Here is a 126,021-nt window from a genome sequence, read left to right on the forward strand (position 1 = left end):
TAAACTTATTTTATTTTTTGCTAATATTATCCTGGCAGGGAGTCTGAATTACTGGTAGCCACTATTCATTCTACCACTGACTACCCTGTCTATACCTGCGCTGCCATTGTGGAGGATCTAGTTTGGTTCCTGAAGTTCACTAAGGACCTGTCTGTTGCTGTGCATTTTGTCCATACTTTCGTGTGGAGGATCCCTGGCTGAGTTGCGGTATTGGAGTTTTGTGAGATATAGTGTTGTGCCTATAATTGTCGCACAACACTTAAAGGTGAGCACATTCTGAGATACTTTGTGCACAATTTCTTTATTACGTTAATACACTAGGAGGCGCCCTTCTCTTTTTCTCTTTTACTGCTTTTTCTTGGATTATTTAGCTGCCTGGAGGCTCCCCGCCACACAAGTTGGCACCCACATATTCGATTTTCTTGAGTTCTACGGACTTTGTTGTTGTCTATCGATGGATCCAACCGTTGGCAGCGATTCTTCAGATACTACTACTCTTATATCAGAGACTTTTCACTCCCATGGACCTGCAACTGTGGAGGGAGAGGCAAGGCGCATACTGGACAGGTGAAGAGGTGATCCTGGATTTTTACGCACACCAGCATTGATTGACATCAAGCGTGAATATGAGGCTAAAACCATAAAGATCATTGGTCTGGAGCTCCACTTGACTACTCTCAGTGAGTACTATACACAGAAACGTATACCTAGAGGGCTTAGGTCACAGTTAATACCATCATTAAATACCACCAATGATGAATTTAAAAGAAAGTTTGAACACCTGTCTAACAGCTATGGACTGGGGGTCTTGTTACTCAATTTAGAATTTCTTCAAAAAGACTTATTTAATCTATATGATAAACATACTCAGTTAGAGACTTCATTGCAAACTTATTTATCTACGGGTGATTACACTGCATACATTTCCAGGCACAAGGAGCATCTGGACAGATTTCGAAAGGAGACGGAAGAAACAAAGAAGAGGAAGTGGTTCCGTGATGAGAAGGATTACCTCTCAGGCAACATATATACATGGAACAAGGATGTGACTCTCAACAGACGTAAGGACAGGATACAAAGTGTGAATGTTTTGGAAACACCGGGGAAACCTTTTTTAGGGCAGCTCCCCCCAATGGAAGTGGAAAAAAGAAACCCACCAGAAGAGGGGGCTACAGGAGGAGAAGATACTCCAAAAACAAACACTGCCAAACACGGCCAACAAACGGAAGGACTGATCTCCACTGACACAAGCAATACAGTGGTAAATATTTCTTCAATTACTTTGATATACAATTAATGTTATTAAGCAAAGGTCTGACATATTGTCCTGAATCCTTTACTAACTGGTTCACATTGGAGTTGGACTTAATTCTCTTTCTTCAGGCGTTTAAAATTGAGACTGTGGAGTGAGACTATGGGTGAATCTGTGGGTATTCCCACGGATAGCTATGGACTAACGTTGAAACAATTTGATCTGTATGTGAAAAGTGATTTTGTTCCCCTCACAACTAACCATGCCATAGAATCATATACACAATTGGTTAAGAATGATATCACTAAACTGAGGGAAGGAACCCCGGAAGGTTTCCTTAAAACATCCTAACCTCAGGAAGGAGGAACATAAAGCACTTAGAGAGCTAGCAGAGGACACACGACTCACTATAAAGCCCGCCAACAAAGGCGGTGCTATTGTCATCATGGACACTGACATGTACTTATCAGAAATTGAGAGACAGTTGAGCGATTCTTCTGTATATCAACCACTTAGACAGGATCCTACCAAAACCTTCAAGGCCAAATTTAAAAAGACATTAGATGAGGCTTATCATGCGCGCATCATTGACAAGAAACTCTATGAATTCTTGTGGGTGGAGCATCCAGTCGTTCCTAGACTGTATGCCCTCCCCAAGATTCACAAGAACCTCACATGTCCCCCTGGCCGACCGATTGTGTCTGGGAGGAACTCTTTATTCAGCCAATCATCTATTCTCTTAGATCATGTGTTACAACCACGAGTACTCACCTTGAAGTCATATTTACGTGATACCACTGACTTTCTCAACAAGATCCAACCACTAGAGATACCTGAAGGAGCTATTTTAGCTTCATTGGATATCACGAGTTATACACTTGTATACAGAATGACAAAGGTCTACGGGCCATTCAATACAATCTGGAATCATTGTCTTTGTCCTCTGAGTGCCAACGATTTCTCGAATTACTACAACTCATTTTGACATGTAACTATTTTGTGTTTGACAAGCGTTTTTTTTCTGCACCAAATGGGGACCGCAATGGGGTCCAATGTGGCCCCATCATATGCTTATCTTTTTGTGGAGGCCCTGGAGGAGGGGTCAGTCTATGGATCCCACCATGCCCAGCATTTGCTAGGCTGGTGGAGATTCATAGACGACATATTCCTTGTATGGACAGGTTCAGAGGAGCAACTCTTTTCATTCTTGCATTTCTTGAATAACATTGACACCGATATCAAGTTTTCTATGACACACTACCACTCAAGTCTCATTTTTGGAAACAATAGTGTACATCAAAGAAGGCAGACTACACACTAATCTATACCATAAACCAACAGACAGACACTCTTGAGGTTTGAGTCTAGCCATCCTCCTAGAATGAAACAGAACTTACCTAAAGGCCAATTCTTACGAGCCAAAAGGATTGTGGATGACACTGACTTATTACATACGGCTTTCCAACAGATGACAAAAAACTTTAGTGAGGGTACCCGAGGAGACTTATACAACAACATGCAGACTCAGCCTACAACACATCACGCTCATCCTTATTGAATCCATCCAGACGTGAAGGGGTTAATAGATTTCCGTTTGTGAGCATATATAACACACTGAGTCAAAATATCGCCAACATATTGAACAAACATTGGCCCATTATTTCCAACAGTTTCCCCTCCATTCGAGAATTCCAGTCCAGACCACTCATGTCGTATAGACGCAGCAAGAACTTGAAAGACTATTTAGTCAAAACAGAAGTGAGCCGCTATAACCCAACAGCGGTGACCTTTTTGGGACCCAGAAGGGTTGGCTGTTTCCCGTGTTTAAATTGTGTGAGTTGCACATACATGATTAAGGGCAATCAGTTTATTCATCCAGTGACAAAATTTACGACATCAAATAATATCTAACATGTAGTTCTGACTGGGTGATGGTCTGTCCATGTCCCCTATTATATGTAGGAGAAAAGACTTATGATATAAGGACTAGATTGGGACAACATAGATATTCCATCAGAAAGGAGATGTGTCACAGCCTCAGAGTTATACCGGGCTAGAGTAAAAGGACCTTGTTCGGCGCTGAACGGTACTTTAGTTCAAACAGGTATATTGAAGAGATGATTTATTGTCTCAAACAACGCGTTTCGAGGTGTAGTACCTCTTTATCAAGTTAAAACTTGATAAAGAGGTACTACACCTCGAAACGCGTTGTTTGAGACAATAAATCATCTCTTCAATATACCTGTTTGAACTAAAGTACCGTTCAGCGCCGAACAAGGTCCTTTTACTCTAGCCCGGCATAACTCTGAGGCTGTGACACTTCTCTATTCTCCGGCATCGGGATCTCGTGGCTCAGGATCCTCAACAGCAAACTCTTGGACTGGCTGCTGCGGCTACTCCGTCTATCTTCGTTGATAGCGCTACAAGGTGTTGTACTCTTTGTACAACACAAAAAGGTGAGCATAACCATATGTGCTCCCCCTTCCCACCCGAGTATTGATGTTACCCTATGGCGCCTCTCTCTTCCTTTTAGCCTGCTTCATATTCCATCAAAAAGGGCAAACTTGACTTACCGGTCCCCAAGCATTTTGTGGAGTTTGGACAGAGAGAGACCTCAAATTCTTGATTTTGGAGACAGACATTCCATTCTAAAAAAGAGAGAGTTAGAATGGATACATTGTTTAAATACATTGAGACCACACGGCCTTAATGTTGATTTTAAAATTCTACCCAGATATTGCTTATTGGATACTGTTCTTACCCGGGCGCACTCTATCCTGTGCCGGTGTGCGCCTGTCGCCTCCCAGCGCTTTTGCTGGTCCTATACATGAGTATACATTATGTCTTTACTTTTATTTTTAATATTAGATATTCATCCATGATTTTTTCATAGATTCAAGTTTTCAGTGGGAACCAGTGACCGATCATCTTCTGCCGAGGAACATACAGCAAACATCCACCAGTATACCATACTTTGGACTCTCTTTCATCATTAACTACACTATGAATAGAGATCTACATCGTGATTCTCCTCTTTTTTTTCATAGTTATTTGTGTTTCTTAACATATGGTTACACACATCTTATGATGGGAGGTTTATTGAGATTAATTATGCATAATTTCTTACATTGAGAGTATTCAGGGCCCCATGGACATTAGCCAGCATCTGCCTTGTACACACGCCATGCAGTTTTGGTGCGGCATTGGCGGGGTACTCGGATGATGCTCACTTGGGAATGTTTACGGGACTGAGGTCCCTAGTTCCCGGTCCGTGCTAATGGGAAGGCCAGACTCGCATTAATCACTATATTGGTTCTTTTTTACAATGCTGCAGTTACATATCTGTAAGTCCACAGAAACCTAAGAAAAATAAGGATTATTGGACCACAGACACTGACTCAAGCTCCTCAGAGGACCTGAACAAACCCAGAGAAAATATTAGGAAAGACGCTACAGAAACCGCAGGACAAACCAAACACACATCAAAAAACGCATCAGCCCCCTCAGAGGGAGAAAAATTCGAAGAGGAAGGGGCAAAACCAAAAAGAACAACCAGAACAGGAGAAAAGAGGAAAACAGTGTCCTGGAAGGACAAATAACAGAACCTAATATAAACAAACACTCCGTGATCAACCTGACAGATATCACTCTAAACAAAGACTGCCTGGACCTCTTAGAAAAAGGACTGAACTACTGCATACCCAATAAATTTGATACAGCAGACTTCGAGATTGACCTTTATAAAGGCATCAGAAAGATCAATTTAAGTAAATTCTTCAAACAAAATAAACACATGAAAAATCAACCAAAGAAAACAAAAAAAGAAGGATAAATACCTACCCTGGTGGGACCATTAGGATTCAGCACGGCAACAGACCTAACTGAAGTAGAAAGAGAGAGCATAATCATGCTGGCAGAACTGAGTGATGAAAATCCCACAACTAATACCGCCCCACAGATCATGGACTTTAAAGGAGGAAGAAAATCCACATTCAACCCGCAGATTCAAAAAGGGAGTAATATGGACATATTTTACAATGCAGTACAGAGATATATGAAAGCACTGGCCCCCCCCTCGTCCCAATCATAACCTGACGCAAAGAGAACAGAGAGCACTAAATTGGTTGAAATCCCGCAATGACATCATCATAAAAAAAGCAGACAAAGGCGGCAATGTAGTCATCATGACAAAAGAATACTACAAAAAAAAAAGGCTGAAAGGCAACTCCACAACAGAGAAATTTATGAAAAATTACCATCTGATCCTACAATCAAAATACAAAATAAAGTGCAGTCCTTCCTGAGGAGAAACATGGAGAAGAATGTAATAAGCAAAAAAAGGGCTGAAAGACTACTGAGTGAGAACCCCAAAAGACCGAGGTGGTATTTTTTACCAAAGACACACAAGTCTCTGGTATCACCACCCGGCAGACCAATAGTGTCGGGGATCGGTAGCCCAACCGAGGCTTTATCAAAATACATAGACTGGCTACTAAGACCAATCTTAAGCTCCATACCCTCCTACTGCAAGAACACAACAGAGTTTCTAAAAATTCTTGAAGGTGATGATTGGCAGGAAACATGGAATTTGGCAACAATAGACGTGGAGAGCCTGTATACTAAAATTTCCCAGAAAAGGGGCATTGAAGTGATCAGCTCATTTGTAAGAGCAGCAGAAAAAAATGAAGACTACATTAACTTCATAGCTGAGGCCCTAGAGCTCATTCTCATGAATAATTGTTTCAGTTTCAACGAGCAATGGTATACACATAAGTCAGGTACTGCGATGGGGACACCAGTAGCTTGTACATTTGCTAATATGTACCTAGCTGCATTTGAAGAAAAATACATCTACAATGCAAGCAACCCCTTTATTTTAAAAATCAAAAAGTACACCAGATTTGTGGACAATATTTTCATAGCATGGGAAGGTACAAAAGAAGAATTCGAAGCATTTGTCAGCTGGCTAAACAGCACTAATGAATTCAACATGCTCTTCACAAGCAATTTCAGTGAACAGTCTGTTGAATTTCTTGATGTCACCGTGCAAAAAACTAACATAGGGGTCACCACCAAGGGGTATAAAAAACCCACAGCCACAAACAGCTACTTACATTTTGATAGTTTTCACCCTACCCATGTAAAAAACGCTATACCATATGGACAATTTATCAGGCTTAAAAAGGTGAACACTACAGAAGCAGATTTCGAAGCCCAAGCAGCAGAACTAAAATCCAACCTGTTGCAGAGAGGATACCTCCTAAAGACACTTAATGATGCCCTCAGCAGAGTAAGAGGAATTCCTAGACAAGAACTTTTTAAAAAAAGGAAGAAAAGGGATGCAGAGGAAAGGTTCATTTTTACTTTCAGGTATAACCCGGCAGCGAATGCCATTCGACAAGTAATAAAAGACAACTGGCACATCTTGGAGAACGATAACACTATAGGAGAGATTGCAGCAAGAAAACCTTTGATCTCCTTTAGAAGAAGCAGAACCCTCAAAAATGTGCTAGTATCTAGCAATTTCAAAGATACCCCCCAAAAAAAGATCGACTGGTTACAGCAGTTAAATCCCCCAGGAAATAAAAAATGCGGACGGTGCAACTACTGCGGTTTCATGGAGCAAGGAAACTACACAAAAATAGGAGCGTATGACGTAGAAATACGCCAACCAATAGGAGCGTATGACGTAGAAATACGCCAACCAATATGCTGTAGAAGTGATTACCTTATATATGTCATCTTCTGCCCATGCAGAAGATTCTACATAGGATCCACCATCAGAAGTTTCTTCAAAAGGTTTCAGGAGCACCTAAGGTCAATAAGAACAGGACAAGGCTGCCATCGCTTAATAGAGCACATCAGGACTGCTCACAACAGTGACCCCAATACCTTATCCTTTGCTGGCATCAAAAGGGTAAATACCTGGATCCCGGGCACAGACAGGCACAAACTCCTGCTAAGAAAAGAAGCCAAGTGGATCGCACGCACTGATGCCCTAGGAGGACTTGGACTTAATGAAAGAAACGAACTTGTAGTTTTCTTGTAAATCATTGTAGCAATGTTAAATTTGTCCCAGCCAGACAGCGTTCACTTACAGAGCTCTCCGGAGGACGCTTCCCCCGTAGAAAGATAACGAACATAGCGATCCGGCAGCCCCCGGGAGCCGTAGATCCATGTTATGTTGCTTTCACCCGCACATCCCCCGAATGTGACAGCTCAATTAAGAGCCGACAGCCGTAAAGGCTAATTTATAAGGCACTAAGGTCTTTTTTCAATGAGCCTTACGCGATGTCAAATTGTATCGGCTCTGCGAACCAGAACAGAAGGTAAAGCTTTATTTACTGCCGGTAGTATAGAGTCATAGTGCATAAATTATTCCATTTGTTCTAGAGATCCCCATGTCTTGTTTACATGTTTTTAACCGTAGCACTTGTTCACGTGGTGTTTTGTTTTGAATGACGTGTATTACACACACCCCCTGATCGGTGACGTCAGAAGACGAGACTATAAACTGACTACCGATTCAAACCCCCGGAGGCCAGATGAAGCGGGAAAGTTAACCCGCGAAACGGCTGTTGCCACGGTGCACAGCACCCTTGGACCTGTCTCTCCCTGCCCTGAAGTTACCTGCTTGATGACATCGTATCAATAAATCACCATTTATGCATCTATCCGGTGAGTGCCGCTGGTTTGTCCTTTCTCAATGGCTTGTGCTGACATATCTGTAAGTCTGCTATACTTATAAGGCAAAGCTGTTGTTATGACCACTTCACACCACTAGGTAATAGAGCTCTATGCATAGATACTTAGTACCAGGGCGTTCCCTTTAATGAGTCCTAGGTCCGTCATCTCGCGATAGCCATGAACAACACGCATGCACAGACCCAACTAACACGCACCTAGTTGCTTTCCAAGTGGGCTTGCGTTCCAATGCCGCCGGCATCGCACAATGGGATATTCATCGCCGTATATTTCCTCTGCACTCGGTGAGAGATCACGCAGTTCCTTTATGTAACTAACGATTGTATCATTGATATATGCTTATCACATGCACTGTATTATATGCACTATTTGTTTTCATTTATACTTGGGTTTATCCCCTTATCACATGACCAGATTGGGTCTTTGACCCATCTTACGTCACTAATTCACTGCATCTGTTTCCACTTATCACTATGTTGTGTGAGATATATATACCCCTTTGGGGCACGTGTGTTATTGAGCTTGAGAAAAGACCACTGCTGTGGTTAGAAACGTCGCTGTGTTGATTTTGGGATGTGAATAAACTTTTTACACTTTTTTCACTACCGGAGTGATATATATATATATATATATATATATATATATATTATTTATACCCCTTTTCACTACCTGAGTGCCACTGCTTTTTCTTGGAATATATATATATTTTTTTAATATATAGAACAGTATAATACTATGTAATCATGGTGATATTCATGTTTAACTTTATCCCAGAAATCAGTGATGGCTCATGGTATGGAACTCTACTTTAAAGGTCTTTGTTACATGAACCAATAACTTATTAGACTTTATTGTATTTTTGTTATTCAGGTAAAAATGTTGCCTTGAAGTTCATAAAGAAGAACCAAACAAATTTTGAAGATTTCCTTGATGAGCTTTGTATTTCCATCCGCCTATTAAGTTACCAAGGCATCATCTTTACTTACTCCTCCTTTATTGACTCTGTGGATCATTATGGTCTAATCCAGGCTTTGGCTCCTGCAAGATCCCTCCATTCTCTGATTGAACCTTGTGTAAGTATTCAGCAATTACATTTTCATATGTTAAATGTATTTGGAAATTTAGCCATACTTTTATGTTTTATCAGACTTATTCTGCAATATGGTCTTTAGGAATAGCAGTCTTACTAGTTTTTAAAGAGGATCTCAAATCTATGACTATCCATATGCAAACATATGACTTCCAATTACTCAATGTCACAAGACTATGTAAGAGATCCGTTCTTATGGAGAGTGGGGTCAGATTTTGTAATACTGCCCTTAATCTGCTACATTTGTATGCGCACACATTTTCCAATATGGGAAAACTAAATAGTCTTCTATTTTTCCAGGTTGGAATTCCAGAAGTTATGGTGAATCGATGTGCGATACAGTTGAACAAAGCTTTAGATTTCATGCACAGTAAAGATCTGGTGCATAGAGACATAAAACCAGACAACATCTTACTGATGAACAAGGAATGCAAAAGCATCAAACTGAGTGGCTTTGGTCTGACGCAACCTGCAGGGACCCTGGTTCCGGCCATGTCACCAATAATCCCCTATATGCCTCCAGAGCTTTGCCAACTGAAAGTCAATGAAAATATAGCCTTGGATCGTAGTGTGGACATTTGGGCCCTCGGTGTTCTTCTTTATGTTGCATCCACTGGATATTACCCATGGAGAAGAGCTTTGGAGGATGATCCCCTATTCCAAAGACTTGTCTACTGGCAACGGTTTGTAGACCAAGTTCCAGCTCCAACTCATTGGTGCCAATTTAATGAGACGGCACAAGGTTTGTTTCATTGCCTTCTTTCTGATGATCCCAAGAACAGGAATCTTGCCATCTTTAACAATCTGGACTTTACATGGGGAGTAGAGGACATTCCAGAACCAACAGAGGAGATTGTTGTGGAAGATGAATTTGTTGTGATGGGAGACAATGATCATGAAATTATAGTCATTGAAAGAGAGGAGGAGTATATTGTTGTGGAGAATCGAGGGGATCTGGAATACATCATTCTCGATGACACCTTGGATGAATCTCTTTTCCCATCTAATAACATCACAATGCTGTTTTTCATGAACAGCCCTACTTTGGGATCAGAAGTTGAGATTGGTTAACGTGATGAGGAACATACAACCTGGATGCCAATACAAGCCGGCAAGTATATGGCTGCTTCTATGTCAAATTATACTATTGCATTTTTCTTAAGAATTTTTGCATCATTTTTTTTTTTACAGGACCATGGATGTGAGGAGCGGGGGAAGGACTAGACATCTGTAATGACTGCACAGAAATGACTTCTCCACCCTTATCAGTTTTATTACTTTTGGTCAGCAATAAACATAAAAGTGGAAAACTGAAAAGGGGGGAGAAAGTTATCATCGTGACCTATAGGATGGATGACTGGTGGTGTAAGCAGATAGATCTCTCTAAGCTTCAGTAAGTGAAGACACCACTGGGTAAACAGAATCCACAATATCTTTTTTTTGTTTAATTGTTTTGAGATACCAAAATACATACAAAAAAAAATTGTATTTCCTCTATTGTGGTTGTGAAATTTAAATAACATATAATCCCACCTTCCTTTCCTTACTGACAAAAGAGAAAAGTTAAAAGGGTAAGGGCAAGTTAAGGGTAGAGAAAGTTATCATTGTGATGTGTAGGATGGATGACTGGTGGTGCAAGCAGATAGAGAACAGATACCGTATATCTGCATAAGCTTTGGTAAATGGAGAGACAGAAAATCCTTTGAGTTTGAAACCCTGGAACCTAGAGGCCTAAATCACATTATTTTGCTTTTTACGATTATATTATGTAATTTTAACTCAAGGTGATCGGTCCCCACATCCTATCCCAAGCCAGGCTGTTTTAACTACTTCCAGGATGGGCTCTGGGATCTGACTCCATCACCCCTTTTACACTAAATGCTTTTTTATATGTGAGTAACTTACAATATCCCTGTCCAATCCAAAGGCTTCCACCATCCATCTATTATGGACTGCAGTCCCCACCAGATGACCGGGTTCAATTCATGTATTTTTCATCCAAACAATTGATATTAACTTAACAATGATCCGAGTAGGTTCCAGCCCGTTTACTCGACCCTCTCGCGGCCGACTTCCCGGGCCAAACTGCTTCCAACCACTATGTTGGCGAGTCGGTCCGCCCAAAGCCGCCCCCCACTGCAGCAAGCGCGCAACCACACCGCAACCCCATTCACACACCAGACATCCAATATAATACTATATCCACCGGGCGCCCTGAAAGTACCTCACAGGTTACATTCCTTCCTTTTATTTACTGTCCTACTCTTGTCTTGTCTTATTGGGATTCTGTACCTCATAGAAAAAAGAAAAAAAAAATCTCTTTAACCCTTAACTTACCCCCCACCCCCCTCATCCCTCTCAGCTGGCATAATGGGCAAGAGAAAGAAAGAAGAAGAAGACAAAAAATAAATAAATATTACATAATATTGTCACTCCAATACTTTTCCCATTTAGTAACATGTTCTTTTAACTTTGAATCCCCTTTCTTCATAATATAGTTACAATGCCAGAGTTCATTTCTTAACATTATTGATCCCAGTTCTCTCCATTCCCTAACCGATGGGTTATTAAACGAGATCCAATTACGTAGTATGGTCAAGCGAGATGCCAGAAATAACTTATAAATTACCATCTTTGTGACTCTTAACAAGTGTTGATCTTCAAAAATCCCCAATATTGCACAAACATATTCATCTCCCACTACCAAATCAAATAAATTAGACACAACTAAAAAAACTTCCCGCCAAAACTTATTCACCCCACTTCCACTTCCACTTCCCGCCAAAACTTATTCCACCCCACTTTATTAACTACTTCCAGGATGGGCTCTTGGGTCTGACTCCATCACCCCTTTTACACTAAATGCTTTTTTATATGTGAGTAACTTACAATATCCCTTTTTGTCTATATTTCTATAGGACATGTATCCATTACACTTTTTTTTTTTATTATTGCACAATAGCTTTTATATGTGATTGATTTTATATGAACATTTTATTTTCAGTTTTTGTTTTTTTTTCCCATTTCACACTTTTCAAAAATGTGAATTAGGGAGAAACTGAATTTTTAAGTGTTCATACTAAATACTAATATACTATATATTTTTACAACAAATGTGCGGGTGAAGGGGTTATCCATAATCCCCTGCAGCGGCCACTCTTATAAGATGTTCATAGTTATATTTTCTGGCTGTTCATCAACTGTTTTTTAACTTCACTTTAATTTAAATACTAGCCAAACCCAAAAGGGTGTTAAAATGGGCCATCTTATCCTAAAGCAAAGCACACCTTTTTTTTTTAAATGTAAGACGTGGCCAATGACAGAACAGGATGCCAAGAGGGAGATGCAATGATGTCCCAAGGTAAAATGATCTAAGAATTGTATCAGCAAAATTAATAAAGAAATTGTGTGTTTGTGTATATATTAGTGGTACCTTGTGTATATATTAGTGGTACCTTGGTTAAAGAGTAACTTGGTTTATGAGCTCACAGTTTTTCAAAACTGTGACTGTTTAAGAGCATTGCTTTGGTTTAAGAACTCCCAGTACTTGGTGGGAGGGGGAGTGGGGGAGGGGCATGGTCTGCATAGCAGGGTCTACAGCACTGTACTCTGACGCAGGACGTCTCCCTCACCTTTCAAATCATGGCAGATTCAAATTTAGGCTGAGGCTTGCATCAGGGGACAGGACTGTGGAGGTAATCTCTTCATAGCTGTAACCCCTCTCTCCCCGGACAGAGAGCGCTGCATGTATGTGCCCACTTAATTATGTACAGCTGTCCAACTGCACGTTACCACTTATTTTCTAATCAGCCAATCACATGGCGGCAACTCAGTGCATTTAGGCATGTAGACATGGTCAAGACAATCTCCTGCAGTTCAAACCGAGCATCAGTATGGGGAAGAAAGGTGATTTGAGTGCCTTTGAACGTGGCATGGTTGTTGGTGCCAGAAGGGCTGGTCTGAGTATTTCAGAAACTGCTGATCTACTGGGATTTCAAGCACAACCATCTCTAGGGTTTACAGAGAATGGTCCGAAAAAGAAAAAACATCCAGTGAGCGGCAGTTCTGTGGGCGGAAATGCCTTGTTGATGCCAGAGGTCAGAGGAGAATGGGCAGACTGGTTCGAGCTGATAGAAAGGCAACAGTGACTCAAATAGCCAACCGTTACAACTAAGGTAGGCAGAAGAGCATCTCTGAACGCACAGTACGTCGAACTTTGAGGCAGATGGGCTACAGCAGCAGAAGACCACACCGGGTGCCACTCCTTTCAGCTAAGAACAGGAAACTGAGGCTACAATTTGCACAAGCTCATCGAAATTGGACAGTAGAAGATTGGAAAAACGTTGCCTGGTCTGATGAGTCTCGATTTCTGCTGTGACATTCGGATGGTAGGGTCAGAACTTGGCGTCAACAACATGAAAGCATGGATCCATCCTGCCTTGTATCAACGGTTCAGGCTGGTGGTGGTGGTGTCATGGTGTGGGGAATATTTTCTTGGCACTCTTTGGGCCCCTTGGTACCAATTGAGCATCGTTGCAACGCCACAGCCTACCTGAGTATCGTTGCTGACCATGTCCATCCATTTATGACCACAATGTACCCAATATCTGATGGCTACTTTCAGCAGGACAATGCGCCATGTCATAAAGCTAGAATCATCTCAGACTGGTTTCTTGAACATGACAATGAGTTCACTGTACTCAAATGGCCTCCACAGTCACCAGATCTCAATCCAATAGAGCATCTTTGGGATGTGGTGGAACGGAAGATTCGCATCATGGATGTGCAGCCGACAAATCTGTGGCAACTGTGTGATGCCATCATGTCAATATGGACCAAAATCTCTGAGGAATGCTTCCAGCACCTTGTTGAATCTATGCCACGAAGAATTGAGGCAGTTCTGAAGGCAAAAGGGGGTCCAACCAGTTACTAGCATGGTGTACCTAATAAAGTGGCCGGTAAGTATGTCCTGCTCATTCCTTCATGCTCCCTGCAGTCTCTGGCAGTCCTTGTGTTTCCCATCCTCTCCATTACTGTACAGTAAACGCATAATATCACATATTCTGCTCTTTCTAAATGTTTATTTCATTTGTTTTACATGTTATTCAGAAAAATACATTTTTGGGATGTGGAACCAATTGTCTGTATGGCAACTGAGCCAGTTTCACTTTACACCATGAGAAACTTCCCCCATAGTCTCTAAAATGTATTAACCTATTAAGGACTGCACAGATTTTCATTTTTGCATTTATTTTCACCTACGTGGCTGTTGGGGGTGTCTAGTTTTTATAATATAATATTTTTGTAGATCAGAAGTATTGATCACTTAATTTGATATGTAAAATGTAATAAAGAAAAAAAAAAACACAGCAATCCTGGATTACTGCTTTTTGTTCACGGTTTATTGTTTTATATTAATAGATTAATAAATTAAATAAATAATAGTTTACCACCTCATCTTGTTCCCTCCATTTTTGTTTATCACTGGGTTATATTTGGATGACATTGTCCAGTCATTATGTTTACCATATATTTGAATTCTGAGACCAAAAGGGGAGGCTTGCTGGGACATCTTGACTTGCTCAGACAAACTGTACGCTGCAGTCTAGCATTCCTTGTGTGTATTGCATGATACATGTATGCATGTCATTGCGTATATACGAATAGGCGAAAAAAAGCTAATATAGGCACCATGTAATTGCTCTTCCATTACATACTTTACGCTTTGCACCTAATAATCTGTAGGCATATGCTTCTATTGTACATTCGTTGTTTGTGAATGTTTGCAAACACGAACTGATCACAATATTTTAAATGATCCTGTTCCAAACTGGACTTTGAGATGTTCGCTCATCACTAATAAGAGTATGTGGAAGTTTTAGATTCTATGTATTCATGGGGGATATAAATGTATTCCAGAAATCAGTGATGGTCCATTATATGGAGCTTTGCCTTTAGGACTTTATTACATGAATCAAAAACCAAAGACCATTTTGCGTTGATTTACTCTTTAAAAGAAAAGTTCCTTCTTTACTTTTCTTTTTAAAATAAGGAAAAAATGTTGACTTGAAGTTTAAGAACAACCGAACAAAGGTTTGAAGATTTATTCGATGAGCTTTGTATTTATATCCACCTATCAAGCTACCAAGGCATCATCTTCACTTACTCCTCCTTTATTAACACTGTGGACCATTATGGTCTGATCCAGGATTTGGCTCCTACAGGATCCCCCCATTTTCGTATGCTAAATGTTTTTGGAGTTTAGCCATATTTTTATATTTTATTAGAGATATTCTGCAAGATGGTGTTCATGAATGGGTTCAAACCCCACCAAGGGCAACATCTGCAAAGAGTACTCCAGCCTTCTCCCACACTCAAAACATACAGATAGGTGAATTTAGATTGTGAGCCCTATTGGGGACAGGGAGCAATAATTGGCAAAAAACTATGTGAAGTACTGCAGAATCTGTGTGCTATACAAATAAAAGCATTATTAGTCAAAAATAGTCTTACTAGTTTTGATAGGATCTCAAATCTATGACTATCTATATGCAAAATATGACTTGCAATGATTATTAAGGTTGAAACACCTGGTTTAAAGTCATTGTCCAAGACTGACCCTAAGGGCTTTATTACAATGGGCCATAATTGGACTAATAGGTGATACAAGCCCTAATAGGTGATACAAGCCCAACGATCAATAGGCTATTAATAGGCTCATTGAACACAATACTGTGTAAGAGATCTTTTTTTCTAGGGTGGGGTCAGATTTTGTAATACTGCCTTAAATCTGCTGAATTTCTATGCACACACATTTCCAAATCTAGGAAAACTACATAGTCAAAGTTTTCCAGGTTGGAATTCCAGAAGTTATGGTGGAGCGATGTGCGATAAAAGTTGAACTAAGCTCTAGACTACTTGCACAGTAAAGATCTGGTACATAGAGACATAAAGCAGATAATATTTTACTGATGGACAAGGAATGCTACAGCCTCAAACTGAGTGAGTATGGCTTGACACAACCTGCAGGAACCCTCGTTCCGGCCATGTCACCCATAATCCCATATATGTCTCCAGAGCTTTTCAAACAGAAAAACACAGTGAAACTATAGCCTTGGATCGTAGTGTGGACATTTGGGCCCTTGGGGTTCTTCTTTATGTTGCATCCACTGGATATTTTCCATGGAGAAGAGCAGCTGTGGAAGACGATCCCCTATTCCAAAGCTCTCTCTACTGGCAACAGCTTGCAGACCATGTTCCAGCTCCAACTCATTGGTCCCAATTTAACCAGACAAGGTTTGTTTCATTGCCTTATTTCTGATGATCCCCAAGAACAGGAATCTTGCCATCCTTAACCATCAGAACTTTACATGGGGAGTAGAGGACATTTCCGAACCTACAGAAGAGATTGTTGTGGAAGATGGTTTTTTTTGTGATGGGAGACAATGATCATGAAATCATTGTCATTGAAAGAGAAGAAGAATATTGTGGTGGTGAACCATGGGTATCTGGAATACATCATTCTCCACGACACCTCTGATGAATCTCTTTCCCCATCTAGGTCACACTACAATGCTGTTTTTCACTAGTAACAGCCCTACTTTTGGATCAGAAGTTGAGATTCGTTAATGAGGAACATACAACCTGGACTCAAATACTTTGACTTGGAAGTAGATATATACTTGCTGACTTGTATTGATTTGCTTTTCTCTCAAGGATCTGAATTCCAGTGTTCTTTCTCCTTATGTTTTACGGGACCATGGATGTGAGGAGCGGTGGGGAAGGATTGGAACATCTGTAGTGACTTCCCCACCCTTACTTCATGTCAGTAATCATCGTGAGCTGTAGGATGGATGGCTGGTGGTGTAAGCAGACATTGGAACCAAACAGGTCTTTCTAAGCTTTGGTAAGTTGGATAGATAGAAGGCCATTACACATTGTGTGTATATACCAAAATACACACAATGTGATTGTGAAAAATTAGAATTATTTTATATGGTCACATAAAAGGTGATCAAGTGAGCTGATATTAGGTATGTAAATGATGGTGGTTTAAATGGAATGTATCACTACACAATGCTTTGTTTGAATCAAGGTGTTGCTACAGCTAGATTTACTGTTTTTAGATGCACTAATAAATCACTGCTGGATTTAAAATTGAATTGATTTACATGAGTGACTCTGACTCTTTTTGCATATTTTTATTTCCCAGGGGGCAATGCACCTAGTTTTTCAATGTATTGAGGACTTTTACTAGCGGCCTACATTGTCTTTAGCTGTTCTCCCTGAGATTAGTGATCGCTTTACCATAGATTGGAAGTGAGCATATGGTGTTCTGCAGAATTGGATTTCTCTATTGGTTAGACTTGTGATGTGGGCCCTATACACTGGTATCTTCTATAACTATGTAGAGATGTTGCTTTCCTTTAAGTCTATTATAATATAGTGATGAAATCCTGAAGTTTTATTCCTACTACTAGACTTAAAACTACACTAAAGGGCCCTATTCCACTGTATGATTATCGTTCGAATTATCGATAATGATAAACGATCTCTAACAACGAGCTTCTTGAGATTGTTTGCACAATTCAAAGGAGCGATAATCTTTAATTCTAGTCGTTCTTGCGGTCGTTTACCTCGTTGATCGTTCGCTTCACAGTGATTCGACGGAACTATAAACAGATCATCGTTCAAGTAGGTGGGATTAGTCATTTCCCCCCATTTTTTCCCGCCTCCAATGGGCGTAGTCTTTTTTTTTTAGTCATAAGCAACCAGTCATAATATACAAAATGTTTTTTTGGGGGGACTTCCACGAATGTAGTCTTAATATACGAGGTGTTTGGCGAATGTTTTTTTTTTTTGCCCTTTTCAACCGCGTCGGATGAACGGGGTGTTTGCAAGAATAGAATTTATATTTTATATATTTAGGCTATTTAGTGATGTCCCACAATTATCTATTAATATAATAGAATTAATAGAAAGTGTCTTTGAAATGGAAGTATGGTCCCTGTCAATGTGTTGATTTTCACTAATTAGCTGTTGAACGCACTCACTAACGACCAAAGAAATAGCGAACGATTTTTCATTCCATAGAACGACTTGCGAACGATGTACGATCTACATCCTTACAGTAGTGAGTTAAAAGCTAGGCATGCAAGGTGTGTGTTTGTGTGTTTGTGTGTGTGTGTGTGTGTGGGGGGGGGGGGGGGGACGGTAGGCGTGGTTGAGGAAAAGCAGTGAATTGTGGGAAATGCAGGAATGAACAACTGCTTAAGGCACAGAACTGAGACCCTTAAAACAAGTAGGGTATTGGTTGTTTCAGAACTGGGGTAGACAGGTGCGCAGTGCTTTATGCTTACAGCATTTTTTTTTTACTTTATATCAGAGTGCCCTTTGAAACAATTCATATTTTCATTATTTTTGCAGTCATATGTGGGCTTTAATCTTTATTCTTCAGGTCAGTATGATTACAATGATACCCAATTTATATCGGTTTCATTTTTTTTTTTTTTTTTTTAGTACTTACGGTTTTAAGGTATATTGGTCATTTGGGATCTATAAATTTGTCCCTGCTGTGATGTTAAATACGATGTGCTTTACCATGAACAATATCTTGGTATACTATAATATAATTCATATATACTATTGACCTCACCATAATAGCACAACACTAGTCACTGTATAAAGAAATTGTAATACTCATATCATTCACTGTATATTAAGGAGACGTGTATGGAAATAGATACATAAGCATACACTGCACAATAACTATACATCAATAACTGGAAGCAGGTTATGCCGACGCATACAGAAAGAGTTCTATATTTGTTATGGTCATATATGTGCAGACACACACTCAATTACTCAATTATAATAAAAACACCCACACATGACATTGACAGTGAGTCATGAACCCTATATAAGATGGTAGTCACCAAGATGGAGGGGGGTTGGGTCAGGGCTGTACAGAAGGTATGAGCCGTATGTCACAAGAAGGATCCAGGGCCTTCAAGGAGAAGGTTGTGTCGTATGATGAAATCCATGATGCAATTTTACACATCATCTGTTGGGAGTAGCTGCGCCTGTTATACCTGCTGGAATTTGGAGAGGAGGTCTGCATCCTATTCTTATCATAGCCCAAATAAAAACAACAAAAAGGCAAAGGGGCAAAGACAGCAGCAAAAAATAAAAGTATTATCAGCACCACATTTGATGTAACATTTCAACTATAGCGCCAAACGCGAAATCAGAGCACGTGTGTGGACTGGAGCACATATGCATAATCCCTGTAAACTTCTACGCAGAAGGCTGACATCAGCGTCCCCAAACATTAACCCTATATCACTATTTGTAGATATTGAGTTATTGAGACCATCATGGATGGAGAAGGGGCTTGGGACACCAGGGACTACTAGAGATTCTTTCTTTGAAGGTTGTTTCAGTTGCTGTCTGGAGAGTCACAGACGAGGCAATGGTTTACCACAAATTTTTGATCTAACATGATAGAGGTGGCGCGTATCCATCTGGCACCCGTAGTAGGGTGCACTCTTCCCTGTCCAAAATTTTTTTACTGCTCTAATGATTTTATCATATGTATCCACCTGATTTGTCAGGTGGTTGTGTAGGTACAATTTGTGGGGAGGGCAGCCATTAAGGCAATGGGTGGATTACAGAACCAAGAACATCCATCAAGCTTAGGTTTATTTGGATTACGAAAAAAAAAAAAAAACACATGACGTCTTGGTGGTGATCCGATCCGTACAAATATATGAATGGACAGTACAGAGATCTTTGTAGTGATCTTTTTACTCCTAGGTCTGTAACCATGACAAGGGGCATCCTCTACGTCTAGAGGAAAGAAGGTTTCATCATCAGCACAGACACAGATTCTTAACTGTAAAAGCAGTGAGACTATGGAACTCTGCCACATGATGTTGTCATGGCTGATTCATTCAATACGTTCAAGGGAGGCCTGGAGTTATGGACACTAGGAAGGAATTTTTCTCCCTGTGATGGGGCAATTGGCATTTGCCTCAATAGTTTTTTTGCCTTCCTCTGGATCAACACAGCGTTAAGTTAAATATGATTTTTTTTTTAATCAACTATGTAACTATTACTCATCCCCCATAAACACTTTAGTTTTGCTTTAGCCCTTTAAGGACCTTGCCCTTATTTAGAAAACCATAGCGCTTGCCTTATTTCACCTACAGATCCTCATGAGCCCTTATTTTTTGTGACACAAAATTGTTCTTTGCAATGAGACTTCTTTTCCATAAAATATGCTGCACAACCGGAAAAAAAATAAGATAAAATAAAATTGTTTATGCAGTGAAATAAAAAAAAAGGGGGGGGGGGGGGGCATTTTTTTTTTTTTAATTTGAGGGGGTTTGTGCTCACACAGTTTGCACCATGGTAAAATTAACATGTTATTTATGTTCCTATAATCGGTATGATTACAACATGTAACTTGTACAACTTTTATTTTATTTGATGGCTTTTAAAAAAAATAAAACCTTTAAAAAAAATTAAAAAAAAGTTCAAATTGCTCTATTCCCATCCTTATAAACACTTATATTTTTTTGGCCAATGGGTCTGTGGAAGGTGTAATTTTTTGCACCATGATCTGTACTTTCTATAGGTACCTAGATTGCGTATGTGACTTTTTGATCACTTTTTATTAAAATTTTTCAAGATTTGATGTGACATAAAATTAACAATTTTGCACTTTGGCCATTTAACGTGCAGGATCAAGAATGTGATAATTTAATAGTTCGGGTGATTACGCACACGGCGATACCAAATATTATAACAAAATATTTTATTTTTATTTATAAAATAGGAAAAAAGGGGGTGACAGACTTAGGGGAGGAGATTTTTTATTGATAAAACTTTTTTTTTTTTTACTTTAACTTTTAGTCCCCCTGGAGGACTTTAATATTACTGCCATGATCTCTCAGAGATCACTGCAGTGTAATTACAATACACTGATCCATGAGATCAGTGATTGATTGTTTAGGGCTGCTGCAGCCAGAAGCAATATGTTACCAAGCCAAGATCAGCGTCATACAGACAATGAGGCCCAGCTGGGTAAGCAGAAGGGATCACCCCTCCGCGATCGCATCACAGGTGGGGCGATCTTCCCCAATAAACACCAGAGATGGGGCTGCAACAGTTAGTTAGATGCAGCTGTCAGCTTTGAATAGTACTTCTAAGGCAGCAGTTTATACTGACACTAACATCACTGCACTGACACAATGGACACTATGGGAGGAACTGACAGGTCATAATAAGTCACTGTCAGTATCTGGTGTCCGGAACCACCACCAAACCCAGCGAACAGTGTGTAGACCTTGTATGTCATACCGAAGAATCACATGGATTGTAAGGAACATTGGGTATGTGAGGAGTACTTTGAGCAGGAAGGAGGAGTGTAATGTTAGTGTAGTGTCATAAACCCAGAATATATATATATATATATTTTTTTTTTAAGTCAATGTGAACGAGACCTTACTTCCTTGTCTTAACCTTATAGGCTCCTGGTATCTGAAAACAGGCAGAGTTTCTAGTTTAATGAAAAAAACAGGTGTCTCCTGAATTACACCGCTAAGGCTCTGTTCACACCAGTGTATGAGAAGCACCAAACATTTACAACTTTATACACTCAGCTACATCTTGTCAAGTCTTTTCCTTGTAAAGAAAGTTCGGAGATTCAAGTCAAACTCTGTTACTGAGCATGTCCGAGGGTGATAAAGACTCAAGATGTGAACACTTTCCCCTCATTTTGTTCTTTTAGTATTGAAGACATGGTAATAGACTATACAGCACTTGGGGAAATACGATGTGGGGCCTCAGGAATAGGTGAGAAGCCCTACAGGTGCAGTTAGTAAAAACTGGGATTTTCACATGCTGTTTTTCAAGCATTTTTTCATGTAACTTTTTTTTCAGTGCTGGTTTTTATGATGTTTTGAACATTCCCTATTGAAGGCAATGGGGACCTGAAAACCAGGCAGTTTTAAGTTTTTCTTTTTTCCCCCCTTTCTCCCATGTGAACACCCAAACAAATCACAGATCCCCAGCCATAACACCCTGCAGCTATTATACTGAGAGAGCAGGTGGTGTCAGCATTTATAGAGTAGGGGGTGTGGCTAAGTTTCCTCCCCTCACTCCTCATTGGCCAACCAGGGAGTTTTAAACCACCCTCTAAGTAGTGCACACAGAGCTGAGCAGACAAGTTGCATTGTGTGTTGTTAACCCTTTCCTGGTGAGTCCCCCCCCCCCTTGTCTATGAGCCATACCTGTGCTGTAACTGTGCCCCCCTCAATCTACAGAGCCATAGGATAGCTTACTTATGTTATATAGTGCAACCTTTATTTTATTGCATTTTGGTTAAATTATACTAGGTGTCTCCCAAAAAAAAGAAAGCCTGATGACCAAATGAGTACATGGTGTTTTCTTGTTCAAAAATGGTGTTCGCCTAGAATCAAAAAGGGAAATATAAAATTACATACCCACATGATGTTTTTGTGTTTGGTGATTTATTTATTTTTCAGGGCATTTTGGTGTTTCAGCTCCTTGGAAGTTTTTCTTCAAGAAATACAGGTGTTTTTCCTTCCATACACATATCAATGTGCGTATTGATTAAACTCTACAATGGAATATGAAATCCAAAAGATCAATGAAAATGATTTCCAAATCCAATGATTTCCTGAGCAATGTCCAATAATTTCCTGAGCGATGTCCAATAATTTCCTGAGCGATTTGGACAAGGGAATCTATGGTCAAGTTATGATGGCTTAAGAGGAAAACAGGTAAGCCCATGCTCAAACATGACAAAAATACATGTAGGAATATTTGAAAGTTTTTAAATTTTATGTAATCACGAAGGATCATTTAAGTCTGTAGGTGAAAAAAACTACAAGCACTATAGCCTTTTAAATATGAAGAGGAAAAAACAAATGCACAAAAATTGAATTTGGCTTGGTCCTCAAGGGGTTAATGTTTAAATTTATTCCAGAAATCAGTGATGGCCATTATATATATATATTATATAATATTTAACCTTTAGGCTTTTCTAATGCTGCGTTTACACTGAGCGATAATTCGTCCAATCGTTTAACAATTTTGAAGCAACAATTTGGTTTTTATAAACAAATCAGCATTGAGACGAATAAATAGTTAGAAAATTCGTAAAATTCGTAAGAAAAATAGTTATTGTGATTGTTTTTAAGATCGCTTAAGCCAGTCTTTCACATAGGATGAATCTTTGAAAGACTGTTTACACTAAGCGATCTGCAAATTTTTAGCAAACAATTTGAGAACATGTTAAAAGATCAAAATGAACGATTTCTCGCTCGTCACTTTATAGTTTGCTGCGTTATTGCTAAAATTCAAACTATAATCGTTCCGTGTAAAGGCAGCATAACAAACCAATTACTCACTGATAAACCATTGTTTAATTTTCCCTTAAATTTAAGTTCTGATGTACAGTATGATTTTATTCAGGAAATTTTTTTTTACATTTATGAAAAAGTTTGAAAATTTCCTTGATGAGCTTTGTAATTTCATTCATCTATAAAGCTACCAAGGCATCATCTTCACTTATTCCTCCTTTATTGACCCTGTAAACTTTGGTCTGATCCAGGATTTGGCTTTTGCATGATCCCTCCATTCTCTCATCAAGCCTTGTGTAGGTATTCAGCAATTATATTCTTCATACATAAATGTTTGGTTTTCAAGAGTAACACTTTTTTTAGAGAGCGGCACAAACCTAAAATCATGACTTCCTACGATTATTAATGCTGAAACACATGGAAATCTACAGGTTGGTCAATGTCCAAGATTGACTCTTGGGTCCTTTTGCAAACAGATCTGACCTGTTTTTTGAAGCCAAAGCCAGGAACAGACTAAACAGAGAAAAGGTCATGAAAGGAACGACTGATTCCTTTTCTTTTAAAATTAATTTGTGGCTTTGGCTTCCAAACTCTGTCAGAAGTTACATATACAACATTTTCTTCTACTTTACCAGGTTGAAATTCCAGAAGTTATGGTGAAGAGATATGCGATCTAGTTGCCCAAAGCTCTAGACTACATGCACGGAAAAGATCTGGTGCATAGAGATATAAAACCAGACAACATCTTACTTATGGACAAGGAATGCTACAGCATCAAACTGAGTGCTTTTGGCCTGACACAGCCTGCAGGGACCATCATTCCGGCCATGTCACCCATAATCCCGTACATGCCCCCAGAGCTATGTAAAATAAAACAAATAGCAACTATAGCCTTGGATCGTACTGTGGACATTTGGACTCTTGGTGTTCTTCTTTTATGTTGCATCCACTGGATATATTCCATGGAGAAGAGTTGTGGAAGACTATCCCCTATTCCAAAGATTTCTCTACTGGGAACAGTTTGTAGACCATGTTGCACCTCCAACTCACTGGACCCAATTTAACACGGGCGCAAGGTTTGTTTCATTGCCTTCTTTCTCATGATCCCAAGAACGGGAATCTTGCCATCATTAACCATTAGGACTTTACATGGGGAGTAGAGGACATTCCTGAACCAACAGAGGAGATTGTTGTGGAGGATGATTCTGTTGTGATGGGAGAAAATGATCATGAAATCATTGTTATTGAAAGAGGATGAATATATTGTGGTGGAGAATCATGGAGATCTGGAATACATCATTCTCCATGACACCTCGGATGAATCTCTTTCCCCATCTAGTAACACCACAATGCTGTTTTTTTAGTAACAGCCCTACTTTGGGATCAGGAAGTTGAGATTGGTTAGAGTGATGAGGAACATACAACCTGGACGCCAATACAAGCCGGCAAGTATATGGCTGCTTCTATGTCACAATATTCTATTGCATTTTTTTTTTTTTTTTTTATTGAATGCCTTCTTTGACCTTCTGTTTTTACAGGACCATGGAGGTGAGGAGCGGGAGAAGGATTGGATATCTGTAGTGACTGCACAGAAATTACTTCCCTACCCTGATCAGTTTTCTTTCTTCATGTCAGTAATAACCATCATCAAGTGGAAAACTGAAAAAGGGAGGAGAAAGTTATCATCATCGTGACCTGAAGGATGGATGACTGGCGGTGTAAGACATTACAGGCCCCTAAGATTCGGTAAGTGGAATCACCATTGGATAGACAGAAGGGCCAATTTCAGTTTTATTTTGTTTTCTATTTTGATTAACTACATAGACAAAAATAAGGTTATTTCCTCAGTTGTGAAAAAAATTAGAATTATTTTCATATGGTTACATAAGGTTATCAAGTGATCTGATATTAGCACACCTCCCAAATGTCCTTCTTTTAGAGGGACAGTCCCTACTTTTGACCCACGTCCCTCTGTCCCCCTTACATGTCCCTCTTTTTGACCTAGGAATTAGATTTGCATTAAGCTTTCTATGATGCTCTAGGTGGTGTCTGGTTTCTTACTGTAAAACAGACTCAAATCTGCATATTCTATCATGTGGTGCAAGTTGGACGGTAAAAGTTGTTATAGTCAGATGAATCAAGCAACATTATGGCCCCTTCCGCACGTACAGACTCATTGCTTTCTATGACCCCGTACACACATCTGTAGGTGTTACAGATCCGCTTTGAGGACATCATCCGTGCCACAAAAAAAGAAGACTAAGCAATTGTGCGTCTGTGTCACCTGACAGTGGGTCTGTTCTGTGCAAATAACGGACAGTTACTGAAACACATGTGTAATAGTCTGCAGATCCGCAATTCCAGACAGGGATTCTGATGTGTGAATAGGATCTAAGGATGCAGTCACACATACAGGATCTGCTGCAGATATCAATGTAAGAAATGCAGCAACATGCTGCAAATCTTGTGAGATTTTATGCTTTTTATTTCAAGGATGCAATGTCTACAATTTTCCTATAATACAAATAGTGGAGTACAATTAATGAAATCTAAAAAGTAGCTTTTATTAATTTATAGTTAAAATATTTAGGTTACCAAAAAATAGACCAGACAATAATATAAGATAATTTTCCTAGAGTGACCCACATGTGTCGCTCCTTGGCCGTCCAAAAAGTTGGCAGGTATGGGTATGTTAATGATGGTGGCGTATGATAAACATTTTCCATTTAAAATATATTTAAGTCCAGCAGTTCTCATTCCCACCACTAGGCCTAACACTTTTTGGATTTCTGTTTGTTGGGCCCTATACTCTGGCACCTGTATTTTCTATAACTGTGTAGAGATGCTGCTTTCCTGCAAGTATTATATTATAGTGATGTCCTGTTCTGTCTGTGATAAGGAGGCAGCTGATATAAAGGGATCTGTACAGCATTAGTGACAGGTGACACAGCTAGATAGAGATTTCAATAGATGAAGCTCGCAGTTCAGTCTTTCCCTCCTTGTGGAATCCAAATTTCGCCAACTCTCTGTTCTCAGAAATGTAACAGTAAGGTACTTTATCCAAGTGCCCAGATAGAAATGTAATCCTATAAGATCTTACTGGGTAATGCTTTTTAGGTAATATTGGAGTTAGTAGGTGTTAGTTGTGCTGGATTTGGTGTTGTGCACTACTAAACTAGTATATTGGCTCTAGGAGAACAAGGTTTTGGCTGTTACGGTAGTAAGCAAAGTAGCGAGTGCATACGTATTTCTGTAAAAAAAGAATATATATTTTTTTACGAAGATAGATGCAAAACAGGTTATAATCCGTAAAAAATAGTGGTTCTTAATTTCTGAGGGGATCTATAAAAAAAAAAAAAAAACACACACACACACAAATCTGGGTCTGCACTAGGACATGTCCCCCCCCCCCCAGCATTGGTTTGCGTCCTTGTAATCTACTGATCGTGTGAACAGCCCAATAGACATCAATGTGCACTAACTCAAGTATGGAAATACAAATCCGTAGATTATGGGACATGTGCATAAGGCTTTACTGTTGGTTTTAGAACTGGGGTAGACAGGTAAGCAATGCTGTATACTTGCAGCATTTTTTTCCTTAATGTCAAGAGTGCCTCTTATGACAGATTTATTTTTCCCCCATCTGCAGTCATATGTGGGCTTGTTTTGTTAGACCACTTGTATCATTTAATAATATCCATCATTTTACTATAAAACCTAAATGAATTTTGATGTAAAATGGAGAAAAAAAAACCCACAAAGTTCTACATGGGAGGGGGGCGGGGTTCTTGCGGTTTGCTGTGCAGTAAAACAGCCATGTAATCTATATTCTTCAGGTCAGTACAGTTTACAATGATGCCCCATTCATATAGTTTGGTTTTAGTACTTTGTTTTAATTTTTAATATACTTTTTTTTTTTTCCTTTTTCCATCCATAGAGCTGCATTATGGTATGCATGTCAATTCTTGGAGCAGAGGCACGTAAGACATCCCATTGAATCAATGCGACAGGCAGAATTTCAAGTGGCACAGGCTCCCCTTGAAATTCTGCCTCTCTTGCTCAGTGCGAACGGGCCCCTAAGAGATGCATGCTGTGCGTTGGCAGTAATTTCCTTATGGTAATTTTACATATAGCGCTATACCAGTATGTTGATCTGTAACTAATATGGTGATCAATCGCTATAATGGAGGACACTCGGTCACAGACTATTTATTTGGGGTTGTGGCCACCCACTACAGCCTTTACAAATACTGAATGTGACTAGAACCATGAGCCAGAAGGATCTTTAAATAGAATAGCATTTTTTCCCCCTCAAGTAAGCTCTATAAACTCTGCAAAAGTATATAACTTTACAGGCCCCTGGTATCACAGATCAGAGTTTCTAGCTAAATAATCCAGGGTTAATCCTCCCTGGATCACACACAGCTGCTAGTGTGCCGCTAAGGCACTGTTCACACCAATGTATGAGAAATGAGAACATACATTTACAACACTATGCACTCAGCTACTGCCTGTAAAGTCTTTTCCTTGTAAAGAAAAGATGACATTTAACTCAGATCCTGTTACTGAGCATGAAAGAGGGTGATACTCAAGATGTGAACAATGCCCTAGCATAGAGCTGCTGTGCACACATAGGCAGTGCCAGATACATCAGGCGTATCACTATAGTATTGTATATAATTGATCCATACCCCCCATATACTACTCACTTTACCTTCACTTTGCTCTTTTAGTATTAAGGACATGATGATAAAGCTACTATACAGAGCTTGTGGAATATACTGTAGGGGTCTCCTGCACTGCACCCAGAGGTGAGGTATAGGAGAGGCACCACAGAGGTTTTTCTTAGGTATTTTTTCCCAGTCCCTTTTCTCAGTGCTGTTTTATGTTTTGAGCACTCCCTATTATAGTCAATAGCAACCAGAAAACCATAAAGTTTGAGCCTTTTTTCCCCCCATATGAACACTCTAACAGATCACAGATCCCCAGCCATAGTTACACCCAGCAACCATTCTACTGAGAGTGCAGATGGTGGCAGCATTTATAGAGTAGGGGTGGGGCTAAGTCTCCTCCCCTCACTTCTCATTGGCCAACCAGGGAGTTTTAAACCACCCTCTATGCAGGGCACACAGAGAGGAGCAGAAAAGTAATCTACAGGTGTATTTGTTAACCCTTTCCTGGTACAGTGAGTTTTTTTTTCTTTTCCTCTTTGTCTATGTGCTATTACTTTGCCCCTCTTCCCCTGTATTTACACAGCCATATAGCTTATCTTTGTTATACTTATTAGGTGCACCCCTTATTTTATTATGTATTATGGTGGAATCATACTAGGTGTCCTTACAAAAAAGGCATAATAACAAATACTTGAATGAGTGCATGATCTTTTTTGGCTCAAAAATGTCAAGAGTGTAAAGGGAAATATGAAATACCCCATTCACATGGTGAAAAGAAAACACAATGGCACATGTTTTATAGTTTTCATTATGGCATGTTTGTGTATTGCTTTAGACCCTATAGCAGAGATTTACCAAACATGGTGTAAAGTGAAACTGGCTCAGTCGCCCCTAGCAACCAATCAGATTCCACCTTTTATTCCTCAGACTCTTTGGAAAATGAAAGATGGAATCTGATTGGTTGCTAGGGGCAACTGAGCCAGTTTCACTTTACACCATGTTTGATAAATCTCCCCCTATACTTTTTTTTTTTTTTTTTCTGCCTATACCTAATAAGCAATGTGGGTGGTAATTTTTGCAGGGTGAACTATAGATGTATTAACTTTTTGGTTGATGTGTATTTTTTTTTCCCCTCTATTGCTACCATCTCACCATTATCCCCTGTCCTTGTCCTGTAGATAGGCAATGGTAAACGAAAGTCAGCATACCCCTAAGGGTACAAACACACACACCGTATACGCCGCAGATACGCAGCAGATTTGATGCTATGTTCAGTTATTTAGATCTAATCTGCTGCGTATCGCAGCAGTAAATATGCGGCGTATATGCCGTTTGTGTTTGTACCCTAAGGGCGGGTTCACACTACAGAATTCTCGCGGACAATGCCCGCGGAATTCCGTCACCTGTCTGCCCGCACGGGCACGCGCTTTTCCGCCGGCTCCATAGACACCATTCTATGGGCCGGTGTATTCCGCGATCCGCTAAAAGAAGTGACATGACACTTCTTTCAGCGTATAGCGGAATACGCCGGCCCATAGAATGGTGTCTATGGGGCCGGCGGAAAAGCGCGTGCCCGTGCGGGCGGACAGGTGACGGAATTCCGCGGGCATTGTCCGCGAGAATTCTGTAGTGTGAACCCGCCCTTAAGGGGACAAACACACACACCGTATACGCAGCGTATTTACTGCTGCGATACGCCGTAAATACGCAGCAGATTAGATCTAAATAACTGAACACAGCATCAAGTCTTCACCATCAAATCTGCTGCGTATTTGCTGCGTATACGGTGTGTGTGTTTGTACCCTTAAGGACTAAGCCAATTTTGCTTCTTTTTTTTTTTCCCCTTCACGCCATAGCGCTTGCATTATTTTTCACCTACAGACCTACACGAGCCTTGCTTTTTGGCGCAGTAATTGAACTTTGCAATTACAGACTTAATTTTTCCATAAAATATGCTGCGAAACCATAAAAAAACAAAAAACTTTGTGCTGTGAATTTGAAAATAAAACACAATTTTTTATTTTTATTTTTTTATGGGGAGGGGGGTTTCTCTATTCCCATCCTTATAATGCTGTTATCCTTTATTCTATGGGGCTGTGTGAGGTGTCATTTTTTATTTTATTTTTTTGCGCCATGATCTGTACTTTCTGTCATTACCTTGCTTGCGTATATGCGATATTTTTTTTTTTTTTTTATTTCTAGATTTAAAGTGACCAAAAATCAGCAACTTTGCGCTTTGGCTTTTTTGACACTCACACGGTTTACCATGCATGATCAGAAATGTGATAATTTAATAGTTCGGGTGATAATGTACGCGAGGATTCCAAATCTGTTTATTTTATTTATAAAATGGGAAAAGGGGGGTAATTCAAACTTTTATTAGGGAAGGGGATCAGTGCGATGCTGAAGCCAAGACAGAAAAAGGGATCGCCCTTTCCATGATCCATCCACTAGACCGCCATGATTGGGCTTTAGGCTATGTTTGCACTACATAAAAAACACGGCCCTATTTCATAACAAAGGCCATATTTGCACAAACAATGGCCGTTGTTATGAAATACGGCCGTGTTTTTTACGTAGTGTGAACCCGACCTTAGAAGGCATTTAAATGGAGCTGTCAGTTATGACAGCTGCATTTACAGTAACTGTCTTAAATAGCAAGCGCAGGCTGAACGCTGCTGTCATAACTGACAGCTTCATTTTAAGTGCCTTCTGAAGTCCATCCATGGTGGTCTAATTGATGGATCGTGGAGGGGTAATCTCTTCTAACCCGGGCGGGCTTCAGCGTCACTGAAAGCAGTCGGAAGCAACAGGATTTAGAGCGGGGGGGGGGGGGGAGCCTTCTCTAAATCCCCATAGCGGACACATGACGTACGGGTATGATGGACTCTTTGTACTGTGTATATATATTTTTTTTGTAAAATGTTTAACCCCTCTAGGAGACATGAATATATTTTTGCTTGTGTAAAACTCCTCAATACTAATCTAGTTCAGTAAACTGTAATTTTTGCCGTCCTGTCTCTGACTGAGTGTAATAGACATGAGAGTATAAGGGTAAAGGAGTCTAATTAGAGATAAGCGAATCTCCAATATGAAAGAAGCATTTTCTTGTCAGTCGGCTGCCTTTGAACTTTGTTCTGTTACGAGTTCCTGAAAAAGCTGGATGGAGTACTGGGAAAAAAATCAAAACTGACTTCCAAATGATCTTGTGACCATTGGTTACATCTCCCGCCCATCCTCCCCAAACACAAGAAAGTTCAACATGGCCGAGCCTTCCTGTGTTCTCTATGCAGAGGGGTAAAGCACTGTGGATTATCTCTCTGAACAAGGGGGTCGTCTTGATTTTTCCATCACGGCCAACCCCTATCACCACCGACATCTGTTGGTGGTTGTTGTTGGGGGGGGGGGGGGGGCTCCATACTTGCTAGACAGAGGCCCCTATTCCACTGCGTGCAGCGGGTTTGTCCACCTAAAGTGCCAGCTCCTTGTTCAGTCTATTATCGGATAATTAAAGGAAACCTGTCATCCCTTTTATGCAGTCTGAACCACACGTCACCAGGGTGGTCTAAATACATCTGGCAAAACTTCTATAATATACAGTCTAGAAAAATAATATGTATAACCAGTGGGGATCAAAATATGATGATAATTAGGACACGACTAAATGTCTTTTTCATCTTTAGGCCAACCAGGGGTTTTTAAGGTAATGAGAAGAGAGGACCAAGATGGATATGTATCCCATGGAGCAATATTCTATCTGAGTAGCCTAGCTTTATAACCATGTATCAAATCTTTATTGGCACTATGGATTACTATATAATGACTCAAGAGTTAACAGTGGCAGGCACCTTGCATCACCTTATTCATGCTCAGGTAAGGTAGGCCTACATACAACATATTTATTGCAAAGTACTAAAGCCTATATATCTGCCATGTGTTATTGAATATGGAAACATGATGTTGCGTATAAATAAATTGAGCCTTATAATGGATAGAAGGGGGTTCCATAAAGTTGAAACTTGGCCATTGCAGCAACAGTATTCAATTCTGTAGCAGCAACCACAACATCTTCACTAGTGTTGAACTGATTTGTCAAAAAGTTCGAGTTTGGCAACTGGAATGCTTAGCATTTGATCATCGGTGGCTGCAGAAACTGGATGCCGCCTTAGAACTGCCAGGAAAACATTGACAAGACCATAGATTATATCCATGTGTTCCTGGCAGCCCTAGGGCAGCATCCAATTTTTGCAGCCACCGGTAATAAAATGTTGAGAGTTCGAGTTGTCAAACTCAAACATTTTGACGGATCAGCTCAACGATAGTCTTCACCACAGTCTAAAATATGTACCTCATATGATCTTATTTCTGTAGGTTGGAGCTCCAGAGGATGCAGTAAAGAGGTGTGCCGTGTAGTTATCCAGAGCTCTTAACTATATATGGAAGAGGATTGGTGTACAGGGACTTGAACTTTGACAACAAGTTGCCTATGGACAGAGACTGTCGTCATATCCAGATGAGTGATTTTGGTATGAGCGTTTGGGAATTCTGGTTTAATCCATGTCCCATATAATCCTATGTGGATCCAAAGTTGCATCACAACTTAAACGGAAAATACTGAATTTCTTCAACTATTTTTAAAATCCAGCCAATTTATTTTTATTTATTTATTTTTTTGCCATGAAAGCCTTTATGGAGTTGAGTGTTTAGTCTTAGAGCCCAGCTGGACTTTGGGTTTTTACTCTGTTGCTTTGACTGTATATTTACCCTGAAAGCAAGCAATAAAAGAAACTTGATGTACAAAATCTACATATATTGGAAAGAGTCTAGACTTTACTCCTCAACTAGAGAGACGCTTTAAGTATGTTCATCAAGATCCTCTGGGCTTTCAGTTTTCTGTCTTGGACTACCTTCATTTACCATGGAAGGCTGACTTCTGATATTTAATGCCAAAACAGCAACATATAAAGGCTATTTGGTAGTGGAACAATCAAATATTTGAGTTTGTGATCATCCAGAACCAAGAAGATGACATCAAGCCTTGGGTCAGAAACCTACAATCCAGTCCTGGGGAGCATAACAGCAAACACTACACTGGCTCTGGATGTGAAGTGGATTGTCCTTTAAGCTTCATCGAGTGGTAATAATTATCACCAGAACTTCCAGAGGGGTCTATGAAGAAGAGTAAGTATTGTCATATTCTTGTAATATTCAAATACAATCAATAGCTGTTATATTATATAATTGCCAGAAAAGCTCACATGAAACTAGTTGAGAAGGTTACATCGATAAAGTTATGCAACTTTTATAGTATACAAGTTGGCAGCGGATGGCAAGATGGTTAAGAAGTCATTTCATTTCTCACTTGATGTTTGCAAAGGCTTTGTATGTTGGCTGACCGTTGGGCAGCTACCCCGGGGTTCAATTTTTTTTAAAAAAATTACTACTCTGGAGAGACCCAAGTTTGGAGATTGTTTCCATCTACCTTTCAATGTATAAGGGCATCTTCATGTGCAATGCAGACCACTATGTTCTGAGCATGAAGGAGGACCTTACAGGATTCCACTTTTTTTTTTTTTTTTTCCCCCTTATTAGAGGTGTAGGCATTTCAAATGCAAAATTTTATATATTGAAGTCTGGCCTCTGTTTTTCCTCCATGCCCCTGCCGTTTAAAAAAAAAATAAAAAAAAAAATACCCAAAGTGCACCTTACCTCTCCCTGTGCCACTCCAGGATTTCAGGCGCTGCACACTTCATGACTGAAGGACTGGCTGCTCAGCCAGTCAGTGACTGGGGCGGGCTCACTGATTGGCTGAGTGGGTTGTCCATCAGCCAGCACCGGATATTTTCCCCAGATTCATTACATCATCACAACTCTGTGGTGGTGGGTGGAAATAGGGGTCAAATGCCTTCTGCTGGGGGTCCTGGGGACGGTTAAACTGTTTCCTTTAAATAGTTTGGGTTATTTGGTAATAAGTGTAGAGGATCTGATAAAAGTTTAATATTTCTGTAAAAAAATGTTTTAGACTTCTAGATGAGATGTCTCCTTCTAAGATTCTCAGGTTATACTATTGTAGCATTTAAAGGGGTTTTCCTAAGCAAACTTCGTTGGCCTATTCTTAAGAAGGGTCATTAATATCAGTTTTGTTTGAAAGAACTCCACAAAGTACATTACTAAAGTAATCCTCCCTCTTTTTCTTTTTTTTTTTTAGATAAGGAATCTTACCAAATTAACTGAGTTACTTTGTAATGACAACTCTCTCAGCTATTTTGCCTATTATATTCTACATGTGGTGTTGCTTTGTGAACTAAAATGTAATGAAACTATACAGTCTTTGTTGCTATTGTAGACATATGGGCTCTGTGTGCGCTTCTCTGCTGTATTCACCCATGGAAAAGGGCAATAAAAGATCAACTATTCCCAGAATTTGTTTACCGTCAACCTGTAGATCACGTTCCTGCCCTAGAACATTGGACCAAATTGGCTCAAGGTTTGCTTCATGTACTTTCACAAGATCACAAAAGATGGAATATCATGACAATCTTGACATTTTAGGTTCCTGAAGGAGCCATTGAGATGTGGAGAGACTATGAGTGTGAAGTTATTGTGATCAGAAGAAGGAGAAGCTGATCGTGGGAGCAAGGCAGTGACAAATACGTTATACAAAATGACCCTGTAGATCCTTTACTTTGGCATCTGAAGTAGAGATTATGTAGGGCTTACATGTTAAAGTGGTGGCCTCAAAATTTTCCAAGAGTCATATACAATGAGAGCCAATAAAAGCAAAATACTGAGTATTGGATGTGTCTGGATCATAGTAAGTGTTATGATGGTTGTGGTTATCTTCTGCATGAAGGAGTACCTTCTAATGGTGGGACAATCTAGTTCAGGGATGGGGAAGCTTCAGGCCTCCGAAATGTAGTTTTGCAACAGCTGGAGGGCCGAAGGTTCCCCATCCCTGATCTAGATATTGCTCCTTGACTACTTTATTTTTATTTTTTCCTTGTCATTGGGAGCTTTGTGTTTGCTGGAGTAGTTAATCCATGCTTTTTTTTTTTTTTTGCTCTGGTCTGGCTGGTTTTGACGTTTGGCTCCTGCTCCTCAGGTGATTTAAAGTGAATGTCGCCTCAAATCTGCACACTTAACTGGCAGCACCTTGTAATAGATGTTAATAAAACTTTTCATGTCATACCTAACAAACACGTCTTTATTTGCGTAAAAGTTGCATTTATTTGGACTGGGGGAGTGTCAAGGAGGTGAGGCCTATGATGCTCAGAGTCCTAAGCCCGCACCAGTTATATTTTTCATCCCCCTCTGGGATTGATTGACAAGCAGTACTCTCTATTCATGCTCCTGTGTCATGCTCCCTAATAGCAGCTCAGTGAACTGTTGAGGTCATGGTCTGCCTTCTGGCATTTATCGCACCTACACTGACAGGAGCTGCAGTGTATCATTTGCGGTATCAGGCCCAATGACTGCAACAAGGCAGGCTGCAGCTTCAAGAGCTCACTGCGCTGCTATCAGGATGAAGGTGCAAGAATAGAGCAAAATAAAAGCCCTTGTCAATCAATCTAACAGTACGTGCACACTACGGAATGGCAACGGAAAACCCATTGTAAATTACGCAGCTTGCACCTGCTCGCGGACTGTCGGGCCCGCGTCTTGTCCGTGTCATAGACTCCATTCTATGCACGGGCGGATTCAGTCGTCCATCCAAAGTATGACCAGGTTCATTCTTTGGACGGAAGGCTCCACCCATGCATAGAATGGAGTCTATGACGCCGACTGAGACGCACGTCCGCCACAGTCTGCAAGCATGTGCAAGCTGCAGAATGTGCAATGTGTTTTTCTTCACCATTCCGTAGTGTGCACTTACACTCAGATGGGCCTAATATACCACTGGAGTGGACCAATGTGAAACACCATGGGTCCTGCCTCCTTCACGTCTCAAGGTGAAATGTTTTAGCAGACTGGCCCTCGCTTACATAGATTATCAAGCCGTGTAATAAAGCCCTAGGTGTGATCTACTAATCCTAAACCCGGATTCTGTAGCCAGCACATAATTATCTGGGCAAAATCTAATAACACTCCAATGAGTAGACGTATACAGTCCATAGATTTGGTCACAAATGGTGTTAATGTGGTTTGAAATGCGTTTGGGTCATTTTGTGGTAAAGAGGGGGGCAACATTACGAACAGCTTAGGACACATTGTTCCCTTAGTCCCCCCAAAAAATCAACTGTACTCCTCCCTCGAAGGGCTGTAAAACAGTTGTGTGATCTGCTTCTACGCTTTATACATCTATGGAAGATGCATAGTTATAAAGCTAATTTTTTTTTTTTTATTTAAAGTATCTATAAAAAAAATCATGACCTTTTTAATACGCTGTTTTATTAAAGCATATAAAGTGCAGTAATAGAACTAAATAGAAAAGTCAGAGAAGAAGGTAGTCACAGCCTAGCTCTCGAAGCAGAGGATATATATTTAATAATAAGGGGAGGTGACTGTTTGTTGTAGGAGTTGAACTCCATTTAGTGCCTGCGCTTTCCACATCAGGGAGGAAACTAGGGAAAGGAGGGTCCATAGTACAGAGGTGTGAGCCGAGGTTTGTTTTGTAAGATGTTGTGGGGTTTTAAACTCTGCTGGCTTGGGCTCTCTATCTCTAGTGTATGTAAGGGTTAATTGTGGGGTGGAGCAGAATCGTATGAAAGTTAATGATCAACTGCCGACTGCAAAAACAAGATAATCGCTGTGCAAGAAAATAAGAGACGACCAGCTGAGCGCTCTGTATCCAATGTGCTGCCCCTCCTAAGGATCTTCACGTAAGAGCAAAGTATCACAGTTCCTTTTCTTATGGAGATAATAGTAGGTATCTGCACATGTCTGTTTGTTTTCATACGCTGGGGACCTTGGAAACCCCCTAGAGCAGGGAGGTCAAACCTAAGGCCCTCCAACTGTTACAAAATGAATTCCCATCATACCTGAGCTTTAGCTGTCCAAGCATGATGGGCCCTGTAGTTTTGCAACCGCTGTAAAACCGTGGGTTGACACCTGTGCTGAGACTATTCTAGGTTCTCTTAGCACTTTACACATTTGCAATCTTTTAACACTTTAAGGCTGGCTTTACACTGCCTTAAAGTACCACTGTCATTATAAAAAAAAAACTTCTGACATTTCATAGAGGGTCCGGTTCTATGTGCTCAGACCCATACCGATTGAGAGAGAGAGAGCAGGGAGGGCTGAAAAACTCTAGGCAAGAAGTGTGTGTCAGTGCACCCTGACGACTAGACCCAATTTTTCTTTTGCATTTTCGCTTTTGACTCTTCATCGTGACTTTTTCTTTTTTTATCTACAGATTGCATTATGTAGGACTAATTGTACATTTTTACAAATTTGTAAATTTTTCAATAAAATATACTGAGAAAAAAATAAGCATATTTAAAGTATTCATCATATGGTATCACTGACTAATATTTGTTCTATTCTTTAGGTCAGTACAATTACAATAAAAAACAATTTTGATGGTTTTGTTAAAGGAGAACACTGGTGAAATGTAAAAATTCAGAGCAGGTAGAGGGTGGAAATATATAACATACTTACCTGTCCCGGTGCCCACACAGTGCATTGTTACCGGCTCACACTCAGTCTTGGGTCTCAAGTTTTCCTTTACTTCCTGTGTGGTTACACAGGAACTACCCGCACAACCAGTCTTACAAGTCTTACATCAGTCATTAACTGGCTGGCATTTCTGTGCTGAGTTTTGACCTCATAGGACTGAGAGCTACAGGAGACCTTTGGGTGACCTTGAGCGGTGGCCCTGCTGGAGCACCTGGACAGATAAGTATAACTTCTTTATTATGTTCCCAAGGCTTTCAGCTTTGACAGCAGCATTAAAATAGTTAATAGAGATGAGCGAACCTGGAGCATGCTCGAGTCCATCTGAACCCAAGCGATCAGCATTTGATAAGCGGTGGCTGCTGAAGTTGGATAAAGCCCTAAGGCTATGTGGAAAACATGGATATAGTCATTGGCTGTATCCATGTTTTCCAGACAACCTTAGAGCTTTATCCAACTTCAGCAGCCACCACTGATCAAATGCCAATTGCTCGGGTTTGGATCGACTCGAACCCAAACCCGGTTCGCTCATCTCTAATAGTTATTAGAGGAGACTGACTGTCTGCTCCTGAATTTATCTATAAATTTTCATATATTAAAGGCACTTAGGGCTTATTCCCATTTTCTGTGAAACACAGAACCCACAGACGGGGAAGCCCTGTAGTCAACCTTTTACCCGCCTGGCATGTTGTATTAATATCATGCCAGGAGCAGACAAAGTGTTTGAATCTTCACTGCTTCATTACAGTGCCGTAAGGATTCATACACTTTCCCTGCACTTGGCATGATTTTGATACATCATGTCGGGCAGGGAAACTCTCCACTTTTCCGTCCTTTGTTCTGTGTTTCACAGAACGTTGGAATAAGCCCTTACTGTTTGTTTTCTTCTTTCTCTATATGACAAAGAACATGGATCTGGTCACCATTGTCCTGTCTGTCATTGTCATCCTCTTCTTGGTCAAAGTTTTCAGTAATCAAAAGCAAGGGAAACACAAAAATTTCCCACCCGGGCCAAAGCCTTTACCCATTCTTGGAAATATCCTCATAATGGACAAGACCAAACCTTATAAGACATTATATCAGGTAAACCACCTATATAATCAGAAAGTAAAATGCGACCTGTCTTGTAACCTGTGCCCTCCGGTAGTTTTTTTTTAAGTGAGAGTATGACGTTTCTCAGAATATGGTCTAATAGAAAATAGTTTTTATGGTGTAAAAGTACATACTGTATAGAAGTTGGGTAAATATTGAATTGCATTTATCCATTAACACTTGCTGGGTTACAGTTTTGGAAATTTGCTGCTAAACTTTTAGGCCCCTAACATGCTATTTTTACATATCGCTCCTTAGAACTTACGTAGGAACAAAAACAGAAACTGGTTAAAAAGATCAAATAGTTTTGCTGTTCCTATGTAGGATCAAGATGTTTAGAGGTTAATGGCAATCCTGTGCAGACAGTGGGGTCTCCGGAGTACAATTCTACCCCTTTTACCTGTCAGGTTGCCTCCCAGCCCCTTCTCCTTGTTATCCTTTCCTGGCCTATTAGCAGGGAGAGAAAGGTACTCTTGGTATCTCATTGGTTCTCCTCGGGTACTCTGTTGCCCCGTGAATGGTCCTGATGTTACGTTGGCTCCCCTGTTGGTTTCCTCTGCTTCGACACATATTGTTACATCGGTGGGTAGTGCTTCAGGACACTGTGATCCCCTCTACCAGGCATCTTGTTTGCTCATCTAGTGGTGGTCATGGAGCACTCTAAAACTGGCACCACAAATATTACTCTTTTAGACATCAGGACTAAGGTCTCCTATAGAGGTACATGATTCCCATGTAAAGTTCTCCTCCGTGATCACTAAGGATTTTTTTGGTGCTGCTCTGCCTCTGTGCAACTTTCAGCCCAATAAGCAAGTGTTCACTGAGGCCTCATGCACATGTTCTGCTTTTGGCTGACGCACCGTCCATGGAGGCCAGACAAGGAGTACTCCCTGTGCCATATTATCTGTCAATGTGCTGCTTGGAGTAGGGAAAGCCTTTGAATATTTGCGACACTATAATTATGAAGCCGCCACATCAGGCCTTTCACGGATGGCACGTCCATGAAAGGCGGAACAGGTGTATAAGGCCTGAGACCTCCGGAGACTTTTGTTTTCTGCCCACATCGGGTATCTCCAAAGCTATAATGAACCAAAAGAGAGCAAGGTCAGATTTGAAAAATATGGGCCTTGGTCATTTTAAGAATAAGTCATCGGAGTACTAATACGCTAACCTTGTAATAGAAAAAGAGGCACCATTCAGGTTAAACCTAAAATCTGTTTTACTTTTGTTTACAGCTGTCTAAGGAGTACGGCTCAGTGTTTAGTTTTCATGTGGGCATGGCAAAAACGATTGTTCTTTGTGGCTACGACACCATTAAAGATGCTCTGATCAACAATGCTGAAGTGTTCTCAGACAGACCCCATATGCCAGTGTTTGCTAAGATGATAAAGGATCATGGTAAGAGACTTTGATAGGAGAAGCCTCCATAGGCTGCAATGTACAGTACAACCACTGGGTGGCCTCACACAGACATATAGCAAATACATCTCCTGACAGAGTATGACAAAATCATGTGACATGGCTGTGTCTTAGAATTTCCTTGATAGTTGTGTGCACTTGGCAAGACAGAAGTGTAACCTAAAAGGCGATCTACTCACAGTCTACTCTACTTGGGGTCTGTAGAAGTCACCGAAAAGCTGAGCACAGTACTCAAACAGATTTAGGCAGGCTCAGATCTCGTCTAAGCATGATTTAGCCTATTCATTCTCAAACTTTTTCTACTGGAGCCTTTCCCTGAGTTTGACTCAGTATCTACTTGTTTCACTGGTACTGAAATTCTCAATGATTGGATGCAATTGTGTAGGTTCATAAACTGGAAGATGCACTATTCTTGCCCTGGCCAGCAGCCCACTTTTCTCAGTCAATTTGGTCCACACTCTCAGATTAGGACTAAGCTTGGATTGTGTCCTAGACTACAATCATCTCACAACCTTTTCACATAAAGCAAGACTGACATTCAGGGATGAATCAAGACACTTTGCTGCCTGAGGCAAACTACATATTCTCTGCCCCACTTTGCAGTTTGTCGTTAAATCCCTAAAATAATAAGGCGGTTTGGTGCACTCGGGATAGACTAGAAAAACATGGCCTCTTTCTGGACTCTTGTCTCCAGTTAAGGTGTGGTTTGCAATTAAGCTGTATTCAATTTATTTGAATTGAGCTGCGAAACTCCACCCAAACTGGAGACAAGAGCCATGTTGTCTGCCATGTTGAATTTATGGTTCAGGAGGCACCAGAGATCGTGTCCACTAATCCTCCCTAGCATTCACTTTCCGCTGTCTTAGAGTAGTGAAGAGAGGGTGGACAAAGAAGCAACTTCTCCGACTACTGAGCCAACTGGTCCAAGTGTTTCAGAGGGGGAGGTATCTACAGCACTGGGTGCAAGAGGCAGTGGTTTGTTCAGAGGGAGAAGTCAGGTTATACCAATTAGTCCCAGAAGTGTTCCCTGGACACCCCGCACGCAGAGGGTAGGTCTTCTGCCAAATGGCATTATTTTGATGAAAGTGCCGAAGACAAATGATTTGCTTTTTGAAAACTGTACTGTGCGAAGCTCAGCCGGGGAGCCACCACCATCAGGAGGACCACCACCAGCATGCATTGACACATGTCAGCAAAGCACCAAATAGCTGGGTGAATGCGTTGTTCCTCAATGAGCACCTACTGTTCACACCACTGCCTCCTGCCTTGTATCCGCCCCCTTGCCCACATTTTTTTAGAGAGTCACTACAGGCTCTTACCCACAATTATTTACAGGGTCACAACAGATTCTTACCCACAGTTATAAGGAGGTTCACAACAGGCTCTTGCCCACAATTTTTACGGTTGTCACAACCAGGCTTTCCCTCAATTCTCTCCCTCCTTTATGTGTAATGAAGGGTGTATGAGATTCCCACTTACCATTCAACTTTTGGCAGCCCTTGCACTTGGCTTGATGACAAGTCCATCCTTCAAAATTAAAACAGGATGGGTCAGACCATGTCACACACACAATGACAGTTACCGGTAGGTGTAGTTTGAGTTCCCCTTTGTCTACGGCATATATGGTCGTCAAAGATGATGGGAGCTAAGGTAAGAGATGGGTACGCTTTTAAGGGGTGTGGGCAGATTTTCTTTCCTTTTATTTTTGGTTTCCATTCAAATAAATGTACAGGAAAGTCTCCACTTTAGATTGGCCTTTATGTTGGGGTAGGTGCTCAAAATTGTCAGTCTGAGTGGCGTAATTCAGAGACCTTTGGGTCTTTTATGCATTCATACTGTGCCAGTTCCATTTCTGTGGCGTTTCTATCACTTTTTGAGGTTGTTAGGTGCAGCAAACCCCTCCCCTCTCTGCCGAATAGGAGGCCCCTGAATAAATGCTCAAGTCTCCCATTGAATTTAATGTGTTTCGTTACTTGAAACAAGCGCTCGAGCATCGGAAAATACTTGACTTGAGTTATAAGCATTCAAGCATTTTTGTACTCGCTCATCTCTGTACCCAACTAAAGGCACCACAGGGATCCCAGTGGGACACTGAATGTGGTGGTCTTGTGTGCAGCAATGGACACTCAATGGACCTTGGGCTTCAGCTTTTGGCAGCTCTACTGCATGAGTGCTCTTAATTTGTTTTATCATAAAACCTATTACTATTACTTCTATTAAATAGGAATTGTTTTTGCCAATGGAGAGAATTGGAAAGTGATGAGAAGATTTGCGCTCTCCACACTACGAGATTATGGGATGGGGAAGAGAACCATAGAAGACAAGATTATCGTGGAGGCCGAGTGTTTAGTACAGAAACTGAGATCCTATGAAGGTGAGGGTGGTCTTATACATTTACGTTTTTCTTAAAATTTTCTGCATGATCTCCGGTTTTGTGTTTATATGCTCATGCTGCATGAATATGAGGCCCTTATAAAAATGTTTTAGTCTTCCATTGACTTTAATGGGGTTTGCTTGAATCAGGCACTTAAGCCTTTTAATATTTTCTCGTCTCTAGTTGGATGCAGCCCTAAGGCCACCCAGAACACATGGATACAGTATTAATGGGACAGGATTCATGAGGCCCTGTACAGTTTTTTTTGCTATGGGACCCTCATGAATTCTATTTACTCAGATGCAGCACTAGATTGCCCAAGAAAACATGGATACAGCCATAGGCCAAGTTTACACAATGTAGAAATAAGGGCAAAATACGTCTGAAATGATCATATTCTTTATTTCATGCGATATTTATCCAAATACGGACGTATTTACCCTTATTTTTAAATTGTGTGAACATAGCCATAGGCTGTATCTATGTTTCCCAGGCTTCCTTGGGGCTGCATCCAACTTTAGCCACCGGTTATCAAATGCTATATTTTTTTTTAACTTACAGCCCATATATGATAAGTGGTGACTGTGTGTATCTGGTGGAGTATGCTCATTGAAGCCTGATAAATGCTCAATTTTAAACCTGCATAGAAAAGTCAGTGGAAATAGATCGACTCTAGAGATGAGCGAACCTCAAGCATGCTCGAGTCCATCCGAACCCGAACTTTCGGCATTTGATTAGTGATGGCTGCTGAAGTTGGATAAAGCCCCAAGGCTATGTGGAAAACATGGATATAGTCATTGGCTGTATCCATGTTTTCCAGACAACCTTAGAGCTTTATCCAAGTTCAGCATCCCCCACTAATCAAATGTCGATCGTTTGGGTTCGGATGGACTCGAACCCGAACCCGGTTCGCTCATCTCTAATCGACTCCTTTACCCTGCATCCGGGTCACACACTAACAAATGTGTATATGTTAACTTGGTGGGATGTGTAAACCAGTTAAAAAAAGGATGAACCAAAAAAAGGTTAAAAAAAAAGGACGAACCAACCCTAATTCTTGGGGTTACTAGGGTCATCTAAAAAGAATATCTACTTCGTTTTTTTAGTTTTTTAGGAAGGAGGTTAATGCAACATAAATTTTTGCTTTAAGAATATTGCGGGGGGGGGGGGGGGGGGGGGGGTCTTTAAAAAAATGTGTGTCTGTGAGACAATAGCTTGACATATTATTTGTTTATTTTTTATTTTTTACATAGTGTCATTTAATATTTAAAAATTGCATTCTATTTTAGGAAAGCCGTTTGGTGATTTTTCCAGTGTAAATGCGGCTGTAACCAATATCATTGTGGCCATACTGCTCGGTAAAAGATTTGACTATGAGGATCCGACCATCCTGAGACTTATAGGATTAGTTAATGATAATGTAAGACTCTTAGGAAGCCCATGGATCATGGTAAGTCAGAATTTTATCCTCTAAGTCAAGGGCGGGCGATTAATTTTACCATCGGGCCACATGACCAATTGAAATAGTTTTCAACGGGCAGATTAATATACTTAATTTAGTTCTGGTGGGGACTGCGGTAGATCAGGGCGGTGGTGAGGTGGGAGTGTTTCCCAACCTTTTCCACCTTGTGGCCCCCCTTCCAAATAATGTTCTACAAAATACAAAAAAACTTCATTTAGTGACTCAAAGAGGTGTCTTCTTTGAGGTGTCACTTTCCCTTTTCCTCTCCATCCGGCCCAAACCAACATGATGATTTCTTGCAGCTACAATTCATCTCTTCAGAACCTGCCAGACAAACAGGTGTTGCACTTTTCCTTGAACTTCCTCCTGTTTTCCTACCCAGCTGTTTGGTGTCATGCGCAGTAAAGTGAGTTGGTATGTGGGTTGCCCGAGTATAGTATATCCTCTTCTATAACCCCTCATATAGTAATATTGCCCTCTACTGTGCCCCCAAATAGTACTTATGCCCCTTGCTGCATTCCCCACCAACATAGTAATAATAACTTACTGCACACCCCGACATACTGATAATGCTCCTGTGCACCCCTGCACTGTAATAATGCCCCTTACTGTGCCCCCAAAGTAATAATGCCCCCTGTTGTGCTCCCCTCCACCCATGTCACCCACAGTGACAATGCCTCCGCTGTGTACGGTGCCCCCACACATAGTTATAATGCCCTTTGTTGTGTACAGTCCCCCCACTCACAGTAATAATGCCACCTATCGTGCTCCTTCTGGCTCCAGTCTGTAAACCGTGGGACGGATCCTCCAGCAAGTGCAATAATGTAATTTAGTCCCATCAAAACAATGGAAACCACAACCAAACTTAAAGGGGTTGGCGATCCAGGACCACTTCTTTCAGAATTCCTGGGAAGGGGGGGGATAACCCACACTTAACACCCTGGTTTCCACACTGCTGCCCATATTCCACTGCTCTACTCCACAGCCACTTTCTTAGTTTGAAACGTAAATTTACAAAACATTATCCCATTCCTTGAGTTTAGTAGTTTGAAATGTAATATTCCATATTTCCCCCCCATAAGCTGTACAACTGTTTCCCAGCCCTGATGGATCGGCTTCCAGGGCCTCACAGAACCATTTTTGAAAATTTTGGAGTGTTTAAAAGTTTTATCAGAGCAACATTTACAGAATATAAGAAGGATCTGGATGTAAATGACCAAAGGAACCTTATTGATACCTTCTTAGCAAAGCAACAAGAGGTATGATTTCACTTCCCGATAAGAGCCAAATATTCTCAATGTAACTTTTAACATCTTCATAAAGTTACTGAAAAATAACGCTATAAATGTATGCATTTAGATACACAGAATAAAATGCATTTTGCATCTATCTATCTATCTATCTATCTATATTTCCATCTCTATCTTGAGAGAAATATACAAGGTATCACCCCAAGAAGCTAAAGACTTTTGGGGTAAGGTCTGGTAGAACCCCCCACATAACATATGGCCTCATGAGGGACCTTGATACATGACATGAAATATAAGAATTTGGGGCATGGACCAACATAAGTGATTATATTCCTATTAGTAGAATATATAATATATGAAGATAAGTCTTATCTATACATATTTTCTATAACATTATTATTATTATTATTATTATTATTATTATTATTATTATATTTTTTTTTGCACAGGGAAAGCAAGAATCCACTGAGTATTTCCACAATGAGAACCTGACTGTGCTGGTGGGAGATCTGTTTGCTGCAGGAATGGAGACAACGGCAACCACGTTGAGATGGAGTCTTCTACTGATGATAAAGTATCCAGAAATTCAAAGTAAGACATATACCTAAAATACAACTATAATGTCCTATGGGTGATGCCAAGAAAAATTATAATGTCCCTTTGGTGGTATTATGGTAATATGCTGAGGGTATTGTGTTGCTGGGTGGTGTCTGAAACCTTCCTGTCACGGTGGGGTCCGAGGGTTCTGGGGCCCTTGTCTTCTTCAGCATACACGCAGGGACATATAATTTTTAATAAAAGTCTTCACACAATAGCGGTGAAAGTATATCAAGACTTTACTTGAAGGATAACTATATACAATTCAATACAGGGGCATCTGATGATGGCAAACTGTTGGCTTGATCAGAGTCCTTCGCTCCAGGGGGAGGGTTACCTTGATTACTATAGCTTAGACTTGTTGGATAAATAGGATTTCAAAGAGACAGACCTGTTCCAGAGACTTTATAGCTTTCTGCCTTTATAAGGTACGTGTGAATAGGTACTTGCAGTTGGTGAAGAGACTTGACGCTGTCAATGCTCAAAGTTTACCAGTTGGGTCGAGGAACCTTCTGATTGGAGCTCGGTATGGGTTCCCACAGTCCTAGACTTCTAAATGAGCAAACAAAGTGGAGGGACTGTGGTGAAACTGCTATAATACTTCTTATACCATAAATTTATTAAACACAAGTATGTACATTAAACACAAACAAGTAAAGTAGGTTGTATAGGTTGGTTCATTTTAGGTGTCAGAAAGAGGGTAAAGAGATGTGTGATAGGTTACCCCTGACTGACCCTGTCTAATGCTGAGATGGGACCCCCTGGTTCAGGCATCCCAAAATGACAGGAGGGACTGACCCTGTGCTAGGGTTATGTGAGTCTGTCCCGTCACAGGTATTAGGATGAAGCAATATACAAAGTGTATAACATATACGAGGCAGGTATAAATGTTTCAGTTGTGATTCTGATATCCCTTCTTCCGTTAGTCCAAGGCGTTTCCCTTGTTCTGTGGCGACAAGTTCCTCAGGGAATAGGAAGAGTGTTGAAGAGTAGTTTGAGCTATGCCTGGATAGGGGTATTAGTCTGATCAAATGAAATTATACTTTCATATTGAGTTATCAGATGAAGTACTGGGGGTTTACCCTAGTTGGCTTGTGGGGGATCACCGTTTGATGCTTCAGGTGCGTCAGGTAGAGTTGTGGTAAATTTGTCCAGGTTTGCGTTTGGTCTCATGCGTTAGAGAGGTTCTGTCTCCTTGATATGGCCCATTGCGTATAGCAATAATGCTTAGATAGGTCAGACCCCAAATCGTAGTTGTGGATAAATGTTACTTTGTAGATGGATGTATCTTCTTCTCCTGCAGAGTGATGCGTTCACTGGGGCTGCTCTGTAGTCTCAGAAATGCTGAGACATATGCCATCTGTGAGTCAGTGCCTGTGGAGGTGCGTCCTTGTGTGTGGGCTTCTGTTAGTAAGTGTCAACTGTCAACTGTAGTAAGTGTCAAGCTGTCAACGCTCGCTATCGTGTAGGAGGAAGACGCATGGACACACTGACTTGGATGCCAGGAAGATGTGGACGGTGAAAGGGAGACCCTCTATCACTTCACCAATCCGACAGCAGGCACTAATAAATACAGAGGATGTCCTGCTGAGACTTAGAAGACACGTATTAGTCCTTATGGCTGACTGGAAACAGGTTAGGGGGCTGAGGATGGAGTCTGACCGGATTACTGAGGTGACGTAGGGAGGTTAGATGTGATTCTAGCAATGCCAGACTACCAACTGACAACTGAGGAGACCGCACAGCCCTTCTGGGTAAAAGGTGGGTGGAGCTAGATTTCCCCTGGCCAATCACTACAGTGTGATAGGTTGCAGGGGAGGAGTCTGATCAACCTCAACACTTGTATTATTAGCGATTAATACATAACAACATATTGAACAAATACATAGCGGAAAACAATATCACTACAAGAGAGCTAAGGAAGAGCAGCAAATACATAGGTCCCAATACAGACTGTCTAAGGTTGCCAATAGCAACAATGCATTTCCAGACGCCTGACAAGAAATATCGTTCTGGGCAATTACACAACCAGTCATAGCAAATGTCTCAGGATGACAACCTTAGTCTATACGACCTATTAGAGGGAAGAAAGCCCCCCCCCCCATCCGTGTATTATGTAATTGGCCATTTGAATAGTCATCATATAGTGCAAAATGTATGGAAACAAGGGGTATCTGTCCCTACTTTGGGACTATCTTCAACTGATCAGACTTTCTTCCACTTTCTGACACCTTCTGTCCCTAGTAGCTCTGATTGTTTCCCAGTACCACTATTCACTTAAATATGAGTTAGGGCCCTATTCCATGCAACGATTATCGTTCAGATAATCATTAACGATCTCAAACGACCGCTATTGTGAACAACCTTAAATTGTTCACCCAATTACACGAAACGATGATCGTTACTTATAATCTTATTCCATGCAAACGATTTGTGAACCAACAATGATAAAAATAGGTTGAGGTCTAATTTTTCAAGTTCTCGTCCGTCGTTTAATCGCTAACTGCTATTCAACCGAACGATTATCGCTTCGTTCCGATTGATTTAACGATTATCTGAACGATAATCATCCCTCGGAATAGAGCCCTTAGGCTGGGTTCACACTGTGTTTTTACAATCCATTATTTTATCTGTTTAATGCAAAAAAAAACGGACGAAAATCAGATGAAAAAACTGATGCATGTGTGTGCATTCGTTTTGATCCGTTTTTTTCATTTACTTCCATTATAAAAAAAAAAGATACAAAAAACTGATGAAAACACACCCTTTTTTTTAGCGTACACAAAAATGTGGTTTATCACATTATTATGTAGGCTAAAAAAGGCTGCATTTTGATCCTTTTTAAAAAAAAAAAAATAATGGAAGTAAATAGAAAAATAGATCCAAAATGATGCACACAAATGTATCTTTTTTTTTTTTTTTTTCTTGCATAAAACGAATTGGGGGTGGGGGGGGGGATGGATTGCAAAAACGTAGTGTGAGCCTAGCCTTAGTTGTTATATCAGATATGACCTATGGAAAAGGGAGGTGCTGTTTTTGAGAAGAACAGATCTTTTCAGGGGTTTATATGGTGGTCTAGGCTGTTTATATTAAACTGCCATCAATATCTTTGATAGGAAAAGTGCAAAATGAAATTGACAGAGTGATTGGGTTGACTCAACTTCAAATGATGCATAGGAAGCAAATGCCGTATACAGATGCTGTCATTCACGAAATTCAACGATTCGGGGATATTGTACCAAATGGTGTCCCACGTGCAACTTCTGAAGATGTCACATTTCGAGGGTATTTTATTCCAAAGGTAACAAACAATGCCTTATCTAGGCTTATTTATACCCCAATTTCCCGTGGCTTTATACCAGGCCCATGGCTAAATAAGGCTTCTCATCAGATTGCTGTACTTACCATTTTTATCTTCAGTCTTTTCCAGCACCAAGATATAAGCCTTTATGTTAATCTCTAAATGTTAATGAGACAACTGGGCTCTTACTGGTCAGAGAAACACCCTTTGAGCTCTTGTAACTTATCTCTTATGATGTGTTTATACAGACAGATTTCTCTGATTTTATCTTTTTTTTTTTTTCATGCCAAAGCCAGAAATGTATATGAAAAGAGGAGAAATCTCAGTCTTTCCTTTTTTCTGTTCATAGTCTGTTCATGACCTGTTTTCTGTTCATAGTCTATTCCTGGCTTTGGCTTCAATAATCTGTCAGATAAATCTTTCTGTGTAAACTCACCCTTAATAACTGACTCTGTACCTGCTTACCCCATTTAACGAAGAGCCAGTACATACAGGACATGGGCACAACTTACCTGGACTCTTGCTGTGCCAGGGAACTTTTGAGCCTAATTTACCTATAAACAAAGTCTTCTCTCTATCCTGGAAATGACTGTGGCAATAAAAGCATTACACCCAGAATGATGTTATGAAACAGTGCGTCTAATTACCCATTTTTCTGTTTAGAGGTCTTCTTACAACTAAATTAAAGTGTCAAAGAAGGGTCCGTTGAGTCTCAGTTACGAGTCTCAAAACATGTGAATAGCCAGATATCCCTCCAGGGGAGGGAAGCCTATTGCCAAGAGGGTACCTCCCAGTGGGGAGTACACCAAACCATCCTGATACGTAGCCCCTTAGGTCCCACTTGGTTGCGAGTATTGGAACATAAATAGGGAAACACCAGGGTGGCCCCTTTTACGTCAAAGTCTAACTCTGTGGCAAGTATTGTGACATGACAAGGGTTTACCAAGGCAGGCATCCATCCACAGACGATCGTTTCGGGGTAGTTGCCCCTCATCAGTGTGGAGTAGGATTCTGGCTAACAGGGGCAACTACCCCGAAACAATCGTCTGGGGATGGATGCCTGCCTTGGTAAACCCTTGTCATGTCGCAAACTCGCCACAGAGTTAGACTTTGACGTAAAAGGGGCCACCCTGGTGTTTCCCTATTTATGTTCCAATACTCGCAACCGAGTGGGACTTAAGGGGCTACGTATCAGGGTGGTTTGGTGTACTCCCCACTGGGAGGCACCTCCTTGGCAACAGCTTCCCTCCCCTGGAGGGATATCTGGCTATTCCTGTGTTTTGAGACTCGTAACTGAGACTCCACGGACCCTTCTTTTGCATATTTAAATTTATAGGGGGCAATGCATCAGTGGAGACTCTTCAGTGAGTACTCCAATTGATTTTTTTGTCGCTGGTCTCTCTGAGTTCAGCGATTGCTGTGTTTTGTTAAATTAAAGTGTCACAAACTTTTAATGCATATATTATAATTTTGTTGTAAATGCATTCTGTTACGGATTTAAAAAAAATAATAACTTTAAATACCTAAACCAACAGTAGATGTAGAAGTTTGAAATATACATTAATTATTTTTTTGGTTGTTGTTATCATGCTGCAAAACAAAACTATACTTACCAGTAATCCAGGTCCAGTCTCCTGAAGGCAGCTATATAACAGCTATACTTACTTGTATCCAGGTCCATTCTCCTGAAGGCAGCTATATGACAGGTATACTTACTTGTATCCAGGTCCAGTACTGGCCAATACAGTGAGTCTCTGCCCAATGTATCCATCAATCAATTAGTCATGCCTTCTTTGTGAGCGCAGATAACCTGGGAAACACAGGACTTCCTGCATTTAGACTCTTCAAAAAAAATAAAAATAAAATAAAATAAAAAAAAAGGATCAGAACACAGGGAGTGCTGTGTTTTTCATGATAACTAAAATAAATGTATATTGCAAACTTGCTTTATATCACCTCTACTGTTGTTTTAGATTTTGAAAGTTATAACGACAGTCACACTTAAAAATCAAAATTACAAATCAACCTATACATTAGTCTAACTATAAAGTCATGACATTTATTTTTTTTTTTAAAGTTAGATATGTAATGCATTTTACTACTTTCTCCACCCTGCAGGGGACCACTATACTCCCGGTGCTGCACTCTATACACATGGACAAAGAATACTTTAAGAGACCGGATGAGTTTTATCCAGAACATTTTCTGGACTCTTCTGGAAATTTCAAGAAGAATGAAGCCTTCATACCATTCTCTATAGGTAACATCCATACTGACGATACATTTCTGAGTATTTAGAAGGGAATCCTTATATACCATCTAGAATTGGAAGCTACTTGCTTTGACAGACTACGCCTGTGTTCACACATTTAGTTTTATAGTGTTTTTATGTTTAGATAAGAGCCTAGTTGAGGCAGCACAGTGACTAGAGTCCTGGGTTCATATCCCATCAAGGGGATAAGAGAGACAAAAGAATTTGTATGTTCTCTCTGTGTTTGCGTTGCTTTCCTCTGGGTGCTCCAGTTTCCTCCCACACCCAATTTAAGTTGGTGTTATACAAATAAGATTATTATTTATTGTAGGGACTGTGTCTAAATTGACCTTACAATGTGATCAGCATTACCAGGCATCATTACTGGGGTTCTTCTTGCCATAAATGTTCTGATGAAGCCTGGTAATGCTGATCACTTTGTGATGCCCACACTGTCAATTTTGTCAAAATTGCAATGCCTACATAATTAATTATAATTATGTAAATATAGAAATGCAACCAAACTGCGAATGTGTGAACACAGCTTTAGCCTATCCATCTTTTTTTTGTTCAATATGTAATGGTGGTAACCTGTGATGAGGCAAGTACTATGTTGCAAACACTGTACACAAGTGTAACCACACCAACATGCAGTGCCCAATGGCTGTACCATGTTGCCAGTGTGGAATTTAGAAACTAAGCCACTTGTGAGCAAGGAAAGAAGATTTTTGCTCCCTTTGTGAGCAAGACTTTTTGCTCCCTGAGCAACACCTTCAATATATATACATGATTATGTTGAATTTCTATTATTATTATTATTATTATTATTATTATTATTATTATTATTATTATTATTATTTTCTTATTACTTTTATTTATTGATATTTTTTCTCCATTATTTTAGGTAAAAGAAGTTGCGCTGGTGAGACCTTGGCTAAAATGGAGCTCTTTCTTTTTTTCACCACACTTTTGCAACAGTTCACTTTCAAAGCACCACCAGGAGCTCAGTTAGATATAACTCCACAGTTGGGATCTATAAATTCCCCTAAACCTTTTGAAATATGTGCTATAACCCGCAACTAGCATATGGGGCCCATTTCAATTTTTTTTTCTTCCAATTTTTTTTTTTTTTAGTTACATGGTCACAAAAAAAAATTACCACTCATTTAAACTGCAATGTCGAGCAGGACAAAACCTGATGTTTCCTTTATTCGCTGTCCATTTGACGCAATGAATATCACAAGACTTGTTTGCTCCCAATAGGTATGGGTTCCAGTAGTGAGATCCTCACCAATGACATTGAAATTATAATGGTATATATTCACTACTTTGTATAAATGTTTTCACTTTCTGGCTATGTTCAAACATCTATTTTTGGCCGTTTCACAGCCATTTTATGCAATTGATGGCCGTCATTTGCATAAAATGTCAGAGCTTTGGCAGAAAAATGACATCCGTTCAAAAAAGCAACAAAAAAAGACATTGTGTGAACATAGCCTCAGACTGCTGTGAATTACTGGAGCCATTTACTTTCTCCTGGGTAATGTCAGAAAGATAGCTTTAGTTTGTTAAGGATTCCATTTTCTCATTAAATTATTTCAACGCAATTCAACGCAATTATTTCACAACATTGTTATTGGAACATCCACTTGATTTCTTAAAGGTGTAGTGTACAGTAAACAGATTCTCTCGAATAAAGGTTACAAAAATACAAGAAATACTCTGCTGACTGGGGTCCCTTTAGTGAGCTGGGTACTTGGAATGCTTTTGGATATATTTTATACTTCACAGCTTCTCACTGTTATCTTCTAAACAGTATACCTGCCAATCAAGCAGTGATTTATTTAAGTGTAATACTAGGAATTGAGTCAGGGTGCAGACATCATTATTTTAATGCCACACTTTAGATTGTAGATTGTGGTGGATTGTAGTATTGTAGATAGTAAGTGGATGGTTAATTGATTTGCAGGCACGCCCACTAGTGCCCGCAATTCAATTGTAAAAAGATAATGTTCCTGATGGAACGTGCCGAATTGCGCACGCCGGCTGGCAGTATAAGGTTGTGTACATACTACGGAATCGCGGTGGATCAACCGCTGCAAATTCCGCAGCTCGCCCCAGCACGTGCACATACGCATCTCCACTGGTCCCATAGGCTCCATTCTATGGTTTGCCAGATTCTAAACATGCTCATTCTTCGTGCGGACGACGGAATCTGGAAAACCATAGAATGAAGCCTATGGGACCAGCAGAGATGCTCGCATACGCCAGCGCCCATGAGCGCGGGCAAGAAGCAAAATCCGTGGCAGCCGATCCTCTGGTATTCCGTAGTGTGGACATCTGTTGCTTTGCAATGGACTGTGTTATACGCTGGGTGAACATAGACTTATTGTGGGTAATTTAAAATATATTTTCAGTGCACAGATGGCCACATGGAGTCAAAGGTCTTAAGAAACCCTTTTATTTTACAAACATAAGGGGAAATGCAATCAGCACCATGGACAGCATATCAAAAAAGCTGTACCTCACAGGGAACATTCCTGGTTGCTGTTGCAAGTACTGTGCTGATATCGTTTGTATCATCTGTTCTAAAAGCATATATATATATATATATACACACACACACACATATACAACATCATATCAGAATGAAGCAACATGATTGTATGTGCAAAAATGCTTGACGAGTCCTACAAGTATAACTATTAGTGATGAGCGAGTACTAAAATGCTCAGGTGCCCGTTGCTCGAGACGAATATTTCCCGATACTCGGGTGCTCGTTTTGAGTAATGAACCCCATTTAAGTCAATGGGAAACGCTAGCATTTTTGCAGGAGACCCAAGCTCGGCCCTGGGAAGGTTGTGTGAAAACCTGTCAACCAAAGAAAATGATGGAAACACCATGGAAATGGAGAGGAAACAGCAGAGGCATGAATGGCTCTGAGGCTGCCTAATGGCATCATTATGCCAAATTATGTGCAACAACATGGCAGTGAGAACAAAGGGAACCATTAAAACAGAGGTAGCATATGAACCACCCCAAAATTTTGCCCGACACAGCATGACAGTGAGAACACAGGGAACCATTAAAACAGAGGTAGCAAATGAACTACCCCAAAGTTTAGCCTGACACAGCATGGCAGTAAGAACACAGGGAACCATTAAAACAGAGGTAGCATATTAACCACTCAAAAACATAGCCTGACACCACGGAAAACCAAAGAAATGGACAGGAAACATCAGGGGCAGCATGCATGGATGCCTCTGAGGCTGCCTAAACGCACCATTAAGCCAAATTCTGGGCAACAGCCTGGTGGTTAACCTCAAGACAATAGTGCTGACCCAGACAAAAATGGGCAAGGCACATAACATGGTCTGAAATGGACAATAATGGCTAGATTTACCCTCACACCCTTATGCAGTTGTTTATGAGAGGAAAAATCTTTGGAGGTAGGGACGAAGAAATAACAATACAGTCTTCTTAAGAGGCCCCCGGAATTTGAATGAATACACTTTTAATCCTTTAAATAGTATCTAAGAGAGGGCAAGTGCAGTAGTAGTGGGTGGAATTTTTCCACCATTTTTACTGTCTGTTCCTTTTAGCTGTGGCATGTACCTTGGAGATACATACAATAGATGACCTGACAGCCCTGCTAAATAGCACTTGACCTGAAGTCGATTTGATTTTAAATTTGAAATCGAAGATTAAAAATAAACACCCATAAAGTGGCCTTTAGCAGCCTTTAGATTAGGCAGGCATGGAACCTCCCAAAAATTATGCCTGACACAGCATGGTGGTGAGAACTCAGCGAACAAGGTAGATGTCGCAGACGTTCAACCTTCCAAAAATTAGGCCTGACACAGCATTGCGGTGAGAACTCAATGAACAAGGTAGATAAGGCAGGCATTATTCCTCCCAAAAATTAGGCCTGACACAGCATTTCGGTGAGAACTCCGTGAACAAGGTAGATAAGGAAGGCGTTTAACCTTCCAAAAATTAGGCCTGACATATCATGGCGGTAAGAATTTTTTTTTAACCCAAGGGTCGCGGGAAAGACAGCCTAACATGAAGTCAGCCATGTGCGCCAGGGTCCCAACATGTAAGAATTCCGTCTCCTTAATAGGCTGGCTCTCAATTTCCTCCTCCTCCACCACTTCCTCCACTTCAGGCCATACACGCTCAACAGCTAAAGATTGAGCATGTGTACCCTGGGTGGTGGATAAGTTACTGGACACTGCTGCAGTTTCAATAGGCGTGTACCCTGAGACCCTGTAAGTTGCGAGAATAAGCTAGGGAGTTAATGTCTGCGGTGTGCCACTGCTCCCTTCTCAGGGGGTGCTCTGTCACCCTGCCCAGAACCATGGCCTCTGCCCACTGCATCGCTTGGAACCCCATGCCCTCGTCCTCGACCCTTACCCCTGGGTTTCACCATTTTTAAGGACACTGCACAGTCAAGACTGAGATAGCTGCACTAAAGATCACAGCAAGCCTAGAAAATATATTACTCAGAATCTGTGTGTCTGTGGTGCTGTATGGTGTATGCCACCTCTTACACAGGACAATGAGCAGTGAGGTCGGATATGGCTGTACTTAGAAATAAAGCAGCCCTACTGACTGGCTGCAGATGAGAAAAGATACTGGTCACACTAGTTTTTGGAGGTTGTCGTATATAGTCTGTGTGTAAGTGGTGCTATACGGTGCATGCCCCCTCTTATACAGGACAATGAGCAGTGAGGTTGGATATGGCTGCACTGAAAAATAAAGTAACCTTGTAGACTGGCTGCAGATGACAAAAGATACTGGTCTCACTAGTTTTTGGAAGTTGTCATATAGTCTGTGTGTAAGTAGTGGTATATGGTATATGCCACCTTTTACACAGGACAATGAGCAGTGAGGTTCTATGCAGCTGTGCTACAAATGACAGCAATACAATGCACAACAGCAACAGCAGCAACAGCCACAAAAAAATCTAATAGTACTGAGGACTTCTTTGGAGTCTGTATGCAACACCTGCTATCCCCTTTTTGCTAGCAGTCAATCCCCACAGTGTGCAGCTAAAATCGTGGTAGCTGCACTGCAAGTCCCAGCCAGCAGTCTGGAGTAATAAAAAAAATATATAAATTTTAAGCCCTTACAAGGGCTGTTTGGTTCTTTCTCTAGTATCCCTGCCTACAGGAACGCTAATTCCCTCCCTAAAGCTCTCCTTGACCAGCAGCAGCTCTCTCCCTAATCTCTTCCAGCCTGCATCTAACGCAAGCACCACCGGCCCAGATACTTATATGCCAGTGTCATCTGATCTGGCCAGCCAATCACTGCTATCGACATGTAGGGTTCCTACGTGATGCTATGAGCTCCCAAAGACTCTCCTGCATGATGATTGGCTGAGAAAAAGCCGACAAACATGCAGGAAGAGGAAGATGCCATTGTCTTGAGTATCGCAAGATGCTCGTCTGAGTAACGAGTACCATTGAGTACCATAATACTCGAACGAGTGCCAAGCTCGGACGCAGGGCCGTCTTATCAATTGGGCAGGGTAGGCGGCTGCCCGGGGGCCCTTGCGTCCTAGGGGGCCCCTGCCCTCTGTGACCTGTATTTTTAGCTTTATAAGACGCACTTATAAAACTAAGTGCGTCCTATAAAGCAAAGACGGCTCCCAAGCAGTGCTGAGCACCGCAAGGAAGCCGTCCCGCCCGCCCTCTCTATTGCCGCTCACTATGCATATGCATAGTGAGCGACCCTGAGCCACCCCCTCCGCCCACCCCTTCTATCGCTTCTCAGCTGACAGCCGATCAGAAGCCCAGGAAAGTGCAATGAGCAGCACTTTCCTGGGCTTCTGATCGACTCAGCTAAGCGGCGATAGAAGGGGTGGGCAGTCCAGGAACTCACCCGTCCGGCGGCCCCAGCAGCTCCTCTCCCGGCAGCGCACACTCCCGACATCCTCCGGCACAGGCAGCGGGGTACAGAGACGCTGCCTGTGTCCTGGATGTGTCATGCAGCAGGTCACTTCCGGCACAGGCAGTCTCTCTGTACCCCGCTGCCTGTGCCGGAGGATGTCGGGAGTGCGCGCTGACGGGAGACATCAGCTGCTGGGGCCGCCGGACGGGTGAGTAACTGGTTTGTTGTTTTGGGGGGCACTGGCTACTATGGGGGCACTGGCTACTATGGGGGCACTGGCTACTATGGGGGGCACTGGCTACTATGGGGGCACTAGCTACTGTGGGGGGCACTGGCTACTATGGGGGCACTGGCTACTGTGGGGGGAACTGGCTACTATGGGGGGCACTGGCTACTATGGGGGGCACTGGCTACTATGAGGGGCACTGACTACTATGGGGGGCACTGGCTACTATGTGGGCACTGGCTACTATGGGGGGCACTATATGGGGGGATTGGCTACTATGGGGGGCACTATATGGGGGGGATTGGCTACTATGGGGGGATTGACTACTATGGGGGGCACTATATGCAAAGATGTGGGGGATTTGATGGTGGCGGTTGGGGGGGGGGCAATTCGCACCTCTGCCCAGGGGCCCATAATACTGTTAAGACGGCCCTGCTCGGACGAGCATGCTCGCTCATCACTAATAACTATATTAGTTTAGATAAGAATATCCCTTTAACCAACTATAAATGTAGTATAAAGAAATACAGTAAATGTTAAACATGTCACAGCATAGAGCTAGCAAGACAAAAAGATATATAGAAAAAAAATGGTGGGCACACCAGAACAATAACCTATAATTCATACTTTATTAGAAATCACAAATACAATGATATACCATAAAAAATCTCAAACTACATGATTACATCCCCTAAAAACAATCAAAATCTTCCCAATGATCTAGAGTTGAAAAACTATAGTATCCACTCACTCACTGACCTGTCGAATACAAGAGACACCTCACAGCACGTACCATACAGGATTACACTACCAGAGGAGAATCTACTGCCACATTATAACCTACAGTAAATACTTCAGCAGCCGGTAGACTGGGTACAGGGACATTGCATATATCTAGAGATGGAGGATGGGACCTCAATATGATCTCACTTAAAATCAGCCTAAGGAATCCTAATCTGACACTGGAAAGTCCACCTGTCCCACATTGGTATACATGCCCCAGGATGCATACATAGTGCTGGCTTATATTATCTATAGTGTGGAAGAGTTAGCAAAATGCAATGTGGGGTATACATTAACTTTTGGTTCATTGTGCAAAAACTGAAGAGAGAGGCCTGGATTACTGCATTGGATCATCTGTGCTGTGACAGCTAAGGAACCTTAAAGGGAAACTGTCACCCCCGCTGCCGGGGTGAAGCCAGCCCGACCTCCCCACCCCCGGATGGAGCCCGTCTCGAAGTCCCGGTCCTGGACCCTGTCCCGCCGCCAGGACATACCTGTCGGAAGCTGTGCGCCCGCTCACCGGAGACGAGTCCGACTCCCATAGAGAATGACTGGAGCAGTCATTCTTTATGAACGTCACACTCATATCTGGTGAGCGCATGGCTTCCGACAGGGATTTCTCAGCAGAGGAATGGGGGTCCTGGACAGGGACTTTAAGGAAGGGGTAAGTATAAGGGGCTCCACCGGTGGGTCGGGCGGGCCTCACCCAGGCAGCCGGGGTGACAGGCTTCCTTTAAGTAAAAGCAAAACTTTTTGCCTTTATTATGAAAGTTGGTGCTTGGTACAATATGGGGTAAGCAGGGGCAGCCCCCCAATGGCCCTTGGGGGTGATGGGATCTAATATACATAGTCCCTACATATCCTTTTGCACTTTTGATACATCTACATTCATGTAATGCCTAAATACCCATGTGCACCAATCATTTTTCTATAGATGAGAGTAGTGTACAGGCTCCCTGCCCTTATTGACAAAGGCAATAGAATATACCAGGGCCGAGCTGCCTCTACAGTATGATACGCATACTAGAGATGAGTGGATGTCCAAAGACTTATTTCAGGCCAGATTTGTTTCATATTTGGGATGTGTTCAATTGTTCTGTAATTCCCCATGCATGTGTGAGTACAGAAGCAGAGACACCTATCAAAGGCAGGAGTCCCTGCTCCTGTACTGAGTGCAGAGCCCCTGGCCCAATGAGTGGACATTGCAAAGTGAGTGGTCTAGAGCTGGAAATTCTGCACAGTATACAGGAGCAGTGACGAAAAGGAATTCAAAAGGAAGCAAAAAGGTTTGAATTCTAACAAATGCAAATTTTTGTGCATTTTGGACCAAATGTAGTAAAACTTGAATCGATTTGCTCATCTATGCCAGTGATAGATAGATAGATAGATAGATAGATAGATAGATAGATAGATAGATAGATAGATAGATAGATAAAGAACAGAGGAAAAAGCCGCTCATCCAATACTGATGTGGCGGGTGCTGTAGGAATCAAGTCCCCAGGCTAGGGATTCCCAAAATATCCAATGAAAAATCCGTAGCACTCCAGCTCAGATGGTTAAAAATGTGTTTTATTCAAAAAGTGCATAAAACATAGGATGCAGCATCCTATGTTTTATGCACTTTTTTGAATAAAACACATTTTTCACCATTTGAGCTGGAGTGCTACGGATTTTTCGTTGGATAGATAGATAGATAGATAGATAGATAGATAGATAGATAGATAGGTAGATAGATGATAGATAGATATTAGATAGATAGATAGATAGATAGATAGATAGATAGATAGGAGATAGATAGATAGATAGATAGATAGATAGATAGATAGATAGATAGGAGATAGATAGATAGATAGGAGATAGATAGAAGATAGATAGGTAGGTAGATAGATGATAGATAGATATTAGATAGATAGATAGATAGATAGAAGATAGATATATATTAGATAGATAGATAGATAGATAACATAAGTGTGATCAAGACCTTATAAATCTAATAATTTGAAACATATTGAAAGATATAAACGATATAAAATGGAGAACGTCTAGATGGCAGCGACAGATGGAACAGTACATTGTCTCAAGAGGGGGTGAGCTGAGTTTTTATTGTACAAGTTGAACTCAGTTTAGTGAGTCCACAGGTTACAACAAGGAAGGACGCTGGAACCAGATGTATGTGGGAGGGAAGGGAGATAATAGCGAGAGTTGAGCTGATTATTCTGCTTTGTGAGGTGTTACGGGAGTTTAACAACCAATCTTTCAATATAAAGTTGCTGGCTTATGATTAGGGGTGTATGTAAGAGTTAACTGTGGGGTGGAGCAGACTGTCAGGCGGGGTATATATCAATGCCTGACAAAAACAAAGGACTCACTATGCAAAGAGAGCAGAGAAGAGAAAGGGCCAGTGCACAGTGCTCTCCGTGCTGTCCCTGCTAAGGAGCCTCACGTAAGAACTTTTACTTATGCTTGTGCAAGGAAACTAATCGCAGGGGTGATTTGCACTAAATCTCTTAAAAGATTTGCTGCTTTTGGTAATGGTTTTCTCTTTATGTGGATGAGAACATTTGCCGTTTTTGCATGGTTTGGAGGCATGTTATGATTTCTGATACACGTTGGAAAGGGAAACTTAATGTTAGTGCAACCAGGCAACCCCTTTAAGATTGTTCCATCTCTTCTTAGGATCGTCCCAGGAAAAAAGGGGTGTTGATGCAAATGTGTTCTATTTTCGGAGCAAGGCTTGTTAGGATTGTTAGGCCTAAACAGATAGCAATAAAGGGAATAAGTCAGCTCTATATTGTTCATTAAAGCTGCAGACATGGGCAGAAAACTGATTGGGAGATAAAGCAAAAAAAAATCTAAATATTTTGTTTTCTCTATGTAATAGAGATTGTGCTGAGCTGCAGGATACACGCCGGCTCGGCCCCCCATCCCTCCCTGCTCAACTTCCAACACTGGGCCCTGTACATCAATCTTGCAAGACGTGGATAGATGGATGGCTTAGCACAGTGCCTAAAATACATTACAGCTTAAAGTGAATGTACCATCAGATACATTCGCTTTAAGTGTTGCACATGAAACGTACAGTCTTTTTTGCGATGCGGCCTGGTTCCTGCGCACATCGCTGGTCTATTACTGAGCACCGGCCCGGGCTGAAATACTGGAGGTGAGCCAGCCTGCCCCCAGTGTGCGAAACCCCCCACCACTTTGTAACTCAGCTCCATTAGAATCAATGGAGCAGCATCATAGATGAGCGGGGTTTCCTCCCACTGGGGGCTGGCGGGCTTGCCTCCAGTACTTCAGCTCGGGCCGGTGCTAAGTAATAGACCGGCGATGTGCGCAGTTACTGAGACGTGGTTCAAAAAAAGGACCACTGCACCGGCTTCCCCAAGCTGGCGCTGTTGATTCGTGTGCAACACTTAAAGCAAATGTGCCTGGTGGTACATCCGCTTTAAGTGTTATAGAGACTGCGCTAAGATGCGGTATGCCTCCCCCCCCCCCCCACACACACACACACACGCACACACACACCAAGTGGTATGTGTTTTGGGGGGGGATGACAAAAGCAAAAAGCCAAATTTGTACTAATGTAGGGAAGGTAGATAGAGGAAAGATTTTGTTCATAGAAACCATAGTTCTCCATAAGAGCTGTGATTATAGATAGATGCAATAGATTATTAAATACTTTAAATGTCTACATTATGTATATGATATGATATGTGTGATCTTTCTTCTCTATATTGTACAGAATACCTGTCCACCATGGATCTGGTAACCGTTCTTCTATCGATCATTGTCATCCTCTTCTTGGTTAATGTTTTCACCAATAAAAGACAAGGGAAATACAGTAATTTTCCACCTGGGCCAAAGCCTTTACCGATCCTTGGAAATGTCTTCATACTGGACATGTCGAAACCGCATAAAACCTTTTATCAGGTAATGAAAATACTGAAGGTATTATCCACAAAAAATAAATAACACAAAAAACAATTACTCATCTGCCCCATCCCGTACACAGGGTCAGGTAGGTTCCCACATTTCTAGATACTTATGGCAGACATGTGACTGTTGCAGCCAATCAGTGGCCTCACAGTCATGTGTTGGATTACAGAAATCAAAGGCTGAGCCATAGGTGTCATGATGCCAGTCGTACAACAACTGACTATTAGAGCCACTTGTTGGCTGCAACAGTCATGTGTTGGCTACTAGTGTCGTGTCGGCCATGCTGGATAGAGATGGTGTCAGACAAGTTAATTAATGTAATTTTATTTAATAATGGGTAGGTAGAATAACATAAAATCAGAAGATGACCTATGAACTTGTTTGGGATTTGTGTGTCTGTTCAGTGTACCTTGGCATCTATGCTCCTTTATTCTAATCCTGGTTAATTTTTGACAATGTCATTCCTAGCCAGTGGCATCAAATCTGCGGCCTTCTATCTGTTGTAAAACTACAATCCCCATCGTGAGCAAAAGTTTTGGTTTGAGCTGTCTAGGCATGATGGAAATTGTAATTTTGAGAGTTGGAAGGCTGCAGGTTTGACACCTGTGCCCTACACACTTTGGTGGTTTTTTGTATCTATATTTCCATGCCACTATGTTTTCCTTACATTGTTTTCATTAAAGTTTTCAAAGAATCCTTTAAGGGACAGCCGACCACACTTAAATCAATTGTCCAAGATGGGTCATCTCTAAGGTTGTGTCTGGCTTTTCATTTCATTGAAGTAAATGTGGCTAGGGTCAGTATAGTACCAAGATCCTAACCCAGGGAGGCATAATTTAGGCTAAAGTAAAAAAGAAAAACAACCATTCAAACTCTATTTAAATTTAGCTATTTCAAACCATTCACATTCTATTGTTTTGTCCCACCAGCTCTCCAAGGAGTATGGCTCAATCTTCAGTATCCAGATGGGCATGACAAAAATGGTTATCCTCTGTGGGTACAACACCATTAAAGATGCTTTAATCAACAATGCGGAAGTGTTCTCCGAGAGACCCTATAGTCCTCTGTTTGACAAGACAGCAAAGGGCCATGGTAACCGCTTCACTTTTTTTTTTAAATAGAATGTTCCAATGGATTTCTAGTATATACAAATATGTCCACCCTTCCTTGACTTAAAATATATATACAAATTCAATGCAATATCATGACATGCTAGAAAAACCCTCAACAGCTTTGAAATAATGTCACAACCACTAGGCGGTCACATGTAGACCCAGAGTTGAGTGGTACTCAGGCATGCTCGAGACTAATCATTCGGCTTTTGAATACCAGTGACTGACGAAGCTTGATGCAACCATAGGGAGTCCTGGAAAACATGAATAGAGCCATAGGCCATAGGCTGTATCCATGTTTTCCTGGACTCCCTAGTACTGCATCCAGGGGGTATGGCTACGATTCATGCTACTCCATAGCAAAAAAAATGTACGGACCCCATGATTCTTTTACAAGCCCCCTCGCCCCACACATACTCGCCAGGCACTGCGCAGTGCTTTGGCGTTCCTTGGTTCTCTCAGCTACCCGGCACATGAGTGACATTATTCATGACACAGCTTAGAGAATGAAGGAACACTGGGGGACTGAGCCGGACCAGGTGAGAATGTGTATGGGGGGGTCCTCTTTCCTCTTGTGGCTGGAGGTGCAATGCTGCCTTCGGCCACAAGAAAGACTGGTTGGGAAGAAATCCAATGGCTTCTTGGTATGTCAGTCAGAGCACCACAGCTTTTAACTGTGAGCGTTCATCATGAATGTTCACAGTTTAAGGGCCAGGGGCAGTAGTGCACAGGCCCCGTAGCAGTGACATTGTCTGCTTTTACGGTAGCGACATAACTGGCTGCACCCAACTTTGTCAGCCACCAGTATTCAAATACCAAACAATTGGTCTTGAGCACGTTGGAGAACCACTTAAGTTTTAGACCCACATACAATATACATCTCCTAAAGGAGCATTGCAAAGTTAAGGAAGTTTTTTCCCTCTAAGCTAGATTGGTGGGATTCTCAGTTGCCAGCCTATTATCCCCATGTTGTTGATAGGGAGATGTCTTTTGCTGGTGGGAATACCACTTTAGCATTACCTTTCACCACACATAAGGAGCTAAACCCTTAATAACTGTACCATATGGTAGGCTTTATGCATTGTGGTACGTATTATTCTTCGGGAAACAGCAAAGCTAACTTCCTCAATCAGAATATACTCTTGGCCACGTCTCATCCCATGTAGTTCATTATCAGAAATTTGTTTGTACTCCATCATGGTAAATATTACTATTACTTCCATTACTTAGGAATTGTTTTTTCCAATGGAGAGAACTGGAAAGTGATGCGAAGATTTACACTCTCCACACTACGGGACTATGGGATGGGGAAGAGAACCATAGAAGAAAAGATCATTGAGGAAGCCGAGTTTTTAGTGCAGAAGATGAGATCCTATGAAGGTGAGGGGTTCTTCTACATTATGGCTTGAGGTTTCTAGTTTGGTTTAAATATTAACAACTGCAAAAAAAAAAATTCTACTGGTTTGTTACAGACCAGGCTGTTTATCTCACAGAGCATTGTCTAGACTGGTACAATAATATGGCTTGTAAGCCGAGAACAGGACTAGCTGTGTACAAAGTATCAGTCTGGAGTCCAGGTTGCTTAACTCAGAGACCATTATCTAATCTATATACAATTGTTTCATTTCTCATCTGACCAGCTATATACAGGTTTGTGGCCTTTGAATCTAAACAGCTGTGTTTACTTTCCACTTAATATAGTGGTGAATACTGATATTCTTTATGGTTACACTTTTTTTTTCTCACTATGGGAACTCTCACACACACACTTTTTTGGAATGACATTTTCCAGGCCATAGAAAAAATGTGGTGCATGGTGATTTTTTTTTTAATGCATCATTTTTTTTCTGGCATTTTTGACTTTATGTGTTAATGATCTTTTTTCCTCTGCCATCACATGACCTAGTTGCTGGACCACAAAAGGTGAGAAAAAAATGTAAAAATGGGTGACAGGTACACTTTAAGATAATTGTAAAAAATAAATAATAATCAAACAGGAAGAAAAACATCCCCAGCATCTGTCTATATACTCTCACATATAAAAACTATTTTATATATATAAAAAAAAAAATGTGCATTTTATTTTTTAGGAAAGCCCTTTGGCGATTTTACCAGTATAACCGGGGCTGTAACCAACATCATTGTGGCCATACTGCTCAATAAAAGATTTGAATATGGGGATCCGACCATTCTGAGGCTTATGGGTTTAGTGAATGAGAATGTAAAACTCCTAGGGAGCCCATGGGTCAGGGTAAGTCAGAGATTTGCTGTTTGTATACGAATCGGGTGAGGTCATCATCACAATGAATCTTATAACAAAACATTTTGATTCAAAAAGTTAAAAAAATATTTTAATTATTCACTCAATGAAGCCCTGCCCCCCATCGCTCCCCTGTCCCTTTATTCAGCCAGAATAAGTTGTCTATGGTGGAGCATGGTTGTCTATGGTGGAGCATTGTGCCACAAGCACGGATGAGGGGGCACAGTAATGTGTAGGGTCATGTGCTCTTCCATAGGCAGCCATGTATGGACAATTATTTTCTATAGCGCCAACTTATTCCATAATGCTTTACATTTGTCAACATACAAGCTCGTTATAGATGTTGTCTGTGGTGTATGTGAACCCAGGACCACAGAAATGTAGGTCAACAACATGAACCACTGTGCTGCCCACATTTCTATCTGACTGTAAACAGAGACAGGGGACCAGTAGCAGGCAGAGCGTCATAAACAGAGTAAATGTTGCTGGAGAGAAGACAACAGTAAGTTTTAACAGTAAGTTATAAAGTATAATCTCTTCAGTGCATTTGAAAAAAATATAGTAAAGGTGACAAACCCTGTTGCCAGATTAGGAGTCTAGAAGTTTTTTTTTTTTTTATTCTAACTTATGCTGTTTGTTTGTTTTTTGTTTGTTTCTTCTTCCTTTGGTGGCTAAATTTGGTTTAACATTTTTATTTTTATTAATTTTTGAAAATTTTATTATTTCAATAAAATTTTCAAAATTTTCAATCATTTGTTTAAAATCAGTTTTTTCCCCCTCAAAGTTGTACAACAGTTATTCAGCCCTAATGGATCGGCTGCCAGGACCTCACAGAACAATTTTTGAAAATACTAAAGAATATCAAAATTTTATCAGATCAACATTTACAAAATATAAGAAAGAACTGGATGTAAATGACCAGAGGAACCTTATTGATACCTTCCTTTCAAAGCAACTAGAGGTACAGTGAATATATCACAGCTTAATATAAGCTAAACCATTGCTTTTATTGTCATACTTATGTATACATTTGGATACAAAGAATTATATGCATCCAGTACAGGGCAACATAAAGGAACTTGAGAGAAGTCCAAATGTGTCCATCCTTACCTTTCCATAAGCTTAGCTGAGTCCAGTTTCTCATGATACTAATTTAATACTCAGTATTGTGAAATCAAGTGTTTGTTCTAAACTAGTCATCTTGTGAACACACAAATTAAGATATCTTCAGCCGTGTGGAATGGTAAGGAACTAGGAATCAGTGAATTTACAGTACAGCAAAGTAAAGCGCTTCACTAGGCTTGATGGTCAACTTGTCAGCCGTCTGTCTTTGAAATCTGTTCCATGCTGCTCTAGTCCGGGTGTATGGAAAAGCTGGCTGCTTTCCTGGGAGAACAATCCCAAAATTGTATTCAACTTTTTTAGACACCAGGAGGGGTGTGTTCAAAGGCAACCGTCTGACAAGCCAACTGCCGAGCCTAGTGAAGTGCTTCGCTAGTATTGCAAATTTGCTCATTCATATAAGGAAGGACACATCTCTAGGTTTTATATTTACATCTTAACCCCATCTGCCTTGTCTAAAGCTGTGGCATCATGTGCTATCGTATCAGCACTTAACTTGTTTTTCCGTGGCCAGACAAGATTCTTGCAGCCCAATCTGTAGCTCCATAGAAAGTTTACCTCTTTATTATGTCTTCAGTTTATAACAGCAGGTACAACACTCTGCAACACTTGAAGGACCCCACTCTCTTTTTATATGATCAGTTATATGCATTTTGTTTTTATATCTGGCTTGTTGATAGTTGGAATATAAAAATGTCAAAGGAGACACTAGTGCAATGGATCCAGCTTGTTGTAATGAGGGTCTCCATCTACATCAGGATTGGGACAATGTATTTTGGTGCCCTAGAGAGAGATAAGACAAATGGTGCCTTGGTGTCATCGATGAGGTGCCTGAGCTGAGAGTAGAGTGCAGGGATACTATGCTGCTCCCAGCCTCCTATAGGTCTCAAGGCCAAGGCAGCTTAAAGGGTCAAGGACAAACTTGCAGAGACAGGGCTTGAGATGGGACAGTTAAAGTTTGCTCAGCCATTCAGCCGCAGAAGTGGCAACCAACTACGGCCGTTTAATGGCTGGGTGGGCCTAAAATGTCACTTCTCAAGCAAGTCTCAGACCAGGAAGCGTCAGGAGACCAGGGAAACAGAGAAATGTGGAGCCGGTGACTTTATTGTTTTCATCCAACTCCTCCCCTGCAATACTGAAAACCGAATTCTGGGACCTGTAGTACTGAACAACTGCTCAACCAGGAAGTACAGAACTATGTCCCCCCTCAAACAAATGGCTTTTTTTTTTTTAAAGTAATGCTATATTCCTCTGTAGTCAGTATACCCCTTTAAGGTCCACTAGACACTCTCTATTATCTTCATCACATATGGCTTACTCAAGGGTCTGGAAGAAGCTGCACATCATGGTGATTTAAGAGAATTTGCAGTCCTTAAATGGAACCAATCACCATGAAAATGCCACGAAAGCTATCAGTGTCATGTTATAGAGCAGAAGGAGCTGAGCAGATTGATATGTAATTTATTAATTGAAATTTTTGATCCTTCCAATCTATAGAGTCTATTCCATTGAGTTACACTGCCCACTAGACTTGTTAACACAGAATGTTCAAGTTATACTCAATCTTTTCCGGCAAAGATATTTATCAATCTTCTCAGCTCTTCCGGCTCTCTTACATGATGTTGATAGATTAGATAGAAACGTCTTGATGACAATTTCCCTTTAAACTAATATCTATATGTATTTTTATGTAACTTTATGAACAGGGGAAGCAAGAATCCACTGAGTATTACCACAATGACAACCTGACTGTGCTGGTGGGAGATCTGTTTGGTGCAGGAATGGAGACCACGTCCACCACGTTGAGATGGAGTATCCTGCTGATGATGGCACATCCAGAAATTCAAAGTAAGATATATACTATACTTAAAAAGACAATCATGTTTACACATTGTATGAGACCGGCTATTTGGCCGCATGCTCCATTGTGTGAACTAACATGTCTTGTGCGGCCACTATTCACTTAATAGCAGCCGCACAAAACTGACATGTCAGTTTTTCATGGGGCCAGAGCGTATACTATGTGCATATGCTCTGGCCAGGATGCCATTCATTACAATACAATATATGTTTTGTATAAATCATGGCCATTGTTACTAATTGCAACAGCGGCCGTGATTTATACAAAACATATGTTGTGTGAACATGGCCTCAGGATGCAACTCCCATTGTGTTGGACTTACTATCTTTTCCACTTCTGAGTGGGTTATTTTGCCTTTTATATGTTATATGACTGAGTTTTAATACCAGACATGGCTTATGGACTAGAGTGGCATTGTTACTAAAAAAAGAAGTAGGTAATTTTTTTTATTATTATTATTTCCTGCAGTATTTACATGGTCTCCTAAATATCTGTTAATAATTATAATCTCTATCTCTTTTCTGGCAGAGAAAGTGCAAGATGAAATTGATCGAGTGATCGGGTCAGCTCAAATTCAAATGGAGCACAGGAAACAACTGCCGTACACAGACGCTGTTGTTCATGAAATTCAACGGTTTGGGGATATTGCACCCACTAGTGTACCACATGTAGCTTCTCAAGATGTTACATTCAAAGGCTATTTTATTCCAAAGGTAAGTACCAAATCAGACACTCATCTTGTTGACACATTACTCAAATCGTAAATGGATCAGTCAGCAGGTTCAATAAGGTTTCTAACTCTAAATCCATAGATACCATTGTTAAAGGGGTTGGCCACTTTATAGTAAAATAGGTCAGTACAAAGTATTAGTAAATGTACTCACTGTATATACTGACAGTAGCTCCCTGTGTACCTCATAGAGCTAAAATCAGACTCCCTTCACCAGCCTGGGCTGCCCTTCTCTGTTTTGTTTCAGTCCACAAAATGGCTGACATGGAGGAGCATGTGACCAGGCCCTGTCCACTGTGTTCTCCATAGACATATAGAGGCTCAGTGGTGGACACTGGGGGCGGGGCCTGGTCACATGCTCCTCCATGTCAGCAATCTTATGGACCAAAACACCACAGAGCAGGGCAGCCCAGCCTGGAGGAGGGGAGTCTGATATTAGCTCTATGAGGTACATAGGGAGCTGTTGTCAGTATACACAGTCAGTACAGTTACTAATACTGTACACTGAGCAATTTTACTATAAAGTGGCCAACCCCTTTAAGGAAATTAGCACCCTGAGATGTTTTTATGTAAATTAGGTCTAAAAGTCCACAGGGTGTTCCTTGTGGTTACAAAAGCACAGCAAAGTTGTTTATTTATTTATTATTTGATTCCTTAACAAGTTCCCGTCATAAAAAGTTTTGATAGGTTGGGGTCTGAGGGTTTAAATTCCTACTGATCTCTTGATTCAGATGGGAGAGGCGCTCACTGTATGAGATGAGCTTCATTGTAAGTCTATGGAGCTTGTCTCATGCAGTGAGACAGATCATAGGAAACCAAGGAAAGAAATGTGTGTGTATTGATGAGCGAACATCCTGATGTTCAGTTCGGATCCCGAACACTAACATAAAAAAAAGATCATGATCGGTTTGTGTTCGCCGAACATTCACAAACAAATAACACACGTACAGTAGAAGCGTACATTTTGCTCTACTCAGTTGTGTACACACATTATTTTTATTCATTTGCGCACAGATTGCGTACGTTTCAGTCTAGAGTTACACAAGTTTATCAAGTGCAAAGCGTAAATTACGCAGTGGCATACATTCGCAAGTTCGAATATGATCGTTATAACCATTCCGAACATCAAACAAATTGTGAACAGTGAACACGAACAATTAACGCCATGTTCGTGTGAACATACGAACACTTTTGAACATGTTTGCTAATCACTAGCTGCGTGCTTCTCCCAGTTATGTCTAAAGATCAGTGGGGCTCTGGACAATCGGATCTGACATGTCTCTAGGACATACCAAAATAAGTCCAACAGCACCCTTTGGAGATACTGTGGTTATGGCTGCTAGTGTAGATGTAGGATGCATACAGGAAGGCCTACAATCCTTGGTATGGGCTCTGTAGACTTGTGAAGAAAGGGTCCCTACAGCATCCAAAGGTAGGAGCAAGCGTGTTTTATTCACACATCAGGGTAGAAAAGAACAGCAACGTTTCAACCTATTGGTCATTATCAAGCAAAGACCAACAGGTCAAAACATCGCTGTTCTTTTGTACCCTGATGTGTGAATAAAACACCCTTGCTACCACCTTTAGATGCTGTGGGAACCCTCTCTTCACATGCCTCTAGGACATGTCAATGACAGGGACACTTTAAACATCGTAAAGTAAGATAAACTCTGCCACTGAAAAGTAAAATCTTGCCTAAAAAAATTATTCAGAAACCTTGGTTTGAAAGGAAGACAGATGACTTGAGTATCCACGTAACTTACATCTAACTGGCTACAAATCCTATTATGATACGTTCTCCGCCCCCAGGGAACCACTATCCTCCCGGTGCTGCACTCTATACACATGGACAAAGAATACTTTGAAAAACCCAATGAGTTTTATCCTGAACACTTTATGGACTCAGAAGGAAATTTCAAAAAGAATGAGGCCTTCATACCATTCTCTATAGGTAACATTCACACTGACTGTATTGCAGGAGGAATGAAGTTATGAATGGGCAATACATTTCTGAGATTATAGAAGGAAAGAAACCCTCATACTTGACCTCAAGCAGAATTGAAAGCTATTAATAAGAGGTCTCTTAGTTTGGAAGACTCAGCATGTCATTACATGGACAGCCTATTCATTTTAATGTGTAGGGCTGTAATTCCGAATGAGTGGAAGCACTGTAGATATATTTATCATTTACTGCCCTTCAATCGAGTACAGCTGCAGGAGCTTTTCGCTAGGAGCCTCTTCTAATAAAAAAGCATTGTCCAAAAGTGACTAAATTGAGTTGCAATGAATCAAATTTGTTCCGAATTTTCCTAGGATGAACTATACAGGAACAGGGACTCCAGTCAAAGACAGGAGTCCCTGCTTTTTTATGTACTGTACAGCAAGACCTACCCTTTGTACCTCAGGCTCAGCCTTTCCTGTAAGTGTAATTGTGCGTCAGATCAGCCCCACCCCACTCTGGTCTGTCAGATGTGCCATAGCGATAATCACATTACCAGCTACTGATCAGACTGCGGAGCCAAATAAACACACAGGTATATTTACAGTGGGGCTAACTGGTGAGGCATAGAGGGTCCACATAAAAGAGCAGGGACTCCTGTCAATAAGAGGTGTCAATGCTCCTCTACTTACTTTTTGTGGCACTCTATGCTGTAGGTTGTGACAGAAAGTATGTAAAAAAAAAAAAAGGGGACTCCCGCTAAAGACAGAAGTCCCGTTTTTTAGCCCAGAGCTTCATGTATCAGTGCTCCAACTCCATTTTATATATATACTGGGCTGTTTAGAGGGCCAGGAGCTCAAGCTGACACCACACATTCTCCATAAAGCTATTTCTGATTGGAAACAATGTTGCTTTAATGTAATGGGTATATAGAAGTGTTTCTGTGGTAGGCAAATACCTAAATAATATTGAAATTTTACTACTTGCATTTGACATTATATTTTTTTTATTGTTAATTTTTAGGTAAAAGAAGTTGTGCCGGCGAGACCCTGGCCAAAATGGAGATCTTTCTGTTTTTTACAACACTTGTTCAGCATTTCACATTTAAGGCCCCACCAGGTGCTAAACTCGACCTCACTCCTGCATTTGGGTCTACCAACTCCCCCAAACCATTCGAAGTCTGTGCAATACCCCGACACTAGGATATGGGGTCTACCAATTCTTTTCTAGAAAATTATGCTTATTTTTTTACTGGGTCACAGAGAAATAAGAAGTAAAATGATTATATCACCTATATGGACTGCAGTGGAGAGATCGGGGATGTATACTCTATCTGCTCTCTCCTTCTTCTGCTCCCATTCCCTTGGATTTTTGCCGTAGGTGTCACATGACCCACTTCTTCCCAATAGTGAGCCTACCACCTAACTCCCTGAAAATAAGACATCTTTTGAAAATAAGGCCAAGTAGAGGTTTTGGTGAATTGCTAAATATAAGGCCTTCCCCAAAAGTAAGAGATGGAAAAGTTTTTGTATGGAAGCATACCATTACCATCCGTTGCAGAGCATCTACATGCAAGAGATTCCCGTTGTACTTTACCACACAGTCTATTACTGCGTGGTCTGCCCTATACCTTATGCTGTTCCTGCTGTGCTGTACGGGTGTGCCGTGTTGAGCTCCCCCGGTGGCTGGAAGCTGCAATACTGTGCCTGTTATAGAAATGGTTCAGGAGCTGCTGTGGGAGATTGTCACAGTCTCCAGACTGTACAGTATATAATAAATGTTAATTTTTTTTTTTTTGTTCAATAATAAATGTGAATTCTTCTTCATGGATAAATTAGACATCCCCTGAAAATAAGACCTAGTGCATCTTTGGAAGCAAAAATTTAAAGACGGGGAAATACGGTATCAGACATCTATAACAGAACACAAATGTCTAATTCTAGTCTGCAATACATTATTAATATTAACAAATATGTTAAAATTGCTCTTTTTATTCATGTTTTGGTTTTGTTGTACAAATGTAAATTTTATACTTAATGGCCTTAACCTACTTTTAAGTATATCTGCGGTGATGCACCTAATGTTTTATGATATGTATCTGGGTATTCTATGCAGGTTGGTACCTGAATTCACTAGCAGACTGCACAATTCTTTAATTTTAAGGGGCTGTGCAGGAGTTAAATTACTGCAGTCATGTACTTCCTCCCTGCTAGTTTCAGCTGCAGGAGTAGATAGAATAAGAGATAGATAGATAGATAGATAGATAGATAGATAGATAGATAGATAGATAGATAGAGATAAAATATCTTGAATATCCTACTCAAACAGACAATAACAAGTTATCCGGCTGTAGATGGACTTTGTTAGGCTGGGAAAGGCCACATAATGGTACTGCACACAAGGAACTAAAAGCACTAGGGAGTAGTGATATCACGATACCAGAATTTTCAGTTCGATACCGATACTAACATTTTTATTTCGATACTCAATACCAGTTCGATACTTACTAAAATATTTTTAAAAAACACAACAATAGAAATATAATACTCCCTAGACAGCGAATATAATAAACGTGAAATGTTTTCTATACTCTTCAGGCCTGCACTATTACAGAGATACCAATTTATGGAGCTTTTTTTTAATTTTATTACGTTAAAAGTAAAGGTTTGCGTTTTTTACATAACTGTGTACAGAGTACAGCGATCACTCAGAGAACTCCGCTATACACTGCTCACTCGGCTCCGCTATACACTGCTCACTCGGCTCCGCTATACACTGCTCACTCGGCTCCGCTATACACTACTTAGCCGGCTCCGCTATACACTGCTCACTCGGCTCCGCTATACACTGCTCACTCGGCTCCGCTATACACTGCTCATTCGGCTCCGCTATACATTGCTCACTTGGCTCCGCTATACACTGCTCACTCGGCTCCGCTATACACTGCTCACTCGGCTTTGCTATACACTACTTAGCCAGCTCTGCTATACACTGCTCACTCAGCTCTGCTATACACTGCTCACTCGGCTCTGCTATACACTACTTAGCCGGCTCTGCTATACACTGCTCACTCGGCTCTGCTATACACTGCTCACTCGGCTCTGCTATACACTGCTCACTCGGCTCTGCTATACACATACTTATGCTGATGTCGGCACCTCACAGCCCCTGCACCTCCCCCACCTGCCAGCCGGCTGGATCCTCACATGTGTCCTCTCTCTCAAACCTCCCGCTCTCCCTCTCCAGCCTTCTCCTCCTTCCTCCTCTCTCCCTCTCCGTCCTCCTCTCCCTCTCCAGCCGCGGAGACCTCCATGCAGCTCCGGCTCCTCTGCATAAATCATTTCAGCGGGGGTCTGCTACACACAGTAGCCGACCCCTGCTGCATATGGAGCAGGCTTAGGAGGGGTCAGGTGCCGCTGTCAGTGTGACAGCGGCATCTACACAGTTACATAGCCGGCACTAGCGATCGCAAAGTGCCGGCTATTTAAAATTGGCGCCGCCGGGAGCGGAAGGAGAGAGAACAGAGGAGGAGACTGCAGGGGAGTGAGAGACACATAGAGAACACGGCCGGCGCTCAGCTAGCCGCCGTCCATGTTCTCTGCGTTATACTTTATGTTATATTGCCTAATAGTGCAGCTTTAACATAAAGTATCGATATCAGGAAATCCTGGTACCGAACCGTTTTTTAGCCCGAAATATCGATAGTAGTATCGATATTTCGGTGCATCGTGCATCCCTACTAGGGAGTAACTTCCAGTAGAATGCCACCAGTAAGAAAGGTATCTGCAGACAGGATGAACCTTGCAGGGTCACAAACAGTCATGATCATGGGCATGGGGTGTCCCATAGGTCTCCTTTATTCCAGTAAGGTTGAAGTTGAAGTAAAAAAAAAAAAAATTGTAGAAAATGAGGACACAGGTCTATGTGAGGTAAAGCAGTTTCTCCTTATTTACTTAAACGATTAAAGCAATACCAAAGTCCCAGCTTATAGGTAACACTTGGTCCACTATATAGAATATATGGACAGAGTAAGGAAACACCTTGAGGAAGATTTATCAAACTGGTGTTAAGAAGAATTAACTTAGTTGCCCCTAGCAACCAGATTCCACCTTTCATTTTTCAAAGAATGTATGAGCAATGAAAAGTGGAATCTTATTCTTTGCTTGGGGCAACTAAGACAATTCTTCTTTACACCAGTTTGATAAATCTCCCCCCTTGACTTTATACTGGGGTGGGCCTTAGTGGTACCACCTGACCTTCTTATGCTTAGTCTCTACACAAGCTTTAATACTCAAAGTCCCATTAATCTCTTCCTAAGATGGGTCTTTCTGATACTTATAGTTCCACTTGACACTTTGCAATGGCAATCTGTGGGGTGTATACAACTCTTTGTAGTCTTTTCATCTTCCTTGGTGACCAGACCTGGCCTGAAGCTCCACGGGTCATGAAATGCAGCAAGGGACATAGACAACCCTTCTTTAATGGCTAGCAGATGATATGGCTCTTTTGACCACATACACTTTAAATGAATTTAGAATCCCTTGAATTAGAGCTGGTGTTTATGGACAACTTGTAGTCTTTGCTGGGGATTTGTCCAATGCAACCCAGGGTCTACATACTCCTCCACAGGGCTTTACTCCAAAATGAACTTACTTCTCCTACCATATACAGGATAGAGGAGACTGGGCTAAAGACTGAACCAGTTTTTACCACCTTCTAGGACTTTCCATATTAGGATGGGTGTCAAATGGTGCATGTGACTATTTGCTTTGACCAATAACAAAAAAATTCCACCAGGTGGCAGCAAAACACATTACACAAATAATATATTTGCAGTTACATGATTGGCCAGTGGCCAAGGAAAACTGCGAACAACTACCACCTATCAGTTCACATTGGAACTACACAAATCGACAAATGGAAACAATAAAAGAGGACCTGTCACGCAGTAGAGGGGCAGGCACCGCAGGGCATTTAAATGCAGCTGTCATGCTCTTATTAGAAGGTGCGGAGATCACCCGCTAATAGCCACGGTCCTGGGCAGCAGAAAGCAGCCGGGACCGCGGCGGTTCAAAGGGAGTCGCGTTGTGGCCCCTCTCTGAACTCCCCTAACGGCGCCGTGACGTATGAGATATGTCATGGGTTTGTTAAGGGGTTAACATTGCTAGAATATTATGTTGGGAGGTCCAAATGATGGGTAGCTAGATTGTTCATTTGGCCCTATGCCACAATTAGCTATTAGTGATGAGCGAATACTATTCAATCGAATAGATATTCGATCGAATAGTGAGATAATCGAATATTTGATATTCGTACGAATATCCCGCGAATATTCAACAAATATTCTATAAGCGTTCAAATCCCCCAGCTTCCGGTTTTACCATTCAAATGGTCAAATACCGAATACTTGTTCCCATAGACTTTAATGGGATCGAATATTCGAATATTCGCGGGATATTCGTACGAATATCGAATATTCGAATATCTCACTATTCGCTCATCACTACTCATCATTATTAGCTATAGGTTGCAAATCCCCTAGTACACAGGGGGATGATAGCCAATATTTTGCTTGTTTGTCAGCTGATTGCTGGCCCTGTCACACAGGTCAATATTGGCCTGTTTAGCCAATGATCACCCCATGTAATGGGCCCTTATGCTGGGTTTACACGGAACGATAATTCGCCCAATCGAATTAACGATTTTGAAGCAACAATTTGGTTTTTATAACGATCAGCGTTTAGATGGAGAAAAATCATTAGAAGATTAGTAAGAAAAATCGTTATTGCGTTTTTAAGATCGCTTTAGCCCATCTTTTACATAGGGAGAATCTTTTAAAGATTGTTTACACAAAGCGATCTGCGAATTTTTAGCAAACGACGAACGCTGATTTGAGAACATGTTGAAAGATCAAAATGAACGATTTTTCGCTCATCGCTCGATCGTTTGCTGTGTTTACACGGAAGGATTATCGCTCAAATGCGATCGTTATTGCGAAAATTTGAGCGATAACCATTCCGTGTAAACGCAGCATTAGACTGGCCCATCAAAGTACTAAACATGGCTCACTAATATATTATATAGTAAATAAAATAGTATCTAAAATAACTGGATGTATGTAGATAAAATGGATGAATCAGAAAAAAATTATGTGTAGGAAAAGGATACCCGCTTTAATAAGAAGAATGGGATAGAACAAAGAATTTGATTCAAGAAGTGCTCCTGTCTTCTCACCACGTATTTCTCGTCACCTTTGTAAAATAAACATAACTTCTTTTCTTATTTAATATACCACTATCCTTACGCAAACTGTATACATATATATATATATATATATATATATATATATATATATATATATACAGTGGTACCTTGGTTTAAGAGTAACTTGGTTTGAGAGTGTTTTGCAAGAAGAGCTCACAGTTTTTCAAAACTGTGACTTGGTTTAAGAGCATTGCTTTGGTTTAAGAGCTCCTGGTATTGGGTGGGAGCGTGAGTGGGGGAGGGGCATGGCCTGCATAGCGGGGTCTGCAGCACAGTACTCTGACCCAGGAAGTCTCTCTCACCTTCCAATTTATAGCAGATCCACTTCAGGCTGGGACTTGCATCAGGAGATAGGACTGTGGGGGTAATCTCTTTATAGCTGTAACCCCTCTCTCCCCGGACAGATAGTGCTGCTATAATGTGTCCACATCTGCCCTGCTCATTCCTTCATGCTCCCTGCAGTCTCTATCAGTCCTTGTGTTTCCAGTCCTCTCCATTCTTGCTATAATGTGCTTGCACTCACATTCAGCTATACACACAGCTGCTATAATGTGCTTGCACTCACACTTAGCTATACACACTGCTGCTATAATGTGCTTGCACTCACACTCAGCTATACACACTGCTGCTATAATGATTATAAAACGATTTTTGGGGTGTGGAACCAATTGTCTACATTTCAATGATTTCTTATGGGAAAATTTGCTTTGGTATAAGAGTGGATTTGGATTACAAGCACGGTCCCGGAACGAATTATGCTCGTAATCCAAGGCACCACTGTATATATATATATATATATATATATATATATATATTATATGCCTGCACCGGGAATGGGACAGGAGATGCACAGCTACCGGGAATGGGTCACAGGTGAGTTAACTGTTTTTTTTTTTATATAGTGGTTGCCCCATACACTGGGGATGCGCCCATTTTTTAGCTCCCCCACTGTATGGGGCAACCATAACCGGCATATAAGACGACCCCCGACTTCTAAGAAGATTTTTTCGGGGTTAAAGAGTTGTCTTAGACACCGGAAAATACGGTATCTTGACTTATATGCATTCTTATTTACTGTTGTCTCAGATGTGCATTTAATCCATCCCATCCCCTTGGTTTGTTTTAGCTTATAAATGAGAGGTTAGTTCCTGGTGGGAGGTTTTTTGTCAGTTAGTGGTATGGAAAAACTAGGACTAAGCTGCAACTTCCTTTGCTCCTGAAAGACTTGTTCCAGTGTGCAATGCTAAACCCTCAGAAGGGGTAACCATCCTCTGAAGAAACCCTTGTCCATGCCAGGGACCTTACTCCTGACTTCTCGGAGCAGTTACCCCAGCTAGGAACTGACCCCAGCAAGACAACTAGCAACCAGCTGAAGTATTTTACTGACCACGCACAGGTCTTTTGGGAAGCCTCTGAAAGTCTGGTACACCCAGTTGTAAGATCAGGGGCTCGTACTACGCAACTTGGCACTCACTGAACCAGTTGAGCAGAATGCGGTCAGACAACCGCTTATCTATACGTTAGTACGAGTGTTCCTCACTATTATTTTACCTGTCTACTACACTCTGCCCAACAGAGTACATTTCTACCTGGACAAGGTCCCCCAATACGGTTCCTATTCTATCTACTTCCACTTCGACTTACTCTTCACCCTCTGTCTTCTTCACCCTCTGAACTGCATTGCACTAAACTTATATTGCACAAAAGAATTTACAGTAAAAGTATTGCCTTGGTTAAGTGCTGGACTGGTCTCTATCCTATTTTTTGCACCTACACCTTATGCTTGGGCCAACCCTTTTTTAAGCGCAGTGCCCGTGTATCTGGGGGTGGGTTCCAACACCATTCCTGGCCTATATATATATTAGATGTGTTGTGCAGCACTCTCAAAAACACACAAAAACATAGGAATCTTGGTCCACACTGATGAGGGGCACCATCCCGAATAAACTATCTATGGATAGATACCTGGCTTTGGTATTTTCCTGGCCATATCATTAGAGGGGCCACTTAATTTGGTGGTTTTGGTCGTCTCAGTATAGAAGTCATCCCTTTTCTAGCCCTTCCCTGGAGGGATATCTGGCTAGTTCCATTTTTTAAGATTCATAACTGAGACTCTGCAGAGCTTTTAGCATATTGAGGTTTCCCAGGGTGCAATGCACCTAGAATTTCACTGTATTGAGAGCTTTAACCAGCATCCCACAGTGTCTTCTTTGGGTGGTCTCCTTGAGATCAGTGATCTGTTTGTCGTAAAAGCACAAAAAGGCTTTCAACTAGGAATGAACGAACCGAACCGAGTTCGTAACAAATCTACTTAAAACAACAACAAATAAAATCACAGAATAGACTAGGATACAAGGGATTATTACTCCTAATATTCCTTTGTATCCTGGTTTTCTGTGAATATCAAGATGTTTGTCTTCACCCCTGTTAGGATGAGACCTTTAATTAGTCTCCTCAGATATACCTGGGTGCTGACTACTCAAAAATGTAATGTGACAGCTGTCTGTGAGTATCAACCAAGACACATAAAAGCAACTTCAGGGTATATTCACACGGGCGGGCTCGCAGCGATATTCTCGCTGCGAGCCCGGCAGGTCCTGGCAGTTCCTATACACTACATACTTGCTGCGGTCTAAACAACCGCAGCGAGTATGTAATTATACCGCCCTTAACCCCTTCTGCTCCCCCGCTGTAAGCATACTTTACCTGTCCTTGCTGCACGGGTCCGGCGTCCTGCTCTCCCGCCCGGCCAATAAGTGGCTGTGGCTAGGCAACACACTGATTGGCCGGACAGGAGAGCAGGACGCCGGACCCGTGCAGCAAGGACAGGTAATGTATGCTTACAGCGGGGGAGCCGGCGGGAGTAGAAGGGGTTAAGGGCGGTATAATTACATACTCGCTGCGGTCGTTTAGACCGCAGCAAGTATGTAGTGTATGGGAACTGCCAGGACCTGCCGGGCTCGCAGCGAGAATCTCGCTGCGAGCCCGTCCGTGTGAATATACCCTCAGTGTTCAAGCTGATCTACTTTGTTAAGTGAAAATCTCAGTTTATATCTTTACAATAAAGCTTCAGGAAAAAAAAATAAAAAAAATACGAGAACCCCGTTTAGCCGCAACCAAAAAAGTAAAAAAAAAAAAAAAAGTCCAAAAAAAGTCCCATCAGTGTCCCAGAAAAAAAATAAATAAAAAAAGTCCCATTGGTTGTCCCATCACTGCACAGTTGTGTAGAAAAAATGTTGGGGACTCATTGGGATTCTTACTGTCCAAGACCGTGCACCCCAGTGCTGATGTCTGGTCCTTTAATTATGGACAAGGGCAGTACATATCTGTTACTGCCCATTGGGTCAACATCCTCCCAAAAGAACATCAGAAAGTTAGCCCATTCTTGCCACTGTCACCTCCCCGGTGCTTTAGGGGGCCAGTTCTGCCTCCACCACCTTGCAACCATCCACCACTTTGACTGCAGTCCAAACTGCCCTGGTGTCTTACCAACAATGTCAAGCCCGGAGCTCTCAGGCTGTGCTCCATTTTGTGAGCCTGGGTGAACGGAGCCACAGTGGGCAGGAGCTCCTCTGGACCATCAGGGAGGAGATATATGAATGGCTGACCCAAGGTCAACTAACAGTGGGAAGTTTTGTAGCGGACAATGCGAGTAACATTGTCTCTGCAGTGCAGCAGGGAGGGCTGCGTCATACACCTTGTATGGCATATGTGATAAACCTCATAGTGCACAGGTTTCTTCGAACATGTCCTGCCAATTGTTGATCCCTTTAGAGGATACGACTCTGTTTGTGAGCAGGCATGACTATGGGATCAATGACATCATCCCACTCATCCGTGTTCTGGGAAGTGCGCTGAACAGCATCATCAGCGAGGATTCCCAGGCCACCACTCCAAGGCTGAACATTCTCCTCCTCTGTCAATTGTCTGTTCTCAACCATACTGGCCTGGGTACAATCAGGTACTGCCTCCTCCTCCTAAAATAGTCTGTTCTCAACCATACTGGCCTGGGTGCAATCAAGTGGTGCTGCCTCCTCCTCCAATAGTCTCTTTTAACATACTGGGCGGTTTGGCGTGGCCTGCAGCCGGAGGAGACGGTCGCACACTGCCTGTGCTCCCGTCCACACCAGCTTATACTTAGCGATTGAGACCCCTCTCTGCGTCTTTCAGACCCCTCTCCTGGCACATCTCACTGGCGTTCACCCGGACCCAGCACCCGGCACTATGTCCCGCAGATCTACAAGGACACAGAGCCTGAAGAAGCTATCCTGGGACTCTTCTCCCAAGAATCAAGATGGCGCCGGCCCCTACAGGACGGACCTCACTGCAGCGGCTGACAGGGGCTCTGCTCTACCTGCTGCCCGACACACTGGAGTGCAACTCCCCGCTGGTAAGAAGCAGACCATCAGACAGTCTCCTGAACCTTCTGGCCCTGCCACGGAAGATTCTGTGCATGACACTTTTAACACCGGAGGGAAAGGAGCTCTTTCTCCTGCTAGCATGACGCCTACTACCTCTTCCCGGCCGGACCCTGTGTCTGTCTCTCAACCCGGACTTGTTCCCCAGCCTGCCTGTTCTCCCCAAGCTGTCCCTTTATCTCAGACAGCATCGGACACACAACCTGCTCAGCTGTCAGGAGATCATCCAGCTGCACAACCTCCAGCGCAGCTCGGCCAGCGGGAGATCCACGCTGTTTCTGTGCCATCAGAGGCTGCTGCAGGAGCCAGTACCCTTTCCCTGGAGGCTCCCATATTCCCTGGAGCTGCTGCCCGGCAAACTGTTGGAGACATACCTACCATGGACACCTCATTGTTGCAGCACTCGGACACAGCCTTCCCACATCTCCAGTTTGCTCTGCCTAATGTTGCCAAGCAGATGCCCTCTGAGACCCATATCACCTTACCCCAGATGCCTGATGTCCCACTGATCCCCCCCTAGCTCAAGTCGTGGCTTTTATCATTTAGAGACTCGCTCCTAGAGGGGGTGGACCGGATCATCTCTTCTTTTATTTCCTCCTTGAAAGCGATCGAAGATAGAGCTTTACTTGCTGAATCTAAGCTCGGGGAACTCATCTCATCACACAATTCGCTTTCGGAAGCCTGCCAGAGGATGGACGAACAGTCCGCTTGTCTGAATAACAAAATTGTGGCTTTGGAAGATTACATTCGGCGCAACAATCTGAAAATTCAGAATGTCCCGGAATCTATTGCTTCTTCTGACCTTCCATCTTATGTAAAACGCCTTATTAAACATGCCCTACCCTCATGCTCTAACAAGGAACTAGTGGTGGACTGGGCTCACAGGGTCCCTAGACCCAAACACCTTCCACGAGACTCTCCCAGGGACGTCATCGTACGTGTCCACTATCTGCATATTAAAAACACATTCCTGGCTGCCACTAGACGGTTGGACACACTCTCTGGCGAGTATCAGGGCATCGCAATATTCTCAGATTTGTCTCCTGATACACTGAAGCGTCGTAGAGCCTTCGCCCCTTTCACAAAACATTTGAGAGACACACATGTCCAATATAAATGGATAAACTCTGCCCACTTGCTGGTAACCCGGGGAGATAACAAGTATATTGTGACCGACCCAGGAGAGGGTCTGCGTCTGATGGACGCATGGAACTCTGCGTAGGGTCACTGCAGATCTGATGGACGATTGACTCCCCCTGCTGGGTTTCCATATTTTAAACAACGGACCATAATACCTCCATGACCTAGGCCGAACTTTAAGCCATCATCCTCGCAGCGTACCTACTCTCTGCATTAGGGACACACGCTGCCCACTGTTTATGCGTATATTCGTATGCTAGTTACTTCGTTTGCTGTTCATTGAATGTCCTGCTTGCGTTACATATTTGGTTAACTGTAGGCTCACACATAATGTTACCTGCTTTATTCTATGTTACATTCCTGCATTTCCATATACATATTGAGCTCTCCCCAGAGGATTTAACGCATATTAATATGCTATTTATGTGACCTACTGCGACTTCCTGCATTCTGAAGTAACTAAATGGTCCTGATCGTATATACCTCTGGCACTCCTACCGTTCGTTCACGCTTCTCCAACAGCATTTCATACACACATTGTATTAGCAGTTGTAATGGAGCGAGCCTATTCGCATATGCCTATGTTTTATCATTTGTAGTCACATTGTAAGTAATTTTTCCTGCTCTCTTTAGCACTGTTTTTACCACCCACATATCATTATGTATATGTAACCTAATTTTTCTCAGCTATGCAATATCTGCGTGTTTTGGTTTATGCACTCTATACTGCCAGTCCCAGCATTGTTTGTAGTGTTATGTTGTCTGTTTGTATGTCTACATCATTTCCTGCTTAACAGTTGTCATAGCTTATTCCAGCTGTATAATCCCGCTAGTGCTTCCCTGCATAGTACCTGTTGGTACCCCTTTTCTGTTATATGATGTGTAAAACTTTTGAAAACCTCAATAAATACTTATTGAAACGTTAAACATACTGGGCTTGGTGCAATCAAGTGCTGCTGCCTCCTCCTCCGTCAATTGTCTTTTCTTAACCACTCTGGGTCCAATACAATACTATTACTGCTGCTGATTCCACAGTCAAATGTCTGTTTTCCACCCTACTGGGTCCAAAGAACTTTGTGTCCTATGTCCCTATGTTTGATTTTTTTCTACTTTTTCTTATTGTAATAGCAACTGCAACTAAACAAAACTATACCCTATCAGACTCCCACTTTTGTAGCTGCAACTATTCAGCCATTATAGCAAGGTTCGTTTTAGGTTCGGTTCGTACAAATCAGAACTTCATGAAAGTTCGCTGGATCGAACCGAACTGAACTTTTCAAAAGTTCGCTCATCCCTACTTACAACCCTTAGGAACAGAATAACTTGCAAAATCACCTGTCTCATCACCTGTTTATGTGGAAAGAAGGATGTGGACCGACAGCACAAACATTACCAAAGGTTTAAATAAATACAAAGAAAACCTTTATAGGAAATCCATGTCAAAGGGCATTGTGCTTTATTTCATTCGGAAATCACTTGTCCTGTAGGTCAGACCAATTGACTATATCCAGGTTATCCTGCCAAACCAACTTGAAATATTAGAAAAAAAAGGGATGTATTAGACACATTACAGCTCAAGATGCTGAGAATAGTACTGAGAAGATACTGAGATGATAAAACAAGTATAAGTAGGGGGTGACAAAAAATGGAAAAGTAATAATAAAGACAATAATGTTTATTCTCTATACGGTTTACAAGACCTACGCTATGAGCTTTTGCTCCATATGAGCTCAAGGTTGGGTTATATTATTGTGGATATTGGACTACTAAATAGTACCTTGTCGAGTGGTACTGTACGTTGGACCCGATCATCCAATCAGACAGAAGTTTGGATATCTATGGAGTCAACTATGTTGGGTCGGTAAAGCCCGCAAACCCCAATTTGATTAGAAAGTGCTTTGTACGTGGTACCTACCCAGCACGGTCGTCTCCATGGATGCCCAAACTTCCAGATGAAAGTGGATTGCACACTCATTGAGTCCTTTGTACTTTGTGACAGGCATATTACCTGTGAAAATATATATACCCTGTGAAAATACCGACAGGTAGGCTGTCTCTCCTGACGCAAGCGAGGTATGTAACTCCCGAAAGTGCCATAGACTGCATCGTAAGTGCATTACAATCAAGTCTATGGCACTTCCAGGAGTTCACGTACCTCGCTCGCGTCAGGAAAGTCACCTTACCTGTTGGCATTTTCATAGCCTATCCTGCTGCACCAACGAAGTGAAAGGGACCCAGTAAGTTATTTTGACTTCACCTTTACTTTTTCCTGTTACGTTCTACTATTAGCTATTTGTTTATATTATAGTTTTTTTTGGTCTACAGTGGACATTCAGGTTTTCTAACAAGGTCCAGTTTTCTCAAATTTTTATGTACGTTTTTATTAAAAAAAAATTTTTTTGGGGAGGGGTGATATTTTTGTGTTACATTTTCTAATTTAGCTTTCTAGAAGTAAAAAAAAAAAATCTAAAATACTACACCTACATTTTACTACACTGCGCTACACAAATAAAACAAATAAAAACAAATAAAAACACTTGTGCAACACAATTTAAATGACACATTTGCTCTATTTGTCTGAGTAGGCATGCGTCATTATTGCCTCGGATACCGATATGTCCATTGACAAAGGAGAGGAAGATCTCACATTCCTGTTGTGTTTGCTTGCCTCCATCTTATCTCATGATGATGATGAGTGGGAATAAGGTTTACCAGAACAAAATGTTCTGTGCTGTTTATACAGACAAGGAATAACAAGCTGCCTTTGTGTCTGCTGAGAGAACGGGCTGGGTAGTCCTGTGATTTCAGCACAGAATGAAGCAAAGTGTTACTGTAATGACAGGTGGAGGGAAGAATAAGTGTAATGTGAACCTGGTGACCAGTATTTACTGTCACTGTGACTGGGCTACGACTTCTCTCTATCTGTAACTGTCAGGTTTTGGCAAGACAGGTGATGCCCTAGCACTGACACCTGTCCTGCTGACAAAATGCGGAAAAGTCCTACGAACATAATAACTTGTGGCCAGGAAGCAAGGTCGCCAACTATCGGTCAGTGCAGTGCAAAAACGTTAGTCAAAATTAAAGTAAAAAAAACAAAAGCCCAAATCAAGGAACCAGGAGCACAAAGGGGTTATCCAGTGCTACAAAAACATGGCCACTTTTCCCCCCTCTCTTGTCTCCAGATAGGGTGGAGTTTCAAACTCAGTTCCATTAAAGGTAATGAAGCTTAATTGCAAACGACACCTAAACTGGAGACGAGAGGGGTGGGGGGGGTGGGAGTGGCCATGTTTTTGTAGCGCTGGATAACCCCTTTAAGGAGACTGAAGTCCCAGGACGTGATTGGAACTGAGACTCCAACTCCTACAATACAACCAGAGCCGTATTAACAGCTGATGCTGCCCTAGGCACTAAACCTGAAGAAGTCCCATGTTCACTCACCAATTAGCATCATGATTTTCTAGTTTCTAAATAGCTCCAGGCGTCAAATTTACCACCGGCACACCAGACCTGAACAATACCAAAATACTGTGACTGGATAACACCACCATACCAGACCTGACCAATGACCAATACCACAATAACCACCCCCCACCCCCCACCTCCTTTTGAAAAGACACCAAATTCACTGGCAAGTCTAAACAGAAGGTTGGAGACTAAAAAAAAAAAAAAAAGTTGTTTCCTTCTCTCTGTTTTCTGGTGCTGCCCTAGGCACCGGACCACGGGTGTCTAGTGGTAAATACAGCCCTGAATACAACAGAGATGGCAGTGTCGGCTGCCAGTCAGCAAAATATTAATGTCACACACCTAAACCAATTGTCCGGGGGTGGTGAAGCCCCGGCCACAGCAACAATAAAGAAAGGAGCCACCGCGCCCATAGCAACCCGGCCGGTAGCTAGAGATGCCGTCTGCGTTGACATGGGGGCGGCAGTACACTCCGGCAGCGCCAGGAGCCGGGCATGACCAATGTATAAGAGAGAGAAAGAAGGGCCATGTGAGCAGTGTGTTTGGTGTGTGTTGGGGGGTCTTTTGACTTAATCTGAGGTTTGAGTAAATTTTGGGGTGCATTATTCAGATTTAGATACTAAGATAATAAGAAGACTAGATGGACCTAGTGGTCTTCTTCTGCTGAAAACCTTCTATGACTTTTTTTTACACCCTGATGACTTGAGGACTAAAAACGAATTTGGAAGTTAAATAAATAAATAAGTAAAAAAAAAAACACCTAACCACAGTACAATTAGTTTCACTGAATGTGGAAATGACTAAACTATTTAGGGGAAACTAAGAGCTTGATAGAAGACTTAAACCTCCCGTTATGTCTCCACAGTGCACGGAACGTGCTGCAATTGAAAGAAATTCTCTTACCTTCATCCTCAGCACAGTTTTAGGTATTGACCTGCATGAATATTGGGGTGGTGATCTGCCGTTACGTCACGCTGGCTGTAAGCTTTCCTTTGTTAGTTTTCATTTAAAGTGCTTCATAAACCTTTACAGGTACACTTTAAATATAACATTAATAATGGATGTGTGGGCTCAACCCATAATAAGTGAAACCAGTAAAAAAGCTCTGAGTGCACTACCTGGCTTTTGCACCACTGAGACAAAAAATATCATAGCAATAAGTAAATATGATAGCCTCCCAAGATGACCTATAAAGTTCTATAAAATGTATATAAAAATATATAAATGAAATACAAAATAACATAATTTACAGACATTATGCAAATAAAATCAAATAGAATAAAATAATAAGTTAATGCAATTACGAAGCCGATATCAGGACTCTTGCAGAATAGATTCTGCGCACTTGAAAGGGATGAACAATCCTGTAGTGATATGCGGGGTCACACTAGATATATACAGTGGTGCCTTGGATTACGAGCATAATTCGTTCCGGGACTGCGCTTGTAATCCAAATCCACTCTTACACCAAAGCAAATTTTCCCATAAGAAATCATAGAAATGCAGACAATTGGTTCCACACCCCAACAATAATGATTGAATATTCTGAATAACTTGTAAAACTAATTAAGCAAACATTCAGAAAAAGCAGAATATGTGATAATATAAGTTACTGTACAGTAATGGAGAGGATGGGAAACACAAGGGCTGACAGAGACTGCAGGGGGCATGAAGAAATGAGCAGGGCAGATGTGGGCTCAGTATAGCAGCACTCTCTGTCCGGGGAGAGAGGGGTTACAGCTATGAAGAGATTACCTCCACTGTCCTGTCCCCTGATGTCAGCCCCAGCCTGAAGTGGATCTGCTATGATTTGGAAGGTGAGGGAGACCTCCTGGATCAGAGTACAGGGCTGTAGACACCGCTATGCAGACCATGCCCTCCTCCACTCGCGCTCCCACCCAGTACAAGGAGCTCTTAAACCAAAGTAATGCTTTTAAACCAAGTCACAATTTTGAAAAACTGTGAGCTCTTAAACCAAAACACTCTTAAACCAAGTTACTCTTAAACCAAGGTACCACTGTAGTGTTAGTAAAGTCTGTGTATTATTGCATCTGCATGCATATTCTGAAAACATTCAGTATACATTAGTGGATGAAAGTCAGTATCCTTTATTATGTAACAGTTCTTTAATGATAATTTGTAGCCGCAGTTTGTTAGATACAGTGGTTTGCAATAGATTAGAATATCAACATTTTTTCCCCAGTAATTCAAGTGACCTCATATACTCTATAGAGTCATTACATACAGAGTGAACTTTTTATAGCATTTATTTCTGTTGAAGTTGATGATTATGGATTACAGCCAAGAAAAACCCAAAAGTCAGTATTTCAGAAAATTAGAATAATTAACCCAAAACACATGCCGTGGCTTCCTAAGTGTTATAAAAGGTCCCTTAGTATGGTTCAACATGCAACACAATCATGGGAAAGACTGTTGACTTGACAGATGTCCACAAGGCAGTCATTCACACACACCACAAGGAGGGTAAGCCACAAAAGTTCATTGCTAAAGAAGCTGGCTGTTCTCAGAGTGCTGTATCAAAGCATATTAATAAAAAGTTGAGTGGAAGGAAAAAGTGTGGTAGAAAAAGGTGCAAAAGCAACCGGGAGAACCGCAGTCTTAACAGGATTGTAACGAAAATGCCATTCAAAAAATTGGAAGAGATTCACAAAGTCAGTCAGTGCTTCAGAAGTCACCACAAACAGACGTCTGCCGGACATGGGCTATAAGTGTTGCATTCCATGTGTCAAGCCACTCCTGACCAATAAACAACGCCAGAAGCGTCTTATCTGGGCCAAGGAAAAGAAGAACTGGACTGTTGATCAGTGGTCCAAGGTGCTGATTTCAGATGAAAGTAAATTTTGCATTTCATTTGGAAATCAAGGTCCCAGAGTCTGGAGGAAGAGTAGAGAGGCTGCACACAAACCAAGCTGCTTGAGGTCTAGTGTGAAGTTTCCACAATCAGTGATGGTTTGGGGAGCCATGTCATCTGCTGGTGTAGGTTCACTGTGTTTCATGAAAACCAAAGTCAACACTACCGTTTACCAGCAAATTTTAGAGCACTTCACGCTTCCCTGTGCTGAAAAGATTTTTTAAGATAGAATTTTCATCTTCCAGCAGGATTTGGCACCTGTCCACACTGCCAAAAGTACGAATACCTGGTTTACTAACCACAACATCACTGTGCTTGATTGACCAGCAAACACACCAGACCTTAACCCCATAGAGAATTTATGGGGTATTGTCAAGAGGAAGATGAAAGACACCAGAGCCAACAATGCAGACAAGCTGAAGGCGCTATCAAAGCAACCTGGGCTTTAATAACACCTCTGCAGTGCCATCAGCTGATCGCCTCCATGCCGCATTGCCGCATTGATGCCGTCAATCATGCAAAAGGTGCCCCGACCAAGTAATGAGGGCATTTACTGTACAGACTTTTCATTTGGTCGACATTTCTGTGTTAAAAACATTTTTTTTCAGTTGTTTTTAAATAATATTCTAATTTTCTGAAATGGGGTTTTCTTGGCTGTAACCCATAATCATTAACTTTCACAGAAATAACCGCTAGAAAGAGTTCACTCTGTATGTAATAACTCTATAGAATATATGAGGTCACTTTTTGTATTGAATTACTGTGGGAATTTTTTTTTTTTGTTGATATTCTAATTTATTGCAAACCACTGTAGTTGTAGGTATTAGTATTAATGTAAGCTAGCCATTTAGTGATGGTGCAACCCCCCTCCAAAAGAGTGACTACTTCCTTATGGTGTTTCTTTTTCTATATATTGTCAAAATTGGTTAAAAAAAGAAAAGAGCTTACTTTCCATTTTTTTAATATCTTTTTCCTACTTGGATTTCAAAAGTAAAATATGTTGTGAATGATGCTGTTCTCTAAAATTAAATCTTCCATCTATCCCATTAGTATTACTTTTTTATGTTGATTTTACAATTACTTTCAAGCATATTAAATAAGCGTCTCTTGACAGTTAACAATCATGCAAATGTATTCAAATCCAGAGACCCTTAATAAATCAAAATTATTCTCTCTCTTCCAATTTTTTGTATGTATTTTTTGTGTGTGTGGGGGGGTCAAACTTGTGACTTGTTTTTAAAAATAAATTTAAAATTCTCATTTCCTATCCATGGCGTTTTGATTGCATAATTTTTGATTGCTTAAATGGAGAAATCAATTATGTAAACAAGATAGGTATCAAAGACACACACTGGATTGCGCCATGAATAACATCCGTGACAAATATGATATATAACTCTTCGGTCTATCTTTTGAAATCAAGAATTCCTGCTCTTGTTCCTTTCTACTTTGTAATGGAAAACATGACCACTTTTCCATCCTTGATACTAGCAGTAATATGAACAATGGTTTACAGTATCTGTGATTGTATTAGGCCATGGGCCTATTCTATATTTGATGGATGAAGAAAACTCACCAGAAAACCTGAAAGTGTGTGTTAACAAAACGTATCTTTGCTTTTGGAGAACGAATTTAGTCTGGCATTCCTCATACAATGAGTAGACAATATTTAATAGTATAACATCTACACCTTTGCAAAAATCTGCACCTTTTTCATGGCAATAGTTTTACATTACTAGAGGAAAAAAGAGAATCTAGGTCCTCTAGACAAGTCAATAAATATGGTGAATAATTACAAATAGTGAGATATAAAGATATAGTTTACTGGTAGATAATCAGAATATAGTATATAGTATATAGCATATAGCCAATGGCATGATAAAAACATATGTTATATAGCAAATGACATGATAAAACACAAATAGGCAAAGACAAAATATATAAAATATATAATATATCATAAAATGTATACCAGAAATAAAAAATCATGAAAAAATGGCAAAAGATATATAAAAATAGAAAAAAAATGAAAAAAATAGTAATAAAATAAAAAGTGAAAAACAAAAATATGGAAAGGATAAATATGAAAAGAGTTTATAAAAAAGTTTATAAAATTGTGCACATAATTGGTATAATGAGTAAACACTTCCTAGGTGATTAATTGTAGCTCAATTCATCAATTCATCAGCACATAGTTTTACATTACTATCTTAAGGAGAATGGCAATCCTTTAGCCATGGTTCCCTAAAGGTTTTCTCCACAGAGGTTTTTCCAAGGAGACTAACAATCAATTCAATTACATTATTATCTTATAAATCTCCACCCTTGTTCTGTCCATCTACCTGTCTACCTGTCTAACTAGTGTCTTCTATTTCTGTTTTATATTTATCTTAGCGTTGCCAATTAATTCCTCCACCTCAGATTTTGCCCCTTCGTACTTGTGTTTAGTTTCTTGAATTGTGTTTAGCCTGTGACTTATATTTAGGTTTCCATCATGCCCCCCTTTCGCTTTTTCCTTCTTGTAACACATATAAAGTTTCCATTATGTCTTCCCTTTCCCTTCTTCTCTCCTGTAACATATATAAAGGTTTCCATCATGCCCCCCTTTCCCTTCTTCCATCCTGTAGCATATATAAAGGTTTTCATCATTTCCCCTCCCCCTCTTTCCATTCTTCCTTTCTGTAACATATATACAGGTTCCGATCATGTTCCCCCTTTCCCTTCTTCCCTCCTGTAACATATATAAAGGTTTTCATCATGTGCTAGGCTGAAGTAACTTGGGACCATCTTGGGGCCCACCCTATAGCCCTTATAGTGGATGACCCCTCTGTGCATCCTCTATAGTATATGGCCCCTCTCTGTGTGGCCCCCTTATAAATGGCTCCCACTTTTTCCCCTTATATATGACCTCCTCTGTATCTTCCCCTTATAGATTGCCCTCACTGTGTGGTCCCCCTTATAATTGGGTCCTCTCAGGGTAGCCCCTCAAATAGATGGTTCCCCTCTGTTTAATGGATCTTATAGATAGCCCTTTTTGCAATCAAGATGGAAGGAAATAAAACTCACCTAGCACTCCACCAATGCTCCAGCTCTTCCGGCGCAACTCTTTTCTGGCACTGGCAACGTTTGCTAGAGATGCTGCTTGTGATGGTAATCCTGACCGCCTATGCTCAGTCAGTTGTGTGTGTGTCTTAAAGGTGCACATGCAAGTGTACAAGTGTGAGCTCTAAACCTGCAATTATACATCTTGTACCTCCAGTGATCTTCCTAAAATCCTGTTAGGATCTATATTTCAGAGTGTAAATTCAGTGTTCTGTAATTTTTCTTTTCCTCTTTTACTTATTCACTTGAAGGCTGCACATTTCTTTCATTTTAGTGGAAGGAAACCTGAATTACTGTAGTCATTTACTTCCTGCATATGTCAACTGTAGGAGTAAAGTAATAATAGATGAATTTAAAGGAAAACTGCCAGCTCCCAGGTCTTACCTAAGGTGCTGACAGTGTGCTGGAACTGGCAGTCCCCTAGTGAGCATAGTGTTTTTTGGTAAACTGTCTATGCAGTGGATTATGTACAATATTACTGTAATGAAGTGTCAAATAGGAGTTGTTTGTGCCATACTCTGGCACACCTCACTACTCCTTCATCCTCCCTCTTCTTCATGAATAATAAATGCTGCCTGGCCTCCTGCTCGCTCAGCTGTCAGTCAGCTCAGTGTCTCTGATTGCAGATCAGTCCTCTGTAGGCAGTTTATGTCTAAAAAAAAAACCCCACTCAGATATAGTTGAATCTCCAAGCCCAAATGTGTTGGGGCTATGGTCTAGGAGTAACTCACCTGTCTAGAGATCTATCAGCAGTTTATTCTCTGGTTCCAATCCCCTAAATGAAATAAAATATAGGGCTTTATTTTTCTTCTTGTTTTTTTTTTTCCATTATTGTATCACTTTTAAGGCTATGTTCCCACACAGTATTTTTGCTCAGTATTTTGGTCAGAATTTTGCAACCAAAGCCAGGAGTTAATTGAAAAGACAGAAAGGCTATTTTCATACATTGTTAAAATTGAGTGGATGGCCATCATTTAAAGGCAAATACAGTAATGCCTTGGATTACAAGCATAATTCATTTCGGGATCGTGCTTGTATTCCAAATCCACTCTTAAACCAAAGCAAAATTTCCCATGAGAAATCATAGAAATGCAGACAATTGGTTCCACACCCCAAAAATAATGATTTTTTTTATTTTTAATAACATGTAGAACAGATGAAACAAACAAAGAGAAACAGCTGAATATCTGATTTTATAAGTTACTGTACAGTATAGCAATCAGCATGTGGAGTATAGTGTATAGTAAGTGCATAAACCTGAAAAACAGTAGCAGTTTGCAGAAACAGGATGGAACTACAGATCCCCATAATGCAGTAGTGTAGTACAACAGGCTAGAATAGACAGCAATGGGAAAGGGTGTGTGTATTCAGCATGAACCAGAAAGTGAGAATCAAAGAGCTGTGCAGGAGGACAGAGACAGAATATTTATATACAGCAGTGTGTATAGCTAGGTGTGAGGGCAGGCACATTATAGCAGGAATGGAGAGGTTGGGAAACACAAGGGCTGACAGATCTGCCATGATTTAGAAGGTGAGGGAGACTTCCTGGGTCAGAGTACAGTGCTATAGAGCACCTTGTGCAGACCATGTCCCTCCCCCACTCCCCCTCCCACCCAGTACATTGAGCTCTTAAATTAAAGCAATGCTCTTAAACCAAGTTACAATTTTGAAAAATTGTGAGCTCTTCTCCAAGTTACTCTTAAACCAAGGTACCACTGTAATTGCTATTATTTTAAACAACACAGTTATTTTAAATTAATCATCATTATTTGCTGCTTTCTTCCAAAATAAACTCCTCTCCTGCCCTCAGTTCTACTTGCACACTTGGAAGAGACTAACACACAATATCCTGGTGAACTCAGTATACTGGTCATAGTCACAGGGATGGTCAAGATGGTCATAGTTACAGGGATTTTGCATATCAAAGTTGTGTGAAAGTGGTCATGGCAATAAATTAAAGGACATGTTTTTATTTTTTTTCCTTAAAGCGACTGTACCATCTGTCTATATTAAGTGTTACATACCACCAGATCAGCTCCACTGCATTGAATCATCTGACATGATCTTTTTTTTTAATCTGTGGTCCCATTCACATTTTTTTTTTTTACTGAGGTAAGCCCAAAAGTACCAGTTCAAAGATATCTCCTCCTCCTTGAGATGATGCGCCTCCTTTACTCCTCAGTTCCGCCTCCAGTATCCTGCCTGGCCCAACCTGTCAGTGCGGCTGGATCACAGAGCAGTAATAAGAGTGGGGTATGCCCGTTCTGATGACAGCTCTGAGATCCGGCCACACTGACAGGACAGGACAGTCAGAACCTGGAGGCGGGACTAAAGAGAGGAGGAATAGTGTGCATTATCTTGAGGGGAGGAGTTATCTTTGAACTGGTCTTCCTGGGCTTACATCCTGTGCACAATGAACCTGATTTGCATATCGGAATACTGGCGAAAATAACACGACTGGGACCACCACTTCAAAAACGCACCATATCAGCTGATTCAGTGCTGTGCATGGATCTGGTGGTATATAACACTTAATATAGGCAGTTAAGTGCTTCAATTAATGCACATGAGAAAGTTATCCCCGGCAGGATTCACTAAGAGGCGCACGTCTCTTAGTGAATCCGTCCGGCCGGGCACCCGAACCTGCACCCGGCGTACTAAATCTACACCTGCTGGAAGCAGGCAGTCGAGCAGGCAGCAAGCAGGCGTAAACCTAGATAAATGAGATGCGGGAGGAGGCGTGGCCTCAACAACCCCCCAAGCTCTTCCAGCCTTCCCATCGGGCGATCGGGGCATACGGCAGGCGTATGCTAGGGAGACAGGGCAAATCTGCCCCTTCTCCCTGATGGAGGCCTTGGGCGGACGTTTCATAAATTTCCCCCTTTGTGTTTATAAGACTCTTATCTCAGATTTATGGTCACTGTATGCTTTGTGTTTGAGTTATACTGTTAACTTAAAAAAATAAATAAAAAATAAAAAAATAAGTGACCATGCTCCACCACTGATTGGGGTCTATAGCAGGTTAGCGACTCCTACTAACCTACGACATAAACACTGCAGTCCAGTTGTGAGAGGCACAAGAACATCTGCCTCAATAGTCACTAAATAGTGAACCCAAGAGTGCCAGCTATCACGCCACACATTGACAACTGGCCATAGTGGCCCAAAAAAGTATTAGCCACAGGGTACAGGCTACAGCCCCCTCGCAAATGTCATGCCCCAGCCTAAAAATTTCAACCGCAATGCAATGCAGCAGAGGTAGCTTCATAAAGTACACCATCAGTTTATGATCAGTTAGGATCTAAAAACTAGACCCCACGAGCCTTCGATGGCTTCTTCACTGTTTCTCCACTGGCCATGCAGCTGTGCAGAAAGAGACTGTGCTGGGCCAATGCTGGAGCCCCTCTAACCTAATGATCGGGCAGGTTTCCAGAGGTGGAGCACAACATTTATCATAACACATTAGCATGATCTACCTATTGTCTATCACTGAGATGGGAATGCAGTGGTACCTTGGTTTAAGAGTAACTTGGATTGAGAGTGTTTTGCAAGAAGAGCTCACAGTTTTTTAAAAATTGTTATTGTAAGAGCATTGCTTTGGTGTAAGAGCTCCCTGTACTGGGTGGGAGTGCGAGTGAGGGAGCAGCATGGCCTTCATAGCAGAGTCTACAGCCCTGTACTCTGACCCAGGAAGTCTCCACTCTAACCCCTCTCTCCCTGGACAGAGAATGTTGCATTTATATGCCCACACCTGCCCTGCTCATTCCTTCATGCTCCCTGCAGTCTTAGTAAGTCCTTGTGTTTCCCATCCTCTCAATTCCTGCTATAATGCGCCTGCACTTACACTCAGCTATGCACACTGCTGCTATAATGTGCCTGCACTTACAGTCAGCTATATACACTGCTGCTATAATGTGCCTGCCCTTAAACTCAGCAGTTCACACTGTTGTATATAAAGTTTTGGTAACTGTCTTCCTGCACAAATCTTTGATTCTCACTTCATGATTGGTCAATACTGAACATACATCCCTTCCTCATTGCTGTCATGTTACCACACAGACGTATAACAGCAGGCCTGCTCCTCTATTTTATCCTGTGGTACTACACTACTGCATTATGGGGATTTGCAGCTTCATCCTGTATCTACAAACTGCTGCTGTTTTTCAGGTTTATGCACTTACTATACATTATACATGCTGATTGCTATACTGTACAGTAACTTATAATATCACAGATTCAGATGTTTCCCATTGTTTGTTTTATCTTTTCTACATGTTATTCCGAATAAAAAAAAATAAAAAAAATCATTATTCTGGTGGTGTGTGTGTGTGTGTGTGGGGGGGGGGGGGGTGGAACCAATTGTCTGCATATCAATGATTTTTAATGGGAAAAATTGCTTTGGTGAAAGAGTAGATTTGGATTACAAGCACGGTCCTGGAACGAATTATGCTCATAATCCAAGGCACCACTTGTATATTGATTAATTATTTAGCATCTACTCCACCTCTCCTCTCCCAGATAAATGACGCTCATCTGAATCCCTGGATAGGAGGGGTTTATTGTTTTTCCACTAGAGGATAACATGAACTCTCCATACCTTTCCTGACCTCTGTGCCCACACAATTCCTGCTGAACTCATCCTACAGTATATTTAGAGATATGAAATGACCAAAACAAACAACAAGAAATGGGGTGAAAGAATTGAATAACTGCAAATATTTGTCTCCTGTGTTCTGATATCACATACTGTGCGATGCACTGACCGGACAGTCATTTCCCTCTTCTCAGATGTCAGCGCAGTGACAAGGTGAACTTAAGTAATACACTGTGATATAGTGTGAACGGGAAGGAGGGTCATGACATGGATGAGTGATTGGTTTTGTGAATCCTCTGTGTCATCTTCCACCCTCTCAGGCCCTGCACTACCCATGTAATCTCACAATATTTGTGTATATGGGGAGCTATCTCTAACTTGAAAAATAGTCTAATTCTGATAACATAAGAAGCAAAGGGGGGGGGGACAGGGCTATTACTACTGCACCTGGTGGAGTTGAGACAATAGTAGCTTCCTGTGAAATTACCTCTTTGAAGGTCACAGTGTGTTAAGTAATGTTTTACATTTATCTCTAGGGGACAGACTCTATCTATTGCCGTCTATGTCCATGAGTCTTGATGTAAAACATGTCACCAAATGCTGTTAAAAACAGCTCAGGCAAGATGGCAGCCCCCATAATAATGTACAAAGGTTAAATAAAAACTATTACAGTCACAAATTAGAAATCGATAGGAATAAAAGAACAAATTTTAGTATCTGACTCAGTAATCAGTAAAAGAAAATCTAGGTGGCACATTCCCTTGAAAGAGGTTGTCTGGGGAAATTGCAAACTCTTCCTACCGCTTCCCTGTGGCATAAAAAAAAATATTTTGCCTTTTTCTTACTTCCAACCACTGCTCGCTTTAGAAGCCAACTGCATACCTCTCAAAGTTTTTAGAAGGTATCCCGCCATGTCAGTGCCATGTTACCCTTTAAAGGGGTTATCCAGCGCTAGAAAAACATGGCCACCTTTCCCCCTCTCTTGTCTCCAGATTGGGTGGGGTTTCAAACTCAGTTCTGTTGTAAATGGAGCTTAATTGCAAATCACACCTGAACTGGAGATAAGAGAGTAGGAAAAGTAGCCATGTTTTTGTAGCTCTAGAAAACCCCTTGAAGATAGACTTTTTTTTTTTTACATAGTGCAACACTGGCTATTATTAGAGAATAATTTAGAGATTTTTATATATGTATTGCGCTTACATATTTTGGCTGATATGGAAGACATGAGTTATTTGATTTGTATTTGCCCTCTGATCATGATTTTCTAATTTTGCCTACACTTCACATGAATCCATTGTAAAAAGTGGGTGGAGCTGATGGAGTCTAGCCAGGGGACATCCAAACAAAAAAATTGTGAAGACTGTAAAAAGTGATCAAGTTTAATGCACACCAGTAAACAAAGTTTTGGCAACTTCTCAAGAAGTGATACAACAGGAAAAGTCAACTCAGCTTAACCCCTAGACGACCCAGGGCGTATAGTTACGCCATGGAAGTCTGTCCCCAGACAACCGAGGGCGTAACTGTACGCCCTGGTTGTTTCTCCCGCTATGAAGCGTGCTCCGGAGCGGAGCGCGCTTCACAGCAGGTGGGGGCCGGCTGCAATCAGCAGCCGGGACCTCACCGGTAATGACACGCTGCAGCAATCGCGCTGCCGCGTGTCATTAACTCCTTAAACGCCGCGTTTAAGTGTAGGTGACAGGGGGAGTCCCCTGTCACTTACCGATCGGGACCCCCGCAGTGTGACTGCGGGGGTCCCGATCGGTAAAATGGGCCGCCGGAGGTCTCTCACCTGCCTTCCGTGCGGTCCGATCGGCGATCTGCTACACTGAGCCTGCACAGGCAGGCTCAATGAGCAGATCACCGATAACACTGATCAATGCTATGCCTATGGCATAGCATTCATCAGTGTAGAAATCAAACTAATCTATGTAAAAGTCCCCCAAAGGGACTTCAAATGTGTAAAAAAAAAAAGTTAAAAACACTAACACACTACCCCAAAACCCCTCCCCCAATAAAAGTTGAAATCACCCCCCTTTCCCATTATATAAATAAAACATATAAAAATAAATAAACAAATAAACATATAATATACTGTAGAGTGCGTAATTGTCCGATCTATTAAAATATAACAAGCGTCATTACGAACGGTAAACGGCGTAGACGAAAAGAGGGAAAAAAGTGCGCAGATTACCGATTTTATGTTACATTATATATTAAAAAAAATTAATAAAAAGTGATCAAAACGTCCGATCTTCACAAATATGGTATTAATAAAAACTAGAGATCATGGCGGAAAAAATGACGCCCCATACAGCCCCGTAGGTGAAAAAATAAAACCGTTATAAGCGTCACAATAATCCCATTTTATTTATAATTAATTGCCAAAAAAAAGGATTTCATTTAAAAAAAATATATAACATTAGAGAATCTGTGTAACCTGCATATGGTTGTGTTCGGGCTGACCTATAGAATAATAGTATCATGTCGCTGTTACCATATAGTGCATTACGTAGACAAAGGAACCCCCCAAACGTTACCATATTGCATTCTTTTTTGCGATTTCACCAATTTATATCTTCATAAATAATATATTTGGAATTCCCTTATACGTGTTATGGTAAAATGAATGACGCCATTACACAGTACAACTATTTCTGTAACAAATAAGCCCTTACATGGCTCTGTAGATAGAAAACTGAGAGTGCTAGAGCTCTTAGAAGGGGAGGAGGGAAAAACGAAAGCACTAAGATCAAAATTTGCGCGGTCCACTGGGTCATTTTGGGCCTGGTCCTCAAAGGGTTAAAGAAGAAGTCCGGATTTTTTTTTTATTAAAGTATTGTATTGTCCTCCCAAAGTTATACAAATCACCAATATACACTTATTACTGGAAATGCACATAAAGTTCTTTATTCCCTGCACTTACTACTGCATCAAGGCTTCATTTCCTAGATAAAATGGTGATGTCACTTCCTGGGTAACATGGTGATGTCACGACCCAACTCCCAGAGCTATGCAGGCTGTGGCTGCTGGAGAGGATGATGGCAGAGGGATGCTCAGTGTTCCTCCAGTGCCCTGTGTCCCTGAGTGTCCCCCTGCCATCATCCTCCCCAGCAGCCACAGCCCGCACAGCTCTGGGAGTCGGGTCGTGACATCACCATGTTATCCAGGAAGTGACATTACCATTTTATCCAGGGAGTGACATCACCATTTTATCCAGGAAGTGACATCACCATGTTCTCCTTTGAATTGAGAATTTTCTTTTTTAAATAGAAGTAAATTACAAATCTCTGGCACCAGTTGAGCTATAAGATTTTTTTTTTTATGTGAACTACCCCTTTAGCCATGTCCCCAGTGTACCCAATAAATTAGCTATTTCTGTTAAACCCCTTTTTGTTAGTAGAAATGATAATTATTTACATACATGGATTTTTTTTTTTATGTGAAGAAATTACAGGATTTACTCCTCCCTGAGTCATACCTTCCTCATTGTGGGTGGAGCAGAATGCCATCAAAAGTTAATCATCAATTTCTTACTCAGATAAAGGAAACAATTTCTAATGGAAGAAGAGAAGAGAGAAGACTGGACTGGTGTGCGTTATCCTCTGTCCTGTCCTCCAGAAACCTCAGGTAAGAAAAGTTTTTAATCTTTTAATGAAACTGATTTTACTGCACTGGGACATTTTCCAGATGGTAACCATCTATTGATATGGGGGCAGCGGTGGCTCAATGGCTCTGGAGGTACTAGGTGTTAACACCACAACAAAGACTGGCAACGATCTCACCCACCGGGGGCAGCAATAGATTTCCCCTGGTTCCCTAGCTAGTGGTGCCTTTTATTTTTTTTGGGAATCTGTAATTGACTCTTCTTTGGATGGTCCAGTATGCTCCAATCCAACCCTGGTTCCGGATGAATTAAACTGAATGTCTTTCCTTAGCCTTTAAAATGTATATGTTAAATTCATGTACCTCCCCTATTTCAAGGGATAGTCCCAAATCCCTTTGGCACTTTAGCACTTTCATACAGCTACGGCTTTGTTCACACAACGTTTTTTCAGCTGTTTTAAATTATGTCTGTTATTTTAAGTCTAAAATAACGGACGTCATTCAGCTGTCTAGGTGTTTGTACATTATTCTAGTTTGTGTTTATTAATTGGCCTTTGGTTGCGGCTTAATTGAAAAGTCAATTGGATTTAAAAGTAAAAACGGAGAAAGAACGGTGACAATAGAAAAACTGTGTGTGACCAACTAACAATAAACGTCCCGTTTGCAAAAGACGTCCGAAAAAAATGATCATGTTCATTATTTTGCCGCCCGCGGTAAAAACATCTGTTATTCAATACATTGTGTGCATTGGACGTCCGTCTTTTCATTGACTTCAATGCATTGCCATTGCAGTCAGTTAAATCATGGCAATAACGGACGTTTTTTTAAAATATCAAAATCTTTATTTTTGACGTTGTGTGAACATAGTCTAAAAATGTACTTTTTATAGCTACGTAGTAGCTGATGTTGTTATGATTTTGTGTTTATGCATATATGCCCTGCCTCTTAAAGGGGTACTCTGACATCAGGCAAATGATAAATAAATAAATAAACATGATGCAGAAGCTTATAGCATCTATTTCAAAGTTATGCTTCCTGGTTGAGAAGTTCAGTCCTACAGTTCCCAGAATGCATTTCTTTCCCCTACCCTGCCTATTCTTCTCCCACAATACTCCTGCCAGTTCCCTGTTCAAAGCTGTAGGACATTTCACTTTATTCACTGCAGATCATTGATGTTGCAGCACCTGCTGCATTAACTACTGCTCTGCTCTTCTTGTAGCATCATTCATCACAAGACAGAATGCTCTGATCACACCTCACTCTCCCAATGTCCCAATTAAAATAAATTATATATATATATATGCGAGCTGTGGAATTCATGGCGGGTGTTCCGTTGGGATTCTGTAGTGTGTACATACCTTAACAATAGCAAGCTGTGCCAGGACCAACTCCACACAACCACTGGGGGAAGCAGAAGGGTCTCATTACCCCTTAGTGCTGTTGTAACGTCCGCACGGTGGACTGGAGGCTCTATTAGGACCAGATAGGGTGCCGGTGGTGTTGTCAGGGGCAATAGTGTCACGGTGCTTTACTCCTACCTTAGCGGTCCTGGCTCTCCTAAGGCCCCGGGCGGTCGTCACAGCAATGAGGTGGTTGGTTTCCAGTGTTTGGAGACAATGAATAGACGGTGATATAACTGAGGGACTTTACTTTCTGGTTTACACAGTAATACAGCACATTGGAATGGTGTTCAGTCACTCTCCAGTCAGGCTGCATGAAGTGAGCATTGGGTTCCCTCTGCCTTAGTGGTTATAGCCTTTATCTGGCTGGTTAGAATCTCTCCTCTCTCTCTTCTTACTTTGCCTGCTCTGCACTCAGCAGGTTACTTCACTTACTTGAAGGTTTTAGTCAGCACACGACTGCTTATATCTGACTATGATGGAGAGCACGTGTCTGCTCCTCCTCACCGACTACATCTACTCAACTCCTCTCAGGACCTGTAAGACCTCCTACTGTTGCCTAGGCAACCCACTTGAGGTGGAAGGCTGCTGGGTCCCAATGCTCACTGTCAACATGTTGGCAATGCACTGCCACCTGCTGGACACCAATGATAAAGCATTATACAGTTACTTTCTACAAAGCACATGTCATATTGCAGATAAAACTTTGTAGTGCCTTGTGGGTCACTACATACCCCCTTAAAGAAGACCCAAGCCGCCCCCGGCTTGAGCTAACGAAACTACCTGTATGTCGGGGCATTGTACCATGTTCCCCCAGGCTTTTGGTGGAGTGCACCTGTAAGGAATGCCTTGGTCCTAATGTAATGTATACTACAGTGTCTATGTTCCTATTGTCATGCGAGCTGGACCTAGAGTGACTAGGCTATTCTTTATGCTGCATGTAGCTCCAATGTTACCTAAAGTTACCACAGACTCATACCCAGTTCCCTGACTATGCTATGGCTAATGTGTTTTACTCTTCTCTCTAATACTAGTGTGCTAAAGGCTAAGACTAGTCTTGAACCTTCCGATGTTTCTGGCCAGGAAACACAGAAAGTGTGGGGGTAATTATCCCAACCACCTAACAAGTTGGCTAATCTACCGTTAGAAGGGTGGCTTAATCCTGTTTTCCCTTCAAGAGTATCAAGGCCTTTAATTGCTCAGAACGCTTTATCGCCAAGATACCTACTAGTGTCAAACTACCAAACTAAGTGTAGGCCTTCACTGTGTCACAACATGCTGATCAATACATGTTTACAAAAATGTAAATGAGACGTCTCTAACTAACTACACAGGAAGTAAAAAACAGTTACACTTAATAAACACAGTTATACTTGTTCTTTACTTGGAGCAGCTGGATCGTCTTTCAGACACTAGGCAATGGATCGCCTGGACCAATGGGTGAGGACTGCTCGGGGTACCTGCAAATCCTGACTAAACTAAGTAAAGGCAATGCAAAACATTAGTGAAGAGTCCATGTTACCATGAGAAGTCCAACGAAAAATTATAAAAATATGTAAAAATAATGTTTCAACGTATCACTTTTCAGTGCAAAAATGGACACAGAGAGCTCAAGTATAGGTCTGAGTCTTTTCTCTGGGTGGTAAACTTGAACGTTGCATCAACAAGAACATCCTGGGAATAGCATAGTTCTCAAAAATAAGTTATTCCATAGGAAAAACACAAAAATAGAAATAATTGTAATCCACAAGGCGATGACTGCGATCCATAGAGTAAGTTCCTTTCAGGGATAATGAACAGTTCATCTGAACATGAGAAGGGGAAAAGCAAGGGACTTTGGCGCAAACATGGCGCAACTGGGGTGATATCCTGAGCAGATGTGGAGGCTTTTACTTGTTATTAGCTTAAATCAAGAAAGTCTTTGTTGCACAGGATAACTTCCTTGGCGGTGGTAGCAGTTCATAATCTCTCAGACGAGCAGGAAGCTTTCCTTGATTCTCCCTTCGGGATCTTCGCAAAGTGTTTTGGGTACTTCCTTCTGGTTCTGTACCTTCTTCCAAGCCATGAAGCGAAGTAGAGAAGTTCTCTGGAGTGTCAATATTTTCAGTTGATAAAGGAGGCATAGGCAGAGGACTCTGTTGGGTCTCCACTGAAGTAGGGTTTGCAGGCCCTGGAACCAGTATGTTGATATGAGGTTGGAGGAACCACTGGAACGGATCTAATCCAGGGAGTACTTCAGTAGTGGTACTTTGCTGAGGTGTTGATGCTTGTGCAAAAGGTTCAGGCTCTTTACTTGAATGCGGTTGAGGATCAGGTTCCCTCAAACATTTCTTTAGCCTGTTGCGATGTACTCGCTGAGTACCGTGATTTTCACGATAAATTTCGTACACTTCTGGAGAAAGAATATTTTGCACAATGTACGGTTCACGCTCCCAATGGCTATCTAGCTTACTAGTAGGATGATTGTTTTTCAACCATACGGAATCTCCTGTTTGAAAGGGTTCAGCACAGGCATGTAGATCATAATCCTGCTTCTGTTTTTGTTGAGCTTTCTCAATTCTAGAGTCAACAATTTCTTTGGCATCTTCTAGACGTCTCTGATATTCTTTAACCCAATCTGATTGAGGAAGAAGAGGTTCTGAATCTGGCATGGAGATGTCTTGAGCAACGTCTACAGGTAGTCTTCCATGTCTTCCAAACATTAGATAGTAAGGAGTGTATCCTGTAGAACAATGGGAAATATTGTTGTAAAGGAACACTAGTTCTGGAAGAAACTTTGGCCAATCTGCCTTCTTCTCTGTGGAGAGGGTTTTGACTCTGTTAATCAGGATTTGGTTCACTTTCTCACATAATCCATTTCCTTGAGGGTGGTATGCTGTTGTCCTCAGTTTTTTGCAACTGTACAGAGCACACAACTCTTGGAACAGCTCAGATTCAAAAGCAGATCCTTTGTCAGTGAGAATCTTGTCAGGGCTGCCATAGGGTAGGATGAAGCTTTTCCACAAGGTGGCAGCTGTAGTTTTGGCAGTGAGATCTTTTACAGGTACAGCTACAACAAATTTGGTGTAATGATCAACCATGGTTAAGACATGGGTGTGTCCAGATCGGCTTGGTCCAATTTTCACATGGTCAATGGCTAGAATTTCAAGGGGACTTTTACTCACAATTGGATGGAGTGGTGCACGCTGATCCTGTCTTTCACTCTTGTTCACTACACAAGTGGGGCACTTACGACACCAATCCTCAATGTCAGCTCTCATATTGACCCAAAAGAATCTTTTTCGGATGGTAGTTTCTGTCTTTTGAACTCCAAAGTGGCCAGATTGGTCATGATACATGTCCAGGACGATTTTGGCATCTCTTCTGGGTATCACCACTTGGAAGACTCGTTCATAAGTGACTGGGTCTAGAATTCTGCGATAAAGCAAACCTCTCAACAGGAAGAGGGATTTTCTCAGTCGCCAAAGCCGTGTCAGTTCTGTGTCGGCTCTGTGTTTTCGGATTCTCTCTGGAACTCGCCCACTGGAGAAGTAATCCAATAGTTCACCGATTACTCTGCTTTCCGCCTGAAGCTTTAGCCAGCATTCTTTTTCAACTGGAGGAACAAGATCACTCTGCTGGGGACTACTGAGAGCGTTATGCTTTATCTGTTGAGCCTCTTGCCGTGCAAATCGAGCGTAGAAAGCGGGCATTTCCACATCTTCCCACTGCTCATCAATGGATATAAGTTCCTTCTCTGCGGGTAATCTGGACAAAGCATCGGCATTGTCATTGGCCTTACCAGACCGGTATTTGATGGTAAAGTTGAAACTAGCTAGTCAAGAAGCCCACCTTTGTTCTAGGGCTCCCAAGCGAGCTGAGTTCAAGTGCGCCAATGGGTTATTGTCCGTGTAGGCAGTGAATGTAGAAGCTGCTAGATAGTCTTTGAATTTTTCAGTCACTGCCCATACCAAAGCAAGAAGCTCTAACTTAAAGGAGCTATAGTTTTGATCATTTTGCTCAGGTTCTCTCAATGATCGACTTGCGTAAGCGATTACTCTTTCGGTTCCATTCTGTGTCTGTGAGAGCACTGCTCCAAGGCTTAACTTTCAACCCATGCCGCGCAAGATTTTTAAGCACTTCCGCCAGATGCTGTAGGTGTTCTTCATAGGTTTTGGAGTACACTATTACGTCATCCAAGTACAATAGGACTGTCTCAAAGTTCCAATGTCCTAGACATCTCTCCATCAATCTCTGAAAAGTTCCGGGAGCATTGCAGAGCCCGAATGGCATGTAGTTGAATTCAAAGAGGCCCATCGGGGTAGTAAAGGCGGTTTTCTCTTTGTCCTCTGGTGCCATGGGAACTTGCCAGTAGCCACTGGTCAGATCCAGAGTTGAGAAGAAGGCTGCAGAGCCTAAAGCTGCAAGTGACTCCTCTATCCGGGGCAATGGATAGGCGTCCTTATGCGTTATGTTGTTGACCTTACGATAGTCCACACAGAAGCGGATTGTTCCGTCCTTCTTCCTTACTAGGACTAGGGGAGCAGCCCAGGGACTGTGGCTATCCTGGACAATGTTGGTGGTTTTCATATCTTGGACCATTTTCTTCACTTGTTGGTACATGGCAGGAGGCACAGGCCGGTATCTCTCCCTGATAGGAGGATGCGTACCGGTTGGTATGGTATGCTGGATTAAACTGGTCTGTCCATAGTCCATAGGATGTTTGCTGAAGACTTGATGATGTTGCTTGGCTACCTCCAGCACACCTTGAATCTGTTCAGTGGAAGTGGTGTCATCACCGATACTTAGTTCAGACAGCCAGGATTGTGAATCTGGATCTTCAGTTGAATTGCCTGCTGAAGTTTGTTGGGCAGCAGTAACAGACGTTTCAAGCAGATCTTCATGATGAATACTGTACAAGCTGGCTACTGCCTGATACCTTCTCAAGTCCACTGGCTGGTTGCTAAGGTTCAACAAACGAATGGGTACTTGGCCATGAGATACTGTCACAAGACTTCTAGCCGCCATGACAGGTATGTCATCTCCTATTAGGGTCGGTTCTATCAATGCCGGGTAATCTTGTCCTTGTAGTCCCATGGAAGCTCTACACCACACCATAGTCTCAGTGCCAGGTTGCAGCCGGATTGGTTGAGAGTCTTTGATGCGAGCACGGCATATTTCTCCTTTGATATTAGTGAACCTCTGCTGAGCTGCCAGCACTTTCATAGTTTTATGGATGGCCTTCTGAGAGCCTCTAGGCACATTTAGTAAAGTCTTTCGTAGGGCTTCCAGCACTTCAGTATAGCAATGGCGGAGTACGTTGGTGCCCAAGATCACTGAGAAGTTTTCATCCTCAGGGACCTGAATCACGATCACTCCTTGTCGGGGAAGTTCTGTGTCGCCAATCTGCAAGGTTGGCTCCCAATACCCGTGTATGGGTACAGATTTTCCATTAGTAGCGATTATGTGGAGCAAGGCTTCTGGAGTTTTTGTTAACTGTGCCCCATTACTACACTTTTCAAATGCTGCGGCCCTTATAGTGCTCACTTGAGATCCAGTGTCAATCAAGGCAGGGAAGCTCACACCGTTAATGCTGACTTCGACTGTAGGCCTAGAACCCACATACTTTGGCATCCATGTAGCATCTCTGGGACCTATCGCCTCTCCACCTGAGGGGTGTCCCGCAGCCTCAGGGGATTGTCGTTTAACTGCCAGCAATCTTCCTCACGGTGCCCTTTGCGGTGACAATATTTACACTGTAATCCTCTGGTACTCTGATACCAGGTATCTGAGCGTCTAACCGGTGGTTGCCACTGTCTTTCTCTTGTAGGTGGTGGTGGTCGCTCTGGGTTCCGTATGGGAGGACTTTCTCTTTTTTGTCTAGAGGGGTTTTCTAGTCGATCCATCCGCTTCATCATTCTTTCCATTGCTTCGGTGAGGTGTGATATTTGGTTAGCTAGTGTTGCTTCATTCTCTACTTTTTCCATAGCTTTAGCGCAATGTGAGACTTGAGCTGTCGGGGACTGAGCACTCTGTTCAACCATCAGACTTATAGGTGCTGGTATGGGAGTCGTCACACTTCTGTAATCCTCTTGCCATTCTGGCAGAGATTTCTCCTCTAGTATTTCTATGGCTAGTTCTTTAAATTCTAGGAAAGAAGCATTCGGATGCTGTACAGACAACATTTTCAACTGGCTCCTGTGAGTCTTGTCTAACACACCTTCAATAAACTGTTCACGAAGGGTTTGGTCTTGACCTACTGCTTCATGAGGATCGACCCAAATAACAGCTCGCCATGCTTCCTGCAGGGTCAGGGAATAGTCTCTAAGCGACTCCTTGGGGCGTTGTCTCATCCCAAAGAAACGCTTCTTCAGCTCAGAAGCAGTTCTAGACTCAAAGGTAACACTCAGTCGGTCTAGGATCTGTTTACTGTTTTGGCGCTCATGTCCAGGCCAGGACTTGACCTCACGGAGTGCAGGTCCTTGTAATTGGTTGATCAAAATTTCAACTTTCTGTTCTTCAGTAACAGAGCACAGTTTAAAATGACTTTGCATTTTTTCTCTAAATTCTTGAAGGGTACCAGGTGTTCCATCATAATGAGGATACCATGATGGATAGTATGGCATACTTATTTGCATAATGCAGCTGGGTGTAATGGGAGCTGAAGAACTGCTGTGGCCCACTTGGGTGTTGTCTTCGCTGTCCGACATTGTCCTAAACATTCTGCACCAGCCTAGCAGATTTAAATTGAGCTAACTTATATTTTTTCGGAGCGTTGCTATGGGCAACAGGCAGGAAATTGGGACGTGGCTCCTTTAAGAATAAATTCAGCAACTTGTTTTTGGAAAATGTGCCACTCAGGGAGATAGCTAATACTTCAAACAGACTTTTCCCTGCTTTATTCCCCCAATAGTACTCACTCATGTGTCCACAGCATGAAATCCTGGACTCCAGGGACTTAGGAGCTTGCTGAGTGTACAGCCTAGCTGGGTTCCTTTCACACAATGATGGCTGTATTTTTGTGCTCCCCCTTGAAGAAGGTTGGCTCCTCTGGTCAAGCAGCTTGCTGAACCCTTATTTCTGTAAGAGACACTTATAGAGGGGGCTTTAGCATAGATTTTATTCACAGGGAGACTTGTAAGCAATCCACCCAGACACAGCATGTAATACCACAGTCCAGCACACGGCCTCTCTCCATATATGGGCAGCAGGAGGGCAGTCTAATCTCTTAAAATGGCCGATTAACCCCTCTTCTGCCAGTGTGAATTAGTGAATGCAGTATTCAGCTGTTTTAAGCAGGTAAAAGTCACTTTTGGGGTTTCTAATCTCAGTCTCTGTCAGGGGGGCACCCCTGGATATTAGTAGGGTACTGATGGATCAAGGCGCAGAGGTCTCTATCCTGTTCGTGACGCCATTTTGTAACGTCCGCACGGTGGACTGGAGGCTCTATTAGGACCAGATAGGGTGCCGGTGGTGTTGTCAGGGGCAATAGTGTCACGGTGCTTTACTCCTACCTTAGCGGTCCTGGCTCTCCTAAGGCCCCGGGCGGTCGTCACAGCAATGAGGTGGTTGGTTTCCAGTGTTTGGAGACAATGAATAGACGGTGATATAACTGAGGGACTTTACTTTCTGGTTTACACAGTAATACAGCACATTGGAATGGTGTTCAGTCACTCTCCAGTCAGGCTGCATGAAGTGAGCATTGGGTTCCCTCTGCCTTAGTGGTTATAGCCTTTATCTGGCTGGTTAGAATCTCTCCTCTCTCTTCTTACTTTGCCTGCTCTGCACTCAGCAGGTTACTTCACTTACTTGAAGGTTTTAGTCAGCACACGACTGCTTATATCTGACTATGATGGAGAGCACGTGTCTGCTCCTCCTCACCGACTACATCTACTCAACTCCTCTCAGGACCTGTAAGACCTCCTACTGTTGCCTAGGCAACCCACTTGAGGTGGAAGGCTGCTGGGTCCCAATGCTCACTGTCAACATGTTGGCAATGCACTGCCACCTGCTGGACACCAATGATAAAGCATTATACAGTTACTTTCTACAAAGCACATGTCATATTGCAGATAAAACTTTGTAGTGCCTTGTGGGTCACTACACTGTCAGTCAATGAAAACTTAGGGGGGATAGGTTTCGTTTTCTTTAATAAAGTTATATAACAATGTTTTATAATTTGGGGTAAAAAATGGGGAAAAAAAACAAACCATTTTTTTCCCAGTAAGTTCTTTAAATGTATTTATTCAGTCAGTCACTATGTGTTTTCTACCTTCTCTATTTAATGTAGAAATCCCATCCTCCATGGAGCTGGTCACTGTCCTCCTGTCCATCGTTGTCATCTTCTTTTTAGTTAGTGTTTTCAATGAACAAAAAAGAGGGAAATACAAAAATTTTCCACCTGGTCCAAAGCCTCTACCGATCCTTGGAAATCTCCTCATGATGGACATGTCGAAACCATACAAAACTTTTTATCAGGTAGTAAAAATAATAAAGGGGATGTATACTCAGAAAATGATGCATTCCCTCTGTGTTCTCTCCTTCTGTGTATTATATAATAAATGCAAGTCATTTAGGGTAAACTAAGAAACTAAAAATAAATATATATATATATATATATATATATATATATATATATATATATTTATTTTCTTCTATCACTTTTATATTCACAGCTATCTAAGGAGTTTGGTTCAGTCTTCAGTGTCCAGATGGGAATGACAAAAATGGTTGTCCTCTGCGGTTACGACACCATTAAAGATGCTCTGATCAACAATGCCGAAGTGTTCTCCGACAGACCCCACATACCGTTGACTGCTAAATCAAAAAAGGGCCATGGTAACGATCATTTTCCTTTTATTGCCACGACCACACAATATCTTTTGCCGCCCGTCATTTTGTGACCAAATAATGGCCATTGTTTTGAAATAACGGGCATTATTTTGCCACAAAATGATGGCTATCCAATAAAAAAACAGCCATCAAATGGCCAAAAAAGATGCTGTGTAGTTGTGGCCTATAAGTAATTTTATTATTTGTAGATGGTAGATTACTCAAAAGAACATGATATTGTAATTTCAAGTTTGTATAAAATGTATAACTATAACTTATTTTACTTAGGTATTATATTTGCCAATGGAGAGAACTGGAGAGTGATGAGAAGGTTTGCATTATCGACATTACGGGATTATGGGATGGGCAAAAAAACGATTCAAAACAAGATCATCGAGGAGGCCGAGTGTTTAGTTCAGAAACTGAGATCCTATGAAGGTGAGGGCTGTCTTCTACTTTTTGGGCATGATATCTTTGGTCTCTTTTACCTACAGATTTTATTACTTCTAGTGATTACCTGACTTCAGATTGTTGTTTAGTAGTTTAGGTGCCTTCTTTATGAATACATTATGAGAATGACCTTTAAAGAGCAGGGGACTTTTTTAATATATATGCTCTGGGAAGGGGTGAGTGATAGTAATAAACTACACTTACCTCCCGGGTTCCCATGTCAGCCTCGGTATCTTACCGGTCCATTCCTGCTGTGCAACCACTTCTGGATTCTGGGGTCGGGACCATGCAGGACCCCCCTCCCCAACACACATACCTCAATTAGAGAGTAAGGCGAGACATTCCTGCAGCTGTTGACTAAGGAGGATTGCAATGTTGCAACACCAGAACTCGAAAGTGACATGAACGGAGCGGAATGGTGTTACCTTGTCTATATGCATGTTGCCATTTTTTCGCCTATTATTTCTTTAATAGAAATAAGCTAAAAAAAAATGCTTAAAAAAAGAAAACAATCACATGACCTGTAATGAAAAAAATACGGGATAAAATGTATGAAAAAAAAAAAAAAAAAAACACCTACAGTAATATACACTGAAGTAAAAAAACTACCAAAACTACCAAAAATCAATTGACCGTTTTTAAGGCATTTTTAAGGCATTTTATCAGCTCTCCTCTTTTATAGCTACAGGTTCTATAGCACCCCCCAACCCCCCCCCCCTCCCTCTTATCAAAACTACAATACCCAACGTGCCTGGACAGCTTTGAAGATTAACCTTCATTTTAAGGGAGATGTACATTTATAAATAGAGATTTTTCAAAAGGAATGTCATGTACTATTCCAGGAAAGCCTTTTGGTGATTTCTCCAGTATAACCGGGGCTGTAACCAACATCATTGTGGCCATCCTGCTCAGTAAAAGATTTGACTATGAAGATCCGACCATCCTGAGGCTGATGGGATTAATCAATGAGAGTGTCAGACTCCTCGGAAGCCCATGGGCCACGGTAAGTCGGGAATATTTTATTTGTGTAAGTAATAAACCCTACCTCTCAGTAATAAAAACTTTTGTCATGTCATATATTACCATATATTTTCTACAATGTATTTAAATAAAATATTTATGTACAGTAGAGATGAGTGATTGTGCTTGTTCGAGTTAGCTATTCATTTGAAAGTACTTGATTCTCGATCAAATACCGCATGGTGCTTGAGTATAATTGATAGTCTCCTCCCTGTATGTTTGGCGGCTTTAATCAGCTAATAAATATGCAGTGAGGTGTTGTAGGAGTGATGCCAGGAGGTGTTGTAGGAGTGATGCCAGGAGGTGTTGTAGGAGTAATGTCAAGAGGTGTTGTAGGAGTAATGCCAGGAGGTGTTGTAGGAGTAATGTCAAGAAGTGTTGTAGGAGTAATGCCAGGAGGTGTTGTAGGAGTAATGCCAGGAGGTGCTGTAGGAGTAGTGCAAGGAGGTGTTGTAGGAGTAATACCAGGAGGTGTTGTAGGAGTAATGTCAAGAGGTGTTGTAGGAGTAATGCCAGGAGGTGCTGTAGGAGTAATGCCAGGAGGTGTTGTAGGAGTAATGCCAGGGGGTGTTGTAGGTGTAATGCCAGGAGGTGCTGTAGGAGTAATGCCAGGAGGCGCTTTAGGAGTAATGCTAGGAGGCGTTGTAGAAGTAATGCCAGGAGGTGCTGTAGGAGTAGTGGAAGGAGGTGTTGTAGGAGTAATACCAAGAGGTGTTGTAGTAGTAATGCCAGGAGGTGTTGTAGGAGTAATGTCAAGAGGTGTTGTAGGACTAATGCCAGGAAGTGCTAAAGGAGTAATGCCAGGAGGTGTTGTAAGAGTAATGCCAGGAGGTGTAGGAGTAATGCCAGGGGGTGTTGTAGGAGTAATGCCAGGAGGTGCTGTAGGAGTAATGCCAGGAGGTGTTGTAGGAGTAATGCCAGGAGGTGTTGTAGGAGTAATGCCAGGAGGTGTTGTAAGAGTAATGCCAGGAGGTGTTGTAGGAGTAATGCCAGGGGGTGTTGTAGGAGTAATGCCAGGAGGTGCTGTAGGAGTAATGCCAGGAGGCGCTGTAGGAGTAATGCCAGGAGGCGCTGCAGGAGTAATGCCCGGAAGTGTTGTAGAAGTAATGCCAGTAGGTGTTGCAGGAGTAATGTCAGGAGGTGTTGTAGGAGTAATACCAGGAGGTGTTGTAGGAATAATGCCAGGAGTTGCTGCAGGAGTAATGTCAGGAGGTGTTGTAGGAGTAGTGCCAAGAGGTGTAGGAGTAACACGAAGAGGAGTTGTAGAAGTAAGGACAAGAGGTGTGGTAGGAGTAATGCCAGGAGGTGCTGTAAAAGTAATGCCAGTGGGTGTTGTAGGAGTAATGCCAGGAAGTGTTGTAGGAGTAGTACCTGAAGGTGTTGTGGGAGTAGTGATGTGGCACCTGACCTGGCACGAATAGTTTGATTGGTTCGGAGCACAGTTCTTATGTAGTCCTGCAGCACAGGCGGGTCTACAACATTGCCCCATCTCATGCCTCCATGCATGCTCCGGTTCCCTGCTGTGCCAGTTCCATTATCCTGGTGTTTTCATCACTTTCTGAGGTTTTCCGGTGCACCAGACACCTTCCCCTCCGCCAATTAGAAGGCCTCTGAAAAAATGCTCACGTCTCCCATTAACTTTAATGGGGTTTGTTACTCAAATCGAGCACACGAGCAACGGAAAATACTCGATTTGAGTAAAGAGCATTCAAGCATTTTAGTCTCTAACGTACAGAACATTAAATGATCACAATTCTCAGGTCCAATATTCACAAAATACTTTTATCATTTCTTCTAGTTGTACAACAGCTTTCCAGCCCTGATGGATCGGCTGCCGGGAGGTCACAAAACAATTGCTAAAAATGTGATCGAGTTTTGTAGTTTTATCAGAGCGACTTTTACAAAACACAAGAAGGAGCTGGACATAAATGACCAGAGGAACCTTATCGATGCCTTCTTAGCAAAGCAGCAAGAGGTATGAAGAGCTAAATGTTAAAATTTGTATGTTCCCACATTTGTTCTCCCAGTTTTAGAAAATTGTGTTTAAAACGGTTAGCCAGAGAAAAACTTTTTCTTTCAAATCAACTGGTGTCAGAAAGTTATATAGATTTGTAATTTACTTCTATTTAAAAATCTCAAGCCTTCCCATACTTATCAGCTGCTGTATGTCCTGCAGAAAGTGATGTTTTCAGTCTGACACAGTGCTCTCTGCTGCCATCTCTGTCCGAGACAGGAACTGTCCTATATAAAACCTCTCCTGCTCTGGACGGGTTTGCACTGCTCATTATAGTCTATGGAGGGGAAGGGGCCGAGGGGGTGAGTGAGCAGGGAGAGATTAGAAGCAATCTGTGCAAAATATAGACTTTCTTGGCACAAAAAACACTGGATTCATGTTAGACTGCTCAGTGCTGGTCTGGGAAACTCTGAAGGTTTGTTACAGTGAGGTTGGATTGCAGGATGTTGTGTTTAATGTATATAGTGTATAGGAGGCAGCACAGAGACTAGTCTGCATTCACACTGAGCATAGGGGAAGACGAGAGATGGAGTTTGCAGGGTGTTAGCAAGGGGGGAAATGGCCTATACTAGTGATAGAATGGCCAGATACAGCCCTGCTCCTCATGTACACATAGGACAGGGATTCCTGAAATGTCATATATAATGTCTGAACTCAATCTGCTTCTAATCTCCAAACCTGACCTAACCTGCCTGCCCGTCTATTGCCTATGATCAAACTTTGCCAGTCCAGACCATGAAAAATACTCTGACTCCTATCATGCTTGACCCTTCATTGTCTTGCAGTGTTGTTTTACCCTGCAAGTCCAGCTGCTACTTTAAAGGGTTCTCCGGAGAAAAAAAATAAATAAATCAACTTGTGTCAGAAAGTTATACAGATTTGTAAATGATTTTTGTTTAAAAATCGTAAGTCTTCCAGTACTTTTCAGCTGCTGTATGTACTGCAGGAAGTGGTGTATTTTTTCAAGTCTGACACAGTGCTCTCTGCTGCCACCTCTGTCCATGTCAGGAACTGTCCAGAGCAGGAGAGGTTTTCTATAAGTATTTGCTACTGATCTAGACAGTTCCTGAAATGGACAGAGGTGGCAGCAGAGAGCGCTGTTTCAGATATGTGAAGATATATTTTAGTATTATCTCTTTGTATTTATATATAACTTTTTTGCACAGGGAAAGCAAGAATCCACTCAGTATTTCCACAATGAGAACCTGATTGTGCTCGTGGGGGATCTGTTTGGTGCTGCAATGGATACTACATCATCTACCTTAAGATGGAGTCTTCTGTTAATGATAAAGTATCCAGAAATACAAAGTAAGACACATACCTAGGGGGTGTCCACAAGGCTTAGTCAGCTATAGAAAGAGGCTGCTACTCTCTTTGAACCTACCCACCCATGCATTGTATTGTTGGCTATTTATTTATATTGGGTGAATGTAATGCTAGATTTAGTTATATGAGGACAGACAGGTTTTCCTACTCTGGGACTCTCTAACACAACAGACTCTCTGCCACCATCCAAAATTTCAAAGGCAAGCTTAAATCCTAGTTAGAGAAAAGTTTGCCTGTCTTCATTACACAACTATAACAACAGTTTTTTTTTTCTTTGAGCCAAAACCAAGTGTGTATCCAACAAAAAGTAAAAGTATAAGCCCTTCCATTACATTTCTCATTCCTTTTGACTCTACTTCTGATTTTGACTGCTCCTTCCTTCCTTCCTTCCTCCCTCCCTCCCTCCCTCCCTCCCTCCCTCCCTTCCTTCCTTCCTTCCTTCCTTCCTTCCTTCCTTCCTTCCTTCCTTCCTTCCTTCCTCCCTTCCCTTGTCTTCCTTCCCCCCATCCCCACCTTCTATAATTCGTCCTGCTTAGGTTGTTACTAGAGACAGATTTCCCTTGACAACAGGCAGTGGACACAGGTTGCAGAAAAGGGAAACACCTAGTGGCTAGTGCTGCAACATGTCATGACCTGGCTGATGGATTGGCCACTCAGCCAGTCAGTGACTGGGGCGGGACGGCACTTTACAGCCTCACCACATCTCAGGGGAAAATGTCTTCCAGTGGGGGACCCTAGGCCAGACCCGCCACTCATCGCCGGAATGGGGAGAGGTAAGCAATACTTCATTGTTAATCTCTCCTCTGCTGAGGCCAGGTAGATGAGAGTAGGCAGAGGCGATTGAGTGACACAAGGAGTCCTCCCTTATGTCTAACCTCCTAGATGCTGCAGTTGCTATTGACCAAAGCATATAGGAGCTTATTGATATGAGAGGTATCTCTGATCCCGGCCACTGATGGTAGGTATCAGTTGTAACAAACACCCATTGTGTATGGAGAGGGTTCAGATCCATGCTGCCATCTTGATAATGTAGGAGGTAAGGTTTACTTTGTGGCTTAGGTGATAAATATTAAATATAATCTATACTTCTGTTCTTACAGAAAAAGTTCATGATGAAATTGACAAAGTGATCGGATCAGCTCAACCTCAAATGGAGCACAGGAAACAGATGCCGTATACAGACGCCGTCATACATGAAATCCAACGGTTTGGAGATATTGCACCAATTGTACTACATGCAACTTCTCAGGATGTTACATACAGAGGCTATTTTATTCCAAAGGTAAGCTCTCCATAATATGATTGAGGCTTGGATCTACAAATGATAAAAAGTCCCATTCAAGTCAATGGGGCTACAGTAACAGTAAAAAAAAGCTGATCTACGATCGGTGCTTATTTACAGCATATATGGGTCTCTAATAAGGCCTTTATTATGCTCTTTGTAATGGGGTTTGTAATGCTCTTTAAAGAGTTAGTACAGAGGAAAAAGATTTTTTTTAATCACCTGATATACATAGATTCATACATTACTTATTATTTGAAAAATTTCCAGTCTTCCTGTACTTATCAGCTGCTGTATGTCCTGCAGGAAGTGGTGTGTTCTTTCCAGCCTGACACAGTGCTCTCACCTCTGGAACTGTCAAGATCAGGAGAAGTTTTCTTTGTAGACTTGCTACTTCTCTTTTCTCAATAACATTTTCTTTATTGCATAGCAGCAATTGGATACAGATAAAAAGACCAATGACAATCTCAAGGCCATTCTCATAACTCCATACAAACCCCTTATATGGCCAACTTTATTTACATCTGCAAAAATCACCACCATATATTTGCCCACTAACAGGCAATTACCTAATATTGTAAAAACATATAAACATCATATAGGGGGAGATTTATCAAACATGGTGTAAAGTAAAACTGGCTCAGTTGCCCCTAGCAACCAATCAGATTCCACCTTTCATTCCTCACAGACTCTTTGGAAAATGAAAGGTGGAATCTGATTGGTTGCTACGGGCAACCAAGCCAGTTTCACTTTACTCCATGTCTGATAAATCTCTCTCTCTCTCTCTCTCTCTCTCTCTGTATATATATATATATATATATATATATATATATATATATATATATTAAATTAACATAAAAAGTGATCACCAAAGGACTTTTGTTAAGACCGAGTGGTCCTAGTGCCTCCATTTTCACCATCAGTTTCTTATTGCAACAAATGATTAAAACCATAGGCACATTGCTGAATTGCCTTAAGACCCAGAAACCTTGTGTATCAAATCGTTCTCATGTTGATGTTCTCTCATGTGTGCAATTAGGGCTGACTCCAGGATTTTGTGGGCCCTGTGGTGATATGGCCTCAGGCCCTCTTCTGCATAGCCCCTCTTATAGATGGTCCCCTTCTGTGTACCCCCCCCCCTTTATCAGGCCCCCTTCTTTGTACCCCCCCCATTTTATATGGCCCACTTCTGTGTAGCCCCCCTTATAGATGGCCTCCTTCTGTGTAACCCCCTTATAGATAGTCCTCCTCTGTGTAACCTACTTATAGATGCCCTCCTCTGTGTAGCCCCCCCCCCCCTTATAGATGGTTCCCCTCTCTGTGTAGGCCCCCTTATAGATGGCCATCCTCTGTGTAACCTACTTATAGATGCCCCCTCCCCCTATGTGTAGTCCCCCTTATAGATGGCCTCCTTATCTGTAGGCCCCCTTTTATATGGCCCACTTTTGTGTAGCCCTACCTTATAGATGGCCCCCTTCTGTGTGACCCCCTTATAAATGGCCCTCCTCTATTTAACCTACTTATAGATGGCCCCCTCTCTTTAGTCCCCCTTATAAATGTCCCCCTTCTGTTTAGTCCCCCTTTCAGATTGCCCCTCATAGATGGCCCCTTCTGTGCTTCTGTGTAACTTCCTTTTAGGTGTCCCCTCTGTTTAGTTTCTCTTAAAGATAGTCCCCCCTGTCATCCTTATAGATGCTCTATCCTTTTTAGTCCCCCTTATAGATACAACAACTGACTGTGCTGGATGGAGGCACATCTGTCAGGGACAACTAAGGGCTGCTGTTGGCAAACCCCCCCCCCCAGGACCACATACAGCTATCATCGATAATCAACAGCCCTGGTGTTATTGGGCCCCTGAAAATGTTGCGGGCCTCAACACTACTGGGTGCTGACACCACCCTAACCAATCAAACATGGCTGGGCAACTATTGCCATTGTCCATTGTTAGAGAATGTATCTACATGTTCTCCAAAAAGGGACAAACAGTACAGACCACATGTACACATTGTATGCTTTGTATACACCACATATTTGATTAGAAATATTTGTAACAATGTTTTCTCTCTCAACCCCCAGGGAACTCCAGTCCTCCCGGTGCTGCACTCTATACATATGGACAAAGCATACTTTGAGAAACCGGACGAGTTTTACCCCGAACACTTTCTTGACTCAGAAGGAAATTTCAAAAAGAATGAGGCCTTCATACCATTCTCTATAGGTAATGTCCATACTAAAAAAATGTCCATAAATTGTAGTCGGAATCAGGTTATCCATACTAAATAACGTCTATAAATCGTAGTCGGAATCAGCTTATCAACAGGCAATATAGAGCTTATAGAGGGCAGTCCTCACACAGGACTTTGATTTATTGTCCATGTCCATGCATTGCTCAGAAAGCTTTTTCATTTTAATTTACTATTGTGTAATACCAAATTTGCACTGCGGAGGCACTACAGGGATGTCAGGTTCTAGTCAGTGGACCCTTCTGACTAAGGATGGTCCGAACCTGCCGAGGTTCGGGTTCGTATGAACCTGAACGCTCGGCATCAGATTCCTGCTGTCTGGCTGCTCCGTGCAGCTGGTGGATACAGCCGGAGGACCGCCTGGAAAACTGGGATACAGCCTATGGCTATGGCTGTATCCCGGTTTTCCAGGGGGTCCTCCCACTGTATCGACCCTCTTCATGGGGTGGGCAGACAGCGGGAGTCATTGCCGAGAGTTCGCGTACGTACAAAACCGAACCTCGGCAGGTTCGGACCATCCCTACTTCTGACGTTAAAAAGGGTTGTTCAATGTGGACAACCCATGTAAATTCTTAAAATCTATGGTAATTACATTCCCCTATATAGACCCAGTCTGTACACATAAGTCTGTTTTTCTTCTCTATGAAGAGTAGGGGCATAAAGATTCCTGGATGGTGGTTTCATATGGTGGCATATGGGGCCTTTTATTCATTTGACCAAGTAGCAGAACAATTTTCAGATAGCAATTTATATTCTTCTCATTATTTGTATTTACTAAATTTTTTTTTTTTTATTATTATTATTTTAAGGCAAAAGAAGCTGTGCTGGCGAGACCTTGGCTAAAATGGAGATCTTCCTTTTTTTCACAACACTTTTTCAAAATCTCACATTCAAGGCCCGGCAAGAAGCCCAACTAGACCTCACTCCAGCACTGGGGTCTACAAACTCCCCCAAGCCTTTTGAAATCTGTGCTATACCTCGCATCTGAGCTATCCTCACACCTTTTTAGAAAATGTTCTTTAGGTTTTACTGGGTCTTAAATGAAAATTTAAAGGATTATATCACTCATTTAGAATTTTATGACAGAGGGTCATTATTTCGTGTTGTTGTGAAAAGTTCACTCCATACACCAGAGGATATACTGATCTTAGAGATAGGTCAATAAGGTTTTCCAGGCTAACATGATTGATGGCCTATACACAGTGAAAAGGCCAGAAGCAGTTGACTCTGTTCACTGGGTAGTGGTAGCATCACATTACTTTAGTATACTTCCCAATCAGGTAAAGGTTTGGTAAGGAGGTGATAAAAGTCCTGGTTGCCGGGTCAGTTTGCACGGTCAGTAGAAGGAGGAGCTGCGGCCTGCCCTCTCGCCCCTTTTTTGAGTTCCTTGGTGTCATGAAGTGATTTTATTTCTGTACAGTGGGGTAAAGCCATTCTTTAAAAGAAATGGTCTCTCAGTAAGTTTGCCTTGCTGCTGTTATCTGAAATCTGAGCTGAGGAAGCTTGGCCGTACAGTATGTTCTGGTGACATTTTCCTTATTGAAGAACTAAAGTGGCCTAAGTGTTAAAATCTTACAGGGTCTCATGTCTTGTTATTCATTTATTAGTTAATTTTAAAGGGGTTATCCACATAAGGGCTAAAAAAAAGTAATACTAGCTGTTCTTACTCACCAAGTCCCCATGTGTATTTTGAACCATCTCCTGTCTTTCTAGCTGCTGCCATTCCTGAGTTTTTCTAAAAGCCGATCTATATCCAAGATGGCGCCACCCAAGAAACTACATTTCCCATCATGCATCTCTGTAATTGGTCTGTTTGGATACTCGCCCCCTTAGCTTTCTTTCCTGCCCACTGCTGTCATTACTATTGCAGAGTAAATACTGATTTTGCATCACATCACGCCAATATGTATTACATACTTGCTGATAATGTAGCAGAGCTAATGTGCATGGTGTAGCAGAGCTGATGCGCGCATGGTGTAGCTATGTGCCGCATAATGGGCATCTGTTTATCAGGGGTGGGGGTGTAGTGTACAGTAGGTTTACATCTTTCTTACTGTGAATGAAAACATTCTAGTTCAATTAAGACTCTAAGAACATTTATAACCCCATCAATATGCGGAGCTGTGACACAAAGACAGTTACATATGTCTGCATTCACTGACAGCAAGCAGAGATAGAACTCAAACTTTTTTTAACCCCTTAAGGACCGGGCCTAAAATGGCCTTAAGGACCGGAGCAAATTTTATGAATATGACCTGTGTCACTTTATTCATTAATAACATCGGGATGCTTTTACCTATCCGGCTGATTCTGAGATTGTTTTCTCGTGACATATTGTACTTCACATTTCTTGTAAATTGGAGTCGATAATTATAACGAATCTTTATGAAAAAAAACAAAATAACGTGAAAAATTGTAAAAAAATGCATTTTTCCAACTTTAAACCTTTTCTGCTTATACAGAAAATGGTTATGCCACATAAATTATATATTAAATAGCATCAGCAACATGTCTACTTTATGTTGGCGGCATTTATTAAACTATATTTCATTTTTTTTAGACAATAGTAAGCGTAAAACATTAGCAGCAAATTTCCAAATTTTCAGTAAAATTTCAAAATCAGATATTTTTAGGGACCTGTTCAGGTTTAAAGTGTATTTGAGGGGCCTGTATGTTAGAAAGCCCCACAAAGCACCCCATTTTAGAAACTGCACCCCCCCAAACTCTGCAAAAGCAGATCCAGAAAGTTTTTTAACCCTTTAGGGGAGTCACAGAAATAAAAGCTAAGTGTGTAAGAAATTTGAAAATTTTAATTTTCTGTGCAGAGATTTTATTGTAATCCAATATTTTTCATAATTATAAACTTATTACCAGAGAAATGCACCCCAATATTTATTGCCCCGTTTCTGCAGTTTATAGAAATACCCCATATGTGACCCTATTGTGCTATTTGACGCAACCACAAGCCTCAGATATAAGGAAGCGCCTAGTGCATTTCAATGGCTCCGTTATATTTGGTCATTTCTGACTGTACCACTTCAGGTTGGCAGAGGCTCTGGGGTGCCAAAACCTAAAAAACACCCCTAAAGGGACACCATTCAGAAAACTACACCCCTCAAGGAATGTAACTAGGGTGCAGTGAGCATCTGGACCCCACAGGTGCTTCACAGATTTTCCCAACAATATGGCGTGAAAAAAGACAAAAGTATTTTTTACACTAAAACGTTGTTCTAGACTTCAATTTTTCATTTTCACAAAGGGATAAAAGGAAAAAAAAACACAAAACATGTAGCGCAGTTTCTCCCGAGTACGGAAATACCCCACATGTGGACATAAAGTGCCAAGCGGGCGCAGGACGAGCCTCCAAAGGGAAGGAGCGCCAATTGGCTTTTGGAAGCTGGATTTCACTGGAATGGATTTCAAGGGCCACGTCGCATTTACAGAGCCCTCGTGCTGCCAAAACACTGGAAACTCCCCACAAGTGACCCCATTCTGGAAACTACACCCCTCAAGGAATCTAACAAGGGGTGCAGTGAGCATATGGACCCCACTGGTGACGGGCACAAATGTGGAACAATGTGACGTGAAAGTGAAAAATTTCATTTTTTCACTTTCACGGCACAAATGTTCCCGTCATCAAGGGGTCCATATCCTCATTGCACCCCTTGTTAGATTCCTTGAGGGGTGTAGTTTCCAGAATGGGGTCACTTGTGTTGGGTTTCCACTGTCCTGGCAGCACAAGGGCTCTGTAAATGCGACATGGCGTTCATCATCCATTCTAGCCAAATCCAACCTACAAAATCCAATTGGCGCTCCTTCCCTTGAGAGGCTTGCCCTGCACCCACATGGCGCTTTATGTCCACATGTGGGGTATTTACGGACTCGGGGGAAATTGCTCTAAACATTTTGTGTGTTTTTTTCTCTTTTAACCCCTTGTGAAAATGATAAATTCAAGGCTAGACCAACATTATAGTGTAAAAAATGTAATATTTCATTTTCACGCCACATTGTTCTACATTTGTGCCCGTCACCAGTGGGGTCCATATGCTCACTACACCCCTTGTTACATTCCATGAGGGGTGTAGTTTCCATAATGGGGTCACTTGTGGGGGGTTTCAACTGTCTTGACAACACAGGGGCCTTTTAAATGCAACATGGCCCCTCGAAATTCATTCCAGTCAAATCCAGCCTCAAAAAACCAAATGGCGCTCCTTCCCTTTGGAGGCTTACCCTGCACCCGAATGGCGCTTTATGTCCACATGTGGGGTATTTCCGTACTCAGGGGAAATTTCTCTACAAATTTTTTTTATTTTTTTATTTTTTAGCCCCTTGTGAAAATGAAAAAAGCAAGACAAGATTAATGATTTAGAGTAAAAATTTAAAACAAATTACACCAAATGTTGGTCTAGCCTTGATTTTTTTCCATTTCCACAAGGGGTTAAAAAAGAAAATAAACGCAAAGCATGTAGGATAATTTCCCCTGAGTACGAAAATACCCCACATGTGGACATAATGTGCCATATGGGCACAGGGCAAGCCACCAAAGGGACAGAGCGCCATTTACAGGCTGGAATGGAGGATGGAGGCCATGTCGCAATTACAAAGCTCCTGTGCTGCCAGGACAGTAGAAACCCCCCACAAGTGACCCCATTCTGGAAACTACACCCCATAAGGAATCTAACAAGGGGTGCAGTGAGCATATGGACCCCACTGGTAACAGGCACATATGTAGAACATATGTCGTGAAAATAAAAAATAAAAAAATTTTCAGTCACCAGGGGGCCATATCCCCGCTGCCCCCCTTGTTAGATTCCTTATGGGGTGTAGTTTCCAGAATGGGGTCACTTGTCAGGGGTTTCTACTGTCCTGGCCGCACAGAGGCTTTGTAATTGCATCATGGCATCCTCTAATGGGAATGGCGGCCATACCTATTTAGCTGGGGAAAAAGGGACAATTCTAATTTATTTGGGGGTATTAGGCCAATTATTGGTTTATAAGGTTGAAAATGACAGGTGTCCATCAAATTCAACCTGTGTTGATCCAGAGGAAGGCAAAAAACCCTCGTAAGGCAGACGACAGTAGCCTTATCACAGGGGAAAAATTCCTTCCCGACTCCATATTGGCGATCAGAATAATCCCTGGATCAACGTGACCCCTGAAATAGGAATAAGGGACAGAATTTAGATAATGTAGAACTCCAGTGACGTGTGGTGCGCCTTGGAGCGATCCTGTATGCAGAGGCCGGGGCGATCAGGACAGGCGTCACACTGGAAAATGATGTCCTTCCTGATCCCCCTGTTACACCACACTCTGCACTTCTTCTGGGGTTTCCCTTTCTCCAGTGTGGGGGACGTCACCTGGAAAATGTTGTCCTGGTGCGATACGGGGTCCTTCATATCCAGAAGCGCTGGGTCCGCTCCATGGCTGCTAAATATTAGGGCGCTATTACTACTTCTGATATGTTTGGATCGTGCCGCAAGCTACAGGGCAGCGAGGGACCGGAAGAGGGGGTGCTGGTATAAAAGTTATCCCCGTACAGGTGGTGACCTTTATCCAGCAGTGGGAAGATCAGTTCCCGAATGATCTCCCCACTAACTCCGAGGATGGGGGGGGGGGGCATCTGGGGGCATTTGGAAGCTGGATTCCGGTGTCCCTTCCTTCATACACTCTAAGTGCACGTGCACACTGCGGAATGGCGAAGGATAACCCTTTGTGCATTCCGCAGCTGGCACCCACCGGCAGAAACGATCCGGGCACGCGTCTCCGTCCGTGTCATAGACTCCATTCTATGCACGGGCGGATTCAGCTCTCCGTCAAATGTGTTCATTCTTTGGACGGACGATGGAATCCGCCCATGCATAACATGGAGTCTATGACACGGGTGGAGACGCGCGCCCGCATCAGTCTGCCGGTGGGTGCCAGCTGCGGAATGTACAAAGGGTTATCCTTCGCCATTCCGCAGTGTGCACGTACCCTAAATCTGTAAGTGTACCCTGAGGTACTCTCACAGAGTTTGTAGAATTTCACGCCATACCGTGATCTCTTATTGGGACGGTACTGGCGGAAAAGACGTGTCTGGGGGGCAGCGTACGCTACGCTACCCCCAGATACGTCATTGGATGATGAGGATGAGGATGAATGGAGGAACGAAGGATCCCCCATTCATCCTCACTGGCTGTTTCGGTGTATGTGCGTATGTGTCCGACACCGAAAACACCCTGGGGCCATCTTTATACGGGGATTGGTATATGGGGTATGTAGTGGTGTAGTGTAAAACTTTATTCCGTGTAGTGTAATGGTGTTTTTTACATGTTTTTTTAACATTAAGTATAAAAAGAAAAACTACGCCAAGAAAGGAGTTGCTGATAAATGCCGCACTTATGTGCGGCACTTATAAGCAGACTGTGGCTGTAGGATATAGGAAAAAAACACTCTACGCCAAAAAGGAGGAGTTGCTGATCAGCGGTGCACTTACGTGGCACTCAGCACTCAGCGGCGATAGGGTGCGGAAAAAAAAATAAATAAAAAATCTTTCTTCAACCCTATAGCTACTGATATGTGTATTATATACACTTATCAGCCGCTAGGGGGCAGTAGAACGCCAATTCCGGAAAAAGCCGAAGTTTGACGACGCTGGAGCCGATGATTGCCGATGGGGACCGCCGGAAAAAGACGAAGACGCCGACGA

The 126,021-nt window shown here is 41.7% G+C and overlaps 3 protein-coding genes and 1 pseudogene across 7 annotated transcripts; all 4 read left to right on the plus strand.

Annotated features, from left to right (window-relative positions):
• Positions 1-8,204: 8,204 nt before the first annotated feature.
• On the plus strand, positions 8,205-10,118 carry LOC138795287 (serine/threonine-protein kinase SBK1-like). Its single transcript, XM_069974278.1, has 3 exons — positions 8,205-8,241; positions 8,828-9,030; positions 9,348-10,118. Exons 1-3 carry the CDS (start codon positions 8,205-8,207, stop codon positions 10,116-10,118), a joined length of 1,011 nt encoding a protein of 336 aa, XP_069830379.1.
• Positions 10,119-12,398: 2,280 nt separating this feature from the next.
• LOC138795288 (serine/threonine-protein kinase SBK1-like) lies at positions 12,399-24,695 on the plus strand (annotated as a pseudogene).
• A 12,076-nt stretch (positions 24,696-36,771) lies between these two features.
• Positions 36,772-53,075, plus strand: LOC138796035 (cytochrome P450 2K4-like). Of its 5 annotated transcripts, none has more exons than XM_069975913.1 (10): positions 36,774-36,976; positions 38,629-38,805; positions 40,050-40,212; positions 42,458-42,607; positions 43,897-44,057; positions 45,152-45,328; positions 45,769-45,910; positions 49,033-49,217; positions 51,336-51,477; positions 52,373-53,075. In XM_069975913.1, exons 2-10 carry the CDS (start codon positions 38,632-38,634, stop codon positions 52,549-52,551), a joined length of 1,473 nt encoding a protein of 490 aa, XP_069832014.1. In that variant the 5' UTR covers positions 36,774-36,976; positions 38,629-38,631; the 3' UTR covers positions 52,552-53,075. The 5 variants fall into 5 exon arrangements, with proteins under 5 accessions (XP_069832017.1, XP_069832014.1, XP_069832015.1 ...); XM_069975914.1 differs by having other exon boundaries at positions 36,774-36,972; positions 38,622-38,805; XM_069975911.1 differs by having other exon boundaries at positions 36,774-36,972.
• Positions 53,076-60,710: 7,635 nt separating this feature from the next.
• On the plus strand, positions 60,711-120,321 carry LOC138795289 (uncharacterized). The gene is made up of 22 exons (XM_069974280.1): positions 60,711-60,815; positions 62,115-62,302; positions 63,238-63,400; positions 64,651-64,800; positions 65,511-65,671; positions 66,465-66,641; positions 68,509-68,650; positions 69,192-69,376; positions 71,203-71,344; positions 72,356-72,531; positions 81,767-82,443; positions 82,561-83,232; positions 100,729-100,811; positions 110,457-110,644; positions 110,842-110,975; positions 111,249-111,436; positions 112,291-112,451; positions 114,267-114,443; positions 115,649-115,790; positions 116,909-117,090; positions 119,167-119,308; positions 120,143-120,321. Exons 2-22 carry the CDS (start codon positions 62,129-62,131, stop codon positions 120,319-120,321), a joined length of 4,395 nt encoding a protein of 1,464 aa, XP_069830381.1. The 5' UTR covers positions 60,711-60,815; positions 62,115-62,128.
• Positions 120,322-126,021: the final 5,700 nt, after the last annotated feature.

The sequence above is a fragment of the Dendropsophus ebraccatus genome, chromosome 6 (genome assembly GCF_027789765.1).
Source record: "Dendropsophus ebraccatus isolate aDenEbr1 chromosome 6, aDenEbr1.pat, whole genome shotgun sequence".
NCBI lineage: Eukaryota > Metazoa > Chordata > Amphibia > Anura > Hylidae > Dendropsophus > Dendropsophus ebraccatus.

What these genes read in the sequence shown, in the direction of transcription:
- LOC138795289 (XM_069974280.1), top strand. Translation starts at nt 62,129, where the DNA reads ATGGATCTGGTAACCGTTCTTCTATCGATCATTGTCATCCTCTTCTTG. An exon ending in AAAGTATCCAGAAATACAAA is followed by an intron (nt 115,791 to 116,908) that starts GTAAGACACATA and finishes CTGTTCTTACAG; the next exon opens with AAAAAGTTCATGATGAAATT. An exon ending in CTTCATACCATTCTCTATAG is followed by an intron (nt 119,309 to 120,142) that starts GTAATGTCCATA and finishes TATTATTTTAAG; the next exon opens with GCAAAAGAAGCTGTGCTGGC.
- LOC138796035 (XM_069975911.1), top strand. An exon ending in CTTATAAGACATTATATCAG is followed by an intron (nt 38,806 to 40,049) that starts GTAAACCACCTA and finishes TTTTGTTTACAG; the next exon opens with CTGTCTAAGGAGTACGGCTC. An exon ending in GAGGGTATTTTATTCCAAAG is followed by an intron (nt 49,218 to 51,335) that starts GTAACAAACAAT and finishes TCCACCCTGCAG; the next exon opens with GGGACCACTATACTCCCGGT.
- LOC138795287 (XM_069974278.1), top strand. Translation starts at nt 8,205, where the DNA reads ATGGGATATTCATCGCCGTATATTTCCTCTGCACTCG. An exon ending in GTATATTTCCTCTGCACTCG is followed by an intron (nt 8,242 to 8,827) that starts GTGAGAGATCAC and finishes TTTGTTATTCAG; the next exon opens with GTAAAAATGTTGCCTTGAAG. An exon ending in ATTCTCTGATTGAACCTTGT is followed by an intron (nt 9,031 to 9,347) that starts GTAAGTATTCAG and finishes CTATTTTTCCAG; the next exon opens with GTTGGAATTCCAGAAGTTAT.